The 141,873-nt window shown below is 44.0% G+C and overlaps 6 protein-coding genes across 10 annotated transcripts in view; 4 read left to right on the forward strand and 2 right to left on the reverse strand.

The window, feature by feature from the left end:
* Positions 1–2,606: 2,606 nt before the first annotated feature.
* On the forward strand, positions 2,607–10,082 carry SRP9 (signal recognition particle 9). The gene is made up of 3 exons (XM_075413083.1): positions 2,607–2,763; positions 5,359–5,427; positions 7,505–10,082. The coding sequence occupies exons 1-3, from the start codon at positions 2,692–2,694 to the stop codon at positions 7,622–7,624; spliced, it is 261 nt and encodes an 86-aa protein (XP_075269198.1). The 5' UTR covers positions 2,607–2,691; the 3' UTR covers positions 7,625–10,082.
* Positions 10,083–18,286: 8,204 nt separating this feature from the next.
* EPHX1 (epoxide hydrolase 1) lies at positions 18,287–41,845 on the forward strand. 3 transcript variants are annotated; one of them, XM_075413084.1, is made up of 9 exons: positions 18,287–18,376; positions 29,113–29,297; positions 31,121–31,301; positions 33,514–33,741; positions 34,761–34,890; positions 35,385–35,599; positions 37,996–38,104; positions 39,086–39,211; positions 40,742–41,845. In XM_075413084.1, the coding sequence occupies exons 2-9, from the start codon at positions 29,118–29,120 to the stop codon at positions 40,965–40,967; spliced, it is 1,395 nt and encodes a 464-aa protein (XP_075269199.1). In that variant the 5' UTR covers positions 18,287–18,376; positions 29,113–29,117; the 3' UTR covers positions 40,968–41,845. The 3 variants fall into 3 exon arrangements, with proteins under 3 accessions (XP_075269199.1, XP_075269201.1, XP_075269200.1); XM_075413086.1 differs by lacking the exon at positions 18,287–18,376 and adding an exon at positions 18,770–18,844; XM_075413085.1 differs by lacking the exon at positions 18,287–18,376 and adding an exon at positions 28,899–29,020.
* A 9,521-nt stretch (positions 41,846–51,366) lies between these two features.
* Positions 51,367–82,715, reverse strand: TMEM63A (transmembrane protein 63A). 3 transcript variants are annotated; one of them, XM_075413088.1, is made up of 24 exons: positions 82,641–82,715; positions 81,758–81,880; positions 80,674–80,873; positions 78,333–78,412; positions 76,740–76,803; positions 75,331–75,368; positions 74,066–74,208; positions 72,380–72,431; positions 71,111–71,219; positions 70,717–70,787; positions 70,171–70,251; positions 69,399–69,522; positions 68,909–69,042; positions 66,474–66,611; positions 64,734–64,887; positions 63,873–63,979; positions 62,111–62,197; positions 61,454–61,516; positions 60,376–60,538; positions 59,143–59,248; positions 57,048–57,215; positions 53,511–53,626; positions 53,075–53,137; positions 51,367–52,475 (listed from the first exon to the last, which is right to left on the reverse strand). In XM_075413088.1, exons 3-24 carry the CDS (start codon positions 80,860–80,862, stop codon positions 52,305–52,307), a joined length of 2,421 nt encoding a protein of 806 aa, XP_075269203.1. In that variant the 5' UTR covers positions 80,863–80,873; positions 81,758–81,880; positions 82,641–82,715; the 3' UTR covers positions 51,367–52,304. The 3 variants fall into 3 exon arrangements, with proteins under 3 accessions (XP_075269203.1, XP_075269204.1, XP_075269202.1); XM_075413089.1 differs by lacking the exon at positions 82,641–82,715 and adding an exon at positions 82,074–82,551; XM_075413087.1 differs by lacking the exon at positions 82,641–82,715 and having other exon boundaries at positions 81,758–82,551.
* A 16,500-nt stretch (positions 82,716–99,215) lies between these two features.
* LOC104331994 (left-right determination factor 2-like) lies at positions 99,216–102,907 on the forward strand. The gene is made up of 4 exons (XM_075445939.1): positions 99,216–99,486; positions 100,417–100,651; positions 101,480–101,719; positions 102,037–102,907. The coding sequence occupies exons 1-4, from the start codon at positions 99,222–99,224 to the stop codon at positions 102,374–102,376; spliced, it is 1,080 nt and encodes a 359-aa protein (XP_075302054.1). The 5' UTR covers positions 99,216–99,221; the 3' UTR covers positions 102,377–102,907.
* A 10,838-nt stretch (positions 102,908–113,745) lies between these two features.
* Positions 113,746–122,771, reverse strand: SDE2 (spliceosome associated SDE2). Its single transcript, XM_075413090.1, has 7 exons — positions 122,631–122,771; positions 121,684–121,801; positions 119,407–119,518; positions 118,722–118,891; positions 117,841–117,952; positions 116,807–117,215; positions 113,746–114,478 (listed from the first exon to the last, which is right to left on the reverse strand). The coding sequence occupies exons 1-7, from the start codon at positions 122,742–122,744 to the stop codon at positions 114,263–114,265; spliced, it is 1,251 nt and encodes a 416-aa protein (XP_075269205.1). The 5' UTR covers positions 122,745–122,771; the 3' UTR covers positions 113,746–114,262.
* A 16,518-nt stretch (positions 122,772–139,289) lies between these two features.
* H3-3A (H3.3 histone A) overlaps positions 139,290–141,873 on the forward strand; it is a 5,427-nt gene continuing 2,843 nt past the window's right edge. Inside the window, exons 1-3 of the mRNA XM_075413091.1 lie at positions 139,290–139,387; positions 140,822–140,976; positions 141,738–141,873. The exon at positions 141,738–141,873 is cut by the window's right edge and continues 18 nt beyond it. Coding sequence (XP_075269206.1) covers positions 140,849–140,976; positions 141,738–141,873 — 264 coding nt within the window. The 5' untranslated portion in view covers positions 139,290–139,387; positions 140,822–140,848. The remainder of the gene's footprint in view (positions 139,388–140,821; positions 140,977–141,737) is intronic.

The raw sequence follows: 141,873 nt of genomic DNA on the forward strand, positions 1-141,873 counted from the left end.
TCCACCACCTCTCTTTGTTGGCCTGTCTTTCCTAAAGAGTCTGTAGCCATCCATGACAGCATGCCAGTCATGCGAGTTGTCCCACCACGTTTCTGTGATGGCGACCAAGTCATAGCCGTCCTGCTGTACAATGGCTTCCAGCTCCTCCTGTTTATTGCCCATGCTACGTGCGTTGGTATAGACACACTTGAGCTGGGCTGTCAATCTCACCCCTGACCCTGGCACGCCAAGCCTGAGCTCGTCCCTAGTGAGCAGGGCGATGTCCCCTTCCCCCTTCGAACTTAGTTTAAAGCCCTTTCAATGAGCCCCGCCAGCTCGTGGCCAAGAATCCTTTTTCCCCTTTGAGATAGCTGTGATCCACCTGTTGCCAGCAGGCCCGGTGCTGTGTACACCTCCCCATGATCAAAGAAGCCAAAATTTGACCAATGGCACCAGTCCCTGAGCCACCTGTTAACCAGGTGAGTTTTCCTGCCCCTTTCAGTGCTGTTCCCTGTCACTGATGGGATGGAGGAAAACACCACCTGCGCCCCTGATCCCTCAACCAGTCGCCCCAGTGCCCTGAAGTCCCTTTTGATGGCCTTGGGACTTCTCTGCTATCTCGTCCCCACCAACCTGAATTACCAAGAGGGGGTAATAATCAGAAGGCCGCACTAGACCAGGGAGTTTCTTCGCAACCTCCCTAACCCAGGCCCCAGGGAGGCAGCAGACTTCCCTGTGGGATGGGTCCGGTCGGCAGATCGGGCCCTCTGTTCCCCTCAGAAGGGAATCACCTGTGACAATTACCCTCCTTTTTTTCTTAGCCGAGGCAGTCGTCATATGTGGGGCTGACAATGTATTTCATGTATTTACATTCCCTACATATCTGTAAAACACTACCAAGAGCAATTCCTACTCTACAGATATAAATAGCGACCCAAAACCTCAGATAATGGAGAAACACTCCCTCCAGGTTAGGTTCTGTGTTTGGGATAATTGCTTTAGGCTCTGTCAATATATCTATCACCTTTAATCAGAGGCTGTTGATTATCAGCCTGTCTGAAAGACAACCCTGACATTTCTGAAGCTAGGTTCTCAGGCACAGCAGCATCTAAACTCTCTTGAGCAGTTCTGGAAAGGAAAAAAAAGTCTTAAGTCTTTCCACTGTTCATAGGCTTCACTCATTGGTGCAAAGCCCTTTAACAGAATTGTTTAGACCACATAACACCCACAAGTCGCAATTTATTGAAGTTTGGCAGTCTAACCACTGCAGACTTTTTCAGAGTTGATCCCCACAGTAACAATTATTTTCTGCTTTATTGACTCAGGGAAATTCATTCTAGTTTTTCTCCCCTTACCTCCCATCCACCCTTTTATTTCTATGCCATGTTTCTTCATTCTCCCTTGTGCCTATTGTGCCTTTTGTGGTCAAAAAACCCTACAGCTAGTATTTCCTCATGTTGCTAGTGGAGACTGGAGCAGCCTGCATAATTTGTCCCCTTACATGCAGGTCTGCCCAAAACTTTCCAGTTTATCTGTTTGGCCACAGCGTTGAGGTTTGCTCCATTCAGTAAAACGAACTTGAAGTTGTGAGTCATTATCAGGAGCTTCTGGGTTTTCAGGGCGTCCCCATGAAACAGGGAATAGAGACGACTGCAGTTTTTACGTGTTCGTTGTAATAATCGCCGCAGTTACACAAGCCGTGCAGCACAGTCAGAGCTTCGCACTGTGGCTGGCTGCACCCTTTGCACAGTCACACAACAAAAATCACGGGTCACTAAAGGAAATGGGATTTTAAAATGTTAACAGGTGAAATCGTGGAATTTTTTTCCTCATTTCCCTTTTCAAACAGATTTCAGTCATTTATGTAAATACTTTACACACGCACGCGTGTGTATTTGAAAAGCAGGGCTCCCCACGATCTTTACAATTCCGTAACTTCGACTCTCCTGAGACCAGCAGCTCTGCTTGCAGGGCCAACACCAGCCTCACCAGCCCCCTGGAACGGCAGTGGTGGCCCGGCGGAGCCAGCCAGTCGCTCCCCACCACCCTTTCTGCCCAGCACAGAGCTACCCTCCCGCCAGCCCGGGAGAACCGGGACCAGGCTCGGCTGCCAAAGCCAGCCGAGCTAACCTCACGCTCTCGGCCTGCTCGCCCGCCTGACCAGGGGCTGGCCTCCGGCCCTGGCCTCACCTCCCGCCAGGCCGCACCGGGCCGCTCGCACACACGCTGGCCCACCCGCACCGCCAAGCCCCGCGGCGGGGCTCGGGACGGCAGCCCGACGTGGAGACGGCCCGCAGCGGGTCCGGCGGAGCGCCCGGCCCCAGGCGGGTGGGCTGCCCCTCCGCCGGCGGCGGGGCTCAAACCCGCGACCCCCACGGCCGGCGGGCTGCCGGTGCGCGCCGCTCCGCAGCCACCGGCGGGAACCTCCACCTCCGCTGGGGGCGCGGAGGCACCTGCCGGCATTCCGCCGCTCCTGAAGGGGTCGCTGTGGCACCCACGCCACACGCCGGGCTCCGTTCGCTACGCCCGTCGCCCGCCCTCCGCCGGCGGTGGGGGGGCAGAATCTCTGAGTCACGCTCTTCGCGATTGGGCGAGAGTTTCCCGCCGGCCAATGGGAGGTGCCGGCTCGCGGTGACGCGGCGCCCGCCTTTGGCGCCATCTTGCCGGCGGCGGGGTGAGCGGAGTAGCGCGCTGGGCCGGGCCGGCCCCGCCATGCCGCACTACCAGGCCTGGGAGGAGTTCACGCGTGCCGCCGAGAAGCTCTACCTCGCCGACCCCATGAAGGTGGGCTCAGCGCCCGTCCCAGAGGCCCCGCGGGAGGGAGGGAGGAGCGGACGGACGGGTGGGGTCAGTCGGGTCTGGTCTGCGCGGTAGGCCCCGGGGAGGAGCGGCTCTGTGGTGAGGCGGTGGGCGCGGGCGGCGCGGTGGCTCCGGCGCTGTCGCTGTGTGCTCTGTGACTGCCCCTGGGGGGAGTGGGGGGTGGCCCCTGAGCCCCGCGGGCCACCCTCGTCGGGCTGCGGAGCCCGCTGCGGCGGGTGGCAGGGACAGTAGCCGTACCGCGGCCCGGCCCGGTCTGGCAGTACGCGGCTGGCCGTGCTCGGCGGATGCGCGCTGCGGTGGCCGGCTGGAGGGGTTTGTCGAGGGGAGAAGAAAGCATTCGTTCGCTCTTCCGTTGCGTCGTTGCCTGCGGCGTCGCTTCGGACTGGAAGGTGTTGTATTCGGAAAGAACAGCTGCTCTCGGAGTTAGCTTTCTGGCACATGACAACTTTTTGTTTCTGGTACCGTTTTCAGGAGTGTAGTTTGTGCGAGCAGTAAGAGCAACCTTGGGCTTCAGAATCAGCATTGCGTTTTAGCCAAAAACCAGCACAGAAGGTAGCGTGGAACTGATGTTCCTGAGAAGATTTCTGTAAGAAAGGCTTAGTTTTCTTCACCAAAAATGGGGGACAGGGAAACCTGCAGAAGTAGTGCTTAACATCCATCCGCCTTTAATTGGTACAGGCAACCACTTCATATGCAATTGCCACTTACCTACTGATAATAAAATTGTCCTGTTTTACCTTCTTATGCTCTGTAATAGTTGTTTAAATCAAAAAGGAGGGATGTCACTGCAGCCAGGAGCAGCTCTTCCCCTTTTCTTAAGGGGTCTCCAAATGCAGTTTCTCCCCATCCATGCCAATAAACTCGTCTATTTATGAAAGAGTTTATGTAGGCTCCAGGGTCACAACACGAGTATCCTCCTTTTAATTTGCCAGAGAACTAGCTTGGGGAGCTTTTGTGTGTAATTGGGCTTGTCAGGAAACTGAAGGAGGAACAAGAATTGTGGGAGGTAGATATGGGCTGGTGAAGCTAGGTCGTGAGTGCTCTTGCCTCTTGCAGGATCCGGTTATCTATCGAGTCTGTGCCTGCTGCTTGTGGCAGCCTGTTTTGCTTTTGGGCCACCTTGGTTGAGAGAGGTACTGTGTTACGCAGCCGTTGTGGTCTGAAGAGGACAGTTTCTTAAACAGCAAGGATAAATCTGTGATGAGATCCATCTCAGAGCAGGAATTTCAGTATTTATTTTGTAGTTGGGGAAGTTTGCAAGACTTGTTTATGGTATGAATTCAGAATGTTCACAAAAGGGCGCTTTACTTAGTTACTGGTGCTGGCTGAGAGGAGAAGCAATAGATACGAAGTCTCTGCGGCCAGTTCTGCCTTCAGGAGGAAGCATTTAATGCTCAGTCAGTTGCTGAGGGTGTTGATTTTTATCACCATAGTTTTCAGAACTTTGGTGATTCAAGAGTCCAGAGGGACTGTGGACAGGTTCAAGCTCAGGGCAGGTGACTATAGTAGTAGCTGTTTTCAGTGAGAAGCTGAGTGCTTGCTTTCAGACTTCCAGATTAGCCTTACTGAGTCTTGAAAGCAATCTAATTTGAAAGAACTCTTTTCAGTCCTCTGATCAATTACTCTAAAATTGTTATTCTTGTACCTTCCCTTTCCACTTGCAAAAACATCAGAACACTTCAAATCTGTGTGTAGGCTTCAGTGTAGCTATTGAATTAAGTGTAGTGACTGGAAATACGACTTTTTTACATAATAGTTTAGCTACCATAGAACAAAAATAAGTAATGTTGCGCTTACCCCACTCAGTTAATCCTGCTCAAGTCCTTATGTCGAACTACTTCTTTTAAGTGCTCAAGTCTATAAACGCAAGTTTCCATTTACTTTTTCTGAAGTATGATGTATGGTGAGGGGGTGTCTTGTATTGACATGACTCTCGTAGTTTATCTTGCCTGTCACTGAGGTCTCTGCAACTGTCATTGCTGTATTTACAGTGGTTTTGAACATGCCCAATGTTAAGTTTCCTGATGCTGCTGTGATACAAGTTCAACGTGCTAGGTAGGGAAATCACAGAATGGCAGGGGTTGGAAGGGACCTCTATCGGTCATCTAGTCCAACCCAGCTCCCAAAGCAGGGTCACCTACAGCAGGCTGCACAGGACCTTGTCCAGGCGGGTCTTGAATATCTCCAGAGAAGGAGAATTCACAACCTCCCTGGGCAGCCTGTTCCAGGGCTCCGTCACCCTCAGAGGGAAGAAGTTCTTCCTCATGTTCAGCTGGCACTTCCTGTGCTTCAGTTTGTGCCCATTGCCCCTTGTCCTGTTGCTGGGCACCACTGAAAAGAATCTGGCCCCAAATGTGGTGGTTCAACTTCCAAACCATTGTGACTGTAGGATTACTGGCCAGTAGACAGTAGACCTGAGTACTGCCACAGAGGTGGTGAAAATTTGAAGCAGTACATATTTGTAGTAAAAGACAGTCTGAATTTGGGCGGACTTCCTTCAGATATGTTCTGACGATTGTTAGCTGTAGGTGCTAATTTATAAAATATTTGTCATTTCAGGTGCGGGTTGTTCTCAAATACCGACATTGTGATGGGAACCTCTGTATCAAAGTAACGGATGATGTAGCTGTAAGTACAGAATATATTCCCCCTTTGGGGTTTATTGTCCATCTCAGGGACTTGCATTTTGCTGTCAGTCACCTTGGGAGCTCTTAGCCATTGCTTGGGAGTGCTTGACAGTTCTAAAAACTTGTGCTCGGCCTTCCCTAGTTGCTGTGTCTCTGAGAGACATTGGCCTGTGGTTCAACTCTGCACAGTCCAAGAAAAGTTCTAACACTTCAGTGGTTTTTTTTTGAGGGTGTCGGCTAATCATTTTGGGATTCTATGAAAACAAGCACTACAAAAATCTTGGCTCTTCTCTCTGGGTGAAAATGCTCCATGGAATGACATTGGTAGCTTCTGCTGAAATATTTGAGGAGCATCTTCACACAGATGTGTTCACTAATGTGAGCATGGTCCTTTTTATTTGCTCAGAGTGGTAACAGCTTCTAGCTGTAGGTTCCGCTCCTCCTTTGTGATTATGAGATAGTGGAGTGCTATCAGACTGAATGACAAGATTCACTTGCAGCTCGGAGATGCCATCTTCTGCAATGCTGTTATGGTGTTAGTTATGCATTTAGTAGACACTGTGGTACTTACACACAACATGGAATTCTGCAGTGTTCTTCCAAGGGTTGTTGTACAGGGAGGTGGGGCACCTGCGCTTGCTAGTTGCCCTTGTTCTAAATAGTCTGGGCGCTTAGGAACGTGGGAGGGGTTAGGATGTGAGGTGGTGGGCAGCGGGTAGAAATGCGTCAGCGTGTGCGTGCTGATGTGCACACCAGCGACAGGTTCTTGGTGCTAGTGGTGTTATAGCCAAGTTGTTGCTTACTCTGCACTGCAGAAAAACAACAGTAGTCTGCTCTTCTCTTGTCTTCAGATTTGGAAAAATCAGATTTCTTCATTCTGGGAAAAGTAGCTTGGCATTGGTATTTCCAGTACCTGGGAGAGATGTGAAACTCCAGTAATGACACTTCTTGACAGGATAATAGGGCTTAGTGGGGTGAGATACTGAGTGTGGGGCACTGATAGCAGGGGGAAGTGAAGGGCAATTAACTTGAAATCTTCCATAGGGGAAGGCTGGAGTCAAGTCATTCCATGAACTTGGACTGTTTTCAGTTATAGGCCTTCTTACCTGCTTCCAGCCATGGAAAGCTGTGACACGAGTGGAGGGGAAGGAGGTTGATTTGGTTTTGTGGTTCTGGGTTTTTGTTTTGTTTTGGTGGTTTTTGGTTTGGTTTGTTTTTTTCTTTTTTTTTAATAAAAGCGGGGAGGGAAGTTTTCCTTGCTGCTGACTCTGTAGAACAAATATAGCTGAAGGAAAAAATGTTTTTCTGCTCTTTGTCTCTGAATTAAAATAGAAATTTAATGCTGGTAAAAGTTGCTGTGTTGACAGTGCTGAATAATGGAGTGTTCTGTGGTTTTTATCACTGTTAGATCAGCCTGGGCAGTCATACTGATGCTGTACAGGTGTAAGAAATTACTTAGTCTGCAAAAAAACACACTGGTATATTACTTTTGTTCCTCTTGCATTTACAGGCTTATCACATGAAGGAGTTCCTTTTGATTTTAATCAGATGTTATGTTCCTCATTTAGGACTGTCTTTGAAACAGATTTTTCTTGGGGGAGGGGATTCTCTTCAGTGGAAAATACACTGCCAGTGACATCAAATCAGTTCAGTAACATTAAGGACTGTGAAAGGCAAAATAAACTTGCTTTCAGGATATAGAAAATAGGAAAATAATTTCAGGTTTAAAACCTGCTTCTATTTTTAGACAGCACAAACAAGGGTGTCCTTTAAAGAGAGCTTTAAAACCCAAGTTTTAGCACCTTTTCTTGAGAGAGAAGAGACTAGGATAAATCATGAGCTTCCATGTTTTCAAAATGGAAGACATGAGCCTTTCAGAGAAGCTTAAATGTAGACACAGATGTGTATTTTAAAACAGGGTAGATGTGTGTTGGTGCTGCCTCATGGTAACAACTTGCCACAAATGAACAGTTAAGTGCTTACCTTGTTTTGTGTATTCCAAGAACAAATTTGTTGCAACTATAAACAGTGTAAAAACAGTTCAAGTGAAATCTGATATTAAGCACTTTCTCTTACAGTGTTTGCTGTATAGAACAGACCAGGCGCAAGACGTAAAGAAGATCGAGAAATTCCACAGTCAGCTAATGCGACTCATGGTGGCTAAGGAATCCCGCAGTGCTGCCATGGAAACAGACTGAATTGCTGAAAATAAAATGAATGCTCCGGTCATATTTCACTGGAAGAAAATATCTCTTGGATTTGAATGAATATTGGGACAGGAGATGCTTTTATGTACCGAAGTGGACTGATGACAAGTCTGAAGCATTTTTCTCCCCCAGACTCCGCTTTGGAAAACTAGAAAAATAAATGCTTTCAATTGAAAGCTTATATTTATTTTTGGGAATTGAACAAGAAACTAGTCTTATGCATTAGGTATGCTAAGAAGACAAGCAGATATATGTACAGTACTTTAGTGTGAATTCGATGGGCCACAACCATATTTCTGGAAAGTTACTATAAAATCTCATATATATTTCATTGTGTTCATACCTTATGCTGGTGTATTCTCACAGTGAGAAGGTTTATTAACCTGACTAATACTGTAGCATGATGACTGGATCTAATAAATATTTACATAAATGATATACATCAGTGGGTTTAGAAGAACGGTTGTTTTCTGAACTGAAATGTTAAAATTGGCAATTTGTATTAGCACTGTCACTAGCAAGATTTTAGCTGTTAGTATTGATCTTGGTCATAAGCTGTGCAACATTACCTGTGATGCAGTTTGTAGAACTGTTATATTGGCTAAATAATTAAACTTCTGTATTTTAAAACTTAAAAGTAAAACTTTGCTTGAATATTGCTAGAGATCAGTGAGAAACTGGGAGTTTCTTTTCTGCTTATGCAAATACTGTTATTAAACAGTAGTCAGTGGCTTTTTTTCAGTACTTGCACTATTTTGTACTAGCAGGAAGGACCTTTTCTCATCCTTGCTTCAGGCAGAGTTGAAGTATATCAGCAAGACAAATTCTAGAAGTTCTTGCGTATTATGTTCACAGAAAAATGCAACCAAACACTAGCCAGAATCCTTATTTGAGCAGCTTGCTAACTCTGCGTTTTCAGATGTTACGTGTGGCAGATGGATGTCAGCCAACTGAATAAATGGATGAAAATCAGTTTAATAAATACTTAAATACTACTGTCAAAAATAGACCAATGCTCCTGTGGCTTAGACTTGTTTCGCATTGTTACCTCTGGTAGGGTGATGGAAGCCTTAATTGTCTTTTGCAAAGGGTTGTTCTTAAAAACCCAGTAGCTGAAATTGATACTTGCTTTGACTAGATCTTGCATACTTAAAACCAGATGGATTTTTTAATGTAATTATGTTATTGGCGTAAGTAGGCTTTTCCAGGACTAATGTTTTGTGTTAAACCAAGCCACGAATGTAAAGCAGAGCTATACAGAGACTTGGCTGTAGTGGCATTTATATATAACAAAACAATCTACTTAAATAGCTACCTGCTGTCACCTACATAAAAATAACGGAGCTACTCGGTAGCAGTGGAGTTCCCACATTGCCAAAGGCTTGAAAAAAAACCCCAGGCTTGAATATTGCATTAGAGTGCTCGTTCAGCTGAACATATAATGTTGCTTATTGTTGGAAAATACTGCAGTACTAAATACCCAGTGGCTACTGAGATTCTAGTCTGCAGGAGTGACTGGTACATATGTTTCATTTTTCTTCTTGGATTGGCTTTTGAAATAAATCCAGAGAGATGGCTAAACTTTGTTCATCATTAAACTTTGAGCTAGTGCAGTGCTGAAGATTCTCCTGGATGCTCCAAATTATTTTCTTAATATTCCTAATAGCATATTAAGTATTTTAACAATTGTTGTCTGAAGTACTGTTGTACAGTAGGAGTGGTTGCTACACAGAAGTCATACCAGTGAAGATTGAAGCTGTTAAACTGGCAGGCGAAAAGGCTGCAGCTGTTTTAGTGTAATTTTGGACATCTCTTATGAATTGGTTTTGGCTTGTAGATGTCTTCTGCGAGCTGAGGTACAGAAAGGCTTGAGTGGTGTTTGCCCGTGCGTGGAGGATAAAAGTAGAGAGAGACAGAGACTATAGAGAGACTTGGTGTACCAAGTGGCTGAAAGGCTTAAGCTGTATACCTGAGCAGGTTTGAGGGGGGCAGTTACAGTACTATGTATTAGAGTGGCAGTTGTCAAGGAAAAGAGGCAGGGAAATGGATTTCTAGTTTTCTGAATTCAGAAATTATTTCTGTAAAACCATAAGGAAATAGTAATGCTACTTTTGTAAGAGTATATGTTGTTAAGCTTGTTCTCCATATACTCACAGAAAAACTGGAGCGATTCTGTGCAGTCATATACAAGAATAATGATAAAGCTACCGCTTTGAAAAAGAAAAAAGTGCTTTTGGAAACTTCTTTAGAAAAAGAGACAGGAGCTTCTTGACTTTGTCCTGGAATTTTCAGCAACTTTGATACTGCGTTCATGGGGCAGTAGAAAAGCTGTGAACTCAAAGCTCTGCTTTTCCTTGCTTATACTCTTGTTGAGAGTGTGCGTGTGTGCATATGTACACTGATCACTTTCCTAATAAACTTTTGATGAGTTAGTCCATTGTATTGCCAACTACTTGAATGTGTCCACTGGTATCTGATGAAAAATTCATCTTAATTTGGCAGCTGCACCAAAGGGGTGATTGAATGCATTGCATGCGAAGCACTGAATTTGGCAGCCCAACATGTCAGCAAATGCTTCTGAGCAGCAGCCCGGAGTTGTGCCTGTTACAGGCTGCAAACGGCCAGCGCAGGAGCAGATAGGCAACCTGTGCAGTTACAGACAGGTAACCTTCGCAGAAGTGGAATGATTTAAAAAAAAAAAAAAAAAAAAAAAGGACATTCTCCCTTACTATAACTCATCTTGTTGCTGCATGTTAGTTATCTTCAGTAATTGTTCTGTTTTGTGAGGATAGTTTAATAATATGAGTCTTTTTATTGCACAAAGAAATTGGATTAGTTTACCCATGGAATTTATTCTGTTTTTCTGGTGTTCTTACTTCCTGGATTCTCTGAATGTCTTGATTTCAGTTCTTCCTTTGTGCACAGCACTTAAGCTGGCTTTGTGTCTGAGCTCTCTTCTGTGCAGCTACATCACTTCTGTTGCCCTTTAGGGCTTTTAACCCTGGGCTTCTCTGTATGTGGTCCATTCTGTAAGCGTATTCTGGGTTACAGGAAGATTTGTAAATTAGAAGTGAGAATTTTGGTCACAGGTCATTATTTTAGAGATCCTTATGGAAGAGGCTTTAGTTTCCACTGAAGCCCTGACCTAACACTTTTAAGAGTGACGGATTTATTCTGGAAAATGGGATGCTGTGGTGCCTGAATCTGTCAAAATTGGAAATGGAACTGAAGCCAAGCAGATGCTTTTAGACATATTTTAACTAGTAAGTAATTACATTTCATCTCAGTAAGTTCCTTCCTGCAATATAAAACTGGGTAATATTCAACATTTTGCTATAATAAATGTTAAAACCCCCTAGTTTCTACCAGATGCGGTCAGTAAGACTTAGATGATCGGTTACCACCATAGGTTGGTCTTAAAAGATGATCGTCTTAAGGTGATCTGGAGGGTGTGTTAGCCCTCTTGCTGTAGGCAGAACAAGTCTGCTCACTGTATTTGTCTTCAGTAAGTAAGGATGGTAACACACTGTTGTCCCCCAATACACCTGTGCTTTTTTCACTGCTCGCTTATGGGAAGACAGAGCTGTAACACAGAAATGATACTATAACCACATTTTAAATGACATTTGAGATCTAGAATGGAAAAATGAATATACAGAAAAGAGGTCGGTTTTTTTCTGTGACTTACTCTCATCTGGACTGCAGATTCTGCACAAACCCAATTTCCTTCAAGACTGAGCACGAGTGGGTGACCTTAGGGAGTAGGAGCTTAGCTGAAAACAGTATCATTCTTTGTACAATGCTCTGTGCTGAGGTAACTTTTAAATCTGATTGAAACAAAGCTGTTTTGGTCAAGTATATGTAAGGAGTCATCTTGTTAGATAACTTTCTTAAAGGATCTTCACTTTTTTAAAGGAAACTATGAAGAGCTACATCTATTTTTTTTGCTGAAGTTAATAGTGATTTGCTTTTCAAGACATGAGGGTGTCTATTCTCAAAAGCTAATACCACTTTAAAGGTAGATGCTGCAGGACTCAAGATAACACAACTGTTTATAAAGATCTTATCTTTTACAAAGGCCTTGAGAGTTCAAGGACTGGTGTTCAAATACAAGCAAGAGTTGAATTGTCTTTGTTGCTGGGGATGACATAAAACCATGCCTGTCATCTCTTATTACTGTTACAATAAGTAGACTCTTGAGACTGGTTTCCAGATAACCCTCCTCGCCTTTATGCTGGGCTGAAGTATTTCATTTGAATTACTATGCACTGAAGGCAGATGTGGGTTTTTTAGTCTGTAGGAATGTTGGTTTTGGGATGAGAATGATGCTACGGTATTTTAGAAGCAGATTAGTTAGCAGGATGCAAAGCATGGTAGTTTGCTAACCCCTGCTTATTGTGCAAGTTTCTGTAGGTCCTGTAACTCCTACAACAGACTAAAGGCTCTCAGGAGAATGTGGGCTTAAACTGGACTGTGTAAAACTGAAGTCTGTGGGAACTGCGCCAGTAAAAACATGGTCACAGTGTGCTATCAGTGTTAACTGCCTTCGTGCAAGTACAGGCCCTATTGTTGAACGTAGTCTTTGTTTCTGCTGAAGGTTATGTGCAGATTGTCTTATACTTTGCCAAAGTTATACGTAGGTGTGTGTTCTCAGAGTCCTGTAATGGGAACACAATTACTTTCTGCCATTCTAAAAACATCTGACGTCATGAGTGCCATCTCTGGGCGCTCTCAGTCATGCTCCTCTGTGAAAATGTGCAATCTTCTAGTTAGAACCAGTATGCTCAAGCCATTAGTACTCCTCAGACAATTCCTAGGTGTTGTGAATGTTGATATTGCAGAACTAGGAGTATAGTTTTTCCTTCAAACTGTGATGTTGGTATTTATGAAAGTGTTTTCTATTTAAATCAAGACCAGCTCTAAGGATATTTTGCTTTGTTTTTATAGCAAGTTTTGATTTTGTGCTCACGTTCTTCTGTCCCCTTTTTTGTGGCAAATCTTAGTCATTTTGTTAGAACTTAAAAAATCAGTCATACTGAGAGGTCTGGGAGAGATTGGGGTTTTTTTTTGTCCTTTGAAGTTATGTTTGCATGTTGGGTTCATTTTTTTGTCTGGAAGTGATGTCTGTTCACAAAAGGACTAGTCTGCATTGTTCTGCTTCTACTGAGCAGAGTCTTCCTGAGTATAGCTATGTGTTTACAGGAAGATTTCAAAGACTGGTTTCTTGGAGAGGGGGTTGAGTTTTCTGGAGACCTGCTGAATGGCTTTGCTGGCTGGTAAGGAGCAAATGAGAATTTGCTGCTCGCATTGGCTAGCATAAATATATATTTTAACTGGTTTGCTCATGCATGTAAATACAGCCATCTATAATACAGTTCTGCTATCATTATGTGGCTAAAAGATGAAAGCCTTGCCTCAGGGCACTGACAAATGAGCTCTGGCAAACTGTGTGTGTGGCTTAAAGATGCTGCTTCCCGAAGGCATCTGCTCCTCTAAGGAGTCAGCAGGCAGGAGGATGAGCTAATGCCTCAGACACCTCCGTGTGAAAGTCCATGTCTCACTTTAAATTGCCATAAAAGATATCTTTTAAATTTGGGGGCAGGAGGGAAACTGACCTTTTCAGTGAGTGACACTTGTGGGGGGTTTTTTTTGTTGGTTTTTTTTTTGAAACACATTTGTGGTGGCAGTGCTACTGTATGGCTGAGGGCTGTAACCAAAGAAACGGGATTCTCCAGGGACTGTTCGTTTGTGCCCAAGGCAAACCTCTGTGTTGGTCACACAGCAGACCCGCATAACCCATGACTGTATTTAAACATGCAAATAACAACTATGTTTTTAACAGAGCAAACAGCTGCTTCGCAAATAGCTTCTTCACCACTGCAGAAATATTCCCTGCTGGTCATCTAACAAATGTGCAAAGACTGGGATTCCACATCAGCCTTGGTGAATGTGACAGCTGGCTGCTCGTCCCTGTTGCACCAATTCTAGTGTGCTCTCAGCTGAACCATTTCAATTTACCAGTGCATCAGAAAACTCCTTAATCTTCTGGAGAGCTGTTAGTTTGGTGTTCTGCCTGGTTAGTGTGCTGAGATGGCTTCACAAAAGGTCAAATGAGTGCTACAGGGGGTGAAATGGAGGGCTTGAGAGCTGCCAACAGGAGTGAGGGGAACGATGGGAGCGAAAGAGCCAGCAGTTAGATTGGCTTAGGCTGCTGTGGACCCACAGCTGAAACAACTTGCACTTTGTAATTTCGCTGACTTGCTTGTAAAAACCTCCTGTCTGTCCCATTAAATGCTTTGTAATATACATGCCATACAATATTTACCTAAAAACTAGGTATGTCTGAATTTTTCTGTGTCGTTCTAGTTCATATGGATGTTACTGAAAGTGGAACCAAAGATTGTAGCGTATTTTCTTCCTAAAGGCCTGTAACACTCTGGTAGCCTCTCAAATGGAGTAACCAGAACCAAACACACCATACAAAGTGAAGATTATATTGTGGATTTATAAAAGTGTGCTGTAATTCTTAAGATTCCTGAAGTGCTGATGTTGGGGCAGAGGTTTAAGAAGGGATCAGAATGTTGAAAGGTGTATGTGACTGCAATAGCAGTGGCTCAGTGTGCAGTAGCTCCAAACCAATAACTTCTGAAGGTGCCCCCAGAATACATCCAGGTGGCCAACCCTTGAAATGCCTACAAATACTGAAACACCTACTGGGTGTGATTTCATTGGTGGTTAGAACGGGCTATTTTGATTTCATGATCGGCAAAGTTTTCTTTCTTCATTCTTTTGACTTCTATGTTAAGCTTCCTTCTTTTCTGACTCTTCAGTCCTTTCTTCTTTTTCATGTGTCTTAAACTTTTTATTTCTTTTTAGGTCTTTAAGACACATTTTCTCTTACTGTCCTCTATATAGTTGATCATGATGACTTTTTAGTTTGCTTGGGGGAAGAGGATTGTTCACAGTTACATCTTTAGCTTCTTCTGCTGGTGGGTGTTCATAGAGGATTTCGTTCTCACATCTGAGCTTCGGCAGAGGGAGATGCTGCATTGTCACACTTGCGAAGAGTATGTGTGTAGGTGTCACAGAAGCATTAATAATAAACTGCATGACCAACTTCCTTATCCAATAATAGCGTAAGAAAATAGTTTTTCTGGATATCAAAAAGAGCACTTAGGCTTCAGCCAATGAGAAATTCCTTCAGCTCAGACTCTGTGTTAGAGCACTTATCTAGATTGCAGCAATTCATTTACTTTCCTGTAATGCAAACTGCATACACTACTTGACATTATTTTATTTGGCTGATGACTGTCTACCAGTCTACAACTCATAATGATTAGATATCAGCAATTCTCCATAATAATTTGTCATTAATATCTGCCTTTTTCAAAATCATTCCTTAGATTGTAAGATAAAAACTTTTCTCCAGCCACATCTGTTGTTCTCAGTTTCACTGTGCTTACATCTTTGTCAGAACTCTCTGCAGTTCCCCTCACACCAGTAGTCCCATCAGTTTCTATCATGGCCCTACCTTCCCCTTAATTTCTGCTTGCTGTTACAAACTCCAGCTGTTTCAAAGGTGATATAATGCTGCGTAATGTTCCTCTACCTCAGCTCAATATAACTTTAGGAGTTCAAAAATAACTTCAAGGAGTTCCAGAGCACAGAGTTGCTAATGTTTTCCATTTCTCTTATTTAGAATCATACAGTATCTCAAGCTGGAGGGACCCTATGGATCATGAAGTCCAACTCCCTGCTGCTTGCAGGACTACCCAAAACTAAACCATATGACCAAGACCATTGTCCAGATGCTCCTTGAACTCTGACACGCTTGATGCCACAATCACTTCCCTGGAGAGCCTGTTCCAGTGACCAACCATCCTCTCAGTGAAGAACCTTTTCCTAATGTCCAACCTGAACTTCCCCTGATGCAGCTTCATTCCATTTCCTCATGTCTTATCACTGGTCACCAGAAAGAGGAGATCAGCACCTCCACTGCCCCCTTTCAGGAAGGTGTAGATGGCGATGAGGTCCCCCCTCAGCCTTCTCTTCTCCAAGATGAACAAACCGAGTGACCTCAGCTGCTCCATGTAAGTCTTGCCCCTGAGACCATTCACCATCCTGGTCGCCCTCCTCTGGACACACTCTAATAGTTTGATGTCCTTCTTACATTGAGGAACCCAAAACTGTGCGTAGTACTCAAGGTGGGGCCGCACCAGTGCAGTGTAGAGTGGGGCAATCGCCTCCCTCGACCAGCTAGCGATGCCTTGCTGGTGCACCCCATCCGGGACATGGCTGGCCCATTTGGCTTTAGTGGTGTTTGCATCTCTGTGTTTTCCTTTGATAGGCTGTGGGAGTTGTACAATTTTCACAATAAACAGCCAAAACAGTTCCAATTAGGAGGAATGCACGTGAAGAACTAAACCTGATGTAGTCTTCCTCTGTACGTTTGAGGTAACTGCTTTGCTCATTGCTGTTCACTACTGCTACTGCCATAAGGCCCAAGAGTCCCGCTCATGAACCAGAAGCATCATATGTTTAGTACTGTTAAAGCACAGAGGAAACCTAGTATTTAATGAATTGGCAATTTAAGAGGGTTAACACCCATGGGAAGAGATATATGCAAGAGTGATATCTCCACAGTAGGAACTTTGAACTACCCTGCCTGCTTCGTGAAAGGAAGAACTGGAAGGCCCTAAGGAGGTGACAGGGAGCCTTCCTGGACGACAGAAGACACCTTTTTTAAGAACATGGGACAGCCTGGATGAAGTATGAAACTACTTCTTTAACAAGTTATAGAGGCTGGAGTTACTAGCTAACTAGAGACTGGAGTTAGCATTTTTATAACAAGTAGGAGAAAGAAGAAACACCATTTTTCATTAACTGAAATAGTCAAATACAGTGTCTATATATTAGCTGTAATAAAGCGTTATGACAGTTGGACATAATACAACATTATTATTTATCACCCTGTAAAAGTTGTTATGTTTTACTATGAAATTCAGCACAGTCTTACCTGTATCTTTGTGAAATCCCTGTAGTCCTACAGCAGAAAGATGGGTTACTACTAATGCTCTTTGATGTTTCAAGAAAAGTAGTGCGGAGCTGTTGGTGAGGATAGATGCCCCGGAAAGGGCTAAACTCTCAGCCAGCATGAAGAAAACAACTAAAAAAGACAAGCCTCACTTACAGAACAGTTTAGGCACATGTTGCTTTAAAACAGATTACTTTTTAAATTTAGCTACTATTGCTGCTTATAGCAAAAGAGCATGAGAACTGCACCAAATACTCTTTGGGGAAAGGACTGTGTGAGCAGACTGGGATGACTGGGTAGAAGTGTGTCCTGGGTTTGGCCAGGACAGGGTTAATTTTCACCGGACTCCAGGAAGGGGCACAGCCGGGGGGTGGGGGCTGACCCCACCTGGCCAAACAGAGCCCGGTATTCCGTACCATGTGATGTCACGCTGGGTTCCGGTGGGGGGGGGGGGGGGGGGGCGGCGCGGCGGGAACGCACTCGCAGCTTGGGGGGATGCGGTGCCAGTGCTGTTCGGGAGAGCGGCTGTCTGGGTCGTACGGTTCGTGGTTGTGTTTTCTCCTTATTTGTATCATTGTTGTTCCTGTTTCCCTCTGTTTGCTGTTCTGTTAAACTGCCCTTATCCCGACCCACCGGTTTCTGCCTCTTTCTTTCCATTCTCCTCCGCACGCCGGCGGGGGGAGGGGCAGCCGCGTGGCGCTTTTGTTGCCGGCGGCAGCCAAAACCAAAACAAAGTGGTTGAAAGATGTGAAAGGGGAATCGGTTATCTGTGATCACAAGTCTATTGGTTAAGACTTCTCTTCAGCATTCCAAACAGGAGAACTGAGATGTGCTGGAGGGGATGAAAAAAGCAAGGTTGGATCTTGGGAGCGAAGCGGTAGATGAAAACTGAGACTGAATGGAAAAACCTCCAAGAGCTGAGGAAGGATTTAAGTTTCTTGTTATGTTCTTACTGACGGGATTAGCTGCTACAGCTTGGCCTTCTGAGGCCTGCTCGGATCTCTCTGACCGAGTCTGGAAGACAGGCCTGGGAGCGCACCGGTTCAGGGCAGAAGCGCCTGTCCGTGCAGTGCACGTTCTCAGCGTGTTCGTCCCGCCAGGCACGTGGCTGCGCCGCACAGGACGGTACCCGGGGAGCTGCAGCCGTCTGAAGGTGCCTCTCCAGCCAGCTACAGCGCGTTGAGTGCTGCTGGGGTCGGCCGAGAAGCCATGCGGGATGCTCGGGCGTGGTGCTGTGTGGCCCGCTGCTGCCCGGCCATGCCCGAACTCCGGCATCCCAGCAGTGAACCGGTGTTCGCTGGGCCGACGCGGGCAACACTCGGTGACCACCTGCGCTTCGGAGCCGGGGGGAGCCCCGTCGCTCCCCACGACCCAGTTCTCGGTCGGTGCAGAGCCCCGGCGTGCCGGAGCGCTGCGGTCACGGGGAGACCGGCACCGCGGGCAGCAGCAGCTGCTGACCCCGTTGCCCGCGGCCGGCGTCAACCGCGGCGAAGCCTTCGCGGCCGCCTGCTTGTTCCCCGACGGCGGCGGCGGCAGCCGGCCGTGCCGCTCCCCGCCCCCGGGCGGGAACTACATCTCCCAGCGGGCTGCGGAAGGAGGGGCCCGCCTGGCACCGTGCCCCTCTCCCGGCCCGCTGGTGGGCGGCCCCGGCGCCGAGCCGAGCCGAGCTGAGGCGTGCGCGGCCGCGGTGCCCGCTCCGGCCGCGGCAGGTAATGGCGGCTGGCTGCCGGGCGGGATGCGCGGGCTGGCTCCCTCGCCTGAGGGGAGAGGCGCGAACCCCCTCGCGGTAGGGCTGCGCCTCACGGAGCCGTCCCGAGTCCCCCCGCCGCCGCCCGGCTTCGCCTCTCCAGGCTCGGTCCTGGCCGGAGCCGAGGGCAGGGAGCGGCTGCGAAGTTCCCTGCGTGGGGGGGACGGGACGGGGGACGCGGGACGCGGTGCCTCTGCCCCTGCCCCGAGGGAGGAAGGCACCGGCCTGGGCTTTCCATCCGGGGAACAGAGGGAGCTTTTCGGGTTATTCCGTGTGCGGCGGCTGCTGCCGGAGCCTGCGGGCGTGGAGCACCGAGGGAGAGGGAGCGGGGACGGCTGGAAGCGGGCTCCGCGCCTACGAGCCTTAAATACCATCATTCTGAAGAGCGTGTGCCCCTCTGCCAGGCGCTAGTGTCGAAATGTTGTGAACCGTGGGTATTATTAACGTCTGGGTAATGGCCGTGGGCCCGGCGGGGGTTTGGGGTTGGTCTCTGGAAGAGGAAGGCCCCGATCGGCTCCTGTGGAGGGAGAGGAGGTGTGACATTCCCCCACGGCTCGCTTGAGCCGGGGTGGTTTGTCCAGGGTAAGGTTCCTGATCCGCTGGCCTTACTGCTGGCAGTACTTACGGAAATAACAATTTCTTCTGGTCTTCGCTGGGAATCTGGCCGCACCTGCTGGTTTAGTTAGAGTAAGCGGCTTTGTCGGCATGTGAATGGTTTAGTCTGGCTTGGGTTTGGCTTTTTTTACTCATCTCCAAATAGGGATATGAAGTTGAGCTGCTTTTGCTTGTTTGTTTGTCTATTGGTCATTTGCTAAACCTGAACATTGTTTGACTGCGTACCATATACATTGTTTCCTTTGCTGAACAAGCATTTTAGGGATGAGAAGAAAATCTTATAAGTTTAACGACCGTATGTTGTTGCGTAACTGAGCTATCTGCAAAGACGAAGCAAATGATGCACTCGCTCCTCACATTTGGCTCAGTTTGTCAGAATTCAGCTGGGTTTTGACTTTGTTGTCTTGCAGTTAAAACATATCCTGATCAAGTACGTACGCTTAATTTTCCAATTCTATTGAAGTAATCTGTTTTCTTTTCATAGCAGAGCTTTACCTAAAATAAGAAACCTTGCCTAGTTATTGTAGGTGAACCTGGGAGATTGCATCAATCTTAGAAGCCACTGCCTGAAGTTTACTTCTGCGACCACAAATGTGGGGTTAATACTTTGATTTGCACTAATCTTTTGAAATACCGTGCTTCTCCTCTGAAACGGATATTTCTGCTGTCTGAAGTAAGCTAAATCTGACACCTGAGTGCACAAATTGCTAATGCTTGCTGCAAATCGATGGAAGATAGGCACCAAAAGCAATTAGGCAGCTTTGAAAATCAATCCACAGTTGAAGTTGTCCAAGGACAAGGATTAGATCTTTGTCAGAGCTGAAGCCTTTGTGGGAAAGGTCCTGGCACAATGTCAAGTTCACAACTCTTTGTTCTACATATTTTCCAGTCTGAATTGATATATAAAACCTTGTGTATGATTTGCTTAAACCCTGCTTGTTTGTTATTTCTTTTGAAGTTTGTTTTTTTTTCATAGGGGCAATCAAGGTGTTGAAGTAAATAGTTCTAAATACAGCACAGTTGGTAATAACCAGTGCAGCCAGAATACAGGTGCAATTTGTATGAATTGCCCAAAATAGGTTTTGGATTATTGGGTGTTTTAAAAGACCTTTTGCCCCCACTGTTTATCTACTGTACTACTTGTATTTGGCCGTAGGGTCATACCATGTTTTCAGCCTGTTTGTCTATCTAGCGTTTCAGCAAAGCTTTCAGATGTACCAAGTATTTTTAGACATAGAACTGCAATGTTTTAGTACGGTAAGCACTGTGAAACAAGTTCAGGCTTCTTAGTAGAATATACATGGCCCATTTGTTCTAAGTAATTACAACAGATAAATAAAAAGGTTTGGGGTAATAATTCTGGCATGGTAATACTCCCAGACATTCTTGTTTCTTCAGTAATAGTTTGTCAAGTAATTTGTCAGTGGAGAAGTAGCGAAGCAGGGATGAGAGTGGTAGGTGAAGTATAGCTTACAGCTCTAGGCAAAATGAATTGATTATCTTGCATATTCCTATGCACATTTCTTGTATTGCAATTGGAGTATTCAAATTTTGTGGCCAGATGAGCAGAGGTAAAGCCTTACACTTTGTGATAGAGTGTGCACTGCTTTGTTGAGCCTGCAAGACTATTTTCTTCGTGCAATGCACGATCCCAGAACCACGGCAGTCTTCTTTAATGTGCAAGTTCCAAACATGGCAAATAGATCACTAATTACTGTGTAGGTCCCTAAAGAGAAGTCACTTGGAAAGCAGGGCGTCTTGCTTCTCTCTGAAGAGCTTCAGTCTGCTTGTAATTAATGCTGAAAATACTTTTTTCCCTTCTGAATATTACTACTGAAAAAGTCTTCCTCTGAACACATTATTTTTAATTAAAAGCATCATTGTGTGTGTAAATGGGTATTTACGTAAATAATAAACCACAGACATCTATTTCTAAAATGGCACCTGCTGTAATATCTTGGACATGCTAGACCTAGCAGGATGGCTAACAAAAGGATTTCAGTATACTCTGGGTTTTATGGTTTTTGGGTGTGTTTTTTTTAAACAGTGTTATCAGCTTTGAGAGAGAGATATATAGTTATTGATTAAATGCTTTCTGATTGGCAGCGCTGGAGATAATTTTGTGGGAATCATGGTAGCTGTGCTTTGTTAGTTGCTTTTTTTCAACAGTGTATGCTGCTGTCTTGTAATGCGTTTGCCAGAATGAGGAAATTATCTATGGTCATGTTTATGGAAGGATTCTGTTGGGGTAAAGAACAGGAGCTGTTTCCTAGGTGCCTTATCTGAAAAGTGAGCTGTTCTTCAACGTTCCTCCAACTTTTTTTTGAAACGTCTCTGTTGGAGATGATTAGGTGTAATCCACAACACAACTGAAGGCTCAGCAAACTTTTCTTTTTGTTGTTCTTTCTCTACCTCAAGCGATTCTTCCTATATTTATTGCACCCAGCAGTCAATTTTTTTTTCTTCTTTCGAACTCTGCAGTGAAGACACATAAGTATTGCTCTACCAGTTTGTTCTCTATGCCGTGGCTGCCCACTGCATCTGTACCCCGGGTACACTTTGCTGTCTAATAGAAGACAAGTCTTTCTCCCAGGTTAAATGGCTATGTGTTATGAATCAAAAATAAAGTTCTGTTGAAAGACCTAGTCCTCTTGCTGCTTCATCATGAGTGTTAATTGCTCTAATCTGGTGGGTATGGGTAGTGCACTTTTCTAGATGAAGCCCTTAAATCCAAAGAGAACTTAAATATTTAGTTTTTATTAAGAGAGAGATGAAGTAGCAAGAATTGTTCTTGTTACATGTTTACTCTGGCACATCCTTTTGGTGTTGCAGTTATTTGACAGAAAATGATGGCTACCATCTGTTCCCCTCCTCTCAAATCATTCAAAGTTCCTTTTGAGAATGAAGTCTTCATAGAGAGCTAGCAAGTTTCTCTCTCCTCCTGTTTCCATAGTCACAATTTATTAAAAAAATATTTTTTTTTCTTTTTACACTCTCATACATGTTTTCATTCATGCTGCCTTTACTACTTGGAATCATGATCCTAATTTAAATTTACAGCATGCACCTCATCTTACTGTCTTGCAGGTTGCCAGGAGTTTCCTCTGGCAGTCATTTTATTCATCATTTCCATCTCCACACCTTCTTTTAACTGAAAGATTGTCATGTACTTTGTTTTTACATTTGGAGTGCAAGATTTCAAACCATTTGCGCTCTTTTCTTCCCCCCTCTAAGGCACCACGTACACATCACTTCTGCATATGTTAATAATTAAAGGTTTTAGTAACACAGTTTTCTAGCAGTGCTAATATAGAAAGCTTGTAAAGCTGCTAGTTAAAAGAAGAACTTTCCCTCTCCGATTTCATGGAAGAATCTTAAGAGAGACTAATGGAAAATCCCACAGTTAACAGAAGGACGCATGCTGTGCCGTACCACCAAGCAGTACGGGATGAATCTGAGTCTTATCTAGAGATCAGACTGGGCAAAACATTGGCAATGATACCATGGCAGGGGAGGAAGGCAAACTTTTTAGTACTGGAGGGTTTGGTGAAGCTAAAAATAGAGCCTGAATTTCCCTTAAGGCCTGAGGAACAATTACCTTGGTCTCATTTCCTTATCTGTAATATCTAACTCTTTGGGTTCATCTGCACTTGTTTCCACCTGCTTGGTAAAATGCAGATACTGACATAGGATGAGCAGGTTAACCTCATTATTGCTAGAAACTCCGGTGGAAGCTAAAACAGAACAATGTGCTATTCATAATTTATTTTCAGACCTTAGAAATCAAATGTTGAAGTAAAGCTCAAGATGTTCTTTGGAGTCTATTTTATTGGACTGTATCATTTAGTTGGCTGGACAGGGGCTAAGAACTGTTTAAAAACGTTTTTTATTGGCATGATATCCTCCCCTTTTTTTAACTGTAATGTGATTTGAGAGAGCTCTGTCTAGGAGACCCGCCTTTCAGCTGTGTTCACCCCCAAGTTGTATGCCAGGCTTCTGTCGCTTCTCTGCACGTGTGCAAAAAAACCTTTGTTGTTGGAATTTGAGGGTCGTTAAGTAGGGTAAAGGCTGGATCAGATAAATAGGATAAAATCTTTGCATGATCTAACCTTAATGTTGTAGCTATCATATGCATTATTATGAAAGTTTAAACGGTTCTTTTGTCCTTAATTATCATGACTGAACAGTGCTGATTTAAGAATCCTTTAACAGCTTTTCTGTCTGTAGAGCCCTAACCAGAAGTTACTGCAGATGGAGACTAGAGCTCCTTACCCCTGAGCGGTGCACACAGTCATCAGGTCACAATAACAGGCATTGCACAGATCTTAGGTTGGATTCTGCCAGTTTGTCTTTAGGTAGCCCAGAGGCTTTTTTTAGACTCCTTGAAGGAAGTGGTTTTGTTCAAGCATAATAGAAGCAAAATAAGGAAAATTGAGATAAACAAGGCATGCTTTTAAGCAGTACATAAGAATGTGTTGGGCGTGGATTTCAAAGAGCAAATAATGTTGCTTAAATATGTGTTCTTGTAAATTGATTATCATCTTAAAAATATGGCAGGCAGTATTTTAAATGATGATTGTGATGTGAGCTTTGACCAGCCAGTAGTTGCATAAATATGCCACCTCTGGGTGAGGCGAAGTAGATAACAGTAAGCTCAGTCCCATGCTACTTTTCTTTTATGCTTAGCTAGGCTTTGGTCTCGGTACCTGTCAGATTTCAGCGATGATAACACTTGACTGTCATAGTATTGTAGGAATAATTAGGTGGGAGTATGTTGTATCAGGTGCTCAGCTACTCCCCTGGAATGAAGTGCATCAGGGACTTGCTGCCGTAAGTACAGGCTCAGGGCGATGCATGCGGGTTCCCCCAGAGCATTAAACTGGCTCTCTGTTGACTGTTGCCGTTGTCCAAGGGGCAAAGCAGACAAAAAGAGGCAAGGGAGCAGCAGTGCCTCACTGGCCCAGGCACGGGGCGTGCTCAGTGGCGATGGAGGTGTGCCCCTGGGACAGAGAGCGAGGCCTCTCTTTCTCTGGGGACGTGACTTCTTTCCTTGGTTGTAGCCTTCTATTTAGATTCCTGCTGTACTGGCTAACTCCAGGTTATGAACAGTCTAGAAAAAGACTGTGGAACAGAATGATATCATCTCTTCCTGCTGTTTTGGAGATAGCATTGTGTACCACCTCCCTATGGCAATAAAAAATGTAAATGCTAAATTTCTTACTGAGACAAGCTAGAAACTCTGTTGGATTTGTACTTCCTGTCTTTGATTTGCTTCCCTGCGTAGGACGCTTTATTTCATCCGATGCCTACCCCTCCGCCTTTCCTACGATGTTAATGTATCATTTTATGCTCACCCGGGAGACGCTATCCGTTGTATGCAAAAGCAATTCCTGCATTGCTAAGCTATTTGGAAGGTTGTCGTAATGCTCCATAAACTACAGAAATAGGAAGCTTTTCTTGTACAAATGTCCTCAGTTCATGGTTTTCTGTCTGTTTCTGGTGTTACATAATGACAAAAATGTGATGCCCAGAGACGGTAGGACATGGACTGCGGGTCCAGTTTCTGGGACTGTGCCATGTCTTAGTCCCTTTTAGGCTGTCAGTGCTAAGGGACCCTGTTACAGGTGCCGTGACTTTCTGAAGTTTTGCAGTGGGTTGTTTTTCCTTCAGATCTGTTGGGAAGAGTAACCTGCAATTGCTGCTCTTCAGGCAAACCGATCTGTAAACAAAGACGCTGCGGCAGAGGGGTGCTTTTCAGTAAAACCTAATGGGGGAGTTTATGTAACAAAACAAAAATAAATGGAAACATCACTTCTAAATTGAGCTGTTATTTCTCCTGCAGAGTAATTATTAATCAATAAACCTTCTATCTGACAGTGTCAGCGTGTGCTAAGTGCTTTGAGCTACCTTGCAGTCTGTTAGTAAACCAGCCTTCCAGAGAAAATGCTATTAACCCTAAACCATGATCACCTCTGCACATGTCTGAAAGCAGCATGGTCTCTTAGAACTTTTAATTCACCCGTGCGCTCGATGTTTTGCACTGATACGGTTTAATAGCATCACTTGGTGTTGTGGGGACTGTGCATCACTCAAGCCCTAGTAGCTGGACTATGTAGCATTTGGGCCAAAACAGGTTTCCAAACATTAGGTTAAAAGTCTTGCCAGTTGCTTATTTCTCCAATAACATGTTTCAGATGGATTCTAACGCTGCAGGGCAAGGCGAATGATTGCTACTAGAACAAGATGGGAATTGTACCGTTAAGCTATTTCATAGGTTACTTCTCTAAAAAAATAAATAGCACTGCTCTCTGAGGCATCCATTACTGGATACTGATGAAGACAGGGCAGGAGACAGGACATAGCTTTGATGCAAATAATAATTGTGCTGTTCCTGTGGAGCTATTTGCTCTGCTGTTAATGCACAAACAGAGGACAGTGCAAATCAAAACACAAACAATGTTGAAAAAGAAGTGTTTTCAACAAGGAGCAGTGAGATAGTGTAAGAAAGTTTTGGGTTTTTCGTGCAAACAACGTATTTCTTGAGATGCGCTTGGTCGTCTTTAAGAGGAGCTAGTTTTGGGGCTATTTACTGGATCCGTCACACTTCAACATTTTTCTTTTAACGTTTTGTTTTTAAAGTAGCAAAACTAAAACCTTGTTCCTTGGACTTTCACAGAATCACAGAATCCCTTTCTGGGATAAAAGTACTGTCTGAGGTATTTAAGCGCTGTCTGCAAACAGTATCCACCCTGAGGTACAGCAGAGTCTTGGAGCCTAAGTACTTGACCATGGAATAAATGGAAATACCTCCTTCTAAGGTCTTGCCTTTGGTCACATAAAAAGAGGAAGAAGCCAAACCAAAACATGAACTCCCTTTGAAGTAGTCATTTTTAAAGGCAACATGCCAGCATGGTTGCATCAAGAGACTTCAGAGACTGAGAACACCAACACTTTGTTTTTTATATCTCTGAAAACTGCAAGTATAGAAAAATTTTGTTGTTTCTCCTTCTGCATTTGTGGTGCTGTATTGCTGTATCATGGGACAAGTGTAAGGGGCTAATAACTTCCATCTCGCAACAGCTCAGTAGTGATTAGCGGAGGAGATTCTGGTGCAGATGCATCACGACTGAGGCTGCTTTATGCTGTTCAAATAACACATAGGAGTTTTAGAGAACTAGCTTGAATAGCAAACTTGGGAAATCATGGCGTGCGTTTGCTCTAAGTGGTCTTCTCCTCTCAGCCCAGGCTGGAGAGGTGGGTAGGAGCGTGCTGCGTTCCAGTAACTCATCAATAGCAGAACAGTCCCTTTGGGTGTACTATGAACTGGTGCAAGTTCAAATACTGCTGATGCATTTTGCCCTTTCTCTTCCTCCTGTGCACTCAGGAAAAAAAAAAAATGTAGCATAGCTGGAGCTCTAGGCCCCTATGTTTGTTGTAATTAGGAATTTTACAGGCATTTTCAAGGGAACTGAGAGAGACTGAATAGAAAGCACCTTGGGATCTCTCTCTGTTAGCAAAAAATAATCCAACCAGTATCAGAGGCAGTGTCTTCCAATTCAAAATGACATCTCATGCAAATCAATTTGTCACTGGCCCCAATTCTCTGCAATAGAAGACAGAACTTTTGTGAAACCTGATATTGATTTTTGCACTTATTGCTGGATTGTAAAGAAGCTCATCCTAAAGCCTGTTTGGAATTAATTGCAAAAATGGATGTCTTTTCGTAGAGCGAGTTCTTTGTACACATACTCCAGGGTGAATACAAAATACACGTTTGCACACAATCCCTCCCATGTCTTCTGCTGCAAAAATTCTGATTTCTAAAGTCTCCTTGAGAGCAGATGTGGGGAGCAGAAATATTTTTGTAGCTCTGGGTGCTCTGGTGACTTAGAACATACAAGGTTCTCACTAGCGAATGGGCTGGGATTCTGTTCCTGGGTAGAGCAGTTCTGTGTTGGGTGCTGTGCCTCTGGCACCATGTTGGCAGAGGCCATGGTGCTGATGCAGCGTAAGCCAGGAGAAAAAGTCCTCTGTTCTTCAAGGTACCCCAGCCACCCAGCCTGAACAACGGGGCTGGCACTGACAGCAGCTGTCTTTTATCTTGGCATGGCTGTTTGTCGTGGGGCTTTGCAAACATACTGACATTGGCCAAGAGTTTGAATTTTCCGTGTGTGGTGTTTACATAGTTATGCTGGTGAACCTTTGTAGTCTAGACATGGCCTGAGCTGTGCTGTGATTTCAGGGAAGTTGCTGCTATTCTCTGGGAAGACTTAGTAGTAGCAATGCTATTAAATACTGTGGTAGGTATTATTTCTATGTAAAGTGCTCTGAGGTTTCTAAAAGCCCCTCCAGTTCTGCTTTGCAGTAAAATTTAATTGTGCTCTGAAGGCTCCTTGACTGCATTGGTTTATGTGTTGAGGCAAGCTGATATTGGCCAGACTTTTTAATTTTGGGGTAAGTGATGGCCTGAGTGCACTGTTGGTGGGAAAGGATTGTTGTCTTGTGCTCCAGAGAACATAGTGAAGAAAAACTAGCACCTCCTCAAACAACAGAAATTACAGAAGGACAGGTGAAATGAATAAACAGATGAAGTTATTTCAGTGCCTGTCATTTCCATTTCTCCAGCCTCTGAGGATTAAGGAATTTCAGATCACTTTTCAAGGCTGTAGCACTTGCATATGTAAGCACTATGTTTTTGTAGCTTGCTGTCCTATCTGCATAGTGCCTGACTTCTCTACAAATGTTTCAGTGGGTGCTTAATTTGACAGTTTTATTTATATATTGTCAGCCATTAGAAAATTAAACTCAAGAGGCTGACTAAAATGCATCCTGTCACGTAAAGGCACTTACAAGACAGGTCAGTTTTACTCCTGTCATATGAACTCCCATTAACCTGTGTTACAATTCCTGTTTTCATCCAGGAATAAATTTTGTCCATTCTGTTGACTCTGTGCGCAATTTCAGAGCATCAAATTACTCTGCAGCAGTAAAACCAAGAAAACCTTCCAGCTCTGAGAGAACGAAGACTGTTCTGTGTCATAACCAATGCTTGCCCTACAGAAGTTTTGAAATACTTCATGTCTTACCGAGTGTTTGAAACTCGACATTCTGTAAAATTATGCATTAAAATGATGACAGTGCTGTTCCCCAAACCACCTTACAAACATCTCTCATACTTAAAGGGATGCTTGGAAACATTAATTATTAAAGAGTCTGAGTAACTGTTTTTTCTACTCGCAGCATGAAACAGTTCAAATATATTAAAAATTGATTTTTTTGTGATGGTGGTGTTTGACTAAAACACAACAGCCCTGCAGTTGGGTTATGCAGATATGCTGTGAAATCAGGTTGGTCTTCACTTTGACAGAATTTTATCACTTGGGGAAGGTGTTTTAGAGCCAGGAGAGCATGCATGTGGTCTTTCATTTTCTTTTGAAAACAGTTCAGAGGGAGAAAGAAAGGGAAGGTCCTTCTACCCTTTGCACTGCTGTTCAAGGGTTATGTAAATATATCCCTGTCCCGTTCCCCCAGGCTGATTGGGAGGTACAAGGTGGCTGCCCTCATGCTTTTTTTCACTTTTTATTCTCTGTATAGGTCTTGGATTTTTTTCCTTCTAAATCTATAACAATAGATATGCAAGCCTTACTGAAGAGGTGCTCTGCCTTGGAGTTTGTGGAAAATCTAGAGCTTCAGAGGAAGAGAAAGCATTAAATTTGAATTATATCCACAGTCACCTCCTTTACTGTTGAAGTTTAGCAACAATCAGCAGCCACTGAGGAAGCCAACATGTTGTGTTTAATCAGAGGACTAAGCCATGTGATCTGTTGACTTGCTTTGAGTTCTGTTTTTACTAAACATCTTTTATGTAAAACACTTCATTCCTCCGTATCTGAGTTGCGTAGGTTAAAACATCCTATTTCTGAAATTTTATAGAACTGTTGATGTCCTGTGAGTGACACAACATCGTGTAGATCAAATTCTGTCTTAAGAAGTGAGTAAACCTCTAGATTCTTTATGAAGTAAAGAATAAGTGACTCTGAACTATCTGATTTGGCTTACCAGAGTTCTGTTCTTCTCTTGCAGGCATCATGCTGCTTGAAGTATTCCTGGTTCTGGGGGCAGTCATCATCTACTTCTTACTTTCTAAGAAGAAAGAAGAGACATTATCCTTCAAAGAGGGATGGTGGGGCAAGGGACAAAAGCCTGACACTGTAGAAGATACAACTATTTGGCCATTTAAGGTGGAAACTACGGAAGAAGAGCTGAGCGTAAGCAAATCTCTGTACTGGGGAGAGAGAAGTATGAAATGGCCAAATAAATGCAAAACTTGTTTGAAAGTAATTTTTAAATTGAACCAATAGTTACACTTATGAGAATGAGCAATGATGTCCAGGACTTGGGGGAAGGGATTTTTCAGTACTTCAGAAGATAGGTATGGATAGGCAGATTTCATATCCTGCTATACAGTTTTGTTCTCAGCTGGCTATTGCAAGATTGCTAGTAAATAAACCTACTCTGTAAAGCCTGCAAAACATATTACAGATTACTCAACTCTGTGTTCCTGTTTGTGCACCTTCCTCACTTGATTTGTGTAGGCCAGAATAAGAACAATGTCTTTTTTTATTTTTCCTTTCAAAAGCAATTACGAATATCTCATTTTCTTGACTGCTTTATGTTTGCAGCTGTGTTGGATGCGGATTCCTTGTAATTAATGATCTACTTTGGTCTACACTAATACCACAGTGATAATTACCACAAACACATATGTTGCCGAGTTTGTCAGGTAGCAAGGTTTTGATCGTGTGTGAGTCAGGGACTGCACAATTTCGTAGATCTGTGTAGAGTAGTAGTTCAAGCAGTACTCATGGGATTGCTCATATTATTCATTTATAATGGATTCCTATTTTCTCAGTAAGGCTTGGGTTTTTTAACACTGTGTTTGTCCTCCTTAGTAATATCAATGGACATTGATGTCCAATATGTTTTCCCTTTATACTGCAGACACAAAGCTAGATAATTTCTAACTTACAGATGTTTCTGAAACGTGCAATTCTGTATTATGACAGCTATTGCAACATAATCCATTGGTAGAAAACTGTTTCTAAATAATTTTTTACATAAACTAGGAGTTAAAGTTATGCTAGCATACATTACTAAAACATTTTTAAATGGTGTTGAGCATGGACAGAAAGCATGTATGTAAAGACATGTTAAAAACTTCATTTAAAAATCCATGCTTTCTGTACACATGCTAAATGCCAAAACCAGTGCTGACATACTAACATCTTGCCTAGACTGAGACTGCCGGTGCAGCGTGAGGCATGAGCCAGTGCATACACCTAACTCAGAATGAGAGCTACCTCTGTCACTATCTTTGAAAATCCTGTACAGATTTAAATCCCACAGAGGTTTGGGCAGGGTTAGATTTCTAGACCTGCCTTCCACCCTCAACTATTCTGTGCTTCTGTTTTCAGTAGGAAGGGGATCTTGGCTCTCCTTCCCTGCTGAGTGATTTTTGGACTGAATTTGCAGTATTGTTGGCATCCCCTGTAACCTTGAAAGTGCAGTAGGAAGGTCACTTTGTTATTCTACATTGGGAAACTTTCACTCTAGTCTACTTTCACGAACTTTGTTGCTGTGCGAAATGCCTTGGTGTTTACATCCAGCCCTGTGGTCTCGGAAGGACAGTAAAAGGTTTGGGCCAGATCCATGCACTGCTTGTGAGGTTGGGCTCGCAGGTAACCTGGGGAGCAAAGCACCGTGGAAAGGCCACAAGACTTAAACTGCGAAACTGCGAAGCCACAGTGCTGTCAGAAGAGTGTATTATTATCAGCCTGGCAAACAGGTTAGCCAGTCCTGCAAAACAAAGACAGAGAGTGTTAAGGACAGCTGTAAATAGGAAGGAGGCCACCTGGAGGAGAAGGAATTGGAACAGCTGACAGACCATCAGCAAAATGCTCAGGCATCATTAGAGATGTTATTTTCATTCCTGTTCTCCTTTCATTTGGGAATAACTAGAAACCATGTACAGCAGAGCACAAGATGGCAGACATAAGTGTTTTTAATGTCTGTTCTTTCTTTTTCCCTATAGGACTTATTTAGGAGACTTGACCAGGCTCGATTTACTGAGCCACTGGAGGACAGTTGCTTCAATTATGGGACTAACTCGGTGTATCTCAGGAAGGTTGTCTCCTACTGGAAAAACCAGTTCAACTGGAAGAAACAAGTTGAAGTCCTCAACAAGTACCCACAATTCAAAACTAAGATTCAAGGTTTGTGGCTTTTTCTCTTAAAAAAATAAACAGTAACACATGATCTTGTCTGCAAGAGATCTCACTGGTAAGAATGCTATGGCTGTGTTCCATGGGCCTTCCCTCGCTGCCTGCCATGGTGTGGATCATTGGCACCGCTGCTGATGCAGCCAGAAACTCCTTCATCGTAACTGAAGCCTTTAGGACAAGGAATGACAAATGGAATTCGCTTGCGCATGGATGGGTTGTCAGCTGATGTTAACGGGAGCCAAGCACAGGCATTTGGAAACAGAACTGGATCTTAAGATGTACACATGTTCCCTGACTTGCATGCAGTCATGCAAAAAACACCCACAGATGCCTCCTCTTGCTCCATGTAGTTCCCCAGCTGCTGCTGTCAGGGTGATGGCATCAGTCTGGCGGCCCTCCTCAGCTGGGCCTGCTGGCTGTTCAGGTTGTCCTGCTTGGCAGGGCAGATGCGCTCTCCTGCACCACTTCAAGCATTCCTAGGCCTGGAAACGCAGAATGCCTTTCCCTTGGGGTTGCTGCACTGACGGGCGTGAGTGAATGGTTTGTCTTTTCATTCAAAACACAGACACCTTTTGAAAGAGGCCATTCAGCCAAGGTCTGCTGGTGCTGGAGCTTGATCAGACTGGAGGTTTTCAGTGTTTGTATTAGGGTTGTGCGTGGGTCATTTGGGGGTACAGTTGTGGATTTAGAGCACAGCAGGCAATTGTCTCACATGATGGCAAAATTCAAGTTTGAGATTCTGCATTTTTACTTGCACCCGTAATTGTACATTATTTCAATTGGGGCGGTTCACCATAATATTTAAAATGGATTTGGGACAATAAATGGCTGTTACATAGTGCTTAGAACATAAAGATTTTATTCAAGTGTATAAAACCTGGTTCACGCTGAAAAAGCTATAAGCAAAAAAGTCTTCACTTAGAACAAACAAAAAAAAAAGATGTATCGTCTGAGATAAGAAAGGGAAAAGAAGCTAAAGACAATGCATTATGCATGGCAATAGAAATTTCAACACTAGGAATGATTACAGAGATGAGCCATGAAAAGACAAGGTCAGACATGCCGTATATCAGATTCCTAGCTTCTGTCATCACCTGAACGTTTTTCAGAGCATACAGAAATCCACGGAATTGTCAAGGATGGGGAAATCTCGGTCAACGAAACAGGGTGGGATTGCAGGTGAGCTGGAGTTGATGTGAGCAAAATGGGCTTAAATACATCAAGAATTGAGGCATTCAGGCTGTACTAAGAGCAAATTATTGTTTCCTGGAAAGCAAAGCCCTGAATGGGTTTGAGGAAAAGCAATTCACCTGCAGCAACTAGCGCAACGCTGTGTGAAGCCTACTGCTTACATATTGTAAGGATCACAAAGGAAACAGGACTGCAATTTTTACCTTTTTACTTAACAGTGAGGAGACTGGTCCTAGAACATAGTTTCCTGTTTTGGTTCACACTTAAGAGATACTGAAAGCATTGGACAAAAGGTAGAGAAGAACTACAAAATCGAACCCTTTAACTCTCTTTCAGCAAGGCGAGTTTTCAGATCCTTGATTCAGCGTGATTGGTTTGTCTGCAGTTAAGATGTGTGACTTGATTACAGGAGGTCTCCACAGAGAGAGAATACTTACTGAGGGCTTTTTGAATTCCTTCGCTGTATCCTTAGGGTCAGTGGCTGGAGACAGAAGCCAGCCATGGTCAAATGGAATGGAAGGCATGCACAAAACAAGGAAAGTGATTAACACCCCCAAACAAACAGCTGCTAGTTATGATGGATTCACTGTCTCTTGATGCCTTCAAGTTGCAATTGTATGTCTTTTGGGAAGAAAAGTCTGAAGCCTATCTAGTGCCATGTGGGGACATTTGGGGAAAATTTAAGGGCACTGGGACTAAATGATGTAATCGTCTCTTCTGCCTTTAAGCTGTGTGAGTCACTGTTACTGTTAGTAGATTGCTTCACTTCTATGTCTTAATTTGCCAATTTATTTTAAAACAGAAATACGCCGACCTCATTTGACTGCTGTGCTGCTTAATTGCCCATTATAAAGTACTTTAAGGTTCTTGGATAAATGGATCCAGAGAAGTGCAGTGTGTTTGCATGCTCACCAGAAAGACACTTCAGAAAAGATTTATTCATAATCTGTTCTGTGATTAGTTTGTGTCATGGTAAATTTGGGCATGTTAATTAATTATTTTATTTTTACAGGCATTGATATCCATTTTGTTCACGTAAAGCCTCCTCATTTGCCTGAAGGCCAGTCTGCAAAGCCATTATTAATGGTTCATGGTTGGCCTGGCTCATTTTACGAGTTTTACAAAATCATCCCTCTCCTGACGGATCCTGCCAGCCACGGCCTCAGCAGCGAACACATTTTTGAAGTCATTTGCCCATCTATCCCTGGTTATGGTTTCTCAGAAGCACCCCACAAAAAAGGTATGATGTGTGAGAAGAAACTGAACTAACACGAGCCTAGTCTCACAGCGAGATAGCCCCTGCTATCAGAACAGTAACTCCTGGCTCTTCTTGTTTTCCCAGTCTGGAAACAAAGATCCTCTGTGTCACGTGGGAGGAGGGAGATGATCATGTCACCTGAAGTCACGCTCTTGATTAGTTTCAGGAGCAATGTATAGATAACTTACAAAGGACTATAAAAAAGTTATGAAGTGACAACTCACGAATTGTAATTGAGTCAATGAATTGTGTGGGGGTGAGCAGGAGGAATAAACTTGTTACTGTTCCTCTTGGGTGTTTTGAATCCATATTCAACAGCCTTATACAGGCAGGTGAGAAGCAACAGTTGAAACAAATAATTTCATGTCTCTACATGGTAGATTGCAGCCAAATACCTGCTTGTTCAGCTTGTGCTCTGAATTATACAAACAGAAGCTGCAACAGATTGGAGCAAGGTAGTATTTAAAGTGATACTGAATTTAGTATTTAATTATGTTTGCAGGTGAATGATCTGGGGAAGACTGGTTTTGCTTTTCTTCCCTGGTTATGATTTATGTGATCAGCATGTGGAGAGGTGCATTGCCAGTGGAAACTTAAAGTTTCCAACTATCATTAAGATGAGATTATGCTTGCAGTAGACAAAATGGAAACACGCTCCCTGGGCAGTGCTCAGTGCCTCTGATGGGGCTCAGCTGGAGTATGACCACAGTTCAGAGGGAGTCTGGCAACCCCTCAGTGGGGCAAGTGCGTGGGCAGCTGGTGGGGTGAGGAGAACACTAGTCTGCAACGAAGGCTTGGCTTTCTCCTCACAGTTTCTGCTTGTTCTCTAGAGCTTGCGTGGATGATGTGACAAGGGCTTCCAGACAGTCTGTCAGACGGGCAAGGAAAATATACTTTTAGCTTTTTAGGAACTTGAACTTGCCTTTATGGGGAGAAGAAATGCTGCACAGTCAGAAGTGTAGCTGGGATTAATACAACAGTGTTCTTTTTTCTTAACGCAGACTTTAATTCTGTAAGTGCCGCTTCTATTTTTTATGAATTGATGCTCAGACTGGGATTCAACGAGTTCTACGCACAAGGTGGTGACTGGGGCTGGCTCATCTGCACCAATCTGGCCCAGATAGCACCCAAGTGAGTACCCCTTTGGTACAGTGCTGCGTGATTGGCGCACAAAGCTGTTTTATTCTTTGAATAGTTATTTCTCGTGCACTTGAGAGTTCCTGTCAAGTCCTCATGTGAGCACTGTGTAGTTTCTCCCCTCAGTTCTCAGTGCTAAGCAGTGATCCAAAATTACATGCCTCGGTTTATACTGTATACCTGTTCTTTCAGTTGTGTGGTGGTTTTGTAATGGCCCCACTGGTGTCTGGAGTGGGATAAGTACTTGTAACACAGGGAGGATTTGTGGCTTACTGCCCAGGAGCATGTGCTGATTACTGACATTTGCCCCTTTGACTTGTAATTTCCATGTGAAAAGCCACACTGCAAAATACAGCTAAGGTCGTGATGTATTTAGCAGGTCAGAATTTAAGCAGGTCCATTTTTTAAATAATGTTTTAAATATAACAATTTTGAATGATGTTTTAGTTTTGTTAATTTGTGGGGGCTTTTTCTGTTTTTATTTTTAGCCATGTGAAAGGCCTCCATTTAAATCTAGCCACAGTTACGAACATGGGATTCGTTCATCTGCTCTCCATTCTGCTGGGCCGCTATCTTCCAGGGCTCTTCGGCTTTCAGGATGAAGATGTTAGGCGGATGTTTCCCTTCTTGAAAAAAGGGCTCTACAAGATCTTGGTGGAGTCTGGCTACGCTCACATACAGGCTACAAAACCTGATACTGTTGGTAAAACAAACAAAAAACCTTTTTGAGCTCAGAATACTTTGCTCTTCATTTGAGGTATACTTTCACAGAAATAAACCGTACTGCTTAAAATATGCAGAAAATAATTTTTTTCAGGGAAGCTGAAGTAGCAAGGTTATAGGTTCTAAAAGGTGGGGTCCTTTTCTGTATTCAAGCCAGAAGAGGTTATATATGGGTATGCAGCATTATGCTCACTTTTGCATTGAGAAAGGGTAAATCTGCACATCAAAACTGAGCATGCACCAAGTGCCACTGACCTCATTTTCAGTGTTCATAAATAAAATAGCTTATTTAATACTTTTCCACTTCTTCTATCACTGGGGACTGTAATTCTATTTCAAACGCAGCTATGCTGAGAGCAAAAGAGAGTTTCTTCCCAGAGAATGGATCACATTCAAATGATGTAAACTACAAGAAGCTTTTAGCTGTCTCAGCACACAATGTAGCTTGCTTATAGGCATAGGTAATGCCTGAAAAGTAAAATCAAATTTCATTTTCACTCATTGTTCTGAATCACTTGCAGACTTTCAAGGAAAAGAAAGTGTACCTGTGAGTGTTCTTTCTAGATGAGCTAGTCACTCAGATTGCTTAACTACTTTAAGTATCTGAGTATTAAGTGTTTCTATTTTAAAAACATCTTTTGTAACTGAGTTGGACAACTGTGTTGAGAATACTGAATATATTTTAGTTTAGTGCAGCAGCAATTCACTTGCAGATTATATTAAAAACATAGCTAATGAAACTTAATGGTTTTCCATAAGCTTACCTACAGAAGCAGGTATATTCTTCAGATGTGTAGGCAAAATGGTAATTTTCTGGATTTTAAATAATTTTGCTTCCTTTGAGTTTTCGTTTCTATAAATTACTAGTTTCTTATTCCTTTTGTGCTGTAAGAAAAGATGGGGAAGTGGGTAGCTGAAAGATGCCTAGCCGTGCTCCTTCTGCTGTGGTTTTCTGGCTGATTCTTGCCCGTACCGGTAACGCGTGGTTGGTCGGAGCAGACTGCGCAGACCAGGAACCAGCAGCCAGTTCATGTTTTGGGAGCTGGAGCCGGAGCATTCCTGCAGTTCTGAGGATAAAGAAGAGAGGAACGTGGCTGGTTCCGGTAGGGAATAAAACGCTGAAGAAGGGAGTGTAAGGTAGTTGGAAGCAGCACGGCCATGGAGGCTACCACAGTCTTCCTGAGACCGTTGGTCGTACAGGGCTACCTTGCAAGCTATCCTAAGCAAGGAAGTTGTCTCTGGCTCTTGATACAGAGATAGATTTTATATATATATGTACACACTGTGCTTGCTAATGCTCTTGATTGCTTCAGAGCTGGCTTTGGATCAAACAGGCTTGCATGGATTTGATTTTACACTTAGTCTTTGGGAAACGCATGGAGCGTGGGTTCACTTTCAAATGACTAAAGCAGGCAGTGCTTGTATTCAGAGTACTGTTAGGATCGATGTCAGTTTTTCCTGTATGTAAACTGATGTACTCTTCTTTGTTCACAGTCAGTATATGACGACAGGCTGTTGCTTGTCTAGCTTTGCAGATCTGGAAAGCATGCTCAGTAAAACTTTTTCAAACATTTGGTATTTCAGTTATCAATGTTTAAATAGCAATTACTGATGAAACTGTGCTAGCTGTGGTGTTGAGCATCTTTCAGGAAGGTTGGGTTGCATGGGTAGAACTTCAAATATATTGCTGTTCCTCAGGAAAAGCTTTTTCTAAGTTTTTTTTCTGAGCAGCTGGGAGAGTTTATGGTCCCTGTATTTCATAGTACTAGGATGTAGCAGCAAAGTCCCAGGTGCAGGTGTGTTTTTTCTGTCCAAGCAAAACAAACTATTAAAAGTATATTAAGCCTTGTTCTGCATGAAGGCTGTTGGCTATTGCTAATTCAGAGGACAGACCTTTTAGTAAAGCCTTGCTCTTCCTTAATGACTTTCTAATAATCCTTAAAGCGTTTTTGCTGTTAGATAAAGGTGCAAATTCTCCTGGTCATGTGTAGGGATGTGGGTTTGGCCCTGTAATTCTGTTTAATACATGACAACTTCCAGGTTAACGGAAGCAAACCCTATTTGGCACACAGAGCTTAATCTTATTAGTTTACAAGAAAAAAAAAAAGCCCGCAGAAATCCAATATTGTTACATCAGTTCAAAAAACATACAGTGTGAGCTAACGTAGAGCCTGTTGCAGACACTAGCAGTCTATGATTCAACAATAAATGGCTTTAACTTGTTTTACTATTTTATTTATTTATTTAAGAACACAGCTGCTGGAACAGCTTTGTAAAGTTATCTATCTACCCTGTATTATAATGGGCAGCTTCTGTAACAGTCTTGAGTTCAGTAATCAGATATCACAATTGTTAAATTTTCCTCCTCCTTTTCAGGCTGTGGTTTGAATGACTCTCCTGTAGGACTGGCCGCATACATCTTGGAGAAGTTTTCTACATGGACTGATCTGGAATTCCGCAATTTAGAGGATGGAGGACTAGAGAGGTAAGCATTTCCTCTTCTGCCATTTTGGGTGAGGTGGCTAAGCCCAGAGCCATAGCTAAAGAAGTTTGTCTGAACTGATCACCTCGCATCTCCTAGGGAGCCTGTAGTGATGATAAATGGTGCAGTGCTGTGCTACAGCACGCAAAGAAGCAAGTGGGCCGTGAAGGCTGATGTACTCCTTCCCAGTCTGATCTCCTAGAAGACAGAGGCACCCTGCAACTTCTGGGGATTAAAAACTGACTTAGGTGGAAGAATCTCATTAGGACAGAAAACCACAAGTTTAAGCCACATTAAGATGCTGGGAAACAGAACTCATGATTCGTTTTAATACTAATACTTAACTCTCTATGAAACAGATCAGTATTGCTTCATCTACGTATGATTTGCTAATAAAGCATTGTTCTTAGTGTGTGGCAGAAATCTGAGATGATGTCGCCTTCAAAAACTACTGAGGTACCTGGCAGGAGTGGAGCAAAGGGACATGTTATAACAAGGTCCAGTGACAATGGATTTGAACAGAATGTTTGCACTGCGTACAGCTAATAATTGGATATGAAACATGCACTGTTTGCAGCACATGTTGATGTGACGACTCTGTTGAACGCTCATGGTAGTATTTCAAATTATGAATAATAAACAGCGCAAGCTGTTCCGTGTGCTCTTCTGCTCCTACCCTCCCAGTCCATGGACAGTACAGACAGCTGTGCTGCAGCATAAGGTGCTTGCTGGAGTCTGCCCTCCGCGCAGGAGTTAAAAACCTCACTTCGCAGTTTGTGTCTGAAAGCCTTTAACGTGCTTACTTGGCCACTGACAGAGGGAGGGGGAGTAACATGCTTTACCTCTCAACTCTTTTCTTAACCAAGTTAACTGCTTTTTCCTGTAACTTTTTTTCTTAAAACCAAACCAAAGTCAAGTCCCTGCTAAAGCAATGCAAAATGGCATTCAGTTCTAACTAAGCGATCTCTGGACTTACCTATTCAGGAAGTTTAGCCTGGATGATCTGCTCACCAATGTCATGATCTACTGGGTGTCAGGCTGTATAGTCTCCTCAATGCGTTTCTACAAAGAAAATATGAAGAAGGGGATAGGTACACAGAAACATGAAAGGTAAGCGGGTTTTTTTCTTCAAGTATTTTGCCCTGAACTTAATTTTATAGTTGCAGACAGGTTGCTTATGTCTTAATAGCTGCTGCAAGTTTCTGAATGCTGAGGAAAAGCAATGCCATATCACAGTGTTCCTCTGCAGGACAAGTCTGTTAGTTGACGTTCTGTGTTGTGCTTGGAAAACATGGTGATTGGGTAAGAGTCCTGAACCATCAGGCAGGAGATCGGACTGGAGGCACTGCCTGAGGACCTCCGTTCATGGTGTGCCCGACTAGGGAAAAGCATGCGCAAGCACTTCCAGATTTTACTTTAGTTACCAAATTTAGCCTGTGACCAAGCCAAATAATTTATTTGTTTTGTAGTTCTGGTACTTTTGTGGACACACTTTGCCTATTTCTGCAAAAGATTTAAGTCCTACCTTCGGAAGCAACTTCAGTATACTGACAAACTGCATCATTTGAAAGTCATTAAGACTGATGTTCCTGCTGCGCAGGCACTTAAGACAGCAGCTTGGTTGCATCTACTTGTGTCAGCTTGACTAATAGTGAAGGCTTAAACCTGCCCTGAGGTATTTGCAACCACAGTTCACTGCTATGGTATTTATTTAGCTGTGAAATGATGCTCCCAGGAAGCTGACTCAGTTCTCAAAGCTGCTGTGGCTACACTGTGGGCAGTATCCTGCTCCAGTTCAGCCCACAGGAGCTTCTAGGTACCTAGAGGAAAGAGTCTCAAAGTCCTACATAAAATTAGGCACCCTGTTTTCAGACTTCCAGTGGGGATGTGCCCAACAATATTTGTATCTAAATTTTAATGTCTGTCACTTCTGACAATGCAGCTTATGTGTGTGGGATATTTAAATCTAGAAAATGTTGCTTTAACAAGTGTGGGTCATTCTACTTTCTAAGATGCTTTTCCCTCAAATCCAGTCGCTTCCCTGCACTTCACTAATGTGCCAAATGTTCCATAGAGTATGTCTGTGCCAGTTAAAAGCAAGAGCTACTTTACAGGGTGAAGTCTCACGTTCAGAAATGCTTCCTCTGAACTAGTCTAGATTTACTCTCTGTTATTCCTCCCTTCTCCTCCCCCTTTGCAGCAGTTCAAGACAATTCTTCCCCTGCCTATCCTCCAGTTGTCCCGACAGCCTCAACATGTTGGAGTTGTGATTGTCACTGTAAATCTCTCTCCAGCCCTTGTCAAATTGTGTGCTTTGCCCTCAATACGCGACTCTTGAGCCCTGAAGGCCGCCTGAGGAAACTCGATACTCACCACCTCCTAGGGCTTTCTTCTCAGTTTCCATGCTTCTAACTCTAATGCCCTGGATCCCTTCCAAAATGCCTTAATATCAATGCATGCAAAAATTAGATTTTTAGATTTTTTTGTTTTGTTTTTCCCCCAGGAATGGGAGTGTTCTTGAATGTTCAAATTTAGGATCTGGAAGTCAAATTTTAATTGCCTAACACCAGTGTGCCCAACTGCTACATTTCTTGCCAAGTTAAGAGTTTGAAAGATAAAAATTATTCTCCCTCCTCTCAGGCTCACAGTACAAGTACCTACTGGCATTGCCTCCTTCCCTAATGAAGTCGCACACACACCCCAGGCTTGGGCCCAGAAGAAATACACCAACATCGTTTCCTTCCGTTTCATGCCTCGAGGTGGCCACTTCGCAGCATTGGAGGAACCTGAACTTCTTGCTGAAGATATTCTGCAATTTGTTGGGAAAGTAGAGAAAGAGCAACTTTGGAGAAAGAAAGGAGAGTAACTCCCTTAACGCCCAGCGGGGTAATTGCTTATAGCTTAGCACATGTACTTACTAAGTCTACTGTAATCCATGTAATTAGATTTTACTCTTGACCAGCTGTGAAAGGACAGCAAGCAAAACACAGTATATCTCACTGAGCTATTGCCGTGGGCACCTACTGATTTTGGGGTGGGTTTCTTTGTTCAGCTAGGCTAAGAAGGTAGCGTGAAGATTACTCGATTATTTTCTCCCTCAAGCACAAACTTCTAAAGTCTGTTCTGCATTATTAGTGACTCTTGCTTTGAGATTGAAAAATAGACCTTACACCTAATAACAATTAAACTGTTATTAGTTATGTTATGAAAGGCTTTTTTTCATGGCAGCAGTAAAACTGGAGTTGGTGTAGGTGTGAGGTTCCTCCCATGAAGAACGGGGAAGAGCCTAGCAAGACCTAACTTGCATGAGTGCATTGGTTAATCAGCATCGATGATCTACAGTGCCTTTGCAGGAGCCAGCTGGCTACTGCTGGCTGCCTTTCTCTTCCAGCCTGGGCTGTTCAGCAGCTTCCTGGCTGTGAGGAAGCTCCGCTCCCCTGTGCCAGGCTCCTGGGACAGCAGCCTGGGAGGAGCAGCTGCAACACGCGGGCGCCTGGAGCTCCGACCAGACGGAGGGGCTGGGTGGGAGGAATTACAGCCAAGCTACCTCTGCACTAAACTTGTACTCGCAACTGAAAAAAAAAAAAAAAAAAAAAAAAGAAAAAAAAAATCACACCCTGGGATAGGTTCAGGACACGGTGGCTTTGCACTGCTTCTGCAGGGTACTGTAAGTGCCTTTAGTAAAGAATAAAAACTTTACTAATTCAAAATTAAAAGAAACTTGCATTAAAATTTTGAATAATACCCATGTGTGTCCTTTAAATCTTTTAATATCTAAGATTTTGCTTGGTGACAGCAAAGAGGAGGATCAATTCTGAACCTGTCGGTTCTGTACTGCATCTCTTTCAAAGGTCAAATTGAAGGCAAACTGCTCAAAGAGAATTGTTTTTGCCAGTAACAGTCCCTAGTGCGTGCAGCTGAGCTTCAAACACTCTCAAACTGTATCCAGATGACCAATTTCAGTAGGGTTTTGTTCTCCAGTTGCTTCTGATGTACTCCCCTACCCCTGCAAGCACAGGGAAATACAATCCACCAGTAACACTTGCATGGATTAGTATTACTTGACAATATTCATTGAAATGGAAGCTGTTAAGTAACAGCCATTCCAGCAGAGCCCTGCTCCGTCCCGCAGGGCTCTCGGCTCCAGCGTACCAACAAGCTTGTTTCACACGTCAACACTTGAACCTTGGTGCTCGAAGCCACCTGACATTCCACGGCAGGAAAGCGTCAGGGCAGACGTGTTGTGACAGGGCTTGGATCAGTTTTCGGAGCAGAGCCGAGCTCTCTCAGCTGTTCTTCCCCTGCCTTCTGTGCTTCTGCACCTGGGCACCAGTGGGGGAAGGCACAGGAGCTCTCGCGTCTCCCTACAAGAGGTGACAGCAGTGCTGCCTGAGACCTTCAAGCTGTACTTGAATTCTTTAAGACAGCAAACTGCTTCCAGATTAGTAGTGAGCGCTGATTCCACATTTACTTGTAAGTGCTTTCATTAGTCAAAATTTGTGTTCTCATTCACAAAATACTGTGTGGTTCAGGCCAGTGCATTTTGAATAGACAGGAAGAAAATACAGAATCATTCACTTTGTCTAAAACAGACTCTTCTCAGAGAGGACCATCCCCAAACTTGTTTCAGGTTCAGTATATTTAGAAAAGGTTGCTTATTCTGGAGGAACTGGCTCACCTCTTCCACGACACAGGCCTGTTCACAGGCACCTCTCCGTGCTCCGTCTCGCACAAGCCTTGATCTTTGCCCCTTTGTTTTTGCCTTACTTCTATCCCCTGCGTGGCCTTGTATTTCACAGCTGGAGATCATCCTCCTTCCTTCTTAGTGCCCAGGCAGACATCTGCTGTGGTGCTAGGGAGCACGGCCACTGTTGTCACCGAATGCCTCCCCAGGGACAGCTCTGTCACCACATAGAGTGAGGGGGAAGGCAGCTTGCTACACGATACCTGCCAAACCGATTTTCAGCCGCGAGTAGAAGACTGGAAGCGTTTTCTGTCTCCCTTCTGGAGCAGATCTGCTGGAAGGGGCCCAGCCTCGACGCAAGGAGGCACATCAGGGCTGCGGGTTGTGATCTGACATTACAGCAGCTCACCCAGCTCAGTCACCAGTCAGAGCTGGACCAAAAAACAACCGCCTATAGAACCTTTCTATTTTTAAATACGCCTCGCAGTGCTCAGCAACCTGAGGCAGTGATAACGAACGCAGGCAGTAAGCGAGCGCGTCCTCGCTCTGCTCTGCACGCCAGGTAAGTGCGCTTCAGCTGACTACGAACACCAGCTGTCCACATTGTCAGTTTTACTTGGTATAGAAGGCAGGCACCGAGACACCAAATCCCACACAAAGATGGGTTTGATTAGCTACTGTCTGAAAGAAAAAAAATCTGGACATAAAAGGTGTAGACTTTAGAAGCTTAAAAATTGTAATTAAATGCCTGTTATATAGCAAAGGTTGTTTTGAATTCTGATGTCACTCTTCCCAAACCTCATGCCCACAGCTGTCAGCAGTTCATCCCCTACTCACCTACGCTTACCTGCAAAGATTCAGTGACATACTATGACAGTCTGAGAGAGTGTAAAATTCAGCTGTGTGCCCGCTGTAAAGCCTGCCATCAGCTCCCCTCGCCTGTTTCAAAATAATCACCTGGTTTTACTGATAGGCAGCCAGCCCTGCTGCCTGTGGCGCAAGCTTTAGTGCTAACGAAGTGTTGGTGGGCTCGCGGTCGTATCCTCGTCTCTTCCTGTGGGGAGCAGCTCTCCCATGAGCCCAAGATGCGGGTCAGACGGCCCCTGGGGCGAGCCCAGCCGCACTCCCGATGACAGACACGCTCTGGGACTGGCTGGGGGGCAGTTGCGTGGTATGGCACTGCAGCCAGCAGCGCCAAAGTCCGTCAGAGAACCAGAAATAGTTTGAACATTTCTGCTAGCAAGTAACTGCACATCAGATTATTGCAGCAGTGACAAGCGGTAAGAAAGGCCTCCCCGCTCTTATACTTGTCCTTACTTAAGTGAGCCAGCCGAGTGCCTGCAGCTGGGACAGTAAGGGTCCTCCGAGAAGGCGAAACGTGCTGCCCTTGGGTGGGCCGAGCTGTTTCTCGGGAATAAGGCTCTAGGAAAAAGCAGCTACAGCCTTCAGCAGAACCCAAAACCTGGTGACGCTTCCATGCTCAAAACATTTTGTTTTGCTCCAGAGCCATTTCTTGGTGAAGCTTCCGTTTCTGGACTAAAGTTGCCCCAAAGTCTCTGCCCAAAGCAACCGCTGTCCTAAAAGCCATTCCTCCGCAAGTTGCTCCAAAAACATGCGTCCATCCCACACTGAAACCAGAAGCAGCTGACCTAAACCCTGCTGTTTAATTAGCTAGTGACAGCCCACGAAGAGGCTGGGTAAGAGGTTCAGAACCACGGAGATGCCACTGAACATAAACAAAACTTACACTCTGCCCCTCCCCCTCCAAAGCGCTTTGGGAAGGACCTGCTGCTGGTGGGGAAAAACACTAGCAAGGTCGTCATTTTCTCATCCAGGCAAACTAAGTCCCGTTACAACTAAATCTGACTTCTGATTTTTAAACCACAAAGCGTAACAGTCCTGAAGAATCCAAGCCACTACATGCGGCCTTTGGTCATCTTCTACAACAAGACAAGACTTCACGTACTTTAAACAAAGAAGTCGGGCATTACTCAGATCATGAATGAAAAAAACCAGAATAGAAATCACACTTCCATACTACCAAAGGAAATTAAATCGTGATTTAGTGAAAAGCAGAATCTGTTAAGCTTAGCATCACCGTTAGATCCAGATCCATAAGGGGCACTACTCCTCACCACCGAGCCCGCAAGAACAGCCTGGGGGCAGGGACTGACTGGTTCCAGACAGTCAATCAAACATACGCTGTTTCACAGCAGGCACAATACATAATGTGCATGAAATGAAGACACATTTTTGTCTGAAAAGAGAATGGAAAGATCCTTCTGCATACTGTGGGCAGAGATAAGGAATAAATCCATACTGATTTCAGGGTAGCTTATTCTAAAACACTGAGAAATGATGCCGCTTGTTTTAGTGGCTGCAACAGCACTTTAAGGAACACAACTCACACTAAAACCGTCTTGCTTAGGATTAGTTTTCTTTCATGGAAGAAATACCCTGTGCAGCGCCAGACAGCCCTGATGGTGTTGTGCCAATGCTGCCAGAAGAATTAGCCCCATTACAATCGTCAGTTGTCTTCTGCAGAGCAGTATTTATAAACAGATCTGCGCTGAGTGACAGCTCCTTCCCCACACTAGACGTAGTCCAAACCTCAGTCTTCAAAATACCTTCCTGACTGGATTTTAAGGTGTTAAGGAGGGCGCTCATGCTCTCTCTGTGCTTAATAACTGAATGTCTGCAGTTTTGAGGATAGGACGAAGGACGAATGAGATTTAAATGATGAGTTTCATCTTCTTAAATGAAAGATAATCCCCCTCTGCAGCAATGGTTCAGACCACTGCCGACAGTCCCGCGCGCCTTTGGACTGTGGCCAGCGCTGCCGGGTAGGATCTGACCTCTGCTCAGAGCGCGCCTGCTCACCTTTCAACTCCCTCACGTGGAGCAAGGCTCCGAGCAGCTGTGTTTTCCAGCAGTTCTTCAGCTCTTTTGCAACCGAGCCTGCATTGTTGGGGTGGTCTTGTACACAAACACATCTGTATCTCTTGAGTTCTAGGAATTCTTGTACGGTCTCAAGGGAACTAAGGTCCACCCCTACATTTTTGGCTCAATGGCTTTTTTTTTTTTTTTTTTTTTGCATCCCCCAAGTCTTTTGTGGCTGATAAAGCTTTTTGCAGTGATCAGAAGGCATTCGTAATGTTTCATAGAAACCAGACAAGGAGGGATTAAGTAATATCTCACACAAGCTGAGCAGCAGAATCCATTGCAGAACACAGATATACTCAATTCTAACTTCACCACTATGTCTTTACCCTTTTGAAGTTAAGAAATAATCACTTAAATGATTCCTCTTAAAGGCACACAGCTGGTTTATTTCTCAATTTTTACTCATTTTTTCCCAGCAGATTTTGATTTCTGGTCTCAGAAGGGAATGAATTCTTCCTATTTTAGGAACAATTTTGAAGTTAAGTCAAATATAAAAGAATAAGAAAAGCCTACTCCATTCTCTAAAGCTAGAGCCCTGTCATAAAAAAAAAAAAAATTCAATGCCTGCATCCAAATTCCGGTACTTAGCAATTCTTTAAATCACCTGCTTTTTCCATTTTCCTCTGTGGAGATAGCTGCTGGTTTTATTTCTCTCTGTCTATAGATGGAGGCAAAAAAAATACTGATAATTTGCCTGAGGAAAAAAAAAAATTCAGAATTCAAAATAAGTTTTGACATGGAACATCTTCACTTGAAATAAGCAACTTGATGCTTTACATTTCAGGAGGGCAGGCTATAATAAAGCTAATCGATCTGAAAAGCCAAGTATAAAACACCACTAAATGCACAAAAGATTTTCATACAGAAAGAAGGTAAGCTGTGTACAAAAATATATCTATCTTACATTCTCTCTGCTCTCAGTTTTCCTCCTGTTCTGCAATTTTTCTTTTTTAAATAAACATCTGAGAAGCCCAACAGATAGATACCTTTCAAACAGTCACTAACTTCCATCACAAACTCTCACCCTCCTGCATCATGACACAAAAATCGGAGGTTCACAACCACACAGCAGGGACGATACGAGACAGCAACAAATTCTGGCTCCTGATTTATTTAGGAGTACCTTGTGACATGCCACAGAACTCCATTTTAAACATCGCTTTTGAGAATAGTGTCTTCATTAACTATTAACCAGCACTTAGTTAACCACCGAGTCTAGGAACAGATGTGAAAATTTCCCTCTTTTCTTCTTGGCTACTTACAGTCCCCCCCATTCCCACTTGAACGTCACGCACAGATCCAGTACAGAGCACTCAAGGATACCAGATCTTGCAACCACTGTGATTTCTCAGAAGCAGCTATTTTACTTCAAGACCTAAACATAATCATCAGTTTAAAGTCTGGAAAATAAAAAAAAGTGTTTTAAGGCCCTAAAATGACACTGTTGTATCTGTGTTACATGGTATGTATCACATATCTATCGCATCGTAGGGAAACAGTAAGATGGGATGAAGTTCTGGACTGCTGAAGACCACAAACTTTCTATCAGTATATGTTGCCGACGCAGTTTGAGAGAGAGAGAGAGAGATGACAACTAAGAATCAGAGAATTCGGGTCATTTTCCACAGGTGTACAAACACATACAATGTGCTGAACCTTCTGAACACCTATCCAGCAGCCGGTAGATCGAGGTCTGAGGAGGGTTACAGCAGAATGAATACGATTTCTGCCCAACAGGCAATACCATCTCCACCTACTCATTTCGGGACACACACACACAAACTCACCCTAACAAAATGAACAAAGAGAAGCTTTTGTGCAGGAAGCCAAATGCAGCAGTAAAAAGTAGTCTTTTTAAAATACACAAATTCATAATCTAACCAGACTCGAGGAAATCTAATGATGGCTGTTAGGGACATTTCCAAACCAGAACTTTAGTGGAAAGAGAACTCCACCCCAAACTGAAGCTGCAAATATATTTATCTGATTAAGTGAGTGAATTCCTTACTTAACACCACAGAGTATTACCCACCATAAAAGTTGGTCTTGAGGTGGGACTTCCAATCCGTTCAAAGGTGGGAAGATCAGATACATGTTACCTTATACCAGAACTTGCCTGTGAAGGCAGGAACTAAGCTGCTACAGAAGGCAACAAATCCTCCTCCAGGAAAGCAACGTTTGCTTCCAACCAGGAATCCAGAGTCACCCTTCAGCAGAGACTGCAGGATCCAGGCTGGAAGAGATTAATGATGGAGGCACATTGAGTAGGGAGAGGCAGCTTCGTGTGCTACACCATCATGCGGCCACATCCGTTGTTCCGTCAGAAGAATTAGAAGCTAATTATGGAACATGCAATAGGAAGACAGCTGATCCTGATACCCATTCTCTCCAAACAACAAATGCTTACAGACTCTGCTGACAATGAAGAAGGGAAGATAACCCAGGAGCTCTGTGTTTGAGCACAGAAAAATGGGGAAGCTGCACTTGCTGCAGCTGAGATGCTACGGCCCAGCCAACAGGGTGTCGGCCACAGAGCAAGAGCCAGGCGTCAACCCAAGAACCAAAAAATCAGAGGGAAGAATATTCCGTTATAATGACCTAATTTTCAGTGTCTCTGCTTTTGGTTATTTCCTTTCTTGTTTTCATCTGTCAGACAGCTGTCCTCAGAAAGCAAGAACAACTTCTGTACATCTGAACTATCCGAAACAGGCACTTGCAGCTGTTACAGACAGGTGACAAGCAGAATCATTCAAGAAGTCTTTCAAATAGACAGAGAAGAATTTTGCAAGGCCAGTTTAAGAAGGTAAGACACGTGTCTTCTTTGAAAGGTATGGCCCTGGCCATCATTTGGAATTAAAAGTGTGTATTTCCTTGTATTGTTGCAGTTTAGAGACATTAAAATGTGTCTCTTCTTTGCACTCAATGGACTTGGGTTTGTGTTAGTGACAGAAAAAGACCCCTCGTCCCCAAATCCTCCTGTGCCTCTTGCCTCACTTCTGCTGAGAGCCAGGAGAACAACGCTGTGGTCTGCTGCCCCTAGGACAAGCCCACCTTCTTGAAAAGCATAAAAGTAAAAGGCTTCCAAATGCAAATAAATGAACGACCCAGAGATCACACATGAGAAAGCTTTCAGTCAGCGGAAAGCAGAGCTGGGAACTGGATTTCTGCGAAGAGACAGAAAGAACACGGTCTGCTGCTACACGGAAGCACGTTGTAAACACTCAGCCAGCACAGTGATCTCCTTTCAGCTCAGGACATGGGAAAAACCAAAGGGAAAACACGGCATCAACGTGTGCACCTCCTGCAAACGAGAAACAGCAATCTTCATCTGGGTGTTGAGGATGTGCTGTCGTAGGGCAGGAGGGGAACCAGATTGGATGTACACATAGAATAAGCTCGAACTGGTGCAGAGCTAGGTGTAGCTACACATGCAACGTTTTTTTTGAGTCTCAGCACCCCACACAGCATTTTCTTCACTATGGAAGAAAATCATCTACAGTGAAGTCTTTGCAGAAGTGCACTGAGCTGTACAGATATGAATTAGGCTCTGTTCTTCAACACTTCAGAGGCTGTCCCTCAGTTGTGCCACAGAGAATCCCGTCACAGACCACGCTGTAGGGTTTACTCAGATCTGAGTGTCAGACTTGTTCAGGATTCACGTTCCACAGGAGCACTGCTGGTGGCCGCTGCCAGAACGCAAGTAAGGACTTAGGAAGGCGCGAGGTGGGGGGGAGGACTTGTTCCAACCGAGCAACGCAAGGCAAGCAGCCGGCGCTGGATCTCAGCAAATACGGCTTCTGGGAGCTACAATCAGCAACTCCAGCTGGGCCATTTGCTTAGGCTTCCTGCCAAAAGATTTATAAAAAGAACAGTGAAGAATGTGCAATGGCTTTAAATAAGAATTTCAAATACAGTGCAGCCAATATTCACATTTGTTGAGGCTTCCATTCCTCAGCTTTTCTCCAAGGCTCAGCAGGGAATGCAAGGAGTTTCTCCTGCTGGTCTAATTTTATCCTCCCAGAGATATCCACCCACATGAAGGAATGAATTACAGCCAGTGCAGTTTCCTAATTACTTCCAGCTCTCAGAGAGACCCAAAAGATACTGGCGAGCAAGCACAACATAGCAAAGCTGATAAACCAGCCTTTAATTTGTATGTTGCTATACACAGAGGCCTTGTGACAATTTACTAATGGGTGATCCCAGCCTTTACTCAAACTAGCGCATGTCCTAATACCACAGACATTTCTATGAGTTCAACTGCAACAGAGTACAGTGGCAAAGAAGAATGGCTGCTACATGATAAGTGAAATATGCAGGTGGTTTCCCCATCAGACACGTGAACTGGTTCCTCAAATGGCAGCAATCACTATTTAGCAAGATGCAACTCCCCATTACCTAGCAGGTTTTCTGTATTCTCTATCTGAAGCACGTCAGCATGACTGGAGGTGGGTTTACTCAAGTTCACAGAAGAGCTGGCCCTGCCTCTACTGACCCTGCACCAGCCACAGGGAGCTTCATTGCCAAGGTTCAGCAGCCTTCCAAGCACAAAAAGAAAATCCAATCACCAAAAGAGTTTTTGTCCTTGATGTGACATACAGAACCTCACAGTGGGGGAAAAAAAAAGTTATACCACAGAGCATAAAACTCCTGCAGTGCCAGCACTGTAAACAGGTCAAGTGTGGTAGCTCAATCATTTGATTCCTCAATTAGCATACTCATAAGTCCACTGCTTCCACACTTACTGGTATGAGATGGCTTACTGCAGCTAGAAATGGGTTTGAACGATCACAGACTTCTGATCAAATTAATACAAGAGGCTCTGTCTCCTCCTTCTGTCCTAACATCTGTATGAAAGACACAAGGACAAGTAAAAAATGTGGACTCTGTTGGTTTTCTTTTTTTCTTGAATACCAATGCTAATATGGCAGTTTGTGTCCAGGGTACACACCACCTCTAGTAATACTGTGATCACTACAACCCCCCACAATATTCAGTGTACTTACCACCTCTAGTAATGCCACGATCGCTAAAATCAAAACACACACCCCCCCAACCAAACTGCAACACTGAAGTGGCAGTATAACGCAGTCTGACACAAATCCAGGCTCCTCACCTGCCTTTTAAGAACTAGGAGTTACGCATACCTTCAACTAACAGGATGGGCTTGCCATCAGGGTTGTCAGAGCTCTGCAGCGTCCCCCTCGCAGCAGGGCAGGTCTCCTGCTCAGTGTTTGTCCAGAGTGCTGGGCTGGGGAAGCTGGAGGCAGTCCTGCAAGACACTGAACACCTGCACACACTTGTTTATGGCACAAATTCTACTCCAATCTCAAGATGTTGCTGCTTCACAGGCATGCTAGAAAAGGTCAAGTTCGGGAACTAACAATTTAACGAGAAGTAGACAAACAGAGGGCCTGAGAGGGCCAAAACCTTCTCCTACCTGAAGGTCACCAAGATTCATCCCCTAGAGAAATTTAAAAGCATTCCCATATCTCAGGGGAGGTACTGTCATTCTCAGCCTCACGACAGTGCTCTTACGAACAGTTTATGACACTGATGATGCCGTGAGCAGCTAGCAAGAGAACTGTTTCGATACACACACACACACAAAATATCAATCAAGACAGTCTGAAAGGTCTCTGAGCTCAGTGTTTTATTGCTCCGTGATTATTAGTTACACTTTGACACAATGTACTTTGGAATAAATTTGCACCCACTACACAATTTAAAAACTTAACCTCTTACAGATCATATAATTGGCACTATAGAGAAAACCCACAGATCTGTCATTTTGACCCAAGATTAAAAGAAAGATAAAATGTTTACAGCCTTCATTGTTGGCAGGTGAACTTTCATTGTGGAAGGCCCTTAAAAATAGTGAACAGAAACTAACAACCTAAATGCCCTCCAAAGAAATATATAAAAACAGTGCCAGATAAATCACTCCCTTTACACCAGTCTTTTTGCTTTGGCATTTTTGGTACCCAAGTGCACAGTAACTCCCTCATCTCTTTTAACAAAAGAAGCTAACATGGTCAAGTCTACATTGACTACTTTGGGTGACAAGAGGAGAGCCTCCCACACACCATCCTCAATGCCCACGCAAACAGCATTTTCATCAAAAGTGACATTGCCTCAGGATTTAACATATCCCAAGAAGTTTATAAATACTAAAGTTTTCTTTTTTACTTTTAAAAGAAAGCAAGAATTATTTTGAATAAATAAGCGACAGCTGTAATAGCTGCAATTACTTTGGTGACCAGTTATCTATATGCAGCATAAGTTATCTTCATAAGGCAAGTGATGAGATAGTGTAAGTGAAGTCCCTGAGGATCAGCATGTCTGTGCTCAACACGTTAGTTTCACAACACGTGTAGACAGCCTGGAAAACAACCAGTCCCAAGGCACCTGCTTTTTAATCTCCAAGCACAGCTGCAGACCATGCCACGAATTATTTCTGTACCTCTTCTGTAGGCAGGAACACATAAATAAAACAGAATACTTAGTAGGTGGTTGTGGGGAATTAGTTCTCCTAAACCTGGACCAAGTGCTCCACCTTGTGTTAGTCCTTGGCACTCAAGACGAACCTCTCGATGCCTGCTCAACAACTGCAGGTCCAGCAGAATAGCTTATTATTTCTTCTGCCTGTGAACTAGTGTTGTCCATGGTGCCATACGATTGCTGCTCCTTACGGGCAAGAATCGTCCTTTCTGTAGAATGAGGATGCAAAACTCGGGGGACGTACATCTGAAATCACAAGCGTTAAGGATTTTACTAGTCTCTCAAAGTACAACATTGGGATAATTCACCCAGGATAATTTTTTGCCTTGCTACTCTTCTTTTCATCCATTTCCCACTCTTCACCTTAACACCTAAGGCCTTTTGCACCCTAACAGAGGCTTCCTAGTGCAACGCCCACCTGTACTTGCAGGCTGCGGCACAAAGACCTCTATTTCTACCTCAGTCCTACATCCTCCGTAGTGATGTGGCAGGTAAGACCTGCGACACGTCACAACATCCAAAGTCACAAAGCAGCGGCAACCGACTGCATTTGGCAGCTGTGCAGATGTGAGGATCTGTCTGGTCTAAGGCCCAGATCACTGCTGGAAGTAACGTGTCTCAACTACTCCCAAAACATCAGCCGAAGGTACTTCTGGAACACCACCTGGGAACAGCCAAGAAACTCAGCCGCAGAACTTTCTGGTCCCACACCCATGTGGGAAGTCCCACAGTCCATTCAGACTAATGCGTCCGACAAAAGCTCTTTGGCAAGCAGGGTAAGAAATTAAGTTTTTCTAGGAAACGTAAGAGAATATTAGTAATATTAGTAACCCTTAACTTCTTACAGAAGATGTTGGGATGGTTGGTACATCTGTGTCACTTCCTCTTTCACACTGCGTGTCTTCTATCTGTAACCAGTAACAGGTGGGGAAAGAAAGAGAGACAAAATCAAATTGGTAAGTCAAAACAATGCAAAGAGACCATAAGCCCCGAAAACCTGCACAGACACATTTCTGTGCAGTGCTAGTACTCTCCAACCCTCTTGCATACCTCTTCCATACTGCTCTCTCCTCTTAAACTGAGTTCCTGCTAACACTGACAGACCTTCCACTCTGCCAAGCAGCCTACCGCCACTATCAGCTCTCTTTACCCATCTCACCGGAACGAACCTTTGCAGAGAGACGTTGCTAGCGAGAAGGCACAAACAACCCAGCAGGAATAGTTGGTGCTATATCAAGCACATAGGTAGGTGTTGCAAGGTGTTAGGTATCCATCACTTACCTTATAGTTCAGTGGGCTCAGGTACTTGAAACAGCCAAAACAAGTGTAAGCCAAGCAAATAACGATTGTGATGTTGACAACTAGGAAGGTAAACATGGTTGTAGGTGCTTTAAACCCTAGAAAAATATCCAAAGTATACAACATAAAAATACATAGCAGGAAAAAAAAAAATACCCAAACACCAAACAAACCTTTACTTTATCTTCCCCACCTTCAGAAGCCTTGTGGGTTGGCTTTTTCCGCCCCCCCCCCCCCCCCCCGTTACAAGACTGGGCACACCACTTCCAGCCAAACAGGAGAATCTCGTTATGCACAAAGCTTGTTGACTGCTAAAACCGCTGAGCAAGCTGTTTCCCCAGCTTCCTTAAAGGCCAAGGAAAGTGGCTGCAATACTTGAATGATAAACAAGACTCCGAGCAGTTCTTCTCCTTTCCCCTCAATCATCTACTCTGGACCCACTTCTAAAACACTTTCATTAATGATCTGTGAAATGTAATAGATAGAATCCATTTATTAAATACAATGATGGCACTGAACTAGATGGTTTGCAAACAACCCAAATAAAATAAAATAGTAGAAAAAACTGTAAAATAACCTTGATAGATTAAACAACTCCACCATCTTTCAAGAAAAAAAAGCAAACAAAAAAACATACAGGAAGATGAAACTGCATGTAGAAAACTGGAAATAACTACAGTTTGGAAAGAAAAATGAAATGTAGATACAAGGGATAACAAGTCTGTAGCACTGCAGAATACAACTGATGATGACAAGCTGGAAAGCAGTCAATAGTGTGATGCTATCACAAAACACGGGGGAAAAGAAAGTAAGTCTCTAGTACCTATACAAAATAATTTGGCACTACTGAACCTTCAACTTGAGCAGCCTTGTCTGTGTAGGACACCATGATAAAATATGGACAGAACTGAGAGGAATCCAAGGAAAAAGAACAACGGAAAAACCTGAAAGGTAAGTTTTTCTTCAGAGACAGAGAAAGATATGAAACTACAGGAAAGGACATGGTAGCAAGCAGCCTCTAGCATGGAAGAAGTTATAATGATTACAGTGACTTATTATTTTTCAGGTCCGCTGGAGAAATATTCTGAAGACACTAACCTCATTTTGCAGCAATGGTGAATTAAATAAGATATTAGTGAAAAGGAAAGAAAAAAAAAAAAAAAGCCAGACGCCAAAAAACTAGCTGTTTCCAAGCTTCTTCAGTCAAAAGAGGCACCACCAACCCTCAAATGTTTTTATGGCAACCCCAGCAGATGCAGTGGAACAGACAAGTTTTACTTTTCAGCAGGTCATATAAACCCTGTGCAGATCCGTTCATGTGGGAAACCACACACCCCCCCCCCAAGCCCCCAACCCAACAGAAAAACCCCATAAACATGTCACTGTTCAAACCCAAAAGGGAAGTGAAAAGAACTCCCTATGCATATTCTGCAATGTCCTTTAGAAGAGGTTGTTTTATAAGTGTAGGTTACATCTGTATTTACCAGCTGGTGAGGCATGTCTACGTCAAAGCCAGTGTACGGCACAAACCACATGGCAAACAGAGATCAGGGAAGAAGAAATCTTCAAAGATCAGTTTTCCCTGCCCTGTCTCCTCAGCACACCTCCCTGCCAACAGTGCTAGAGAACATGGGACTTCAGTGACTGCCCCAGGAGACAGGGGTTGAACAGCAGATAGCACCACCACCGCCCCTATCGCGAGAGGCCCAGTGGTGCTCTTGGTGGGTGATGGATGGATGGATGGCATGAGAGCTGAGGAAGGAAACAGCGACTGAGAAGGAGATCAGTGACACCAGTACAGCCTATCACCTTCTGTGTGCTGTCGAGTGATATTTCATCCTGACCGAGAACTGGGATGGAAGTCCTTCCAGCCTTAAGTTAATATAATGAGTGAGAAAACAGAGTGTTACCACTGTACTCTGCAACCAGACTGAAACATCCATACCAGGCAAACTATACAAATCAATGACTAGGCAATCCACCATCAACTGATTTATTTTGCAGATAAGAAGGCAGAGCACTCTTCCCCCTCCTTCCTCCTCTCTGGCACAAGAAGCAGCAATGAAATCAATGGCAATGAAATCAAAATCTGAAGTTCCTACCTCTCAGACTCACACCACTTGGCTAGACTGCCCTGTGCAATGACAAATTGCCGAACATCATCCTGTCAACAGGATCCTCTATACTGACCAAGCCAAACATGGCAATCCGGTCTGCGTTTTCCAGTACTAAGTTTCATTACAAATTACGGTTTTATCACAGATGCAGAACCAGAAAATATTATAAAGATTTAATTTTCATTATGCCAGGATTTCCTTCGTAACATTTAAAGAGGTGCACTGACTGCTGCATGTCTGGAGTTGATTTTTCTAAAAGCACGCTCTAGAAATTCTGCTGTTATTTTAGAGGATGTAGATTTGTTGGCCTTCCTGGTTGCAAAGCCAGCTCTCAAAACAAGGGAAAAAACAAGCTCTCAAACATACAAGCAATGCAGGGACATCTGCTCAAATCCAAGGACAGCCTGAAGCAATAGTTCCGAGTGCCTCTTACATCCACAGGGAGCCATCTCTAAAGTTAGATGACAGTCTGCCAACAATATCATTTTTACCACTGGTATGCTAGAAAAACACAATGCAAGCGTGGTCCTTTGCCATCAGTGCTGTGAAAGCAGAGAAGAGGGCAAAAAATGGTTAGATACCAAGGGCCACCTTCCCAAGAAGGAAAGCTCAACTGCTTCCAGCATCACCGGCATCCCTGTTCCATACCAAATGCTTCGCCTGTAGCACAGATAAAAAGCCACAAGCTATCGCCTACTTTTTCTGATGTCGAAGCTGTTAGTACATCACAGCCAACACTATCAATGCCAAGTATGTGCAAAATACAGAACGTCCCTATTTTAAAATCAAATTACACACAAAACATGAGTTTTTCAATTACAGTACGGGGAGTAGAGTCACCATCTGACTGCAGTCTTCTGCGTGAAGTTTGACAGATAATGTAGAACACAGGTCTTGCTACCATTAGCCAACATTTTAAAAGTTTTTTCTAAATGACAGCTGCACAACAGAGGCAGCAGCCAATTCATGCAGGCAAATTAAACTTATGCAAAGACTACACAAATGCAAGTAGTGAAGCCAGAGACCATCTTACTAGAAAGAACTAATTCTGAATAGATTTTTGTTTTATTTAATGGCTTTCACTGTCTGTCGTTCCACAGCCAACTGGCTGATTCAAATTTTACAGATTCAGGGAACACACGATCTCCTGTAAAATGAAGAAATACAGAGCTCCATGCTAGCCAGTATGTTAACTTAAAACTGTTATCTTCATCAAAGTACCTTATGCAAACTTGTGTAAATGCAAATATTGTATAATTCAGTGCCACAGGTAACCACCATGACTTCCCATTTATGGAATTAAAAAGAAAAACCCACAAAGCCTATGAAACTTCACATGTAATTTAGGTAAGCTGGCAAGAGAGACAGGAGCAGTAGCTAGGTAGAAAAAGACAACACTTACCTAGCCGCAAAAATGAGAAAAAATAGAGCCAGAAAAGGCAGAGAATTGGAGCTGCCAGAGCCTGATTCACAGCTGCAAAGTGCATCTTCTTCTCCAGCTTGGCAGGGAGATACGCATAGTAAAGGTTATAACGGTCAACCATGTGCTTCAGGAGTATGTATATTAAACCTGGAAGGAAAATGGGAGAGCCAAGAAGAGGTTGTTGAAGACTTGATAAAAAGCAGCAGCTCTGTGAGGAGATCTATATTAACCAAGCGACTGAAAATCCAGGTACCGATGGCGGATACAGCCCAAATACAAACAGGGTAAAGCTGCCTGACAGCAGCCTGCTCCTAAGGCTGTCGCATTCCCAGCCCCTGGGGTCTCTCCATCCCTGCCTCTCTCCACACACTTCGCTGCGGCACCACTCGTGCTCCCAGTGAGAACCCAGAGCACCTTCCCAGTGCTGCTGGCACACGAGGCCAAGCCAGCAGGGAAGACTTGGCAACTCCTCCACCACGTTACTGGTAAGGAAGAAAGGTCTAACCAGTGGCTTAACGTCTCCCTCTCATCCTTCAACAGATTCATGACTGGGTTTCAAGCCAGCTACTTCTTATCCCCAAAAAAAGCCAGTTACTGCTGTGACAGCTGTGAATTGCCACAGCTCTGGTATGCAGTAGCACATTCAGATATTTACAACTGCACACAAAACGAAACATAAATAAATATCAAGTACATTGTTACCAAAGAATTGGCCACATTCTCCCAATAATAAGGTTGTTGATTAAAACCAGTTCTGAACAATATTTAATTAGCTAATTATGTTGTATCTGGCTCTCTAAAATTTTGCATTAGAAAAGGAAAATACCAACTATATAAAATGATATAGTACTACTTATGTCTGATAAACAGGTTTCCAGAGTGGAAATATCTGTAGCTGCTGAAGATTCTTTATACATAATTCTTACGACAGTCCAGAATCTCTATGAACGTAAAATGCAATAAACTAAGATGCAGATCATGTCACAGCCACTAAAGATGAACAACTGTCCACAAGCTCTAGACAGATTACTGAGTCTCTTGCACACCCATACAGGATTTAATGGCTGGTACAGGAAAAAGAAACTAGTCAAAGCCAGATATATAGGCAACTTAAGGCAGAAGTGTTAAGTTTTGTTCATGGGACAGAGATAAACCAACTGAACAAGAGAAATAGCCTAAAAAAAGGAAGTCTGTGACTCAGAGATCCAGAGACCTTCTCAGAGTCCTATAGGACTGCAGCTCCACCTACACCACAGGGCAGCTGTCCTCCACCCACATGCCCTGAACTCCTAGTTAACTGGTTTTCTAAGCCACTTTCATTTTTCAGTCAAAGGGCAGCTATGGTAGTCACCAAGGCCATGTCCCACCAAAGCAGTCAGCACATCATCAGGTCACATCCCTGGGGTCAGGACCATGGAGCACACAGCTGTCCACAGCACAGTGGTGACCACAGCCCCTTTTCTCATTCTCCTTCAGGATGTGGAATATTAAACGGTTTGCAATACAGAAGAACTACAGTAGTGAAAAGGACAGGTAGTTTTCCAGTCTCTTGCTACTGGATCAACATGCTTATTTTTGTGCTTAATTTTACATACACCAGCCAATCTTCACGACAAAAATTATTTCAAATGTGCCTAAAGGATTTGTGGATTAAAATGTTTTAAGTCAAGTTTGGCTGCTTAAGGTGGCCCTCCAGGCTGGGTACCCTCTGCGGCTTGCTCCTCCCAGACCTCCAGAACGCCAAGATAAAAATAATTCCTTCATCCCCAGACAGACCTAAACTCCTATGCTTAATAATTAAAAACCAACACCAGAGCCTAATGCACTCAGACTTGAGAAATAAAATAAGCCCTTCATAGACATTAAATATACTTTCAACTCCTAAAGGCAGTACAAGAGACAAGTAATTCACCATCTTCTGCCCTGTTTCTCCACAAGAAGAGTAGGAAACTTGGATCCAAATCCTAAGGATTATTAGTATGTGAACTGGAATAAGACTGCAGAACTGGGCCTTCCAAACCTCCCACATCCACTATCGTGCTCACACAGTGCCCACAGCTCATTGGAAACTTACCAAACGGGACAATGATGGGACACGTGATGCTATAGGCCATGATGACAGTGAACACGCACAACATCCAGGCATACATTGCTCCAAATTCATATTCAAATGCTTGTTGCTAGAAACAAAAACAAAACACCCCAAACTCTCAAGTCATCTATCAATGAGTCGGAAGTTAAGAATAGACTCCCTAAAGCAACAATTCACCTTCTCTTATTCTCTCCCTATGAGAGATCAGTTATTTCCCTAAGAGGCAGAAATGACGTAATCAGAGAGGTGAAGTCTTATGCGATTTAAGTAGCTGTACTTACAGAAAATATGATGCTTCTTTCATAGCCTTAAAGTAATCCCTCACAGAATTCATTTTCATCCACAAGTAGCAACTACTTAAAACCATAAGCAGAAAATAATTGTGCCATACTCGGAGCCTTCATCTCACTGCAGCTTCCACTGAATCTGTACTGTTCCTTGTGCTGGCTTTCCCAGTAGGAAAAGCTCAAGTTATCAAAATTTTGGTGTGGTCTGTATTCCCACTTATTCCTCTTGGGATGAGGAATCAATATAAATCATTTCAACCAGAGCAAGGGGTAACATGCAATAGTTAACAGAAGTGAATGTTTAAAAGAATCTTTTCAAAATGGAACCCACCCACCCACCAAAAAGAAAAAAAGAAAAAAAAAAAAGAAAGAAAAAGAATGGGAGCAGCTGTATATAGGCTCAAGTTCCCATTGTAGCACCTGGAATTTCAAGCTGCAAGACAACATCATCTGGATATGAAAGTCCACCACTTAAAATGCAATACATACAGTAAGTATATGTTTTGCTAGATATATGTTCAGATTAAACTAAGTTGTACACACCTGTGGACTAACAGAAGAAACTAACTATACACAGATTTGAATTTAAAAAAACCCTGAAGTTTAGACTATAAGATAAAATCAGAATTATCCTATAAAATTAAAATTAAAATCATAAAACTCTGACTTGGAGCTATGAAGAGAATAATACCTGAAGTTCAGAGCCTGGGTTTTGATTTTTTGCTATCTCTGACTTGAATAAATACCTCCCCATTCTCTGTGCCTCAAATGAAGGTAATATGAGCCTGTCATGGATAAATGAAAAAAAAAAAAAGGCCAAAAAAAATGACAGGAGATGATAGTTAATGGTATGAGGGATGGGGGATCCCACTGTTTCTGATAAGGACTAGTCATTTATTTGTCCCTTCCTAAGGAGGGGCTCAAATACCTGCTTAATATTTTTCCTTTCTGCTGTGGACTTGGCCATTATCATGCGTATGGTGTAAAGGATGAGGCCAGGCAGGCGCAGCAGCTCCATCCCATTGCCAATGAAAGCAGAAGCAATCACATAGTTCACAAAGAAGGCTCCCTGGTCAGGCAAAAAGACGCATCTGCAAGGAAAAACATTGGACACTGACTCGAAAGCAGACAAGCAAATGCAGCACATATACAATGGATACCTATTGCCTCCAGAAATTTCTTACCATAAGGATAAGCACTGAAGTGGCTATAAGACTTACAATAATCTTATTGAAAAAGAATACATAGCTACAAAAGCAGTAAGTGTAGTATACAGTAAGAGCCTGGCTGAGTTGCAGTTCGGATGAGGAATAAACTGTTCACGAGAACATACAGCAGTCTGATGTGTGGCTGACAGCAGACAAAAGCAACATTTGATGTCTGCAACAGCAACCCAAGATGAGAGAAGACTGAAACAGAATAATTGTCTCTCCTAGCTTAGTAACTCCTAACTGTCTTCTTGTTACTGATTTGGAAAACTAACCACGTCCTGATAACTGCATTCTATTCTTTCCCTCCAGCCACTGTCACAAGAGCTCATAATAACCAATATCTGCAAGTTTGCAGTGGTGGTGCAAAAACGTTCATGTATTAAAATCAAGAGTCAATGGATTTCAGAAAGAGAACTGCTGCAGCTCTTTGGTCTCACTGTAATCCTTGCGAACGTCCCCTGTCCATGATATGCAACAATACTCAGTAGATTTTCTGGCCCCCTCTCACCTGCATCATATCATCCTGTCCTTTCTTGTTTTCTACAAAATTTGTAAGGTTTTGGGAAAATAATTCTCTCTTTATTGAAGGTTTGCAAACATTACCTAGCAGGAAAGAAGTATGGATTTCTTCATAGCAAAATCACTTGCATTCTCCTCCCCTTATTCAGCAGCTCAACATCACCCTCAGGTACCATCCCCGAGCAAACTTTAACAAACACTAACCAAGGTTAGTCAATAGCCAAAAAAAAGAAGAAATCCTAAGTATTCCTTTAGCAAAGGGTTGCTAATACTTACTCCAGCCTTACTGCAGAATCAGACGATTCTCTGTCAAACAGCCAACGGAAAAAAAAATCAAGGCTGAAAGAAAGATGATTAATATAATTCAGTCTCCAACAGCTCAGTACTGTGTAAAACTGCTTCTCTCTAAGTAGTTCAGATCAGGATAGCAGATAGAGAGAATTTAATCAAATAATCTGAACACTACTTCAGCTTTATCACAGTTACTGACAAAAATATACAGAATAAAACAAAACAAATGTCTACTTCATGCTAAAGTTTTAATGATTCATTTTTAGCTGTTATTATATAGATAGGACAAATACATGTTACCCAGCCAGGGAAACAGTCAAATACTGTAAAGGCGGAAAGGAAAGGGCAACTATAACTGAAGTGTAAGACACAGTCAGGAAACTGGGTTCTCGGCTATGATGGTCAATATGGGCAACTTTCAATTAGTCTCTTGATCTTACAAGGTCATACATCTCTTTGCTAAAAGAAAAGTCAGCCTTTGGAAACTTTTAAGGGCTATGAGGTCCTCAGATGAAAAGACAAACATTGAAATCTAGTGGGGGTACATCAACTATACCTCAACTAGCAACTAGAACACAGAAGAAAGTTGTCTCATATGATAAAAATACTCAAACATTACTCCGTTAAACTACGATACTTTACCTGGTCAGACCAAGGGAGGGCAGAATCAATACCATAAAGATCAAAAATATGTAGACTTTATGCATCATTATTCTGTTCTCTGCAGATCTGCCAACACAAAAAATTGCTGAATGAGAAACTCATATGAAAGACTCCCACATATGACGGATCTCGCCTAGAGAATGCCAGCACCCGTCAGACTTCCAGCTTCCCCTACCATATCACATCGCTATAAGATACTCGCATCTTGAGATAGTCACTAATTTGGACCAAGCAGGCTCTCAGCATCTTCTTGGGCAAAGAAAGTATTTCTGAACATTAACCCAGACTCTGGACTAGCACCACTACAGGTCTGCACCACAAGCAAGGGGATGTGCGACAACCACAGCTGGTCTCTCACCCAACGACACTCAATCTCGCAGTAGCTTGTAAACAAACAGCTCTTCGAGTGTGACGCCAAGAGGGATTAGGCCATTTGTAAAAGGGCACGACTGCCAAGAAACCAGACACTTAGACAAGCTACTTGACTGCCCCTGCCAAGTGTCAAGTCTTTGGAAACAACATGACACTGCTAACGCTATACCCCTACTACAGCAGCAGGAACATCTATCTAGTGACACACTGTTGCCAGAAAAGTGCAACAACTGCTATAAACAATTCAGACTGTTAAAGGTGGTATCTGATAGTGCATTAAAACCACAGAGGGTTTGTTATAGCATCATGTAGCCCTCGGGAACGGTGGGACGTATCAGTACAACTATACTGAGGCTTGAAATCAGATCTGTGCTCACTAGTGACTTTAGAAAACTATATCAACAGACTGAGCAGGGCTCAAGGTTCATGTGCCTAGCACAACTACCAAAAAACGAAGTTGATGAAAAGCGTAAAAATCTGATGAACACACAGTAGATTCTGGACATGATGTCTCATGAGGGAATGGTACAAAAAATTAAAAAGTCAAAAAAATTTTACCTTAGAATATAAAAACAGACCAAAAAAATGGCTGCAGGTGTTAAGGAAAAAGATTGAGTGAAATCAAGAGAAGCTGGGATTCAGCGTGCAGTATCAAGCTTTTATCTGACTGTAGGTAAGCTGGGGATGAAATGTGGTATGTCAAACTAAGCCGTGCCGCGTTCTTCAAGCCGTCAAGCACGGTGATGTGCTGCTATCTCTGGAGTGCACCAGTCACATCTGCAAATCTTGCATCAACTCATCAGCTGGGCCTTGATCCCATAGGTCTTCTCAGATCACCACTAACAATATCCGACAGCAACCAAGCTGTGCACCAAGAGTTACATCTAGACCATTTTTTCCACGTAAAACAACAAAAAGATGGATGTCCTTTTTATAAGTAGCATGCCACCAGTTGGAGCACTTTCTGTTGAAGTGGGATGCTGGGGTTCTGTGATGTTCTCAGCCTGGAAGGGATCCAAACCCACACCTCCTATCTTCCCAGGGAGCGAGCTAGTTACAGGATCAGAGGCACTTCCCATGTTCCTGTTGAAGCTACCCCCCCTGAGCCCGCTTATACATTTTTTCCTGATTAAACACAAAGCCGGGGAGAAAGTACAAGCAAATCACATAGTCAGATTACACTTGCTGTGTTGATTACAAGTTACTTAAACTCCAAAGTCTTGGTTATAACATTAGAAAGAGATAAGAACATTACATTCTCCGCTACAAGAGGTCTGCAGATTTAATAGCTACATGAAAGATAAACACTTTCTACATTTATTCTAGTAATTCAGCTGATAAGGCCAAAACAGAGGAAAATCTTGCTTACTTTGTCCAGTGGGACTCCAGCAAAGTTGAATAATAGACAATTGTTGGTAGCAAAGCTGAGAAGGACCAGAGCAAGAGCGTTGGGAAAAACTGACTGATGATAGGATTCTAGCGGAGGGAAAAAAAGTAAGAATAAGTATTAAAAATATTTTCATGCAGCTGTGGTAGAACAGAGGCTACAATGTTTTGCTTTTTGTAAATTATAGCAGGTTGGACTGTGGAAATTGTATTCAGATACAGCCTTAAAATGAGTGAGCGCTCAGCACTCGTGTGCAAGACAAAAACCATAAAGTAGCATTGGGAATTAAATTCCATGATAGTGAAGTCTCACAAGCAGTTTTTATGTAGTTTACACTAGCTTGGGGAAGTATTTAAAATGAACATTTTGCAAGTGATTTTAGCTGCAGTCAAGCTAGGGACTAGATATATATGCCATCCTGTTTTGAATCCAATAAGCAAACTAAATTCTTGGCATTCTACTTCATTTCAAAAACTGTATTGCCCTCTTTTCATCACACAAAAAAAAAATCAAAATGCAAGCTGAACTTGAAATTCCATTTTTGGCAAAGTTTTTTGATTACAGAATTTAGAGTTACATATTTTTACTATAAACAAATAGGACATTTATAATAATATAAAGTTTCAGACAAAATTACTTCAGCCTACTACCAAGGAACAAAAGAAGACTAATGACCTGATTCTGGAGGTATGCTTTTTAATCAGCAGTTACATAAAATAGTCCTGAGAATTTCAACTGAACTTAGCTTGTAGACATTGTTTCAGTATCTTACTATACACCTATCAGATTATCAACATTTTGGTCTGATACACAGCCGACATCTGAACATATGGTGATACTCACATTAAGGTAGTGAATAGGTTTAGTGACATTGAACTTGTCCATGGTTGAGATGATTATGGAAGGAGTAGTAAGAAAAAACAGCACAATGAAAAGAAGCAAATTAATGCAGGCCCATCTAAACCACCATTTCAGTCCACGCACTGAAAGATTTTTCCTGAAAAAAAAGTAAAAAGGACATAAAAACAAGCAGTAAGCATTTGCTGTACTATCTGTCAAGTAACAGCTAGCACTGCTTTTTCTAAATTGAGGTTTCACTGTCTGAAACTTGTCTAACAAAGCACTACACAAGTTCCAGTTGCTATCAAATAGAAGCAGTGCAACCTTTCTTGAATGATAACATAAATTGCGCTTGCAGAAGAACATATTTAGTCTTTCATAACACAAACACAATGTCTAACGTAGTTAAGGTTTGGGATGAAAACACTTCCACTGTTTAATAATAGCGAAGTACTAAACAACATTAGAACAAGAAGAGACAGAGATAGAAGAAGATACAGACAATTTCTGCAAGGAGCACAGCTATCAGAAGCAGAATCTACCAAGAAACTGTGATTTGGAAAAAAAAAAAAAAAAATCATTAAAAATCCCTGCATCCCCTCCTGCCATATTAAAAGAGCAACCATAGCTCTTCAACAGAGTTCTTAAATGTTATCTGAAATGGTTCCCAAAAGGACTGGAATAATTTGAACCCCAGCCAAAGCCAAGTATTTAGAACAGACAAAACAGGGATACAGAGGTTCAGTGACATCCCCAACTACGACAACTCTTTTTGTGAACCTAGGTAAGTAACTTGGCAAACCCCTGTGCCTCCTCTTATTCAATGGGGAGGGAAGAAAAGAAAAAGAACAGTTAAAAAAAAAACACAACTAATCACACACCATCAAAACCCCACCATTTTCCTCTCTCAGAGATGCTTAGAAAAGTTTTCTAAGTGTTTCGACCCACTGAATCACAAGGATCATTTCTTGTGTCCATAAGACAGTGCTTGAAGAAAGGAAGAGGAAATGAAGCACGTGCACATCAAGAACCCTTTCCTGAAAAAGGCAGATTAAACTGACCCTACTTGGAAAGCAGCTTGCAAGAGATTTTTAATTCATGTCTCAAAATAACACAACTAAGAATCATGGCTGTCTTCCTTTTGGTTAAAGATTCTGTACTTTATTCCCAATTGCAAAATTGTAGTTCTAGAGAACACCTATCAATTATTGGAAATAAACGGCATAGTCACCTTCATTTCCTACTAAAATCATTAGGAAAAAAAAAGTCTTCTTTTTTTGAAAAAAGTTACAGGTGAAATACAATAACTTGTACATGTTTGTGTTTGGATCAAGTTATACTTGTCCAGTGGCAACTCAAAAAAATATACATACTTAGAGAATACTCAGTAGTAACATCAAGTTGCTTTCCTCAGATCTCAACACTAGATATGCATTAACCTCAAAAACGGGAAACATTGAGGCACAGACATTAATAAGCTGATTTTTTTTTTTTTTCTTCACTGTACAGGAACTGCAGGTACGAGAACTTCAGGGTGGCAAAACTAGTCAGTCTCTGAAAGACCTCCCCAAGGTCAATGAAAAACACCAGTAATGGAAATAAAGACGCAGATCAGCCACATCCAAACACTACATAAAGTCTAAGTTTCGGCATCAAGAAAAAAAATGCACTCAGCCCCCTTCTCCAGTCCTCATTCTAAACCTACATTCTCATTAATAAATGGATATAAGACAGGAATCTTACCAACAAATATTCTCAGGATAAGGAGCATATGTAACCTCCCAGTTTGATATGCACAGCTCCTTGCTGTAGGACGATGGCTGGGGTTCTCCTTTACACTTAATACTCTGACATTTGCAGGCATTGAAGTCCTTCAGGATACTGTAAGGAAAGAGGAAGAGGATTTTTCCAAATTTTTACATCTGAAAATGCTGCACATGTAATGAGAAATATTTGGAATAGCGATAAAGGTTTTTTTGCTTTTAATAACTAGAGATCAAAATAGTACTTAGACAACAATGTAATATTATATTATGCACATAATAACCATCACATAAACAGTTACTACCACAGGTCTCTGAGATCTGACAAAGTTGCAAACAAAAAGCAGTCTTGGTTTGAACTGTTCAGTGCTTCTACCAACATGAACAGCAGTGACTCATACTAAAAAAAAAAAAGGATAAAAACATAAATCAAAGCCCAAGGGCACTGGAAAAAATAAAAAATAAAGATAATCAGTTTCCCACACACCTCTTTTCGTAATTACGCCTGTTTTCAAATCAAAGCACACTAAAAGATTAGTCTGCACTCTCATTTTGTTACACTAGTATCAAAACTAGCCAATTTTGTCTCAGAAATTTTTTTTTATCATGCTGGTGTTCTCACAATTCAAAATATTACCTTCTTCCACTCACTCCTAAAATAATCACAATGCTTAATTTTATCTTCTAATATTATGAGTTGATTTACAATCAACATATTTAAACATGCCCAGAACAAATGCTTTCAAAGATTTCTCAAAATACAGCAACAGAAGTGCTAGGCATATATTCAGAGACAGTACAACTGTGTGTGCCTTACTGTGTAAAAGAAGTTCCACTCCAGATAACCTCATTAGCATGGAAACAGTACATATTATATTTGAACAGGCAGACTTTAAAATTCCTGAACATGCTTCTTTCTCAGTTGTGCTCTTAACATAAACAGAGAACCACACACACGAACACCAAACAAACAAAAATAACCCCCAAAACCCAGATCTTTACCTTACCAGAATTCAAGCAGTGATGTCAAATTGCCAGCATCTTGCAGCAGCAAGTATTTAAGAAAGTTAATTATACTTTGACAGTTTATTTTTAAAAACACATACAGAGCAAGCTTTAGCACTACCAGCCACACTACCCAGCGCCATTGTTAACCAAGCTTCTACAACCACCTGACTCCATGAACCTCAGTTCTGGCTTCCTGTTTCTCTCCTATTTCTGCGCTCTGTGGACATCTAATAACTTTGTAAGTTCATGGTAGCCTCAGCTTCACATGTAATCTAATCTAATTTTCCAGAGAAGAGAGTCTACCACATCAGTTCCAAGCTAAACAAACAACTCTCTTCAGTTCTTGATAATTCAACTCAGAGATGCCTGCAGTGCAACTCAGAACACATGCCCAAGGAGAGACTATCCCATCAAAATTGTATATGACAACTCAGCAGCTAGAGAAGAAACTTAGGTGCTTATTTCTTCTTTCAGTTTCACATCTTAAAATGCTATTTAATGCTCTAGATTCTCTAAATATGGTGTGTAACATTACAAAATTAGGAGGGGGGCAGATTTCACCACACAATCACTACTTAGTTAAAAAGCAGCAAGCAAAACTTCCTCTGGCACCTCAAATTCTTGCAAGGAATTCTATGCCCTGGACTTCCTTGAAAAAAGCCTGAAAGACTGGCTCTCTAACATGACTTGAAGGTCAAAAGAATGCAGACAATTTAAATTACACAGGCTATGAAGAATAAAAAAAGGTATAATGTGCTATTATTGTAATACAAATATTACTCTGCTTCCCTTTACCCACTTTGTGTTAGCAAAAGATGCTCACAAAGTGCCAAGAGAAAATGAGAGGCTACATGCATTTTCTCTACAAATGACTGAGTAAAAAGCACTGAACAACTTCTGATATTAGGCCTACACATGTATCTGTAATAACAGGTAAGAGAAATACACGATGTGTATCTGTCACCTATGGCCAGGTCAGTCACTAACTCTACTTTGTTGAGATGACTAACTAGCAGTGTAATTTGCACCCACTTTGACAGTTTGGTAATTGGACCATCTGCACAGTAGAAAATTGAGAAATCAGTAATCCATATTCAAGAGCCAGTCAGTCTGGCCTACTATTAAATTACATAGATGGACTGGATCCCACGCAGAAGAGAAAGGCTCCTTATCCCAATAAACATCCAAAGCCATTTAGTCCCTTAGATATTTTCCTCAGTCAAAGCATAAAGGCTAAATGCACACTTACAGGAAAACTTACCGGAAAGCAAAGCAGACCAAATCCACAGGATGGTGAAAAAGAAGAAAGGAAGAAGAACCAACATAAGCATACAAGCAAGACGAACAGTAGATCAGTTGTACTACTATAGCTAAAATAGAACAAACAAGACAGCAGACAAAACTTACTAGGTTGCCATGGATTTCTCTTGAAATGTTACAAAAGCCATTCCCAGTGGGTTATCATGAACAGCTTGTTCCTCTTTTGAATATTCTTCCATCAGTTCATTTTTAACTTTGGTATAATAATCTACAGCATCCTCCTGTTGGGAAATTGAGGACTGTTACATCCAAGTACCAGATGGCTAATATCTTCATTAATATAGAGCTTACACAAACCACAGTCTCTCTTCCTCATACTACTTCCATAAATCACAAATCATATCACAACGTGAAGATAAACAAACAGGATTTTTTTTTGTACTTCAATTTTTGCACTAAGATTACATTTCAAAAGTTTTGGGGAATTCCTTTTCTTTACAGTGCAAGAACATGAAGGATGAGCTACAGTAAATGACTGAAGAATTTTCTAAAGCTCAACAAGATGTCACACAAAAACTATTCTCTGCTCTTCTAACTCTCTACCTAGCCATAACTAAAAATTAACACAATCTCTTACCCTTTCACATCCTCTCATTTCACAACAGCAGAATTGACCACATGGCTTAGGGTTGATTTGGACCCGCTTCCCGTACTTCTGATGCAGGTGTTCATAGTAAGTCAGGCTTTTTTCTGCCTGTTTTCTGGACAGAAAAACACATCCGTAACATTTTGCTAGAACACAGTATCAACATCAATCTTAAGAAGAACATAATCCCCAAGAGAAAAAGTTATGTCAAGGACTGATAGCAAATTGATCATTCACCAAAGATATTCATATACTTTATTTTGGCTACTTAGTATAATTTATTTTCAAGTCTGCAGTAGCATTATACAGCCTACACTTGTAGTGAGGTTCCAGGAAAAAAAAAAAAAAACAAAAAACAAACAAAAACAGAACACTGCTATTCTTGTACAGCCCAGAAGATAACACTTCTTTCTCCTGTGACCAGCACCTCTGGCCAAAGAAGCAGGGACCCAGAGTTGTTAATTCAATAGTTGGGTTTTCCACTTTGCACTGCCTGACAATAAATAAATACATAAATAAATAAATAATCATCACGTCAAAGCTTTTCTTACGCAACATGCAATACACAACATATCACAAGAAACAGGCTGAACACCACAACTCACCTTAAAACATAGCTGAAACTAACTGAAGTCCAGACCAGAACTTTAAGAACAGAATTCATTTCTAGCATGTGCAAGCTTACTACTAGTGGTATATGTTAAGGACTGGCAAAGCATTCATAAAATTATGCTAAATTCATGTAGATTACAAAAAGAAGTACCTTTTTTTGAATAGATGAATAAGCTTCGCTACGTCATAACACATCTGGACCTCCACCACCGTGCAAGTTGGGTAGGCAGCACTGAGCAGTAAACAGGACATGAGAACAGTAAGAACACAAAGTACAATGAAGAAACTGTTTCAAAGAGCATCACTGATGTCTAACTGACATCTCAATCAGTCATTTCATTTCTGAATGATGTATGACAGAGTAGAGACTTCCAGAGAGATGGCTGCTGTCAGTTACCTTAATGAGATGTGCAGCATTATTCCCAAGTAAAGGCCACGTGGGAGCATGAATGGAAAGTGTGGATACACAGCCACTTTCTTAGATGCTAAATTTAAGATCAGTTAACTACCTTCATTGAAATATAGTCTTTTCTCAATTCTGTCTAAGGAATAAGATATGCTTTTAGAAGCTGGATACTATAATACGAATTTTAAACAGTTGCAAAAGTCAAAAAACATTTCTTTTTGGGCAGGTAAAACTACTAGGATAATTTTAAATCTCCTGTTTCCAATGATACTGCTCATGCATGGAACTTACGTGAAATGGCCTTCTACCATCTCTTCTTTTGCATTTTTTGGAAGACCAGTTATAAACAATGTGCACTTAACCTGCAAGAGAAAATGTACATCATGAAAGAGAAAACAAGAATACGAGGAAGGCAGTGACACAGCACAAGTAGCCATGTTGTAGAGGGAAAAAAGGCAGGAAATTTTTGATTGGAGCTGCATCTATTCAAGACAGCACCACGTTCACCTTCTACATCGGTAATAGGTTACACCAAAATTTCACAAATCCCTCCCCAACCCCTTCTCTCCATCCATTTTCAAATTCATTCAGTGGACCTTTGCAGGCATCTTAGCAATTTGCTTTTTAGCATTATCCAGCTGCAAACATGCTGTACTTTTTTTTCCACCCCCATGGAGAAACTTACTATGTTTTCTTCCTTATATGTGACATACTTCATGTGATGCCTCATGAAGACAACAGTCAGAATCAGGTAAACAACAGCAAAGACCGTGTGCAGCCACAGAAGATTATTACTGTCAGACAAAACATTATGAATATGAGAAGCAGGAAGAACTAATTGTCCAACTGATACAAGCAGCCATCAAAACACTAAGCAGATTGGAATCTGTCATTAAACACAAAACAAGAAAAAAAGGTAGCTACTGGTAGTCAGTCATGCCTATGCAGATGTCTTGGACAGCCATCAGGGTTACTTGCTTATCATAAAATTCTGTGGGTAACAGACCTACAAACGAAACAGATATTCTATGACATGGACATTTCTAGGCAGCATTTGGCTTGCGCCTTCTCATTCAGATGACCAATAGCACACTCTATGCTATTTGCCAAAATGTTTTTATTTGCCTTCTTATTTACTTTGCTGAGTGCATAATTGAATTATCCTTAAATGTAATCCTTAATCAAAGTGAAAACAGCCTAATACAGTGAGTAAATTCTGCTTCTCTGACAGCTCCTTCTTCACAGCTTACAGAAGCTCTGTTCTGTGAACAGTTCCTCAGTTTTGTGAGGAGCACTAATAATTACAATTAATCTAAATACAGAAACCTATTTTACAGATAAAAACCCAACCAAGCAAAAAAACTCCACACTAGTTAACAGGATTCATAACATCGTTAAAAAAAACAAAGTGCATTGGCAGAAACTCTGTTGGACATAGTATCACGGACAGATGTGGACTGATCAAGTAATAAACCAGAAAGATTGTACAGCTTTATTTCAACTATTTTACAGACAGTTTTTAAAACACATAGAAGTAATTTTAATCGTGATCTTGGATGGGAGACATAAGCACACACATAGCTCTGATGTAAGGGAATTCAAATCATCCGAGTTACCCATTCTGGTAAAACTACGAGCTTTATTTTCCTTCTGAAGCATGGTTTCTTTTAATGTGTAAAATTCTGAAAATAGTATCACTAGATGTGCAGTCATTAGCCAAGAGAAACATGTGGGGTAAGAAGTAAGAGCTGAGAGAGTAGAAGCCAAGTCTCTAGATTTCTTATCAGCACTGTAACTGCATAGCCTGAAGCAGAACATATCCCAGTTTGAGCTGACGAAGCGTGAATAAGCACTTCCTACCCTATGAGCCATGCTGCAAGTATCAATTCTTGTGTTTAGAGACTATGGCAGGAAACAGACGTAACCATAAAGGTACTCTGCAAGATTTACTTACCCAGTTTGTAAGTTTACTATAGTTGTTCTTCCAAAACTATAGGGATCTTTATCTAAGAAGAATAAAAACAAGTAGCATAATTAACTGGTGCAACACCCACATGCGCACTATCAGAAAGTCAGCTTTCATCCTGTTTTTTTAAAAATGTTGATATACTTCTTTTTAATGTTGAGCATGTTCATTGTTAAAAAGATTTAGAACCATAATAAATGCTGGTTTACACTGTACTGCATTTTAAAGTTGGAAAAAAGCCCTAGGATTATACCACATTTCAACCCATCAAGAGAAACAATAGATTATTTTAAAAATCTGAATATTAGATCTTTGCAGCTGTTTCCCTTCCCCCTCCAATGTCCCTTCATGTTCGTGAACAATATCGTTTAGGGATTTGAACATCTTTCCTTCACATTTTTATTCCCTCTTCACTGATTTCTTATCTCAGTTTTTTAAGCTACACTAATTCAGCATTGACAAAACAGTACCGATAACCTTAGTAAGATCAAAAATGAGAGCATTTATATTACATTGTTTCTCTAGACTGTCAAGTATTTTAAAAAATGATAATGTAATTGAGTGAAAATTGAGTACATGTTCACAAAGGAAAAAGAGCTAAGCGTACCTGGAAAGCTAAACAATCTTCTAGCACAGACTGTTAAACCACATTGCAAGTTAAGTCATCACAACAGAAAGAACCGCAAATGCACAAAATCAATATACGGTGGAAGGGGAGAGACACTAAAACTTCACATTTGTTTTTCAGCTGTATTTTCTAGCATCACAACAGCTAATGCAGGAAAACAGAGGCTGTATTCTCCTGCGAGCATCTATTGGTATCCTAGATACTACAAAACTTTTATCAAATTGTAGTTAGAGAAGAACAGTGCACACAAATCAATGCATATTACAAAATCCATTTTGGTATAAATATATATGTAGTAACTAGACCAGAAGAGGGAACTACATTCTGTAAGTTCTTTGAAGGCACTGGCACCTCTCTCTTTACTTTATGAAGGAGGTGAAGACAGCAACTATGGCACCACTTGTGATGGATTTGATTCTGTAAAACTAGGGATGCTGGCTGAAAGCACAGAGATGCAAAGCAAGGAAAGAAGTGACTGCAGTGATAACAGGTCCTTTGAAAGAACAAAAAAAAGAAAAGAAATGCAAAAAAGAAAAAAAGAATAGCAATGGTCTTTAAGAAAGAAGATACTAATACAAACAGAGAATTGCTAAGAAGGAGCTCATAAAAGGCAAGTCAGACCCGGCAGTTCCACAAAGAGACAGCACTAAAGGCACAAGTACAACGTATCCCATTACAGAGGAGAACTAAGTCACAAGCTGTTTAAAACACTGGTAGAAGTAAACTGAAAACAAAAACTAGGCCACATTATCCAGGACAATAGAAGAGAATAAATTATGGGGACCAAGATCAGCAAGATCAGTACCCAAAATAAGATGCTATTGTTCAAACAAAAGAAAACACAAGCAAGTACTCCACTTGAGAGCTCCTGGAAAAAGCAAATGAATTATTGCTTTTCTTGCACCATTATACACCAAGATGATCAACTATGAACAGCTCTGTAAACCCACCTTACAAAGTTTACCAGAATTAAAAAAAAAATCCTAAAAGCTTTTACAATTGTATAAACCACAAAATTCTTCTCAGAATACAAAAAAAATTCTTACCAAGTAGATCACCCGATAGGTTGACAGGTAATATGACACACACAGACAAAATGCTGACAGCAATCAACAAACAGATGATGTGACGCTGGAAGGCAAGATAATGTATGGCATCTTCACCACATCTCTCATGAATCTCATCATCACTGCATCATGGACAAAAAAGCACCTGGTCAGTCTACTTAGTATCTAGGGTTTTGGGGGGTGGCTTTTGAACACACGCTAATTTCTCAGTCTACCCAGTGACATCTTCATCAGTGATGACCCGTTTTCAACATAGTTGTGTTCTTTCGTGCATAAATTTAAGTTCCAAAAGTGTCTTTTTCTTGAGCAGTATCACCATACAAAAATTAACATGAGGGAATTTAAGATAGAAACAAGTAATCTGAAAAAGCAAATATAAATCCAAGGTCTTATCAGCCTAAAAGAGGACAAAGTCATTTGCTGAGACCTCCTGCTTTAAGTCTAGCTCTCAAACTTTAAGATCACACTGTGATAGTGTTTACTCAGCTCCACAAAGGCTCCCCATGAGGAAAATTGCAACAGAATCACCTTACTCTTAAGACATCCAATTAACAGAAGGTATTAATAGGCTTTGGAATGAACTCTCATCATCTATCCATTGTCAGCAGGACAGATCATTAAAATAGCAGTTCTTGGAAAAGGAAGGAACTGAACTAGCAAAAATAGAGAAAAACAGACTCAATCCCCACTCCTTTTTTGCTTCCATGTACCCAAGCTAGAAATTGACTTTTAAAAACCAAGATTTACTAAGCTTCAAGAGACACAACAAATGAACATCACATACCTAATGCTTAGTTTCTGGGAGTTAGTCAGTTCCAGCCCCAACTAAACCAGCAGTTCTCCATAGAAATCCTTGCAGGGAAACACCATTTCCTGCCTGGGGCCCTACTGGCTTCAAACAGGGGAACACCCACACAGTACTCTTTGAAGAGTAAAAGCCAAGAGCCTAGTTACTAGCTCAGAATCCATATAAATGCCATAGATTCACTTAAGGTCAGACTGTCCCAAGCTCAGGAAGCCCCTGGGCTGCCAACAGAAGGATGACTGTATCCTGAAGAGTATTCCCATAAGCTGACCTTGTTTTCATCATCTTTTTCCACCCCACCATGGGCACCTGTATTGCTGTTGGTATTAAATTCTATCTGCTCAAGGGAAAAACAAAACATTTTGCCTGCAGCCCCCCTTTTCTGATTAAAAAAGAGCAAAGTAAACCACACCTCACTATTTCTGTTTCATATACTTACTGCATTCGAAAAGCAGCTGTCACCCAAGAACAAAACCCCTATAAATAAAAAAGGACATTTTTAGGAGCTAATATACAAAAAAAAAAGTCTCTAACCTGTACAATTAAGACAAGTGTTTCTATTAAACCAGTCTCTTAGCTAAAAAGCTGGCAGTCTGTTGCTCTGAAATCATCATTTAGAAACATACAGAAAAATACCTAATACTCTACATACTTTTCACAAGGTACTTCATATGTCTGTCTTCAGAGAATATTTAAGGGTTGGTGGAGTTCATTATATTACTTGCACTTTTATCACTTGGACTTCTTAAATTTATACAAGTGTGCCCAACTCCCAGTGAACAGAAGTCAAGATTGAGACTTCTTAGGAAATTTTTTTTAATGGACTGTTCTTGAGCTGAAAAGGTGATTATTTTTTCCAAAACCATTTCCGGAGACTCTCCAATTTCAAGCATAAGCTCCATCAGAGTCTAATACAAGTTAATCAGTTAAACAGTAGTTCGAAACAACGCTGTTATATAGGTTTACAAATCCTCCTCCGAAACTGTACAGCAGAGATCACATCTCACTGAATGTTCCAGTATGGTTCAAAAAAATCTTCTCTCTCTGAAGGCCTCTTCTTTCAAATGAATAGTATCCAACTAGAGAGACACATTTTTATTCAACAGCTTCAATGATAAAGTTGCTTTCAGGGTTTTAAAAAAGATGCAGAAAACTACACAAACAGCAGAGCAATCCTGATCAAACACCAGTATGCGCTTACACAGTTATTTAGTTGCAAGGCTAGATATTAAGTTGCTGCATAAATAAAATGTTAAAATGTAGGCTGCCACCATTGGAAAACTCTTGCATGGTTCATTCTGAAGCTGCAACACCAAATGACAGATATGTATGAATTCAAAGACTCCAGAGAGACGACGGCGGGAACCAATTAAAAGTCTGGCCAAAAAATTATCTTCCACTCCAAACCAGCTGTAATACTAAGAGTACACAGCACCACTACTAGCCTCACCCTTGCATCCACTTTTCTCAGTTTTGTGAGGAAAATAATGCACTACAAAGACCAACTAAGTATTATTTGCAATGTGAACATCATGTAACTTCTTGAACTGTTGTTTAAGTACAAATTATTTACTAGTCTTTTTTCTCCTCTCCTAATGAAAAAAAAAAAAAGTTACTTAAAAACAACACCACAAGGTACTGGTTTATGATACAAAATTGCTTGACAAGAGAGAGAGATTACATACAGTTCTATAAAAACACAATAAACAATGCATTACTAATGTATGCATATAGACGGTCTTCCAGTTTACTGGCTGGTTCATTGGGCTAGGTGGAATGGCAAATTACAACAAATCCCATTAAATAGTTTACATTAGAAAAGCCATATCGGAACTCTATAATACCTACCTTATCATATTCAAGATCTTCAGGTACTGATGAAGATGTTGACAGTCGGTTGTATCTTGATTCACTAAAATACATTGAATGATGCGTTTAAGTATTTTTAATAACAGATGTGGGAATTCCACCACATTATTTCAACTTTAACAGTTATGAAGGAACTAAGGGAAGTAGTATATAACCACTTTTTCACTTAGGAAAGTTGTGGTCTTCACCTTGTTAGAATATGCTCAATTTTAGAAACATGTGCTACGTCTGATGTTGAAAAGCGAGGACATGTGAACTTCTGACGTGAGAGCACATAACTGAACTAGAGAGAAAACAATGTTTTATTGGGATATTAAAACCGCAGTAACATAAGACAATGCACACAGGACTGGAAGCCTAGCAATGATGAGATTTGGAAGCTAGCTTCCTGTTCAGATATTCCTTGTTACAAGACACCACCTCTTTCCGCTCCACCTTCTTCCTCCGTCTTACAGCCACTGCTCAGAATTTCTCTGCACAACTAAATCCCTTACCTGCAGGGCCACCTCCTCACACAGACTGCGTCCTGTAGCAAGGCTAGAAACTTTAGAGACTCTTAGCCGTCAAAAATAGCAGAGTACCTGGTGTTAGTTTGTTGCTAAAAAGAAATGTTGCAATGGTGATGTGCCCATAATTACAGGACAATACACGTTAAAACGGAGTGTGTTCATAGGTGTATCTATAATAATTTTGACCTAGCTGGCAGTCTGGCAGGGACAATAACTTAGGCTCCTAGGTGTCTGACTGCTCAAGGACCTGTCTGTCCCATGCAGGCCTCTACAACCCACACGGAAGCCTATACCAGAGCATCTTCATTCTTCCTGCCTGACCTACCTGGATCAAAGTTGTCTCAGTTATTGCCCATCTTTTTTTTTTTCACCATCTACTTTTCACAATTGTACATAGATTACATCTAAACCCACATTTTTAGTCCTTTCCTGTTGCTTAGTTGTGAATTTACCACAACTTAAGTTACACCACTAATATCAGGAAGAGGCTCGCTGTTAAAAGTTTACCCACTTCACAGACAGATCGCTTTTAAACATCCCAAGATATCAACCTGTAGAAGTCCTATTAAAAAAAAAAAATCAAAAGCTCATTTGCACTATTACTAAAAATCAGTGAAGAACTTCAGAAGCCTGCAAAAATACACCTTTTTATACTTAAACTCTTCAGAAATATTATGACACAGGCTGCATAGGGATCTCTGGAAAGATACTGGGCTTGAGCTAAAATAAACAAAATAGTTAACATCCTTCTAGCACAGAAACACATGTTAGCAGACAAGCAGCCTATTTTCTTACCTCCACTTCCTTAACCCACAACTGTAGAATGAAATTCACTGACAATGGCCAACACACAACTTTATTACTGGCACTGCAAAGAGGAACTCTGTGAGTGGGACGTATTTCACAAAAAGCAGCACAAGGACATCCTTAACAAGTATGTGCACATGATTACAAACACATCTAACTGATACAAAGGCACTTAATTTAAGCCCTATTTACTGTACTTACTTCCACATTCCCCAAATGGTTTAAACATATGAGTCTGATCGCTTATCTTTTTTACCTTTCGGCTTCTGACACCAGAGCAACACGACCGTAGTCCCAGAATCTCTTTCTTATAATGGAAAACAGTAATATCAAAATCTAGAAAATAAAAAGCAAATATTTTTGATATATTAATTTTTCCACTTCATAATTATTCTTAGGTATATAGGAACTGTCAAAAAATGGTGTCCTAGCTCCTAAGCCTACTGTCATATGTTAACCAACTCAGTGGTGGCCGTGCTACAAACCAACCTACCTGGGACCAAAGGACCAGAGCACCTGCCTTCCTGTTCCAATTTACAAAGGAAGATGCATGAAAAAATACTTCTGAACTGCAAGTGTATCAAGGTTTGTGACAAGAAAAGTAGCGAGTAGTACTTGAGAGAAAGTAAAAACTTTCATAAATACTCCTTTACTATTATTCATTACTTAATGGCCAGAACTATGATGAAAGGCTTGGTATTTTATTTTATTTTTAAGCAGTGACTAAATAGGCTGTAGGGGACTCAGCTATTTTCTCAAGTATGAGAATTATTTTTGTCCTCAATAAAAGTAATACAGTATTATAACTGGAACTCCAGAAATTTATATTTTATCTCGACAATGTATTTTTTTATCTCCCCCAACCCGTATTTTTACTTTTTGAAAGTGGCCAAGAAAATAAACAACAAAAAACCCCAGCATGTGTTTCATACATGTATTTTTCTTTTTTTTTTTTTTTTTTAAGAAACAAGTTGCTCTGTACAAACCAATGAAGCAGAAGTAACAAGGCCTGTTTTCCATGCATATGTAATACACGCCCTCACCTCCTAGCCCCTCCTACATCCCATACCTGTTTGGCTAGAAAGTGGTGCTAGTGATTTAACTTACTTGGATGTATGCAAATACTGACTGGCCAGCCAGGATACATGTCAAGATTATCTATGCGTCAAGATTACACAGCTAATTTCCGCATTTCACAATGAATAAAACCTCCTTACAAGCGCCTTCCTCCCACAGGGAATATTAATTCAGATCTTCCTCCTTCAACTGGCCATTCAACTTCATGCAAGCAGGAAAGTTCTCTAGACTCTTTGCCCACTTTGGCTGAAATTGGCTAATTTATTCTACAGTTATTAAGAGGAACTGCCAGATAAAAATGGGAAGACAATGCAATATATAAACTTCACTCTCTTGGGAAACAAGTCTAGAAACAGTATTCAGAAACCCATCAACTGACAGTTACTAAAGGGATCTGCAGTAAACATGTCATGAAGATAGGAATACAGGAGTTGCTAAATAAATGCAGTATTTGGTACTTGGAGATGAGACTTCTACACTGCGTCTAACTCTCTACCTAATGCTGTCTGAGAGGAGGGTTCAACAGCAAGGAACCCAAAAGCAAAGACTCAGTATCTTAAACTTTAACCACAGCTTTGAAAAAAATGAGTATGCCCAAACACACCAACTAAATCTTACTAAATGCTGTGCCATCAGTTGCACAGAGCAGTAAATACTGTACATCCTCAGAAAATGGATTTATGGTAGCATGCTGCAGATACCAAGTCAGTAGCAAAGAATGCTGCTACACAGCTTTTAGGAACATCCTCTACGTTCCTATAAAGCACCAGCTCAGACCTTACACAGGTAGTTTTAAGTTTCTCCACAGTGGCTTTCTAGAACTCAGTAACTATCTCATCCCTTTAGTCTCATTTTACTACCACAAACTTCACTTATCAGGCCAATCTGCAGGTCTACAGCTCTTTTTCTGGTGGCTTAAGACCACCTAGACCAAGCTTACAGAAATAATCATAAGTTTTATTGGAGTCTCAGGCCTGTCCTGGAGCCTCCAGACCAGCAACTAATCCTATTCCTCCTATTGTCAGGACTGAGTTGATCAGCACGTTATTTCCTCGAAAGCTTCATGAAATCTATAGTATAAAAATGTTTGTGAAATGACAGATTTTCCACATTGTATTTCCTTTTGAAAAACAATCAAGTCAAGAACAGTGTTCCCTTCCTGAAAAGGTACCCAGTACTTAAACCCAGAGTAAGGAAAAAATATTCTTGCAGTTAAGACAAAACATAGCAATCTAAGGTACCACTACAAAGCCTGCCGCGATTCCACATGCAGACCCTATGATATTGCACTCTCTCTAAATCTACACATGCAATATACAGCGACACAGTCATCCCACATATATGTGAACATTCATCAATACTTGAAAAGTGCTTTGATGTTCCCAGGATGGCCTTAGCACATTAATTATTATGAATATTCTCAGAAATAAATCTCCACCTGATAAACAAGAGAATTCTGAACAATCTAACTTTCAAGAAGGCCAGTAGGATTTTCAATACAAAAAACAAACTGGGCTTACAAAAAAGCAGGTTACATCAAGCAGCAGGACAGTTGGGATTCCACCAAAAGTTACTCCTTGGAGCACGGTGCTGCCCTGGGCAGTGCTGTAGCAGTACGTCTCATTTGTTGTTGAGTTGAAAGGTACACTTCTGTTCCAGAAGTAGACTAGATGAGAATGTCCAAAACCCAGAAAAAAGAAAGGGTTCATTTTGTCTTTCCCTTAAAAAAAGAAAAAGTGAAACAACCATGTGAAAAGCTTGCCTGGTATTTGTGAAATGTACTAACATTACAAGTACAAAACGTGCAAGAAGATTCAACCAGGAAACTACTTCATAAGAGAAGTCATATTTGACAGTCTCTCCCTGTAAAATATTTTGCAATAACTGACAGGCTCAGTTAATAGCAGTGTCCAGGCAAGAATTTCAGACACCTAACCATCTATGTCCTCTACAGACATCTGAGGTAGACTACAGAACACCCACACAAAACAAACTTCTCTAACTTCTAATTTATAACATCAAGCTACCTATTTTGGCCTGGATTCTGATTCTAGGAGTAACACGGGGCATTGGATACTCCAATAAGAGCAGTTTAAAGATTTGCTCCTAGTTGACGAGCATGTGTGAACAGATCAGTTTGTGAACCTTGTATTCAAATGTCAAGACCTTAAGACTATTAACAAAATCGCCACTAATTCCACAGAAAAGAACTACCACACAAATACACATGTTCCTCTCTCTTCTTGGAATATTGTGTGATTTTCCTTTTTTACATAGAAGTATTCAACTGAAAGAACAGGACAGCAATTACAGTGTATCGTGAACAAGAAAAAACAAAGAGTATCTCTAATCTTCTAAGAGAATAGCCATCTACCTCATTTTAGTTAACCGACCTGCTCAGATAAGGTAGTAACACACAAGAATGCACAAGATTTGGTATTTTTATCAGTGCAGGCAACTGCTCACTTATTTTGGGGCTTTCCACTTCAAACATTTCTTTTCTTGGATCTTATTAACTTGATGCTTCCCACGCACTTGAGGCAAAAAAAGCCACACTTCAAGCAGAACACGCTTCTGACTGATAAATTCATAAAGCAAGCCTACCCCAGAAAACTCTGTCCTTTGCAAGCAAATATTGCAGGTCCTCATCACAGGTCCAGGCACACTACTTTTCTGATACCATGCCTCCGCGAGAGGAACGCACGTCTCCAATCACAGCACTGGATGCTGAAAACAAAACCAAACCAGCACAAGAACATGAGTAACCACCAGTTGTCCCTTCAAACAGCAGCAGAACAGCTTGGAGAACGCTCCTCCCGAAACAGCATTTACTAAATGTTGGACCATCCAACAAGAGGAGTGGGGGGAAGAAATGTTGTCCCAGCTGATGTGTTTCTTCACAGGAAAATAAAAAACGCACACACAATTTGCGCCGTGCAGCTGCCTTTGCTTTCCAAGGATTGAGACCTAGCGCTGACAGAAGAGAGCAGGTATTTCTGAACACGTTTTGGAAACCTGCGTCACGACAACCGCAGAGACCGCACGCTCAAGCTTAAGCAGCGTGCTGGATCGCACCAGACGCGGTTTCCAACTCTTGAAAACTATTATTTTTGAAGAAGCCGGCTGTCAGGAAGATAAAGCGAACGGCAAGGCCTCCCACGGGCGGAGCCGCGCCGCAGCGGCCGGCACCTCGCCGCCCGCCCGGGAAACGCGGGCCCCAGGAACCAGAAACCCCCTCCCTGACGGCGGCCGGGACCCCGCCGGCGGCCCCGTCCCGGCCGCTGACGGGGCAGCGGGGAAGACGCCCAGAGGAAACGGCTGTTCCTCAGCAGGGGAGCGGCAGGCGGCCCGGCCGCACCCGGCAGCACAGCCCGCGCCCCGGCGGCCGCCCCTCAGGGCTCCCCTCGCCCTCTGCCCTCCCCGCGGCCGCCTCACGCAGCCCCTGCCCGGCCCGGCCCCACGCAGCGCCGCTCCCGCCCTCCCTTACCTGCGCCGGGGCAGCCGCGGCCTCTCCTCCCCCCTCCCCTCCCTCTCGTCACCAGCCGGGGCGCGGCGGGCGAGCACCAGCCCGGCCCCGCAGTTACCAGCCCGAGCAACAAGTCCTGCCGGCCGCGCATGCGTGTGCGGGCCGGGGCCGGGGCCGGGGCCGGGCGGCCGCTGATGGGCCCGCGGCTCCTTCGCTCCCTCGTCGGGCGGCACAGCCCAAGGACGGCTGGGTTCGCCTCCTCCCAGGGGGTAGTGCTGCCCCGAGCCTGCTTTTCCAGACCCCGAAAGTGCTTCCCTCAGGGAAGTGACCCCTCCTAGTAAAAAGTTGTTGTCGTTAGTCGTGCGCCGCTGGCCCCTTTTCACCGGCCGCCAACGTGACATGGCGGCTGGGAGATGTGGTCGCCGGTTTTTATTCAGGTTTTTGAGGGGTTATTTTAGTGCAGGAGTCACTGGGAGTGGTGCTGGGAGCTGGTTTTATTCCCACATGGCGGAGTCAGCAAGAGGCACTGAGGTGGAGGCCTGCGCCTGCCCAAACTGTTCCCTTGGGGGCTGACATCTGGATGGACTTTAGTCAGGAGAACTAACAGTTAGGTTTATAATTTGAGGATAGTTACCAACTCATGAACAAGCATCTCAGTAGCAGCCAGTGTTCCAGGTAAGGAACACCTGACGGTTACAGACTTGTTGAAGCGAGGAGATTGCTGACGAGTGGAGGACGTTAAATCATCTCTAACCGGAAGAACGAATGCTCAGGAGCTTTAACCAAGGATGCGCTGGAGCAACTGGACCGTGAGAAGGACAGTTAATCAGAACCTTTTCTGTAGGCTACAAACTTGGCAGCAGAACCGAGAGTTCATGTATCCTTAGCTGAGCTACCCTCGTTAAAACACTAAAAATCACACCCCCTGAGCTGGGGACCCCGGCCCAGACAAACACCCTGACCCACTGGGCATGCCCCGTGAATTTTAGGAGTGCTACATCTCTAAACTGAGGTGAGAAGGGGGCTATCCAATCCGAGTTATAAGGGTACACCTAATAGGTGGCCCTAACATTTTTTTAACTTTTCCTATTGTGTAAATATGTGATGTGATTGTAAGTGTGTGTGTGTGTGTGTGTGATGTGTGGATATCTGCCACCTCGCACCCTGCGCAGAATAAAATAATGTCTCCTCCCTAAACGTGCTTTGTGTGTTTCGGGAGTTCTTTTCGATTTCAGGTAACAGAGCTGCCTTTAAAAGCGCCTTGAGCCAAGCTTTCCCTTTATGCAATATTGTTGACATTATAATGGTTTACAACAGTTGTTTCAGAAGTGCGTAGTTTATCTATGATAATTTTATGCTTGATCCTAAAGACAAAATCTCTGGTGAAGAATGAAGGATTTCCTAACTGCTCGGTGGTTTCTCAATTTTAATGTTAAGAGTAGTGTGGACTACAGTGCTTTGCTTTGGAGGAAACCCTTTTGTGCCTCTATGACTCATCCATATAAAAAACCCCCACCAGATCCAACCAGAGGTTTTCACAGCAAAAAAAGAAGAAGATACATGAGATTTCAAGCAAGATTTTGCAATTCCCAGTCTGGTAAAGGGTGCAGGCAGAAGTGGAGCAGGCCATATGCTAAGATAGGTAGCCCTGAAATAGATTAAGTAGTAGTAGTAATATGACTGTTCCATGAAATATTCAAAGCCCCTTGTCTCCACATATCTATAAAGAGAGAAATAGCATTCAAACGATGTGAACTGGAAACAAGGAGACCTTGGGAGTTAAACTTCATGTGTCTACATTCCCAGCCATCCCCGAGGACATCCTGTGCTTTATGGGGGTTAGTTGCTTCCACCCAGCAGGCCAGAAACACGGTACGGCAAGGCCCTGCCATCCACCTCTTCTCTACCCTTTATTTTAGTGGTCCCTCGAGAGCCATTTGATACCCAGCATTGCCAGCCATCCTCCTCCTGAGTCGTCATCCTTTGCCCCTGATTGGTGTGATTGACCTCAAGGAGCAGCAGGCATCTGAGGAAGAAGAGGATTATGGTAATGATGAAAGTGCAACTGTTCAGAGGGAGGCAGGGAGAGTACTTGCTGCCAAAGATTTGCACTGTACCTCCAGTCTCGCGGATGAAGCAGAGGTGATGTTTCAGACCACTATAAAACCATCAGGGCATTGTGAGGTTCAACCTGATGTCACACTGATCAAAACCTCAGTCATCTGTTGACTTTTATGTTTAAAAGAAATCAGCATCCCAGCTGCCGTGAAGCCAGCATCTCCTGTGGTTGACAGTCCTGCTCCTGCCCCTCCGTGTTTGACTCCCTGTGTCCCTGTGTGTTCAAACTGTGTGTATCACTGAGGGCCCTGCATGCATACCCGCTGTCCTGCTCCCTGCCATTTCATTAATCCACAATTGCTTTACTCTGTGAAATCCCTGTTTCACTTTTCAGGAATGCCTGCTCAGCAAAGAGCAGCATTTGGCTGTACATGTGCTCTGTGCCTTCCCACACTCCATCCCAGAAAGAGGGAAAAGTCCCTGTTATCTGCAGTAACTGAGAGATATTTCAAGATAGAAATTCATAATTTATCTAGCAGCTGCATTGTAGATAATCTGTGATTTCAAATTGGCTGTAACAATTATATTAGTTAGAAAATCGCATATAAGTTCTCAGCTCAAAGCTGAGTGGTTCAGATTCACTGCTGGAATAAAGAAATTCCACTGGTGTTGAATGAGGTTAATTATTTTAGCTTTAAAACACACTCTTTTCTGCTTAAGGCTGTATTGGTGGTAAGGTTGTTTGGCATGGGTGTAGCAGAGTAATTATTCCACCTTGGTTTTTCTGGAACAACTCGTCCTGTGGACAGTTTCTTTCAAAACAGGAATTCAAAGTGGAATAGTTATAAACACATTATTTTAAATTAAATTTTACTGATGTAGCTGCAGCAGAGTAGATCTGCCACGTAGGTAAAGCCTCAGTGTATGCTTGCAGCTCTTACACTTCTAGGACCAAAATCCATTTGGTTGATTTTCTAAGCTGTTTGTACTTTTGATTCTTGCCTTATTTATCAAAATTAAGAAGGCCTTGCTCTGGTTAGACTATCTTACTCTGTAGCATGAAATAGGTGATATTCAGTGATATTGGCATTGTAGTCTTGACATTCTTCATTCTGAAGACTTTTACCCAGCTACAAAATAATTTTTCCTTCTCTTTCTCACAAGAATAACACCAAGCTTTTGTCATTTGGGTTTTTTTTTTCCTTTCTCTGTCTAGACAGGCTCTTTAGCTAAGTGGTGTGATTTTGTTTATCTCTAATTTCAACAGCAGAGTCACATTTCCCTCCTCCCTACCTCTTGCAAATAGGGTTTTGTTTACCACTGTCTGTTCTTTTGGTGACAAAAGCCACATACTGTCATTATTTAGCAAGCATTTAATTATGTTGCTAGAGCAGATGGAAATCCAGCCTCAGGACACAGGGAGCAGGTCAACAGAATTTAAAATTCTTCCATCTTTCTCGTATGTTGCATGCTCCATATCCGCTTCAACAGCTCTTTAGCACCAAGTTGAACAAGTGTGCGGGGTGTTACACTTATATGTGTGACTCTTCCCTTACTTTATTAAGTGACCTTATGGCTGAAGAACTCTGCTGCCGCTTGAGTTTGATTTATCACAGCAGGACTTCCCTTGATGGGTGAACTCCCAACAGGACATCAATAGTCTCTGGACGTGGGTAGCAGGTGGCCTGATGCTTTACCATGCGTAGCAACTCTTACCATGGTTTCTTCTCTCTGAAGAAACTCGTCAGCCCAGCTTGCTGTTCCTTGCTTATCTGCCTATTCAAATATGTCTTAATGGATTTAATTCAGGTTTCTAGCTTGGCAGCCCTTTGCTATCTTTTAATCTTTGCCTTCATCTAGCAAGCTGTTTACAAGCCTCAATATATGGAAGAACTTAGCATGGGCATTATGGAGTCTTCCTCCGAAAGGCCTGAGCATTCATAGGTCTATAATAAAAACAAACAAATAGAAAAATCCAGACAGATGGAAAGACTTGACTGAACCCTAATCATAATACAAATAAGCAAGCAGCAACCTCTGCTTTGTGGATAATTGCAGCTGTGGAGAATCTTGTGCTGATATATAGGATTTTTAGGTTTATTATTAGCTTGTCAAAATGCAACCACTGTTATGTGACACCCTTTGGTACAAAACTAGGACGAGGTGACCTGAAACATGGATGACTTCATTGTTTTCTGAATATACATAGTATCTTAATGCCTATCTGTGCATTAACCCTGTGTATATAGTGGCTGAAGAGAGTTAATGCATAGGTGGCATAGCACTAACTATAATTACGGCAACTCCCTGAGAGAGAAGGAGATGTAGAAATCATCTGTCACAACCTGGTCTCTCCCAGCGAATTGGACAACACCTGGCCACATGACCCACTGGATTTAGGTGAATCAGGGAGCAGGTGTATTTGTCATCAGTGTAAAATATCAAACCACTTACAGTTTGTAGTGTTTTCCTTGTCGTGGATACAATACACATTAATTTTAGCAAAGAACTCTAGTGTCCTCAAGAGCCTCTGTGCTCTACAGCTGTCCTGACTGTACACAGTAACTCTTGTTGCACCGGTACTGGGATGAGACCTGGACAGACATTGGCATCCTTGCCTTAGGTTCTGCTTTCCCCGGAACAGAAAGCTGGGTGACTGCTTGTGCAGGAGCCACTGAACGCTCCAGGAGATCTTGCAGTCTAAACCATTGGAGGGTTGAGTTAGCAGGGTTTGCTGGGACCTGCATCCCCAAGACAGGTTGGAAATATTTTTTTGTTAAGCACCCTTTAAAATCCTGTTTTAGATCAGAAGAGGAAAACTAGTTTTTCCTTTTTTTTTTTAATGCTACTCAGTTTGAGAACTTTGAGCAAACTAGTCATTAAAGCAGTTATACGCTTTGCCCACTCCCTATCTGGTGAGATCCTCAGCTTTTAGACTTAAGAACTGGGTTCCAGGGCCCTGGTGATGACCCTTCCTGGTTCACTGGCTTGACTTCCCTCAACATGTCAGCATCAAAGACATTGCTTGAACATTTATAAATGTAGTTTATAATATTTTTAAAGTGTCAAAACCTTAATCCTTAATATAGGTGGTTGTAGTTTAAATAAGTATATTTAAATAAGAATATATTTGAATAGAAATCTGGATTAAATAATTTTTAAAGGACTTTTAAAATTAGTAATCTTTTTTTTTTCCCTTGGGCAAGAATTCCCCCTTCCCACTCGTGGATTTATAGATGAAAAAGAGTACAGCCTGTGAGGATTTCAAAGAGCTTTCGTTTTATTTTAATCCCAGGTTAACTCAAAGCAAACCAGAAGCAGCAGAATTAAGAGGTACACTTTATTAGCTTCTTTGTTCTGCCTAGGAGCTTGCACCAATGATTGTCTCTGTAGATTTGTGTGTCTCCGCCTTTAGAATTAGGCCTGGTCTGTTAAATTCCAGTTTTGGCTTTGCAAAGGGCCGAGAAGGTCCCTGTTACATTTTTGGCTGCAGGAGTGTCTTGGCTCCTCTGCAGACACACGCCGCAGCAGGCGAGCGCGGGGGGCCACTAATGAAGGCAGGATGATCCCGGTGAGCCCGAGCAGGGGGTCAGGTGCCAGCTGCGCCAGGCGCAAGCGTCCGGGGCGGATTGGTGGCAGGGTGCAAAGTGGCTGGAGCAGGAAGCTGTGAAGAGCCATCACAACGGCAAACAACCGTGACCGACGGTGGCGTGCCTTGATCCATCAACCAAGAAACTGCACCCACAGCCTGGCTTTACTAAAGCGTGACTGGAAATGGTGGGGCGCAGCAGCATCCAACCAGTTCCAAGGACGTGACTGATGCTCAAGACACCCTGCAAGCATCTGGGTCCTTGCTGGGCACTTTTGGGCACCTCCACTTTAGGGAAGCAGAAGAGTTGCCTAAATACTGGCCATTCCATAGCATGGGGTCACCTGTTGGACGCATTATCATCATACCTTCTGACTTTCCCATTCTCATCCCTCCCTATCCACTGTCATTCCTCTTTCTGCAGTAGTTTATTTCCTCCTCGCATTCATCCTTTGTCATATTTCTTTTTCTGTGATGATTTTATTTTCTCTGAATTACGGTCTTTCTGTTCCATCTTTCTTCTTTCAAATGTATGCAAAGGGTGTTTCCTTGCATCTCTTCCAGCTGTATTAGTCATGTTTGACATTGCCCCATGAGTGAGAGTGTGGCCTGATCTGTGTAAAAAGGGAAAGTAATGTAGTCACTGCAAGATGAGCTTAAACACGTGGGTGATCTATGGATCAGTGGAGAACTTTCCTCCCTGTAAGTATGCAGTAACAGATGGTGAGAGGGCTATCTCTTGTTTTACTAAGCTGCTTTATGTACAGTAATTGTTAGAGTCTATTGGTGATTAGGGTTTTGTTGATAGAAGCTGTGGGTGGCTGGTGCCTTTGAAAATCAGGTTATTTATTTTGGTGTCTAAATATAGACTTGAAAATTTTGGCCAAGGCAATTTGCTCAAGGTCATTATCCTGACTCAGGGACAGAACTGGGAGGAGAGCCCAATTCTTTTCAGCTCTCCCTTCCTATTGATATTCTGTACAGTTTCAGTAAAGCAGATGTTTATGTATTCAGATTCATTAAAGCAGATGTTTATGTATTCAGATTATATACCAGATTATAATGAAGTCAGTAATCAGAATTAATTTGGGAGGAGTTAAAAGCAGGTCCTGTAAAGTGGCACAGCTACTTTCTGGAGTTTCTGGAGTGAGATGGACTCCAGGGCGGAAGAAAAGATCCATGCTGCATGGGGACACCTAGGCAAACTATTCCTGCCTTTACAACACGGTGCACCTTTTCTTTTACACCCTGTCTGGATCAGTTCCTGAGTCCGTATGGGCACAGCTGAGCGAGTAGGTGTAAACCGGCAGTGCTGCACACGGAGCCCTGAGATGAGCAGACCTGAGGTTGAAGGCCCCAGATTGCCAGCTGCTCTGGGGAACAGTGAGCCAGGTTGATCGTAGTTCCTTTGCACCGTAGTTCCTGTGAAGATTAGAAGGGTTTCATACGTCAGTGTAAGACCTTGAACTTATTATTCAAATTATCACAGTGGCAGAGGATGTGAAATTGTGTTAAGAAACCATTTCCCATCCACTTTCCGTAGGAAACAAGGCAACTGTGTCCTGTAATTGCTGCGGTTTCTGGATCAGTTTCAAGGCAAGCCGAGGCAATAGTATATTTTCATGTTCCATTATAAATTGGAGCATTTTCTTATTTAGACCAGCATGTGTTGAAGAGTTTTCCAGCCTGGGAACATAGTGAAGTCCAGGGGTAAGCTTTCCTACCAAAAGTGACTGAGAACAAATCAAGCGGTGCAGTCTCTGAAGAATTTCAAGAGCCAGTCTTCCAAGTCTGCTGCACATCGTGGTTTTGAAATCCCTTCCAGTGGATTTGCAGAACGTGAACTTCATCAAAAACACCATTCCCCTGTAGTCTGCCTTTGAGGTGTTCCAACAGATCTGGTCGAACTGAGTAAGTATCTCAAATGAATTCCCAGGTCATCTATGTCTCTGCTCTGATTATGGTAGTTTATTTCTAGTTTTGCTGTCACAGAGGTAAAATATTCCTCACTCTATTTTAGAATCAGAGTAGAGAAGAGGGACTAGGCACCCAACTTTTGCTCAAATTAATGAAAAATGGACTTTGAATTCTTTTTTTGTGCCTTTGAAAATCTCCATGTGTATGATCTGTCAAAGATCCTGGATTCTCTACTAGCAACTGCTGAAGCTAACAGCCATGCCACATAAATAAAGCAAATTTTAGTCACCATGTCTTTATTTTAGTTATTCAACCTGGAAAGCTGACAGATACCAGCTTCAAATGCATGGCATTTCCTGCAGAATTTCGTGTTGAATCCAAAATTAAGGTTCAGAAATGCATTTGTTTGCTATGTGGAAATGTTGGCCATTCCTGGATTAATGCTTTTGAATAAGCAAATGGCTAGGTAAGAAAAGAAAAAAAAAAAACCAAGTGAAGTTTGTGTTTCACACTTCAAGTAATCTGGCCAAGTGTGGCTAGATTCCCTTTTAAAATCAAATGGCCATGATGCATCTCCCAGGGTCCTGTAGTATGAATGCTAAAAGGATTATAACTAGTCAGGTTGCAGAGTTTTATTTTACTCTTTTCAAGGCCCATGTTAAATCCAAGACTTTATACCCTTTGTTTACATAGATATGGGTACATGGCAGGAAATTACATAATTTAACCTGTGCCATGAAATAAAATACCCCTTTGTGTTCTGTTTTGGAGTCAAATACACAAGGAACTGTATTTCCTCCAGGTCTTTCCTACTGAAGTCTTTTTCATTAGAAAGTAATAACATACCAAAGAAGTTACAAAAGCAATTCAATGATAATATAAATATTTAAGTGAAAACAGCTTTGTAGTAACTGCTCAACTAGAAGCAGTCTGTCTGCACATCCTCCTTTCTGAACATTGCAGCGTTGTCCGAAGGCAAGAGAAAATTAGGGGGCTATTTTGGTATTTGTTATTACACAGTTCTCAAAGGTGTAACAAGGTACCCAGTCTAGACAGAAGGGGAACGGAATGAACAGGATAAATAATACATCAGCATAAATACTAAACAGCTCACTAGGCTTCCAAAAATCAGTGAATGTTAATGATTTGAAATTTTATTACAGATCTAAAATCCTTTAAAATGCATTTCAAATACCCTATAGCCCTTTAAGACCATGCTCAGAAGAGACGGCAGAACTCTGAAGAGAAAAAAAAGATGCCTGCAAAGTTCGAAGCGACATTTACAGCCAGTTAAGCCTGGCTCTTTCTGTTTAAAAAGAAGGAGCATTAAGCATACAGATGCGGGATTATAGTCTGATCCAGATCGTCATCTCCAAGAAGATTGTTTTGCACCTCTTGAATCTCCTGGCCCAACGGGAGCCTCACAGACATCTGCCCCCAGTATCAGCTCAGCTCACCCAGAGCTCGGGAAGGCAGGTCCGGTGGTGTTGCTGGACCGGTTCGGAGTTCCATTTCATTATCCTTTTGATCCTGGCGCTAGTATGCTGTTAGCATTGAGGGAAAAAGCCACGTGCAAGCAATTATTTTGAAAGTGAATACATCTAGGCTCCACGGTGTAAGACCTACTGACATGCAATAGCCACAAAGTCGCTTCAACAGCAGATGTTGCAGATGGAAAACAAATACATAAGTAGTTTAGCTCATTTTCCTGCTGTTGCAGGTATCTTTTTTCCAATCAATGTATTTGCTTAGGCACTGCCGAAGTTAATTTTAAATAGCTCAGTGAGGACTAATGGAAGCCCTTGGGCAGTCACTCCACACTCTATCAGATGTACCAAATTAGAGAAGTCTGATGTATCTGGTCATCTCTGTACATGTTATGAGTGTTGTTTTGCCTCCTACAATCTTGCACAGTTTTTTATAACTTTCCATAGAAGGATCAGCCCTTTCCCTTTTTTTGCACTAAACTAACAAATTACTATTTTGCATGACAGGTCACAATGCTTAGCAGAAAAGGTTGCTTTTAGATCTCACTCATCTTGGACTTTCATCTTTATTTTTGGCCTGCAGAAAAAAAAACATCTTCCAGAAAAGTGAATAATGCAAATTATTCAACTTTCATCAACATGTAGTTCATAATCTTTCTGCCTTTGCAGCTTCTCCTCGTAATAGAAATGTCTTACAGCTGCTAGAATGTAGTGTTATTCTTTCTCTGTCTATCTGAGTTGGGAAAAAGTGATTCATTTTCTCAGCAAAAGAGGAAAGTTTATTCAGTGAAGCAAAAGTTAATGGTGTAAAAATTAGCTGGAGGAAATACAATCCATAATTAAGCCAGGCTACTCATGGTGGCAGATGCAATATGAATAGTATTCCAAGTGTATTAGCATGACAGGAAAACAGGGGCCTTTCTAAATTATCGGAATGTCACTAGCTACACAAACTTGGCATAGAATCAGTAAGGGACATGAGACATGCACCAAACTTTCAGAAGTCCGTAGAGCCATCCGACCCGAAAGCTGTGTTGACATCAAGCCCATCTTACTTGATAGCAGCACGTGCATTAAAGCCTTCAGCTGCCACGTTTTGCTCCAGCGTGGCTGATGCCTCCCTTGCACGCGCGTTCCCTTCTGCTGGGTGGACGTGCTCTGGGCACGGCGGCTGAGGGGGTGGCACACGGAGCTGTCACGGTGACACTCGCCGGAGCACATTGGTTAAAGCCCAACTCGGCAGCAAGCACCGCCAAGGGCAGGGAGAGCCTGTGCAGCCTCGTAGAGCCTCGCCGGCCCTGCCTGGCCCAGAGGTGGGCTCTCACTTGCATCACTAAGGCAGGAAAAACACACTCAAAAAAAGCTGATAAACTTACACTGTAAGAACACAACTGCAAAGAGGAGGTGGGGGGTTGGGAAAAGCAGCATTTTAACTAGGAAGATACATGGGGTCTTACTAGAAAATTAAGTGGTGTTCCTACAAAATACAGCGATTTCTCAGCAATGGGGACATTCGTCAATGAAGTGGACTGCGGTGTAGAGCAAGCAATTTAGGGCTGTATGCTTATTTATCTGATTCAACAGCACGTGCTAAATGTCAGCGTTTTAGCTAGCAGCCTTTTCTGTAGCCATCAGAGTGGTAACAAACCCTGCTTCCTCAGCTACAAACAAGGCACAGATGAGGGTGGTGAGGAGGAGACTGCTGAGGGGACAGAAAAAGCTGTATTTAAACAGTTGTGTTTGCTTTTCTGTAAAAAAAAATAAAAAAAATCTTGGACATCTCTCTTCTGCCAGAACACTGGCACTTTGCAAATGCTGCCAACACAAACCCCGCGAGCAAGCCAGCTGACATCAGCTGACCAAGGACATGGTGGGACTTTGGACATTTTATCCATTCCTCTTCAAACAGGCGGCCTTTTGTCTGGGCCGTTTGGCCAAAAGAAGCCCACGAGTAAAAGCAGAAGCCTGGCTATGGAAAGTGTGCTGAAGTCGAAGCAATCTAAGATTCACAGCACCAGGAGTTACATGAACTGAGCTCAAGATCGAAGCAGGTTTGCAATATCTCTCTCAAATAAAATGGGGTTTTTACTATAGTGGATACATTGTTGGATAAGTGGATAAAGGAACATTATCCCTATTGCTGCCTGGGGCTTCACCAACGCATTTGCGAGAGGAACCCAACAGGACATGTGATCTGCAAGATATTTTCATTGGAGATGGCCGGTTCAGTCTGGCCTAGACTGGTGATGAGGAAAAGCAGGCTCATGCCCTTGCCTAGATTAAATGAATTGGGTAATTTCTGTATAGCTCAAGCAGATGATTGTTTGCACCACAAAACTTGCTACTGAAACTGGCTCCTTGGCAGGCAGAGGAAACGTCAGGGACTGAAGCTGTGGTTGCAGCGGCTTTGGGATGAGATCTGTGCGCTATCAGGTCAGAATAAACAGGGTTCACCTCAGCCAGAGTTCACAATACAGATGTAAAGTCCATTTTATGATTTTATGCTCACTGTGGGGAGATGCATGGAAGTGCACATGTAAAGACAGGTAAGTCAGGCGATACCTGATCAAGCGCAAAGCCTTTTGGTGCAAAAATTAACATGGCCCAATTTTTGGAGGAAATCAGAATCAGCAGAAGGGATTTAGTGCAGATCAGCACTCTGCACTGAGTGGCTGTGCTGTTTCCAGTCTGGCCCCAGGAGCCAGATAAAAGCTGGATATCTTGTGTTATCAGGCCGTATCTGATGAAACTTTTCCATGCCAGATTCTTGCAGAGCAGACTGAGGCCGTGGGGAACACACATGCAAACTCCGGTGAGCTGTATCGACCCCGCAGAAGTCCTGGGTGCTGTTATTCTGACTCTGTACACTGTGCAACCTATTCATGCCCTAGTCATAGAGTCATAGAATCATTAAAGTTGGAAAAGACCTCTCAGATCAAGTCCCACCATCAACCCAACACAGCCATGCCTGTTAAACCATGTCCTGAAGTGCCATATCTACAAGTTTTTTGAATACCTCCAGGGATGGTGACTTAACCACTTCCCTGGGCAGCCTGTTCCGATGCCTGACCACTATTTCAGTAAATAATTTTTTCCTAATATCCAGTCTAAACCTTCTCTGGCACAACCTGAGGCTATTTCCCCTTGTCCTATTGCTAGTTAGTTTGGAGAAGAGACCAACACCTGCCTCGCTATAACCGCCTTTCAGGTAGTTGTAGAGAGCAACAAGGTCTCTCCTCAGCCTCCTCTTCTCCAGACTAAACAGCCCCAGTTCTCTCAACCATTCCTCCTAAGACTTGTTCTCTAGACCCCTCACCAGCCTCGTTGCCCTTCTCTGGACACACTCCAGCACCTCAATGTCCTTCTTGTAGTGGGGGGCCCAAAACTGGACACAGTACTCGAGGTGCAGCCTCACCAGTGCCGAGTACAGGGGCACGATCACCTCCCTACCCCTGCTGGCCCCACTGTTCCTGACACAAGCCAGGATGCCGTTGGCCTTGTTGGCCACCTGGACACACTGCTGGCTCATGTTCAGCCGGCTGTTGACCAGCACCCCCAGGTCCTTTTCCATCAGGCAGCTTTCCAGCCACTCCTCCCCAAGCCTGTATTGCATGGGGTTGTTGTGACATAAGTGCAGGACCCGGCACTTGGTCTTGATGAATGTCATACAACTGACCTCGGCCCGTAGATCCAGCCTGTCCAGATGAATGAGAGAGTAGCTGTTCCTAGAGGCAGAGGACAGAAAGCCACCACCCTGGCAAGATAGTTTCCAAGGATCTTTCAGCAGACACGCCATTTTCAAGGAATAAATATAGTACAAATCAGAGCATTTCTAGACCAGGCTGGTGGCGTTTGGAGCTAAAGTGGCAAACAAATGCAATGATAAACCTGTGCACTGCTTACTTCCTCTTTGTACTGGAGGAATTTCTCACATTTTTCAAGGTTTTGCCTCTGAGGAATAAGAGAGTCTTACTAAGGAATTACCACTGTCCATTTTGCATCATCCCTGGAGCTGCTGCCTGTGGGCAGCAGGACGGCTTGCTGGGGGTGGGCTTGGTGGGCTCCACACTTGCTCGCTGGACTTGCTTGACACAGGGACAGTCCCTGCAGAGGAATGGGGCTCCCACCACCAGCATGGACCGTGCCAGTCAAGAAGGAAGCCAAAGATGCCTGTGAAACCCTGCTTAAAAGTGTGTAGCCTGGGTTTAAAATCCCGGTGGGAATATGAAGTTTGAAGCCCTGGCCTGGTGACTGTTGGGGTGTGTTGGTGAGGCAGCGCGAGGAGGGCATGCCTTCATGTGTGTCCTCACTTCCACCTTTGAAACCTCTAAGCGAGCACTTCATGTGACCAGCCTATTCTGTGGGTTTTTGTTAGCTGTGTAAAACTCAGTGTGCTTAACACTGAAAAAAGAATAAGAAACAGAACTTCTGCTTGAATTCTTCTTTCACTTGACAAGGTTTTACCTGCATTTTAACCAGTATTCTTTTTATTTCCACATTCCTAGATTCGAAAGACCCTGACTTTGGTATAAAACAGAGCAACATCACTATGGAGATGTGCTCCCATCTCTGTACGATAAGCCTGTTGCACAAATCAGAGCTTTCCTTGGAGCACACAAAAGTTGTTGCCTTTCATATCACTCACGCAAAGGCTGTTCTAATATGGGCCCAATTGTGATACAAAATAATGATGTCCATGGAGATTCAAATCTTGAAAAATTAAATATTTGGATCCTCACTGACCCACTGCAAATGCATTTGAAAGATTCTTGTTTCCCAGGACAATAGCTACATAATTAGGCTAAGCCTTTCACACTTTCTCTTTTAGCCCATTGGATTTATTTACCAAAAATCATTGCATAGATATGCCTAGAAAATGTCTTAGAGAACCTTTTGTAACTAAATTAAAAGCTTGAATATAGAGATTCTCTCTTCGCTAAGTACTAGCTTTTATTAAAACTGCAAGTTGCCTGTATTACATCCCCTGTAGCCTCTTCAAATCTGTTTGACGTTTGAATGTGCCATGCAGGTCCTAATACACATTACACAAAAAGAGCTATTATAAAATTCCTGACTTTTTCTTGTTTGCATGACAAAGGGGGAATGGCAAATCCTCCAATTGGACCAGATAGTCACTGTCCTGTGAAAAGCCTACAATCCACATCCTCTGTTTTCTTCTTAGCTGAGCTTCAACTGTGCTTGGTCAATAATTTTATTTTATGCGTGAAGCCCATAAATCACCTTCCAATACACATTGGACAGTGAGGAGTCCTGGTGGATTAGACATCAGCCACAGGAGAAGTCACATCTGGATCCAGGAAAGCCAGGTGCTGATGGAACAATTGGGTGTTTTCATTTCATGTAATCATGTTTTTTTTTAAGACCCCTCACTACGTAGTAGGACCACTCTCCAGAGCAAAGACAAATTGGATGAATAAAGTTTTACAGGATCAAGTCTTCTGACATGTTGAAAGAGGGATTGTTACAAATGCGTGACCTGCAGTTTTATCCAGATGACTCTCACTATATAAACATAGTAAATTCACTGCTGGAACTGAGCTAGCCAATATTTATAGAGCATATCTGAAGGAAACTTCGTCAGCCACCTGAACATTGCTTAGATGCTGTTTGGGACCGCAGCCTTCCACGGTTCATCACGTGACTTCTTTTGTCCCATCCCATGGGAATCGGTGATGTGCCGTGTACCTTGGGAGGCAGCCTGGAAGGGAAGAGCCGGGCATGCGGAGCCTTCCTGAGGGGTTGAGACGGTCACAAATATTTTAGTAAAAAACCCCTTCCCTCCTCTTATTCGCAAGGGCAGGGCTTTTTGACATGAGCTGAAGCTGAGATGGTCAAATGAGGTGGGTATTTGTCACTGCTGTTTGTGGCTTGGGAATGAATATAACAGAGAATATTGATTTGTTCAGAGAAAGACGCTACACAAAGGGTAAGATTAAAGAATGTACTGCCTTGGGCCATGCACAAACTGTTATTTTGCAGTCTATGTTTCCTTTTTAGCCTTAAAACTCAATTTAACTAAATAAGGTGCTCCTTTAACATCTAATGGAGGCTTTATCATGTTTAAGGAGACAAGTTTCTTAAAGGGTTATAAAGATAAAATGAGCAGTAACAGAAGTGTTTAATTAGGCTCTTTCAGATGGCTTTGTTGCCTTCCTCTGTGTACAAAACAGGCTGCCTCAGTTGACACTTGTTTTATTGAGGAGTGAACCACAGCGGTGTGCTTTCGTACAAGTTCATTACATCGTCTCCTCCAGTCAGACTTTTCTCAGGCCACACTGTTCAGCCTGGGCATTGGAAACCAGACCAGTTTTGACTCCTTCACAGAGACATATAAAATCCAAAGATTTTTTGATGCTGAAGACATTTGTATATATGCTCAGGCCCTTCTGTACTTGTTACTGCTGGAGAGGATGAGAATCTGCCCCAAGTGCCATATTCCTTCACGCTTTTATCAATCTCTCAATTATTTTTTTCGATTCACATCTCCTGGAATTGGTTTCAAAAATAGACTTCATCTTCTGCCAGGAAAGGCCAGGGAAGTAAAGGATGTGAGCATCAAGTGTAAAGGTTGACTTCAAGGCAAACATCCAGCCCCCCCCAGCCTCCATGTTGGCTTCGCTCTCCAGAGACAGCTCTCTGCCATGGTTGCTGATATCGTTCAAAGTACCAATATTCTTTATCCATGTCAGGCAAAAGCAGAGTGGTTTCTCATGTTCATGAAAGGTGATCTGCCTTTTATATAAAGCCTTCTTCTTTTAAACACAAGTATTATTAAACCCATAGGAATCCATAAAGAGTGATGGGACATTTTTCTAAAATGTCAGGCCTGCCTGTACATCTTCCACCTTCTGTGATACAGAAGCAGCGTAAAAGACCATAAACCGTTCAACTGCTGTGATTCACTGTTGTGATTCATACTCTTGATACAAATATTCAGACATCAAAGCGGTACCTACCCCCCCAAAAAAAGATTTTAAATGATTTTTTAATGCTTGCCATAAAGATGGACTTCCAGCTAAAGCATTATTTTCCTGATTGATACTGGCTATTTTAGGTAGCAAGTGCCCTGCGGTAAAGATTGACGCTTCCTTTAAGAATCATATGGTGTGGTACATAAAGCCGTGCGCTCTGCAGCTGTGTTTCCTCCCTGACCTAGGCTGAACATGAGATACTGATCACTCAGGCGTTTTCTGGGCAAAAGTTTGCAGGGAATTAAAAAAGGAGAGAATCTTCTTCCCCATGAAGGAATCTGGAAGCTCCCCTAAACCTTCTTGTATTAACTTTGCAGTATATGAAGGTGTTAAACTGGCATGTGTCTACCGACGGGGGAGTGATCCTTTTAAGTCCTCTGCTTCGTCCCCACTTGTGGAATTTGTTGTGCCAGTGGGATGAGGCTGGCTATAAAACCCCGTTGCAGGGGACCTCCGTCCCGCTCAGGCAGCCTGCCACCGCATCTCTGCCGAGAGCAGCCCCGGGGAGACCCCTCCTTCATCTCTGCCGGGCTGACGGCTGCGTCGCCAGCGGAGGAGGATGGACGCGAGGTTCACCTGGATGCTCTGCGTGCTCTGCCTGGTCATCACAGTCCGAGCGTTTACTCAGGAAGGGTTCAAGGAGGTGTTGCTGAAGCAGCTGGGGCTCTCTGAGGTCCCTAAACTCCATAAGAGAGACTTGGTGGATCTGGTTATCCCAGACCACGTAAAGAATAAATACATCTCCATGCTGAAGCGCCACAGGGTGAAGCGCCGAGCTTTGCCGAGCCTGGCTGGCATCCTCAGGGGGATCCCCGGCAACGCAGGTAACGTTTCTGCCGTCGCTGTCGGGAGCTCACAAAGCACTGTGCCGCTGCCAGGGGAAGCTGCCCAAGCTCGATTACCCGGCCGGCCACAGGTTGTGCAGAGGCAAACCCACGGGGGGAAGGAGGTTTGGGTCTGGCTCCAAACCTAAGCTGGGTAGAAGATGTGCACGTGACAGCATCTTAAAGATTAACGCGCACTAGTAACTCCTTGTGCCCGGAGACGGGGTCCCACAGCCCTGGCAAAGGGCGGGCTGCTGCTGGAGCTTGATAGCAGAGAAAAGCCTTGGCACCCAGGCAACATTTTGGGCAGGTGGAAAAACGATGTAGAAAATAAATGTCAGTAGAAAGTGTAGACATTGCAGTGTTTTGGTCAGAACTCTGGAAAGTCCTCTAATAGCAATCGAACCTCTCTGAGGATGTTTCACTCTCTCCTGTCTTTTTTGTTTTGTTTTGTTTTTCCTAGAATAAATGTCGAGGAGGAAAACAGCTGTAGAGACACAATGGTGTCTGTACAAGGACACTTAATGCTTGTTTCAGTTTCAAAAGATGGACATAGCACCCTGGGCAGCAAATGAAAACACCTTTTTATTGCAAGCGTGCCATTTCCTGCTTTCATGCCCAGTGCTGGCATAAAAAGATGGGCATCTTTCAGGGTTTGCTCTATTTGGGGTCAAATCAAGTAGATTTCTTTACTCCAGGTTGCAGAGACTCAGAGGTAGGAGAAGAATTAGGGCATTTGCAAGACATTGATTAAAGTATGCATTAGAAAGGGTGCATTTGGTGGCTGTCCCTGCTACAAGGGCTCATCTTGGCAGCGTGGAAAGAGTGTGTTGTGATGATAATAGTGGACAAAGTGTGGGGGCTTTGCTTGCCAGGATGGCAATGACAGACTCTCTTTCTTGTTCCCAACGTGCACAGGCATGGCAGGAGAAGTCCTCTACTCTGACACCACCACGCGCCAGAAGCTGATCTTTGACATGGAGGGCAGAATACCTAAAAACAGCGAAGTGACAATGGCTGAACTGAAACTCTTCAAAAAGCCTCTGGAAAGAGCAAACCTGCCTGCCAAGCAGTCTCACAGGCCCGTCTCCAATGCCAGAGTCAGCGTGTACTGGGTGCAACCACAGCAGGATGGTACCAACAGGACCTCCCTGGTAGACTCCCGGTAAGAAACGGACCTCTCCTGGAGGCAGGAATCTGGTTACGGGGTACGGGTCCTCTGGGCCGGGTTCGGGTGTTGTGCTTGTGCCTCCGGTCAGTCTGATGGGGTTACATCTGTAGAATCAGGCTCCATAGCCTCTAAACCCAGAACAAATGTGTAAGAGCAGATATTAGGTTAAGACTGCGAAATATGATGATTCATTGAAATTTCTGTGTCAAATGGTGCCATGTACTGCTAGGTATTCCCCTTTAAAACTCTCCACCTCGTTCACTTCTCTCACTCCCTAACTCACAGTGGGTACAGGCTGCTGGTATTCTTTCCATTGGCCATTTCATTAGCTGGTTTAAATAAATAAATTATGCAAAAAGCATCCGATTCTATAGCCTTGAGCTCTGTGGAAGTTTTACAACCCTTGAAGGCAGAATTAGACTTCAAACCAATTTTCTGGGTGGGTAGGAACTTAGGGCCCTAATGCAGCTAGGACAGGAGCAGGTGGGAGTAGTGGTGTTTGCCAGGCTGTCGTCAGGAATACTGAGGCTGCACATAATCCCGCACTGCCATATTTCTGTATGAGCATGAATGAATACCTTGACGTGAGCATGCACAAAGAGTTCTGTTTAGCCCTTCAGTGTCTGCTAGATCTGCACGCTTCTTTTTGCAGTGTGAGTTAATTGCCATGGGTGCTTGTCCAAAGCACTCAGCAAAAATTATCGTGTAATCAAGGCATGTGACAGTCTCCGGGAAGCAAACTGATTCCGCTGCAATAACAGCGCTGTGAGCCCGGGCTTTGTCTGATGGACTTTTCTCTAATGCCGAGCCCTTGTCGTGCAGGCTGGTCCCTATACGCGAGTCGGGCTGGAAGAACTTCGACGTGACGCAGGCCGTGCATTACTGGCTGCGAAACAAGAGGCGGGAGCCAATGTTCCTGGAGGTCTGGATTGAAGGCGAAAGGGTAGGCAGCCATGCCTCAGAAATGGCCAGAGCGGTGCGTTTCACCTCGCAGGACCCCAGGGATAAAGCTGCAGGCAAACCCGAACTGGTGCTTTACACCCTCGACTTGGAAGACTATGGGTACGTACGAAACCTGAATCTGTACGGTCTCAGTGTGACTTTGCCCCTGAGCTGTTGTGCTGCCTGTGCCAGCCCAGGGCATGCAGCTCTTGCCCTTGCAATAAACTGCTGTGAACAGAGGAGTGAGTTAGAAAGTTGCTGCTGAATCACTCCTCTCCTCTACCCCTATTTGGTGCCCGAATATTCAAAAGAAACCGGACTGTGGCCCAAGTTTCACATCTCAGGGCCCGCCTATGCCATGAAGAGGGGGGACTGTTTCTCCCACCTTCCTGGTTTCCAGTCACAGCATTGGTTCTTGTTCCTCCCTTGGTGTGCAGGGGCCCTGGGGACTGCAAGGAGGAGGCGGTGACGGGGAAGTCCACCTGCTGCCGGCAGAAACACTACATCAGCTTCCGCGAGCTCACCTGGACGCAGCACTGGATCATCGAGCCGGCAGGGTACCAGGCGTACCGGTGCTCGGGGGGGTGCCTGCAGCCCCCCAGCCCGCTGCGGCGCTTCGGCTACGGGCAGCGCACCTGCGCCGTGGCACAGAGCTCCCCGCTCCCCGTGATGTACCTCGTCAAGAGGGGCAACCGCACCGAGATCGAAGCGGCCGAGTTTCCCAACATGATCGTCGAGAAGTGCAGCTGCGTCACGGACAGCATGGCGCTGGTGTGAGGAGCGGGTGGCCAGCCGGCGATGTCTCCCAGTCCCCCGACTCCCCACAGCCCTGCCCAGAGCCACCCCGGTCCCCAGCCCTGGGGCCAGAAATAAAGGTCTGAGGGGACTCCCAGATATCCACCTGCAGGAGTCAGCAGCGGCTGGGGCTGTGGGTCTCCCACACACCCCGCTGCCCTACAGAGAGGGTGCACTTAAAGGCACTGTGCGTGTAGATGGGCTCAGAGAAGCATCTGTCTTCCCACCTGCCTATGTGAGGGGTACCTATGGAGCCTAACACTTCTCGGGGCCCCCCTGATGCTGGCCAGATTTCATTGAATTTGATGGAGCTGCATCCGATTCATTTCAGTCCCCACCCCGGCGTATTGCAAACCGCCACAGGCAAAGGAGGAGGGACCATCACCAGGTGAAGAAGTAGTGCACGAGTTCAGCTTTCCATTCTGAGACTCCTGGGTTTGGTCCTTGTCCATCCAAGTCGTGTTTATGGTGAATTGGAGAGCAGAAGCACTTACATGTATATATTGTATACACACACACACACACACATATGTAGATATCTATAGTATAAGAATATATGTATGTATTGTCTACGTACATACTGGATATACACATACTGTCTACATACATACATATATGTACATAAAATATTGTCTAGAGCTCAGAGGAACATGTATATATGCATATGTATCATATGCATATATACATGTACATAAAATACTGTCTGTAACTCAAAGGATTATATTTTTGGCCCCTTCACCATGGGCTTAGCACAGTTTTAGGCAGAATTTAGAGTCCTGAAGTCAGCGGGAATACTAGAACATCAGTTTGCTCACGAGTAACAGTTTGTAGAATCAGACCCTTATTTCTCTGGTTGTGTATTACAGTTATTTCAATTTAGGGATATTTTCCAAGCTTTGTGTGCTTTCAAACTCAAGGAGACAATAAAATACAATTATTAAAGTAGCCATGTGTTTGCTTATATTTATTCTTATGTCTGAAAGTGGAGAGAAAAAATCTGTCATATTTCTGAATGTACCCCAGTGCCCAACTCCTATAAACATACACACAGCAACAGCTCTTCTCAGTTACCTGGGTGACCCTGACTGCTTCTGGTAAAGCTCATCTGCTCAGGCAGGGACTGGGACTGGGTGGAATTGGCAGGTGGAGCAGAGCCCACACCGCCAGCGCTTCTCCCTGAGCTGCGGCAGAGTTTAAACCAATGCTTGCTTAAAGAGAAAACCTAGAAATGTATCTGACAGGAAAGAGGTGAAGCTCTCCCTGTGAGCTGCAGGAGTGCAGAGCCAGAGCCTGCAGGCAACCAGCTGGAGCTGTAGAGAGGAGCTGCCCCCTGCTCCTCCCTTCCCGGGTGAAGCTTTTTAACCCTGACCCTTCCTTACGGACATCTGACCAACACACCCCCTGGAGAAAAGCAGTGATAATGTGGCTTAATCCCATTTTGAACTGTACTGAACTGTTGGCCCGGGTGTCACTAATGATCATGATTTCCACCCTTAGTGTCAGACTCCTCTCCTCTCTTCATAACCTGCGGAGATACCGGTGAATCTGGGGATGAAGTGGTGGCTGCTGTCCATCTCTGGCTGAACCCGCTGCTGGTGGGAGGACTCTGAAAGGAGTTTGTCTGGCTACACAGGGTGGCCGTGGGCCACGGACCAGGTGAAAAGAGGGACCCGTTGGACTCTGCCACAGCTTTAGGTCATTCATCAGGAATGCTGAGATGTTGAGTGTCCCTGCTGCCCTGCAGGACCCCAGGTTTGAGGTCACCCGGGTATCCCTGCTGTCACCTTGGCCCGTGGGTAGGCTGGTACCTTTCACTTGTGTAAATCCTGTGGCAAAAGAAGAGCTTTAAAGGGAGAAAAAGAGGCAGAAGCACGGACCCACCAGTCACCAGCACTGGGCTACAGCCCCCTGCCTTACTGTTCCTGGAATCGGAATTGGATGAGCTGGGTCTATCTCTGGCCATTTCCTTCTCATGACTATGTAGCTTCTATCTTAACGGCATCGGCATTCAGCCCCAGTTCCTCTCCACCCAGCTCGGGGCAGGGCATAGCCTGAAGGCCATGAGCTCAGCTATCACCACGAAGAACAAAGCGGAGGATTCATCCACACACACAGCTCCTGGAGAAGAAAGCATTTGGACTGTTTCCTGCCTGAGAACTTTCCTGCCTGAGAACGAAGAGCATTAAGCCTGGCTTCCCTCCAGCCTCCAGCGCTTGGACTCCGGATATCATCCCCCAGCTCTGGGAGAAACTGGGGCCAGGCTGCTGTGGGAAGCAGGGAGTGGAGCATCGGGGAGCGGAGCATTGCAGCAAGGATGCGGGACTGGGACCAGCGGGGTGGACGAGGGCTCAGCCCTCTTCTGCTCCCCTCCGCCGGGATCCTGCACCGCGTCCGGCTCCCCTCACCTCACGTCCAGCTCCCTTTGCTCTGGTTTCCTGGGGACACGAGGTACACAACAGCGAGCGGTGGGTCTGTGGGGACAGGTCCCTTCCCAGCAGCCGCGCATGGGGCCTCCCGGGGCCTCCCGGCATTGCCCAGACCCTCCCTACCCTCACTCTGTGCATAGCGTCACCATCATCTGTTAAAGTGGCTGAAAAATTCAGCTGCTTAATTAAAAATTAACCAGTTGTGCTATTGTCTCAGTATGATGGATGCTGTGGCTAGTTTTTAACCCACATTTGAATTGAAACTCCCCGCTTTTGTGGGGACGGGACATTGCTCCTCAAACTCTGGCTGGCTTTGCAGTGAAAGTGCAGCAGGCTTGGAGGTCGGGCTGATGTGGGGAAGGCTCCAGAGATTCCTGCAGCACAGGCTCCTTGGCAGAAGGCTGTGGATGAAAGACGCTGCCACACCCGAGGCTTCTTCAGACATTGGCCCGTGCTGTGGGAAATTATCTCCTGGGCTGTCATCTTCAATCCAGGCTGCGTTTGCTGTGATACCTTCTGCGTGCTACCTCGCTGCTTTTATATCGGTACAACTTGTAACACAGACAAAGGCTGTCAAGCTGTCATGTTAACCTTTCCGTCTGAGCGGCACCACCGTCTCTGAGGAAAGGCAGAACATCTTACGTACCTGGCAGCAGCGTGCTTCAGCATGAACATTTATGCTGTGCTGTAAAAGAAAAAAAAAACCAACAGAAAGGAAGAGCAATGCAGCAGTGTAATGAACCACATATAAGCAGAAATTATTGAAAAAAAATGTGAAGGTGTTTTAAGGCAAAACCAGCATTAAAACATAGGGCATCCTTCTGCACTAGTGAAAGCACGGAGCACCCATGTGGTGCTCAGGGAGAAGGAGGTGTGTGGTGTTCGTATCAAGGGATTCGACAGCCCTGTCAGTCCCACGCTCGAAGTTCAGCGTTTGCAGCGGCAGCGTGTCCCGGCCAAAGCTTATTGCCAGTGTGGGCTCTGACCTGCCTTCACGGCACTGCTCGCAAGACGATCCGTGAGGTCCTGCGAGATTCAGTGGAGCTGGACATGGGGAAATCTGTTGGGCTCACGAAGGCTTTTCTTACGAGAGAAGCTTGGGCAGCACAGCAGCACTTTCTCCATTATCGTTACATTTTAGGAGAGACAACAAAAGTTTTAAGCCATATTAAATGCCACTGCTAGCTGAGTCACATTGCCCTGTCTGACCCTTCCACAGCTTCATTTGAGCCAAGGCTGCTCTCCTATTTTCTTTCAAAATCTATGAGAAGTTGTGGCTTTACCCTGCTGGTGAGACCTTATTTCCTCTCCCTCTTTTTTTTTCCCTTTGCATTTCACAAACTCCTACTAAGAGTGTCTGACACTTTGCCTTTCAGGGCAACCTCCTAATTGCCGGTCTAAGTGGAAAGTCGGATGCCCAATCCACATCCCGGCAAAGGTGATAATCAGGGGAGCTCCTCGGCTTCGGCTGGGAACAGCTGGAGTCTGGGAAAGGGGAACCTGGCGCAAACAGAAGGGGGGAGGTGGAGATCCCACAGGGCCTTGAAATTTTCAGAGGATGCTCTTAACGGGCTCAACATCTCCTAGTTTTTGCCATTAATTTAATGTGAAATTAGCTCCTGTGCCAAGTGCTGGATTTGCAGCCAGGAGCTGAACCCCCTGTCCGTTCCGGGAGCAGGTGCAGAGAGCAGCCTGCACGACCTCAGTGCATGTCGGAATAAAACTGAATAAAAAGCCGTTCACAATGGCTGCCTTCCGCCCTACGCTCCAGGGGTACAAGGGCACGCCAGAGCTGCGGGGATGCTAGGGTTTCCTACAGCTAAACCAGCGGGTACAGAGCAGCCAAGAAACAGTTTTTAACCATGGCAGGAAATAAGAAGTTATCAGGAGATCCTGGGCACTGGAAAGTCACGTCATCAGTCCACGGCTCTCAGTATCCTTTTTGACAATTGCTGAATTAAGGCTTTTTTTAAAAAAACAAACCTAGTAATTTTGTTTTAAAGGTAGTCCTAATGTTTATTTGTGGTTTTCTGTTTACATTTTTCCTTCTTCTAATTTTCTCAGCGATGATAAATCTGCCCCTTTGAAAGCCCAAGTACCTGTATCCCCTTTAAAAGTTTGGTTTCTGTCTGCTGCAAATGAATGCATTCAGGTCACAACTGCTTTTCTTCCCATACGTCCCAGCTGGGTCCTTCAAGAGCTTCTTGCTCCTTTCCGCGCTCGCAGTTCCGTGCAAATTCCCGATTCCTTGTGCCTGGTTAGAGGGTGAACAGAGCGGGGAGAAGCAGGGCACGCAGCGCGTGCACTCAGGCCACCGTGACGCTCCCCAGGCAGGCCCAGCTGCTGGGTCTAAACCCAGACTGACCACCCCGGGTCAGCCAGCCCCTCCCAGCCTCCAGAAAGCAGCGGTGCCTGCCCAGCCCCTCCTGGGCAGCTGGAGGAGGTCAGAGCCGTTGCCACCTCCCCACCTTCAGGTGCCATTAGGTATGTTGAGCTGCAAAGCCACCCTAATTGGTGGTGATGGGTTGACGGTTGGACTTGATGACCTTAGAGGTCTTTTCCAACCTTAATGATTCTGTGATTCTAATTGCTGAGCTGTAACTGAAAGCAAAGCCGGCTATGTAAACTAACCAGGCAGCAGTCTTTATTGTCTCCGGTTAAACGCTTTGGAGGGACATTTAAGATTTAAAAAGAGCACCTTCCTGAGAACAGACATCGCTACAAACAAATGTCAGCTTTCTCCAGGGAACAAAATCTCGGATAAGAATGAATTTCAGGTGGATCAAAATGATTAATTTTGGCCTATTCTGGAATAGCCAGAATGACGTAAGCGTGACCTAATGTCACCGCTCTGCAGCATCGCTGTCTGCCTGCGCACCACGGGGCAGCGTCAGGGCCGCCGGGCAGGGATTTCGTTCCAAGGGCTGAGTTTCATCAGCGCTGCTGGAACTGGACGCATCCTCCGCCGTTAGTTCAGTGCCACCTACAGTAACAGAGGAAGAAATTCCTGCAAGTGGTGTTTAGGTCAAAACGCTGGAGTGGCTTTTTAGTAACTCGTTTACTCGTCCACGTTGCAGAGGAAAATGGGAAAGGAGCTTTTTGGCTGAAGGCTGGCAGCTGTTGCCGTGTCTGCTGGTGATGATCTTTCTAAATTTCCGCAAGTTACTGTGCTGTAGCTCCAGTTAGAAAACAGATAAGCAGTCCTAACTTTACGGTGCATTTGGGAATATGAACTCTTCAGTACTTCTTAGGCTGCAGGAAGATCCCAAGACAGAAATCATTACTGGAAATCAAAAACACCGTTAAGCCAAGCCAGGTGGGTTTTTGTAATATCTGATTTCTCTGAAGTTTTTTTTTCTGGGCTGGGATGAAAATATCAATTTTCACTTAACAGCAGCAAGTTTCTGGTCCTTTGTGTCACAGAAAGAAGCCAGGGGAAAAAAAAAAAATTATTCAGGTTTAGCTATGAATGCTCCTGTTTCGCAATGTGGGATGGTCCAGAGGGTTGCTTTTGGGACTGCTGTACTGAGCAATCAGTAGACCAAAGGCTTGTTAGAAAGCAGCACGGAAGGAAACAGTGTGCTCTAATTCTGAACTTGCCATCCAGAAGCCATTTCTTATCAAATCTGAGTATTTGCTTGCTCCCTGCTATTTCTGTGTATTATTTGTACTTCTAGTTCTCTCCAGGGTATAGAACAGAGCTGGCAGATCTTTAAGCACACTTTCCATAGAGCGCAGGAGCTCTCAGTCCCCGGGTGTAAGAAGTCAGGCAAGGAAGGGAAGAGACCAGCATGGCTGAGTTGAGACCAGCTGGTCAAACACAAGGGCAAGAAGGAACTGCACAGGCAGTGGAAGCAGGGACAGGCATCCTGGGAAGAGTATAGGGACATTGCCCGGTTGTGTAGCGAGAGGGTCAGGAGGGCCAAGGTGCAGCTGGAGCTGAACTTGGCAAGGGATGCAAAGAATAATACGAAGGGCTTCTACAGGTACATCAGCCAGAAGAGGAAGGTCAAATATAGTCCACCCCCCTGATGAGCAAGACTGTCAAAATTGGTAACAATGGACAAACAGAAAGCTGAGGTATAACAACTGTTTTTCCTCAGTCCTCACTGGCAACCTCTCTTCCCACACCTCTCGAGTGGATGGACTGCAAGGTGGGGACTGGGGGAGCAAAGCCCCTCCCACTGTAAGGGAAGATCAGGTTCGTGACCGCCTGAGGAACCTGAGCATACATAAGTCTATGGGACCTCACGAGATGCATCCCTGAGTAAAGTCATGGCAGTCAGGTGAAGTCCCTGGTGACTAGAAAAAGGGAAACATTGCACCCATTTTTAAAAAGAGTAGAAAGGAGGACCCTGGGAACTGCTGACCTGTCAACCTCACTTCTGTGCCTGGGAAGATCATGGAACAGATCCTCCTAGCAGCTATGCTAGGGCACATGGAGGACAGGGAGGTGATTCGAGACAGCCAGCATGGCTTCACCAAGGGCAAGTCCTGCCTGACCAACCTTGTGGCCTTCTGTGATGCAGTGACTATATGAGTAGACAAGGGAAGAGCTACAGATGTCATCTATCTGGACTTCTTCAAAGTCTTTGACATGGTCCCCCATAACATCCTTCTCTCAAAATTGGAGAGACATGGATTTGATGGGTGGACTGTTTGACGGATGAGGAATTGTTTGGATGGTTGCATCCAGAGGGTAGTGGTCAACGGTTCAATGTCCAGATGGAGATCAGTGACAAGTGGTGTCCCTCAGGGGTCCATATTGGGACGAGTGCTCTCAATTAGTATCTTCATCAATCACATAGACAGCAGGATTGAGTGTACCTTCAGCAAGTTCACAGATGACACCAAGCTGAGTGGTGCAGTTGACACACCAGAAGGACAGGATGCAATCCAGAGGGACCTGGACAAGCTCAAGAAGTGGGCCCGTGTGAACCTCATGAGGATCAACAAGGCCAAGTGCAAGGTCCTGCACCTGGGCTGGGGCAACCCCCGCTATCAATACAGGCTGGGGGATGAAGGGACTGAGAGCAGCCCTGCTGAGAAGGACTTGGGGGTACTGGGGGATGAAAAGCTGGACATGAGCTGGCAACGTGCCGTCGCAGCCAAGAAAGCCAATTGTATCCTGAGCTGCATCAAAAGCAGCGTGGCCAGCAGGGCGAGAGAGGTGATGCTGCCACCCTACTCTGCTCTGGTGAGACCCCACCTCAAGTCCTGCGTCCAGCTCTGGAGCCCTCAGCACAGGAAAGACATGGAGCTGTTGGAGTGGGTCCAGAGGAGGCCACAAAAATGATCAGAGGGCTGGAGCACCTCTCCTATGAGGAAAGGCTGAGAGAGTCGGGGTTGTTCAGCCTGGAGAAGGCTCCAGGAGGACCTTTTTGCAGCCTTCCAGTACTTAAAGGGGCCTTATGAGAAAGATGGGGACAAACATTTTAGCAGGGCCTGTTGCAATAGGACAAGGGGCAACGGTTTTAAACTAAAAGAGGGTAGATTTAGACTGGTCATAAGGAAGAAATTTTTTACAATGAGGGTGGTGAAGCACTGGCACAGGTTGCCCAGAGAAGTGGGAGAGGCCCCATGCCTGGAAACATTCCAGGTCAGGTTGGATGGGGCTCTGAGCAACCTGATGTGGTTGAAGATGTCCCTGCTCACTGCAGGGAGGCTGGACTAGATGACCTTTAGAGGTGCCTTCCAACCCCAACTGTTCTGTGATTCCATGATAGATGGATTTGTATGAGGTGAGGAAAAGCCCTCCCTCAGGTTTGTGCCAGTGATTTTGCTAATTAATGTTTTCAACCAATAACTCTGAAATGCAAGAGAAACACGTGGCAGTGCTCTAGATCTTCTAGATGTTTGAAATAAATGCATTTTAAATGACACTTCAGAAGAATTCTGTAAGACACACCACTCGCTTGTTGGGGAAGTGTTTGCGTGGGAACATGAACCTTATCTCTGGAAAGGTATTCACAGTTTTGGTGTATTTACAGCCAGAAACACTTCTGAAATCCAAAACTGCATTAATCCTTGGACAACGAAAGATACAGGCAGGCGTACTGCAAACTCTGCATTATCCTCTGGCCCTAGTATATGAAGATCACCTCTATTCTGAGGCCATTCTGTCCTATGGAAATAGCCCATACAACGTTAGAATAGGTTCAGTTCATATAGTTCATATTCCTTTTTTTTACTGGTATTTGTTGACTTTTCTTGCCCAAATTCTTAAGAAAGCTTCAAGCACTTCACCGGCTTGTTTCCGTTCTGTTGAAGGGTCAGTCCGAGTCCTGTTTGTTATCCAGCTATTTTCTGAAGGACGCCCTCTGGACACATGGAAGTCTAGCCTTACCATGAGACACCACACCGCTCTAGGCTAACCCTTTAGGTGGACATATCCCAGAGGAAGCACTTGTTCCTCCTTAGCTCAGCAGGAGCTAAGCAGTTCCCAAATAAATGTGCCTAAGAGTGGAGCTGGTTCAAGGTACACACAAGCTGCTGTCCTCTAACACAGATGCAGGGTATTTCTTTTAATTCTGGCTCTACTGAAGACCCAGTTTATCAATAAAGTGTTTGGCACTACTGCCGGCTTAGAATATTCCAGTTCCCCTTCACCAGCCAGTGTTTATTTCCTACCCTATGTAATGCTGCTTCCGTTGTGCCGGCACAAATTTGTTAAGAGTCACATCACATGGCCCAACCAGGGAACCGATCTGGTTTAACAAGGAATCCATAACAACAAAAAAAAGGGAAATAGGTGACGCATGTGGTAGCCTTAGAAATGACTGCGTCAGTGCAACTGAAGCAAGAGTGCAATTACAGCGAGGGGAAATGACTTAGGCAAGAGTTGTTGCCAAAACACATCATTAAACTGGCCTGTCCTCTCTTGGCCACACTCTCCTTGCCGTACTACAGCGGAGCTGGAGTGTGCTCATGCAGCCGAAGGCTCTCCTGACCCAAACGACGGACATGCCTTTACAAGAGCAGCAGTAAGCACAGCGAAGGCTTGCCACCCAAGTGGGACTGCTGCTGCTGCGCAACATTCCCAGCAGAGACACTTACACCACCAAAACTTCATTATGTTGAGGTGACCTCACAGGTACCCTCCATTCCAGTTTCCTAATGAAACATATTCAGTAAACAAAACCATTTGTTTTCTACCCAGGGTCATTTGTCCTGTCACAACCCACGAGACGTGATTTGCAGAGTCTTAATGTCTCTCTACTCCCCCCCGCCTTTTTTTTTTAAAAAAAACCCACAACTTTCTAAGACTCACTTATAGATTAAAATGTCAGACATGTCAAGTGCTGTACTGCCATCAAACATCTTACCTACTATATCCTGCATTTAAGTCACTGCTCATCATATAAACCAGATTATACTAATGATGAGCTGCAAAATGCTAAGTTCATTACTTTTGGATCCCACACATATCTAAACAGAGAACAGTTTAAAAGTGCTTTAACAATTTAGCTCTCAAGTGCCACGATTTATGTTTTCGGAATACTGTGTCAAACAGATCCACAAATGCTGGGCTTGTGTGTAACGGTATAGTCACCACCACTGCGAACACCTGCCCATCCTCTTCGTAGCTCCTTGGGATGCTAATGAAATTTATCGTGTGGATGTGAATTTAGAAGTTGAGGATACCAAGGACTTTTACTTAACTACATCAAATATACTTGCAAATAGGCAAGTAGTCTCAAATCCGTCTTGTGGGTAGACAAACTATAGCATGTGGAGGGGTTTTGACTTGCCTGGACATCAGCTGCTGCATTAGAAATCAATTCCACACTTCCCAATTGCCGCCCCTGTCCTCAGCAGGGCCAAGCCCCATCTCGTACAAACCAGGACCTACGCAAAAGAGCCAGAAAACTGCCTCCCGGCTGGCTGCCAAGCAACACCTGCCAGCATGGGGTTCCCACAGCCCCCGCACCGGGGGACACGCACACAACGCGCAGGGCAGTGAGCCTTCCACGTCATTTCCTAACAAAGGCTGCCCAGGAAGGTCGCATCGGTGAGGGAAGGATAAACTGTCAGGTTACCCAGCATTCTGGAGCAGCTGCACCAACAGGACTGATTTAACAGCTTGTCTCTAAGAGTTTGTCAAGAATAAATCCTTCCGCTTTAACACCCTCTTTCAACCCAAAACCCCCAAGCATAAACGAAATGGCTTCTGAGGAGAGAGGTCGTAAGATTGCAAAACTGACTGAAGTATCAGATACAAACTGCTCGTGTCAGAAACACTAAATACTACACAAGTGAACTGACTTCCTAGCATTTGAAGCCTACTTCCTACCAGTAAACTTTATGAGCCAAGCTTTAAAACAGATAAACACACCCGTTTGTATGTCAGAACAGGAGAGAGATCATTTTTTATGTTTCAAGCGTCTACAAGAAAATCTGATAAGCAGATCGTAAGTATAAGATACTCCAGCATATGGTGGTAAAATCTGAAATGTCAGACACTGAACTAAACACTGAAGTCTCTCAAACGAGAGAAGTGGCAACTGCACCCGCAGCCACGCGAGCATGCTGCCCTGCCAGCAAGGGGCCCTTACCACCTCACAGGGTAACTCCCAGCACCAAGATGGCAGATACTGCTCTAGGGTAAAGCACCACCATGGCAGATAATTTAAGTCCTTGGGAGACGATTCCATTCTTTTTACCGTAGGAAAAGATTTAAAAGACACATCATAATTTCCCACTCAGCTTCAGATGATCACTCTGTATCTTACTAAGCTTCAGCAGCCAGCAAGCGTCCTTTATTCTTTTTAATTTCTTAAGGATCTCTTTTTCCTCACTCGGATACTTTTCCAGAGCAAAATAAATAAATACCCCTATTTAAGTTCTAAAAGAAATACTTACACGCATTAGTAATTTGTATCATACTGATACCTAACATCCCACAGAAACTCACAGAACAGCGTATTTATTTATACTGACCTCATCCATATAAAAATGTTCTCTTTATTTAAAGAAACTTCAGCTTTTAAGCCTGGATCATAAGTTCAATGCTTCTCATTTGACAGTTGTAACTGTCCTAACTGGAATACACATTAAAAGAGATTCAATATAAAGCTAAGAAAGGATTGCCGTTTTTCTTAAAAACAGGTGATGACAGTGTCATACAACCATTTTCCAGAAAACATTCAGGTTATTTCTTTCCACATACAGAAAGTTTGTTCTACCTGTTGCATTAAGACTTGTTACAACCATTTGTCAAGCTTGTCAAAAGATAGTAGTTTCGCTCCTTTAATATTGAACATATTGGACACATAACTAACTCGCTATCCAGCAACTTACTCCATCACGTCAATTGAACTTCATTAAGAACAGAAACAAAAGCTATCCAGGGATACCAAAGAACTGTATGTGGCAGTACAGAATGACAACAGAATAAGAAAAATTTAAAAGCACGTGGATACAAAATGATTTTTTTTTTAAATTACTTTTTTTTCCCTTTAGAGGGCTTTGCAAACAAGGCAGGATCGATCTGGTCTCTAGACAGACCTCTCACTGAAAAAAGCCTTGCTGCTCTTTCCTTCAAAGTGCCTCCACATTTCAATCCTAAAGACATCAGTTGCATCTTCAGTTTATCCAATCCCAAGGCTTCCATTTCAGCAGCAGAGTTGAATGCCAGTAGGTCTATTGGTTCCACCTCCTGTAAAGAAAAAAACATCCCATCAGACTATTTCTATTTTCTTCCTTATTGGGGTGGAGGAACACATCTAGACAGAACGTTTCGTTTTAAAGAAGAAATTTCAATTAGGATTATCTCAAACTCCTAATTACTTAATAAAGTTGAGCAGTGCCTCCATATGTATTATGCTGGATATTCTCACTGTTAGCGGTACTTATGCTACGCAGGCAAAGTATTACTTCATCATGTGCAAACTGAAGCTAGCGAGCAGCCTCGTCGTAAAACACGCAAATCTTAGCAGAGATAACACACCCAAGAGTGGGGCAAATGCTCAGGTGAGCTTTGTACTTGGCATCCAACTGTGCTGCTACAATTCTACTCCTCGCAGTGCCTCTGCTAGCTAGTTAAAGGCTCGCTCTAACATGTCCAGACAAGCTGCAGATGTGCTTAGGCTTGCAATGTACACAGCCTCCAAGACAGAAGCTCTGGTCATTTTAAATGACAAACACTACTGAGCTTTTAAAATTATTCCACTAGAATTAACACATTCTACTTGCAATACAGGAACGCCAAAAAAGCAAAAAAGTAAGTGGCAGTACTTCATCCTATTCTTCTGGAGACAAAACAGTTGACACTGTTTTTATCCCCAGGGAAGTTAAGTACTCCCAAGAAAACGGAATTAAAAACAACAGCCCGCCATCTCACCTAGCAGTTCAGTAGCTTAACCTTGGCTTCTAGAGGCATGGCAAAGCTAACAGCCCCTTTTTAGCCAGATGTAGAATATAACCAGTATGCCCCCAGCAGTAGCAGGAAGGAAGATGAAGAGTTATTCCTAATGCAGTTACACTGTAATTATAGAAATAAATACAAAAGCATCCCTCTTTTTAGTAAGATTAACAAAAGAGCAAGTTCTGAAGTTCACATCTCATCCTACCACAAGAAAATGGATTAAAATGTCATCTTAAAAGGAAATTTGTTTATTTGCAGAATAATCGAGGGTGAAGGGGACCTCTGTAGATTGTCTAGTCCAAGCCCCGGGTCTTGTCCACAAAAGAACATGGCAGAGATTGGATAATTCAAATGTTGGAGTTTACTAACACACTAACAACTAACACTAAGCAGGACACAAAAATCTAAGCCCATTTCATTCAATGCTTAATGCACATAATAGTCTTACGGAGTTATCACAGAGACTTCAGAGCAAGTAACACCAGCAGTGGGAATGAGACCGCTCCATTATGAACTCAGCAAAAAACAATTAACGCTAGCAGAATTAGAACCTTTGCCCTGCTAAACATACAAAAAAAGACTGGTTGCCTCATTATTCTCATCCTACTTTAAAAAAAAAAAAAAATCCATCAAGGACCACTATAAAAATATTTCCACCTGCAATAACAATATTCCACAGCATTGGTGGAGTTTCCTGTTCTAGGAATAGAGTCTCGCAAATAATAAGCAAAAGGTAAACAGTGAAGAATGGTAAACATCCTGTTTAAAATTTGCCAGCTCTAACAGTACAGTAGATGACAAAGTTCCAATTTATCAGATTACATCCTTGGTCTTCTTTCCATTTAAGTCTATTAAACTTTTACTTATCAGAATTCAGTCATCGGCAGTGGCAGCTGATGGTATACTTTCTGCTCAAGTTGAAAAAGGGTAGAAAATCCAAGCAACTCCCTAGCCCAAAGAAAAGTGCCACATTTTGGTTTATTGCTAGAATAAGCCTAGATTCATTACTCCTAAAAATTTTTAATAGCAATATTATGCAAGGAGCAATCAAGCACAAGTATTGGCACCTTTTATTTCCAAATATTAGTTAGGTGAAAAAAAGAAAAAAAAACACAACAAAAAAAAAACAAAGAGAAACAAGGATCTCGGGAAAGACAATACTAGACAGCCAAGGGCAAGTGCATCTTAGTAGAAACTGCAGACTATTAAAATCTTAATCTTCTACAGTTCTTCCTTGACCCACTCTACTTAGCATCGCTCAAGATGATGCTACCATACTACAGTTCAACTCTCTCCATGGAGACACTGTCAACCACAAGCCGCCTTTGGCTGCAGTTTGTTAACTTGCTAACATTCCATTTTCACAAGCCGTATCATGCATCTTAAGTTAAGCTGTTTCTCCTTTTAACCTTGGGATTTTTTGTGCTCTGAATCAAACCCTGAAGATTCTATTAGCTTCTTAGGGAGACTGCGATTCTAATTCAAGCACGCACATCTAATGCATTGAAGTCATACGATACAAATCCCTCCCTTCTTCTGTGAGCCGCAAAGGGAAAAGTGATTTGAGTAAAAGCAGCTGAAGAAGACGGTGTACCACATTTTGTACTGCTTCTTACTTACTGTGCTCTGTAACTGGTTCGTTTCCTGTGCCTTAGAAGAAACATTTTCTTGCTCCTCTTCCTTCAGAGGTTGGGTTACCTCATTCTTTTCTTGAGCCTCTTCCTTCAAGGGCTTTGTCATTTTGCTGTTTTCTTCAGCTGGAATTTCAGCTTGCCCACCTGCGTGTGCCTCTGCTTGCAGATCTCTTCCAGTACCTTCTGGCTGCTCCACTGGTTTCTCAGTTGCACTGGTAGCTGGACTATCCCCTACCGAATCCAGAGAGCTGCTTGAACATTCATTCGAGTTCCCAGCGCTTTCATTACATCTGCTGCTTGGGGGACAACTTCCGCCAGATGCATGAGGGGAGTTATCTTCACTGTCATCCTCACAATCCGAACTGTCGCGATCATCCAATCCTTCCAATCCCAGCCTGGCATAAGCAGTACATTACAAATAAATATTCATCTATTTTCACTTCTTTTCATTATCACACTTCTCTTTCCAAAACTCACTTCAGAGAGCTACAGTGAACTGCTCTAGCAGCTATTTAGTATAGTTTAGTAAATGGAGGAGCTGCCAATATTGAACAGGACTCAAAATCCCTCCAAAACAAGTATCTCTTTACAGCATTCCCAATACAGAAATGTGTGCTACCTATTGCTACTCCAAACACCTCTGGAATCATTAAGGCTTCTCATTTATATTATATTAGGTGAAAAATGCCAGGATGTCTTTTTTTTTTTTTAAACTTATTAAGTTTATTTCATTAATGAAGAAAAGGACAATAGGAGGTAGCAGAATATAACCATATCAGAAGGAAGGGGTGGAAAGAGTGCCTATTTTTGCAAATAAAGTTTGTCTGCTCCAGCTGGGACAAAATGATATGAACACAGCAACATTTACTTTCAGTTCTCTGATTTAATCAATTCAATTTAATTTTACTATTTAAGTCTACATTTCAGATAAGATATTGCTTACTTGTATGTACCTAACCTGTCATCCTGTTCAAGGCTTAATACTTGAGTATTAAGTACAAAGACAGTCATAATGCTTACCAAAAACATTTTCTTTTTCGAGATTTTGTTCCATTCTTTCCAGATTCACCTGGACGCTTCCGACTATTGCCACTCTCTGGTGACACCATTTTGCTTGAAGTGGCCTGCAATCCTTCAAAACAAAGTTAACAGTCTACATCATCAGTACACAACTCATGTACGTTGTAAATTCTACTTATCTTTATATTTCAGATGCAACTTAAAACACCAACTGAAAACAATCACTATTCGTGCACTTTTACATGGACTCCAAGCTTCAAAATAAACTTAGCAGCAGCAAAAGCTTTCCATACTGCTTTACTAATGCACAGAGTCAATTAAAAATGGATTCCTGAACTGAATTCTCAGGTTCTACATCCCATTCACCCTCGAGTTTTACTGTCAAGCTGCCAGGAAGAAAACAATCCATGAATAAATAAAATAACTACAAAGAACAGTAAGTGAAACAAGGTATTTTGTAGCTGGATTAAATTTCTGCTTTTTACTTAAGACCTGTTTATACATTATCTTTTCACTGAAAATGATTATGTAATTCTTACAGCTGAACTAGCAACAGTACCTTCAAGGAATTTTGCTTTTATTACGAAATGACACTGTAGCGCAGCAAGATAAAGCATCTATGTGAAGCATCCATGTTAATTGTTCAACGCAACTGAAGAGAAGCAGTAGCCAAACAAGGAAAAATGAATTCCAACAAATTTTACTGGAATTTAAAATTTCATTCAGTTGAAAGAGTTATTGACAGCAAGTTGGTTTTGAGGTGGGGTGGGGTTTTTTTTCAAATTTTATTCTATTTTTACATTTTCATACTGGATCAAGGCTCTAGGGCTTTTAGTTTGCTTTATTTTTTGAGGAGAGAAAGCGCGGTTAAACTGCAATACCTTTAAGGACTGAATCTTCTAGTCGCTCAGCCATTTCATGACACTGCTGCTGGTACTCTGGATTTACGAAAAAGTGCTTTGGCTCCGCAAGTTTCCGCTGCAGCCTTTCCAAGCGCCTTTGCTGCTTTTCTGCTTCCCGTTCTGCTTGCTGCTTCACCCATTCAGCCATCCTGCAGGTGACAGAACCATAAAAAATGAGACTGTTTCCAGCATTTAATGTAATATCAGTTTGTTGCTTTGCAATTACTGAATGCTTCTACCACCTGCTAGGATGGAAGACAATGGCAAAAGACGACTAACAACACTTAAGGGAATTACTCAAGGAATGTATAGAGATTCTGCTACAGAGAAGAAAGCTTATTTTGGAAGCAGCAGTAAGGTCACATATCCCCAATATCATGGTCTTGCAGCTTCAGAGAGAACTGTGAGAATTCCATACGAGAAATCTAAGAGGTGCAGAACAGGCTCTCAGAAGCAGGCTGTAGTACAATCTATGTTGCAGTAATATAATTATAGTCAGAATCCTGTTGGCTTCCAATCTGTGCTTAGGATTTCACTTTCGCTCTTTTTAGTATTCAAAATTAAGTTTCATTGCTACAAAAGCCTGCCATTTGACCTCTCTCGTTAGCAGGGAATTATGTAGTCAGTTTATTTTACAATTCCAGCTTCTAAGAAAATGCCTTACGCTCTCTCATGATTGACATCTCGAAGTCTCCTTCCACTGAGATCTCGGCAAGCCTCTCTGTTTGTTGTCTTTTCAATCTGAGCACCAAGTGCTCGCAGCATAGATCCAAACCCTGAGAAAAAAGTCATTATGAATTAGCTAAACAGAAACAAATGGAGATGAGCTAGTACACAACAAAAGAATTAATTATGGAAAAAGAATACAGTGAATTCAACACCTTTCTCTCCCTCAATGCATGTGAAATAAATGGCAAGCTGAAAGTTGCAACATGTTAGAGAGTTGTCATTGGTGAAATTCTGCAACGCTAAATGAAAAAAAGGTATCCAGCATTTACCACTCATCTCATTTTTGTGCTCCTGATATCATACCATATGGACTCCACATTTGCTAGAACCTGCATACCACTTCTAACATGAAAGCCTGTTTTTGGACTCCCCGAGCAAAATGGTTTGAAACCTTTTTTGTCTCAAAATAACATTTTGGGTCCTTTCTAATTTAGCCAGGACATACCTCCTCTTAAGCCCCTCTAGCCCCCATGAATCTTAAATCCCCTTTTAAAAATCTAACGAAAAATAAAACATCTTTTTTAGGAGACAGCCTTAGCCACTTCATCAAGATGATCGTAACGTACAATGTTACGCTGGAGAGCTCCCCCAAAACAGATCTCTACACACTCCTCAGCCACTCATCACTCATACGCAAGACTGCTACTTTCTCTCACTTGGTCCCACTTTGTGTTTTCTCCAGCTGGAGAAAGACACTTGTTAAACTACCTCAAAGAAACACAATGTGTATTAATATTAATATAACTCTTCAAGCAATTTGAAAGTGGCAAGCACTATTTTTTAACTAAAAGCTAAACAAATGGTTACTTTTCAGTGCCCCAAAAGCACCTTTGAGGATCAAACAGTAGCCAATCAAGACAGCCTACTGTATCATGAGGCAGAAAAAGTGTTGCGTTCAGCTAATAAAACCAATTGCTGCCATTGGTGAGAATTTCTGTAGCTTATGAAATACGCTACTGAATTCTGAAGAATGCAGACCTAGATGCTACACCTCGCCAGGCATGCTCCCAAAAATCAACAGTAATGCATTCACTAAGGTCGCAGGTGCTGAATTAGGTCTGATAATAAAATCCTCAGCTCTTTACTAAGCCTGGATGATCTGCATTCCCTTGAGATCACGCAGTTAAATTTCAAAGGTTCTGACCTCTGTTTGTTTGCCTGTTTTTACCACGCTTTTAAGTTATAAAGTCAAAACAAAAGCAACACTTCAGAAAGCAGACAAAATCATTACAGAACAATATTAAACTGACCTCAAGGGCGCATCAGTAACAGAGTGAATCACAGAATGCTTATCTTGTGTCATTCCAGGATAACTGAAGCTGACGGACAAAAGGTGAGGAAGAAGCAGCCTATACTATGAACTTACACCACATGCACCACGTTTAGGGCACTTCAAGAAACCACAAAACCTCATAACCTATAGCAACCATATTTATTTCCAGTTCTGTCTAAAACAGAAGGTGGCAAAGTAAGCTGAGCTGCAGTCTGATGCAAGGCTGCACAATTTTTCACCATTTTAGCTCAGCAGCTAGAAAATCCTGAGAAGTGGATTCAAAAAGCAAACATAGCGACTCCAATTACACTCAAATACTCCGCTAAACTCGCTTCACCCATTATGTTCCATTTTAGGGAATGCCCACATTGTCAGTGGCTGTATCAGTTTATATGATTAATATAAATCTTCCGTAATACAGTGAAAATATATTGTCAACACAAGGTGTCTAGCTTAGATTGAATTCTTTAGTTCTTAGGCCACTACAGATCTTGGCATTTATGTCTTATCAAACTAGAGAAGACAAAATCAATTAAGTCATATAACATACTCAAATCACTGACTATTTGAACCTGGAATATTTGTCCTAAGTGATCATGAATGACACTTAGGAGCCTAAGAAGCCAGGTGCTTTTAAACACAATTTCAACTCTGAAGTCACTTTGATGCATATTACAGATATCTACTAGCAGAGCTAAGCTGATTAGGGAAGCAAAGAAGAGCTATGCCACCAAAGCTGTCAGCTGAACTGCAGCTTCCCTGGTCAATTCTCAGCTTTGCAGGTAGACTTTGGTTTCAGCTCAGAGATATGATATCAGTCATCCACATTACAAGAGATGTGCTAATAGATTAGGGCTGCGGCTGTCAGTATAGACTAAGGTATAACAAAAATTTTTTAACCTAAGAATCTAATCGATAAAAAGCAGTTAAGAAACAAACCTCCTTTTCCACCACAAAGTCTTGGCTCCAGACTATAAACGGCTCCATTCTGCAAAATGTCTTCATCATTAACCAGCCGTCCATTACATTTCACATACAAGCTTTCTTCAGGAATATTCTAAAAAAAACATCAAAATTGAGTCATATGACTAACTGAAAATGAAACTTTGACAAAGTAAATCGTTAAGGAATAATGCTTCCTTCCTTCCTTCCTTCAGGAACAGAGGAGAATAAAAATCAGACCACCTTGAAAGCATAAACATTCTCTATGATGCTTGTTTTAATTCCCGTTTACTCAACGACTAAGCACGGTCCAAATCAGCTTGCAAACACGAATGGGGAAAAGCTGTGCTATAGAAAATTTACAATGAGTGTTCAAATGCTATTAAAGAAACGCAAACAAACCCCACTTTTTTGGACTGTAAAGAGTTTAAGATTGGTCTCTTCCTTACATATATAAAATATTATAGAATGGGTGGGGTTGGCAGGAACCTTACAGATCACTAGTTCCAATCCCCCTGCCATGGGCAGGGACACCTTCCTCTAGACCAGGGTGCTCAAAGCCCCATCCAACCTGGTCTTGAACACTTCCAGGGAGGGGACAGCCACAGCTTCTCTGGGCAACCTGTGCCAGCGTCTCACCACCCTCACAGTGAGGAGTTTCTTCCTTATATCCAATCTAAACCCACCCTCTTTTAGTTTAAAGTCATATATATAGCAGATTGTCGGGCTCTTCTAAAAACTCCACCGGCTCAGCGACAACAGCGAGGAGAAGCGCGCCCGCAGCCGCGACAGCCCCGCCGAAGGGGTGAGGGCAGACACGCGGCCCGCGAGCCGGCACCAGGAACCCGGCACCGGGAACCAGGCGCCCTCACCCACCCCGCTCCCGAGGCCTGAGGGGACGCCGCGCCCGGTTCCCCCCTTTCCCCCGGCCTCCCCTCACTCACCAGCTCCCGAGCGCGATGGCGGAGGAGGCCGCGCACCGAGCCATCGCCGCCGGGGGGGGGCAGCGGCCAGGGCCGGGCCCGCGAAGCCAGCGGGTCCCTCACCAGCAGCGCCATCGCTCCTCGCCGCCGCCAACGGCCGCCGCGCGTGCGCCTGTGACGGCGGCGGGGCGGGGTCAGGTGACGTAAGGAGGAGGGGGAGAGGGCTCACGAGAGGCGACAAAATGGCGGGCCGGCAGCGGGGCTGAGGGGGGAGGGGCCGCTGAGGGAGCGGCCCCTCCCCCCTCAGCCCCGCTGCCGGCCCGACGGGGTTCCCTCAGGCTTAGCGATGGCGTGCGAAGTCTCTACCCCTCTCCTCAGGTGTTTTGACCGGGCTGCTAATTGCTGTTAACTGGTTTTCCCTTAATTGAAGTTAAAAAAGACTTCCTAGTTGCCGCATTTCTTGTTTTTTTTTTGTTTTGTTGTGTTTTTCAGGTGCCGGAGGCTCCAACTGGGCTTAAGGCGAGCTGTATTTTTTGATATTTCGGGGGTCGATCTGATGTTTCAGTCCTTTCAGGGAGCCAGTTTATTATTTTTAGGTGTAGAACCATGGAAAGGTTTGGGTTGGAAGGGACCTGAAAAGGTCATCTCGTTCCCACCCGCCTGCCACGGGCAGGGACACTCGAGGTTAAATGAGAATCCCAGGTATTTTTAGCGGTGAGTCTTTGGGAATGAAGACACTTGAATGTGGCACACTTGCCTAGCAGGGAACAGATCCCATCATACCACACTGGGTCTTATGTGCGCTGTCCTGATACCCTTATTTCTAGGAAATGGCCCTGAGCGCTGTTCGTCTGGAGCCTCCTACTCAAAGAAACGTCCCCATAACTGGTGTAAGTGCTATCAGAAGCCATCCTGGGAAGCAGTTTCTGCTCTTTTTTCTACGCAAGAGAGCTCTACCATTCTAATTCAGAGCGCTGTGTGCAGGCTACCAGGTTGTAAAGGCTTTTTATGACCTGTCACATCGACTCTGTGAGGATGTAACAGCAGGCAGAATGGACTGTGGCTCCCAACGTGCTCGTCTGCTCCGCTGTTTTAGTAGCGGTGGCTGCAGCAGCGTGAGAATGGAAATGCTCGTACCGCCTCAGGCAGCTGGGAAGGGGCAGTGCTGCCATTGCAAAGCACTGCAGGTGTAAGGGATGTAATGGAAATGTGCAGCCGTTAAATGTCCAATCAAATATGGTGCAAATTTCATGTAAGGACTTGCAGAACGATGGACTCTATGCCTATGGCGTCTTTGTCCTGCTTACTCCTCATTTTAGCGTGTGGATGGGGAGAGGCCCCCAACTCTGACATTTGAGGCAGATTTGGTTACATAGTCAGATCAAATGTTTTCAAATCAAGGTGAAAGTTGAGCTGGAGCAGGAGGCCACACTCAGCGCTTCATGACATGTGGTAGCTACCCGTAAGCAGGAGACTGAAGGAGTGGTTAGAAGAAAATGGCGTGCCTCTACCTCTCCAGGAAAGGACGCATACCAAGGTATGAAGGTGATCCAGCCGGTATAACTATTGCATTCTCTGGTGGCTTCAAATCTTCTCCATATCTTCAACATAACCATCCAGCTACAGGAGTTGTGAAGGCAGGTCGCTGCCAGCTGTCTCTGGTGAGAACTGTTGCAAACATGCTTGGGCTGCCCCCAGATCTGCAGCACAACGCACCTGTCACCCTGTTTCCAAATAACGACGTTACCTGCAGTGCTGTTTTGTTTAGTAACTGCGTGGGCAAGGGCTGTTGCTCACGGTGTAATCTGCCCACTTCAGCTCTGCCCCCGCCCAAGGGGAGCTCCTCTGCCAGAGGGGCACCTGGCACCCTGAAAATCCCCTGTCAGCAAGTGAGATTGGTGCCTGTGTCAGAGCCTGTGGCTGAATTCAGGTCTTAAGCATCAACGCTGCTTTAAAAAGATGGGGGTTGTGTCTGAGCTGCTTGGCTGTTCCAGAAGATTTGGTGCTGTGGCTGTCCCACCCTTTTTGCTTGCGGAAGAGCCGTGCTGCTTGGTCGGGCCTGTGTGAACATGGATCGGTAGCTCCCATGCCTGGCCGCCTTAAGACGGTGTGGTAAAAAAGGAGGAAGCTGGGAAACAAAGAGGCAGAGAGGTGTCATGACCCAGAATCTGGGACTTCCCACACAAATGTAAACACATTAGTAGTAATTGAATTAAGGCGGTCTTCCTATGGGCTTGTCCTGGCCAACTCACAAATCAGATTTCGCCTGTTCTTTCTTACGCTGTATTAATTTTAGCAAAAATATTTTTGCAAAGTTTTTTTCCCCAGTCTAGATAATCCCTGACTGCCTTTCTATAACAAGTTAATATTTCCGAAGTAAGTGCTATGTTGCTGCAGTGCAACCATTCAAACCTGATGTCTGTGTAGCCTGGAAAAGCTGTGGTTATTTTGTGCTGGATCGGGCCCAAGTTCAGTCGACTTTCTATTTGAAGTCATGTGGTACTGCTTGTTTCAGTTATAATCACCGGCCGTATCTTTGGAATGCCACCTAATGTTAAATCCCATTAGATTTGGGATATTTTTATTCATATAAGGTATCGGATTGAAATGTAATTGGCAATATACAAGGTATGCACATATACATATGCAGATGAACAACTATTTTCTTAGATCTGTGGGATTTCAGTTGCATTCTGAAGGCATGATTCATTTCCTCCTCTGAAACTCCGGCTACTGGTGCTGAGGGTGTGGAGCTTGCCAGTACAGGCCAAAGAATAGGCGGAGTTGTCCAGGAAGGAGTTGGGCCACAGGACTGTCCAGTGCATGTGCTGAATCAGTGTAATTCACATGTTGCTTGATCCGCATCCTTTCTGAACGTTTCGAACTACTCTTGCATCTGTGCTGATGGATTCCTGGCCCTAGTGAGCACTGACTGAATTATAATTTCCCAGTGAGGAGTACCTTAGCTAACACAGCTGCTATTGTAGGGCAAAAAGAACGGAAAAAGAGGGCCCACTGTACCCCAAGAGGAGGTGTGCATCAATGACTGCTGTCATTCATAACTCTGACACCTGGATTCTGCCCGCAGATACGTGCTGGAGCTGTGATACACCTGTAAGCATGAGAGCTGACAGCAGTGGAGTCATACTGACATAAACCAGGCCCTATGTTGATCATACATTGCCACATTACAGGTAGTTTTGGGCTGTTACTGCCATACTCTCTGGTTCTGGTTGGATATGTCTAGGTGACTTGCACAGATCCTTGCACGTAGTCCGGCTGCAAGCAAGTGTTGCATTTTTAGGCAGAGGAGCAGTTTTCTTGCAGCTTGGTCCTACAGCAGTGCTAGGTATACAGTCCCCATTCTCGTGATTTATGCAATGCCGTTCAGATGGGTCCTCATTAATGTCAGTGGGCAAGTGTTCCTGTATCTTTTGTTCTTGATTACACTTCTATTCCTAGAACTCATCAAAAGTCTATTGCTTTGCTCCTCACAAAAAAATTCTAAATAAGTGAAAAAGGCTGTTACTATAATTTCCCATTTGAAATGTATTTTATTAGAAATGTTATTCTCTTGATAAAACAATGATCAGTCTCTGATTCTGCAGTGGCTTTTTAGACTTAATTAATAAATCACGCTTGCCACTTTTCATTTAGAAAGGATTTTACAGATGTAATTAATTAAACCTGACAGTGTCCTGGTGGGATAAGCAAGTACTGTGACTTTTTAAATAGTGACGCTCAGGCAAACTGGTTGTACTACTTTCTGAAGTCGGTGGAACCAAGACCAGAATTTAAAACTTTCTGCAATCTTGACATAATTGAAGAGATGAGACTACCCATCCTTTTCTTATTCTGATATCCTTGCATGTGATGCCTGAGTTATTGAGTGTGGTTCTGTGGCCTATAACACGCAGTGTGTTAGACTAGACTATTTTCTGCTTAAAATCTATTACTTGATTTAACGTGGAACAGAGTTTTTTCAATATCTCTATCCAGAACTATCAGACGTGTAACCGTCATAATGCAATTCATTCATTCATCCTTATTGTTCCCTTCAGTATATTCTATGTTAATAGTAGTAGCAATGCTTTATAGTGCTTAATAACGGCTGTCAAGACCAAGATCATGTTATGCAGGACTGTACTGAGAGAAAAGCAAGGTACTCATTGGCCCTTGACTTCTAATCTGCCTGTGAAAGATGCCTGTGGGAGTGAAGAACACAAAACCAGTTGTTCACAAGGTACCCAGATTAACAAAGGATGGGTCAAACGTTGCTCTGATAAGAATTCAATGTTTCTCACTTCTAAAAATGTTCCCAGACATAGTCGAGGGGAAGGATGAAAGATATCACGTAAGATATGAAACAAATGTGTACGTTCCTTTTAGAATATTCTAAGTGTGTGGAGATATTAACAAAGGTAAATTTTGTCCACCGAAATCACTTCAAGAATTTGAAAACGCGTTTTTTAAGAGTGGGTTTTCCTTCTGCTAGACAGTCAGTCACGTGCTATTGTACATATGGAGACTGGCTCATCTGAATGTGTTTTCTTTTACATTTTAGTGGTATCCCAAAGTGTAAGTTGCAGATAATGTATTTGCAAGATTTAAGTATGTTACACACTTTCGTATTACTTTTGCATGGAGGATCAAGACAAGATTAAAAGAAACCTTTGTGTGCATGTTCTTAGGACAGTAATTCAGATGCTCTATGACATGAGGGAACGTTTTTTACTTCAGATACTATGATGTCATACTGTTTGACAAAAATGTGATTAACCGTAATGAATCTAAGTCGATATTTGCAAGTGCAGCTTCCTGCCAAATGTCAGTAGTCACCTGCTTCAGTTTCTGTGTCATCAGCACAATGGGTAGAGACAGTTACCTGATACTGGGTTGGGAGCAGGTTAGCGAGAAATACAAATGTTACATTACTTATATTACTCTTGTATTAGTACCATAGCTGCTGTTGAGTATACTTACTGTCTCACGGCAAATGCCTAGATAGCATTCTCCTAACAAGTCTGTGGTGAATAACTGTATTTTATTCTTCTTATAGCTCACAGTCGGCAATAATGCAGATACTTAGACATAATCAAGATTTAAAAATAGCTGCAAAACTGGTTTTGCCCTCACATTAGTCCCTTTGTTGTGCGTGGTGTCTTTGTCTCCATCCTATGCAAGGATGTTTAAACTGTGAGTCCTTTCAGGGAAGGAACGTACTTCTCTGAGCTTATGTAGGTGTTGAACCCGAGAAACGAAGGCCCCATTGTGTTTGGCCGTATGTATCATCAGCACAGTTGACCTTGTTAGTGTTAATAATAATTTTAAATTTGGCAGGAATCATAGAATCATAGAATGTTAAGGGTTGGAAGGGACCTTAAAGATCACCTAGTTCCAACCCCCCTGCCATGAGCATCTTCCACTAGACCAGGTTGCTCAGAGCTCCATCCAACCTGGCCTTGAACACTTCCAGGGAGGGGGCATCCACAGCTTCTGTGGGCAACCTGTGCCAGTGCCTCACCACCCTCATGATGAAGAATTTCTACCTTATATCTAATCTAAATCTGCCCTCTTTTAGTTTACAGCCATTCCCCCTTGTCCTATCACTACACACCCTTGTGAAAAGTCCCTCTCCATCCTTCCTGTAGGCCCTAATAATAATTAGGCCCTATATAATAATTTGATGTTAATTGGCCTACTAGACAACCAGGCAATACTGTAGATGTTAATACGTCAGATTCTAAGATCTCCTTAACCTTGTGTCTCCTCTGAATTTGCTAGCCTTAGCGCTTAGATTTGGTCTGTTCTGATTAATTTTAGCTGAATACAGCTGGAGAGCGGTGAATGGGTTAGTTGTAATGTACAGTATGTTTTATAGGAAAACAATACCGAAAATAGGTCTCTGCTTCTTTACTTTTGCTCTCCCTGTAACAAAGCTAACTGCTTTTAATTATAGCTTGCAGAGACACTGTGCTGAATTGCTTCATCTCTGTGTAAGGACTGGATTCTAGTTTCTTGATTGGTATCTGAATGTTTGGCAACTTCGCAAAAATCCAAAGCTAAGTGTGAGCATACGGTATGAGATGTGTATTATATACATGGTAGATCTCTGTTATCTGCCAGACCGCTATGCCTTCAAGTTTTAAAAAAACAGGAGAGAGTCAATGTTGCATGCCCTTGCAGTGTGAGCTTTTCTTCCAATTGTGACACCGTCTGCAATAATTTGAAGCTCCTAGACTGAAGTAAGTTGTACTCTTCTTGAAATGTTCAGCTGTAGGGGGAAGAAAAAAAAAAAAAACAAAACACAAAAGATCAGGTATCTTCATTTGTTTTTCAACTGAGTTGAAAGTTGATTTGGAAGTGTTCCTGGCTAAAACTGAAGTTGCGTTTCCAGTAGTTGGGAGGAGCTCCCAAATTACATGACCCCACCCACTTCTGCTTGCTTTCGGTTTACCTGGGGAGGTTCTGCAAAGAAACTGAAGAAGAAAAGGAGGACAGCAACAAAAGGGAGAGCACACGGGACAGGTCTAAAAAGACAGAAATTTAAAGCGGAGCATCTCAAGCGGGTAAACCCTCATTTTGGGTTATGTTCAAGAGAGATAACACGTGGTTAGCAGTCTGTGGCATGTTGTGGGTGTTCAGAAATCCTGTTTAAAGCAGATCATGTCACTGATTTGTTCGTCCCTTGATAAAATGTTATGAGTCAGATCCTCAGCTAGTGTAAATTTTCAAAGCTCCATTGGCTTGAGTGAGAAATGTCTAAAGTTAAAAGATCCAGTCTGCAGTGTAGAGAGGCCTTATTCTCTGGGTGCTGAGTTTGACGTGGTTTCCTTTTGACTGGATCATTGTAAGCCCCGCTTATGTTCAGCCAACATTCTTGTAATATTAATATTTATCTTCGTGTGTAGGGAAATGTTTTGCTAGCTTAAAGAGGACCTACAAATGAAAAATAATGGATGCATGTTTTTATTTGTTTCTCTTTAAAAGAATTCATACAAATAATTTTTAGGGAAAATGCTTGGGGGTTTTCTGTTTTATACAGTAAGTTCAAATTGCAGAATACTGACATTACAATATTACAGATGTGTGTAGCTTTTTGTTGGCTTGATATTGGAATAGTTTGCCATTCTGTTTATACGACATCTTTTTGCACCTATGCAATTGAAATTAAATTGTTAGTATGGTGTTTAAGGAATGTCACTGGTGTGTTTTGGACTCCCCTCCAGTGTTTCTTCTAATCCTTTCCAAAATAGAGGTAATTATGTGTCATCTGTGAGGAATTTGTAATGCAGCACACTATGCCCCTTGAGGATTTTTCTTAAGTCATACGTATGTGAAGCCTGGAAAAATCATGTCCTCACATGGTTATATTTGAGTATTAGCAACATGACAATGATACAGCTGTGCATTTGTTCCTGCGTGTTCCTGTCTGACTTGGGCTTCGGCCTAGAAGTGATGTCGGTGTCAGAATATGTCAGATTGCTTGTTTCTCAAAGCAGGGCTATGAAGTAGTCTTGCCAGTGTGTGAAAGTCACAGTTGGAAAATCTTGTTGATGATAGTTGTTTTTTTTCTCTCTGTTGTTGTAGCAGGAAGTTACAGGAACAGTTTATGAGGAGAAGCCTTCATGCCACTCAAAACATGCCTTACATCTGCAGAACTGGGCATGGCACCGAAGTGCACTCACTGTATGGTTTGTGTGGGCAGCCCTTTACCTGTAAAGGCTCTACAAGTGATCTTGTGGTTCTCATAACCAAGAACCTTAAATATTGCAGATGTGGCGTGGCCAGTCTTCCTGGCCCTCTGAGTCACATACCAAAGTTTAGGGCTGCCAGCCAGCCAGCTCGTCTTTCAGTGTACCAAGGGAGAAGGGTGCTGTGTGCTTTTTGCAGGTGGGAAATGACAGTGGCTCGCAGGAATGCTAGCTGTCCATTGTGGGTCAGGGATAGGCTGAAGGGTGTAACTTCAACGTGTAATGAAGCGTGTAATGTCAACTTCAGTAGCATCGTATTGCTCCCTCTCACAGTGAGGATTTATCCTTCCTAAGCACAGTTCCTCCGTTGGATGTGGGACAGAGTGCCAGCATGGGAGCTGTGCTTGAAAACCTTGTAGCCTGGGGGAAACAGGCTGGCAGCCTCTCCTGTAGTTCTTTGTTGATGAGGTTTCAAGGCGTGCTTCTTCTCTGCCTCCGTCTTCAGATCTGTGCTCTGTGCTGTGCAGTCCGTTGTTAAACCCAACTGATGTTCTCTGCTTTAGTTGCCTAGATTGCAGCTTGTATTTTAACTTATCACTTGTATGCTTTAAGCTGTAGTGCCAGGACTTAGCATGCAAAAATTGTAGCGAGTCCCCACAGAACATGAGATTTGCCAGAATCATGCAATGTTAGCACATGCTAAATTAGTGCATTCTCATTTACCTTCTGCTGCTTGCTTGTTTGTTTTTGTGGGTTTTGAGCTGCTAGGGAATCAAGCTCGTCTCTGCAAGCACAACTGTCTGACTCTTTAGAATTCAAAAACAAAAGATGAGATTTTGATGTTATCACCTGTCTGCAGGGATTTGGGGCTTTTACTAAAACTCTCCAAACCCACTGTAAAATTTGTGGGAATTCTGTCAGCAACTGGCAAAGGCGTACAAGTCATACATGAAGAACTAGTGCTGCCTGACAAATTCTTCTCGTACACCAAGGATCACTGGGCTGCTGTTAAAGCAGCTGGGCCCTAGGAAAGTGGCTTTGCAATACCTGCAAATAGAGGGAGGCTTGGCAGGCACCGTTTGGTCAAAAGTAACTACCCATCGCCGTACCGTTCCTTTGCGCCCTTGCTTCCAGCTCCCATCTCTGTCACAAGAGATGTGTGGTCAGAGCGTGTTTGGGAGCCAGGAACTTCTAATTCTGGCTCTAACACCATTTTCTTCATGATGTGAAAGCAGGTATATGGGTATTTTTAAAGGATTTTAAAAAAATAGCCTCTAATTGGGGTGCCCATGTTTGGGTGTGTGGTCAAAGGCATACCAGGCCTGACTTTCAGAAGTGGCAAGTACCTGTGAATCCTTTTGTTCTCAGCTGGGACTGTAGATACTCAACAATGAGTAGTGAGGGTAAATTAGTTCTTTAGAAGGCTTGAGCGTGAATTGTGTTGCATAATTTCTAAGCATTAGGAAACGAATGAGCAGTACTAATATTAAGCACTATTCTTAACAGCAACTGCAGTTTTCACATTGAGATGCCTTATGAGATGTGAATTTGAGAAGAGGAAGAGGAGAAACCAAGAAAAATGGTCAAAAATGTGGTACGTTAGAGTATAGTCTACAGAGTGTGTGACTTACAAAGAATGTTGGGAAAATAGGAAGCTTTCATTTGTTTAAAAAAACCCAAAGCTCTGTAGGCTTGTAAGACTGAAAACAACTTAATTAATGTTCTTTGCTGTCACTTTAAAACACACTGTCTGCTACTCCATCTTCTCTTTCCCTTTTCTGCTGTCTCTCAGGAGACTAGTTCTCCAGAAAGTGGGTTTTGAGATTTAGGAGTACTTGTAAAGAAAGATGGGATATGGCAGAACACTTCACAACTGTGTTAGGATCAGACCTCAGAATAATGGTTTTGTTGCTGAGACCCTTCCTCAGCTGACTTTCACAAATGTGGCTTGTGAAGCATCAATGCCATTTCAAGACAGTCTTACTCATGTGCTTTTACAAGGAAGAAGCAGATCTATTTTGAAAATAACCAGTCTACAGAATATTGCTCCAAATAAATTACAATATTGGGCATCATACCTGATATTTTGGTCTGCTGTTTGCTGTTGGAGCCTGAGTACTGTGCTCTGTGCTGTTTCTGTTGTGCTAAAGTATGGCTGAGTTTCACTCTGACTGCTGTCCCCAGGGCCCTCATGAAGAAGAGATTCATATCTCACGAGATTACCCCACTGAGCAAAGTAATGAAATAAATAATACTACTCTCTTAGTTCTGTCGAGTATAGTAGCTCATAGGGCCTTTCAAGGCAGTGTCAGCATGGGCTAGATAGTGCATCAGTTCATAAAAAGACATCCTTTACAAGAACAGCGCTGCAAAACGAGGCCAATGTGAGCCTAATGGGTGGTGGAAAACAGTGAGCCTCTTTCTTCCCTCACTAATGCAAGCCTGCAGGGGTTTATTTTCCAGCATGTGTGAGTCTTGGGGCAAATCAGCTTGCAGAAATTCTTCTACAACAGGACCTTCGAGTAAATCACTATAGTAGTAGGGATCTTATTTGGGAACCAATTAGAGCTTGTGCTGGTTGTTTCTCCTTGGCAGCTTTAATGAATCTATCAACACAGAAGTACTGCAAATAAAAGATTTTACAGCAGTCTCCATTAGGATGAAGCCCATGGGCTAGCCAGTTCCTTCCATGGTACAATACAATTCTTCGAAAAGATGGAAAAGGTTGTGATGGTAACTTAGTCATGTGTGAAGAACCAGGAGAGGTAAAATGAGTTTGATAATTTTATCGTACTGTAACTTTAGGAAGAAATATTCCCCAGAACAATTGCTCTTCCCTATACTGCAGAAAATCATGCAAAAGCCCACTTGAAATGTGTCTGTCAACGCAAACTAACTCAAGCAGGTACAGTAAATTTCAAAATCTTGCATTCTTGTTGCAAAGAATAAACTCCCTTTTCTTTTTACTTGGCCACCAGTCCTTTCACCCACTGCCTTAGACATTCTTATAATTAAATTTCACAGCATATCTCTGAAACACATTATGACATCTGATCATGCTTTATCTAAAAATCACAGATACTCCTTGTCGTATCATATAATTTCTAGTCTGTGGCAAGGCTGTACAATAACCTCACAATTATCTGTTGTACTGTATTCCCTATCTGGTGCTAGCACTCAGTTTCTGTTTCCGTTAACCCTTCGGTGCACTCCAAACGGAGAATAGCATCTGCTTAAGAAAACCAGCACAATGCTGTCCTGAGAAACGGGAGGAGAAAACGCGTAAGCTTAGACAAGTCATGAAGAAGCTGAAGTTCTCTTGACAAGGGGAGGTCCGTGACTGGGTAAACATGTAGTGCTATTTTTATTGTTATTGCTTTTTATCGTCCCATACATTGAAACAAATGAGAATATAATTGTCCAATATTAACCATGTGAGTCATATGAAATGAAGATGTAATATAAAATAGAGTACGTCTGTTTCTGCCTGTGTTTCTGTTTAGGATTTTTATAGTGTCAGTATAACAGGAACGTTGCTTTTCTTGGTGTAATATTTCAAGTCCCATTTCCACCTTAAGGTAATGAACTGTTGTATACAGGCCCTTCAAAGCTGATAAGAAAAAATGGAGACTGTGGTTACAGTTACATGTCTTATGTACCTGGAACTGTTCTTAGCTGTCTATCAGGCAATTAAAGATATTTTTAAATTCCAGTCTTTAAAAGGCAATGGACTTTATATATATATATTTTTTTTTAGTAAAAAGGATATTAAAATATTAAGCATATTTAAAAGTCTAATATAAATAAACAAATAAGCAAACAAGATAGGAATAGGAGCGGAGCTTTGGGATGTCATTATAGGGTGCTCTCAGAGGTTTTTTGTGTAGCACTCTTTCCACCAGAAGCAGCTCACTAGACCATGGAAAAGAAAGAATTAGCGCTGTTTTATGTAATGCTATTTACTCTTCCATGTTCTGTGGGACCTCATTAGAAGGATGAGATACGAGTTCCAGCAGTGCATGTATGTTAATAATAGGCAGTACAAATGAGATTATAATAAGAGAATCCTGGATTATGCATAGGGAATTAGTGCCAGGAGTCCATATATAAAAGCAGGCACGTACTCAGTGAAACATGCTAAGTCTTTGCAGGAGAGGAACCACAAATGTGGAGGCTGAGTCAAACTCATCAAGCCTCCTAAAAATTAGTGATAATCCAAACAGAGAAGCAAAATCAAGGAGTCGTGAATCTTATTCTCTGTGCTGTTGTAGGCTTATTTTCACCCTCTTAGAATTTTGTCCTTGAAATTCCTTTTGTGGAAATTTTTCATTGGAACAGTGTAATTTTTTTTTTTTTTAAGTAAATGTTGGAGGGGAAAAAAAAAAAAAACAAAATGGAGTTAGTGCTCTTGGGTTATGAGATGTTAGAAAAATGCAGTTTGTCTCCAGAATAGATTGTTCTGAATCCCCTGTGATTGATATGTGATGCTCAAAGCGTGAAAAGGAGTGCCTTTGATGGGACTGATAATTTTGCATTTCAGAGTAGCTGTCTCTTAAGCTTTCCTAAACAACCCAGGAATTCCAAGAATTTTTTCATGTGGCGCATATACTCTTTCCTTATCATTTAAACCGAGGGACTTTCCTCAGGAATCAGTTTTCACGGAGACACTTTAGCACGTGTGTAAACGTAAGAGTATGTACGTTCCATTGAAGTCAATGGAGCTTGAGTAGGTGCTTAAAAGTAGACGTGTTTAAGAGGGGGGAGCTTTAAACAGTGGGGCCATAGTGTCTAACATATGTGAAGCATTTTAGAGAACAGCAAAAGGCAAAATACGTAATTAAATGAACCAATGAAAATAGATGAAAAGGGGGAAAAAGTGGTGTCTACTACTGTTACACAACTTATCTGTATTTCTGGTAGGTGCCAACCTCTGAAGATAAGTGTACTACATGGCTGCTAGTCTTGGCCAGTGTATTTCTTGCCTATATATTGACAGAGAGTATAAATAATAAAAATGTTAGATGGATGCACTATGTGGTGTAACAGGCAATCCAGCACACTAGAGAACTATGCATTACAATGGCTGCTATTACAATGCTGTAACTTCTGTGCTGTACAAATTCATGACATAGAAAACTGCAAAATGAATAAAAAAATTATTTACACAGGGACAAAATTACTGTAAATAATTTTGAGGTTTTAAATGACTTGTACTTTCCTTCCTAAGTGGCAGTAATTCCTACCCTTAGTAACATTCTAGTAAAAATAGTGGAAATTGTTTATTTTCATCTTTTATGTAGATGATTATTTAGGAATATGTTTAAATCCACACCAAAGCATACCATTAATACAAAGTTAGGGTTGCAGATGTTTTCACTCTGCCAAAATACATCTTAAGACGAAGATGGTTTAAAAACTTGCCAGCATTTCATGCTTAGATTTTCCTTTCATTTCCAGGAGAAGTTACAACTGTATAGCAGCCACAGCCAGAAACTGGGTGGCAGGCTAGTCAGGACTGGAGTGAGGAAGAAATAACACTGGGCTGGACTGTGAAGGATGGAGACTGGAGTTGGCTAGGAAAGGCTGTCCAGCCTGGGAGCTGCAGAAGGAAACACAGCAGGTATGAGACTGGGACTGGCTGAAAAAGCAGGGGAGGGTGGGGAACGGCTTGGCCTGAAAATCAGAGGGCAAAAGATGGATATAGGGTCAAGGAGAAAGGTGACAAAAAATGAAACTGCCTGAGCAAATACGGTGAATCAAGGAGGGTGCGTAGGGAATCTGAAATTATAAAATGGCCAGCAGGCTGGGAGCTGGGACGGGGAACAGGAGTGAGGACACAGAAGGTGAGTGCGGCGGGTGTTGGGAGGTTCGATGGGTGAGAGGAGAGACATGGATCTGAAGGAGAACAGGAAGGGAGAACTGGGCCCAGAAGGGGATGTGTGGAAGTAGGCACTGAGTGAGTGTTGCAGATAAATAAAGCTAGTATTTTATGCTCCTTCCCTCACTGAGATCTCTGAGTAGCGTTTTGCATGAGTAACAACCCCAGCTTCCCCTGGGTAGTATGAGGGGACCTGTATTTCTTGAGATGGAACTAGATGAAGTCATTTGGATTTTTAGTTTGTGCTTTGGGGGGGGGGGGTGATAGGAAAGAAGTATTTCTTCTTTGATCAGAGACCATTTGGAGTTCGGTGATAAACCGTGAATGTCTCTTGTAGTGCAAAATCTTTTTCAAATGTTTCTGAACGATACCTGCAGTGTTGCTTAAAAACAATCACCCTCTGGACTCACTCACTCTCCTTTGTCCGGGTAACCTCAGAAAAGGCACACCTCATCTGCTCTGCTGCCTTTCATCCCGGGGCTTGTAATCTGTGCTGCCGCGAAGGGAGGCAGCTGCTGGAGCGGTCTGCAGGCCGCTGTGGTGTTACAGGGGTTGATCTGTTAGCCCTTTGGTGGATGGGGCCAGTGCCTTACCCCGGTGTTCGAGGCTGACTAGGAGCTGTCTGAGGGACTCGAGCTTGAAGCCTTTGCTCCAAAGCAACAACTTTTTTTTTCTTCAGTTACAATTTTGAAACGGTATCTTCAGCCCGACAGAGTGACTTGAAACTAATCACAGAATCACAGAATGGTAGGGGTTGGAAGGGACCTCTGCAGGTCATCTAGTCCAACCCTCCTGCCGAAGCAGGGTCACCTAGAGCAGGCTGCACAGGACCTTGTCCAGGTGCGTCTTAGGAGACTCCACAACCTCCCTGAGCAGCCTATTTCCAGTGCTCCGTCACCTTCAGAGGGAAGAAGTTCTTCCTCATGTTCAGACGGAACTTCCTGTGCTTCAATTTGTGCCCATTGCCCCTTGTCCTGTCGCTGGGCACCACTGAAAAGAGTCTGGCCCCATCCTCCTGACACCCACCCTTGAGATATTTATAGGCATTATTAGGTCCCCTCTCAGCCTTCTCTTCTTCAGGCTGAACAAGCCCAGCTCCCTCAGCCTCTCCTCATAGGAGAGATGCTCCAGTCCCCTCATCATCCCCGTAGCCCTCCGCTGGACACTCTCCAGCAGCTCCTCATCTTTCTTGGAGTGGGGAGCCCAGAACTGGACAGAGTACTCCAAATGGGCCTCACTAGGGCAGTGTAGAGGGGAAGGAGAACCTCCCTCGACCTGCTGGCCACAATCCTCCTAATGCACCCCAGGATCCTATTGGCTTTCTTGGCAGCCAGGGCACACTGCTGGCTCATGGTCAGCCTGTCGTCCACCAGCACACCCAGGTCCCTCTCCACAGAGCTGCTCTCCAGCAGGTCTGCCCCAAGCCTGTACTGGTTCATGGGGTTGTTCCTCCCCAGGTGTAGGACCCTGCACTTGCCCTTGTTGAACCTCATCAGGTTCCTCTCTGCCCAGCTCTCCAGCCTGTCCAGGTCTCGCTGAATGGCAGCACAGCCTTCTGGTGTATCTACCACTCCTCCCAGTTTGGTGTCATCAGCAAACTTGCTGAGGGTACATTCTAACTCTTCATCCAGGTCACTGATGAAGAAGTTAATTCCGATTCGAGTGTCCCTCTTCGCTGTCCGCCGTCGCTCCAGCCTTCTCCGGCTCCGCTCCGCACCGGCTGTTGTCTGGCCTGCAGAGATAAAGGCCTTGCGGGCAGGAGGAGCGGGCGCTTATCAGCGCCGCCGGGGAAAGCAGAAGCGGCCCTCTCCGCGCTGGGCCTCTTCTCCGCCGGGCCGCGCTCCCCGCTGAGGGGGCAGAACGGGCCGGGGCAGCCCCCCGCGCCCCGCCCCCAGCGCTGACGTCACGGAATTCCAGGGCGCTCCCGCCAATGGCGGCGCCGCGTCTGCCAGCTGGTAGCTCCGCCCCCCTCCGCCGCCGCCTCCTCCCGCAGCCGGGAGCGGGGCCCGGGCGCGGCGGTAGCCGGGCCTCGCTCCCGGCTGCGGGAGGAGGCGGCGGCGGGTAACGGAGGCCCACCCTTTTCTGCCCGCGGTAACGCTCTTCTCGTCGGGTTTGATCAGCCCCCAGCGAATTGGCGCTGCTGGCGTGGCGGAGCTGCGGCCGGCAGTAAGCGCGGATGCCCCTGCGCGGAACCGCATCGCATCATCGTCCGTGATAAAAGTTTTTTGCGAACCAAGCACAGCTCCTTCTCGCACCTAAATGGCAGGCAAGATGGTGGCACCAGTTTGTGCGAGTACAGAATCTGACTCTGTATCTGCAACGCGGTTAAGAAAACTGCGAGTGACTGTTCCGTCGCGGTGGCACGGAGGTGGCTTTCCCACAGGGCATTCCGCTGCTGACGTTAAGAGAAAATAAAGAGAATTTTCTGGTAAGACAGCACGGCAGCTGGTACAACTGGACGGGATCCGCTGGCTACGGCAGGGCGAAACTTCCAGCCGCTTTTCAAACTTTGAAGTGGTCTGATGGCACCGACGCAGGGCCTGACGCTCCTCTTCTTTCCCAAACCTCAGATTTTCCGCAGTTTGTGCCCCGGCCGGACGCGACCCCGGCGGCCCCCTCCCACCCCTCAGCTCGCATTTTGCGGGAGGAGAAAGGCGGCCCTTCCGCCGCGGATCCTGGCCGGGCTGGCTCCGCCGGGCCTGCTGACGGCGAGAATTTTGGCGTTGCTTCTGTGTAAAAAAAACCCCAAACCGACCCCCACCCCCCCCAAACCGGTGAGACGGGCTCTGGGGGGTGACGAGGGGCCTTGTGCCCCGGGAGGGGGGGGGGGGGGTGTTTAAGGGCTAGGCCCGGCTCTCCCTACAGCCTGGCCCCGCCGTGGCCTCGCGCGCCCCCGGCCCGCCGGGATTGGGGGGGGCGAGGCCCCGGGGAGGGAATCCCCCTCGCGCGCGCAGCGTGTCTTTTGTGTTTGTACACACGGCGCCGCGGGAGGGGGCGGGGCCGCGGGCGGGGCCGCGCCTTCCCTCCATTGTGCGCTATTGGCGGGTGGGCGGGGCCGAGCGGGGGGCCGGCCCTCCCGAGTCAGCCATCTTTCAATTGTGCTCCGAGCCGCCGCCAGCAGCAGCCGCAGCTCCGGCTCCTCCTCGCGCCCGCCCTCCCTCCCGCCCTCCCTCCCGCACGGCAGCCGCGCTCGCCCAGCGGACGGGGTAAGTCTGGCGACGCGCCCGCCGCCCCCCCCCCCCCCGCTCCCCCCCCCCACCCAGACCCTCCCCACAAACTTTTGGGGGGCTCGGGAGGCTTCGGCGGCGCCGGGTCCGCTTCCCCCGTCCCCGCGCCGCCTGCCTTTCCCGGCGCAGCCGGAGCGGCTCCCTCCGCCGGCACCCCCCGGCCCCGCTTCGCGCCGTCGTTGCCCCCTTCTGCTCCCCTCGCCCCCGCTTCAGACCCCCCTCAGCAGCCTCCCCGACCCCCGAGCTGCCTCCTCAGCCCCGCATCCCCCGGATCGGGGCCGGGAAGCGGCCGCCAAGGGGAGCCGCGCGCCCGCCCAGGGTAACTCTCCCGCCCGCCTTCCCCCGCTCCCCACAGTTGTTGCTCAGCTTCACCATCTTGTCTCTTTTCTCTGGTCACCAACCATATTTTTTTTCCTCCTATTGCATAAAAAACAATAAAAAGGGGAAGAAATTCGCCCGGGGAACGGCCCAAACCCAACGCAATTTTTTGGTTTTCGAGTGCAAACTTTTCCGCTGCCTCCCCCTTCATCGGCACCCACATGGTTTGGAGTTCCCTGCGATTTTTTTGGCGTTATTTTTTGCGATTTATTTTTTCCTCCTTTGCGAAAGGACTAGGGCTGCATTTCGTGATTGTTTCCATTTTGTTCTGGCTCTGGGAGATGAGTTTGCCTGTGAGAGGCGCTTGGGAGCGCGGCGGCTTCGGGGAAGCAGTTCCACAGAAAGACGGCACCCGAAACACAGCCCCCCTTCCCCCCGAAAAGAAAAAAAATAGTTTGTTGCTTTCTCGCACTTTTACCGGACCCTTCCCTTTCCGCACGCTAACCGCCGGTGTGCCCGCGCTCGCCGGTGGGTCGGGCAGCGCCGGCGGGAGGCGGGCGGCGGCGAGGGCCGGGCTGCCCGGCGGAGGGGACGGCGGGGGCCGCCTCCCCGCTTTCGGCCGTACCGGGGGGGGTTCAACCGGGTGGCGGCGGCGGCCCGGCTGCTGGCCCCCCCCCCGGGGGTTGCCGGGCAGTATTTGCAAACACTTCGCAGGTGGCGGGGGGGGGGGGGGAGCGGTAACCGCCTGCCCGCGCCTGCTGGCGGGTGGCTCGCTGGGCTCCGGCCGCCTCGAGATTGAACTCGCGGGCCACAAAGAACCCCCAGACCCCGGATTTCGATCTTCGGCGGTTGGGAGGCGTTGGGTATTTCGGCGCGCGCTGCACGCAGGCGCGCAGGCAGCCCCGGTCGCTCGGCGGAGGGCGGCGTTCGGTCGCGGGGCTAACGGCTCGTCTCGCCGCTCGGCGGCTGAGGGGCCGCGGGGCCGCCCGCCCGCCCGCGGGGGGGGGGTGGCGGGGCAGGTGCCGGCGGGGGCGTGCGCTGAGCGGGGCGGCCGGCCGCTCTCTCCGTCCCTCCCTCCTTCCTCCCCCCCGCCAGGTGTAAGGCAGCGACGTCGGCAGGAGCATGGCCCGCACCAAGCAGACGGCCCGCAAGTCCACCGGCGGCAAGGCGCCCCGCAAGCAGCTCGCCACCAAAGCCGCCCGCAAGAGCGCGCCCTCTACTGGCGGGGTGAAGAAGCCGCACCGCTACAGGTAACGCAGCGCCGCGCGGAGGCGGCCGCGGGCCCGCACCGGTCGTACCCCCCCCCCCAACCCCCCCCAAACCCCCTCCCTCCCCCGAGTAGGGGGGCTCTTGCCCGCCCGCTCCGCGGGGCCGCCCACCGGCACCGCTCCCCCGCGGCCAGGCGCGGGTCCTTGCCTGCCGCAAAAAAAACACCCCAAAACAACCCCAAAAACACCCAGCGCGGGCACCGACCCGGTGCGCACCGTTAAACCCGTTACGGGCCTTTCGGTACCGGCGCCGGAGAAAAAAACAACACCCGTTCCTGCGCTGAACGCGGCTCTGGGAGATATATATGTATATGTAAAAATGTTATTATTTTTTTATTATTATTTTTTAACTTGTCGTTGTTTAAACGCCGCAGCAGGGTTCCGCCGCCGCGAAGTTCACCGTTACCGGCGTGCCTGCGCTCGCTGTCCGGGTTCGGTCCCGTCCCCGGCGCCGTTCGGGCGGCGGTGGCCGCGCGGGGGGCGGCGGTCGGCCACCAGGGGGCGCGGCCGCGCCCACGGACGCGCGGGGTGCCCCGCGCGCGGGCGGGGGGGGCGCGGGGGGGCGGACGGCCCTCTCGTAACGGGGTTTCCCGGTCCGTGCTCGGCGCGGGACGGTCGCGGGGCGTGCTGCGGCGTGTGGGGGGGGTGGTCGTGGGCTGTCCCTCGGGGAAGGGGAGAAGCGGCGGTGGGACGCGTCCCGGGCGCTAACTCCCCCCTCTTCCCTGCGGTTCCGTTGCGGACAGGCCGGGTACCGTGGCTCTGCGTGAGATCAGGCGCTACCAGAAGTCCACCGAACTTTTGATCCGCAAACTCCCCTTCCAGCGCCTGGTGCGGGAAATTGCTCAGGACTTCAAAACAGACCTGCGCTTCCAGAGCGCT

This window comes from Opisthocomus hoazin, chromosome 2, assembly GCF_030867145.1.
Source record: "Opisthocomus hoazin isolate bOpiHoa1 chromosome 2, bOpiHoa1.hap1, whole genome shotgun sequence".
NCBI classification, from domain to species: domain Eukaryota; kingdom Metazoa; phylum Chordata; class Aves; order Opisthocomiformes; family Opisthocomidae; genus Opisthocomus; species Opisthocomus hoazin.

What these genes read in the sequence shown, in the direction of transcription:
- SRP9 (XM_075413083.1), top strand. Translation starts at nt 2,692, where the DNA reads ATGCCGCACTACCAGGCCTGGGAGGAGTTCACGCGTGCCGCCGAGAAG. An exon ending in ACCTCGCCGACCCCATGAAG is followed by an intron (nt 2,764 to 5,358) that starts GTGGGCTCAGCG and finishes TTGTCATTTCAG; the next exon opens with GTGCGGGTTGTTCTCAAATA. An exon ending in AAGTAACGGATGATGTAGCT is followed by an intron (nt 5,428 to 7,504) that starts GTAAGTACAGAA and finishes TTTCTCTTACAG; the next exon opens with TGTTTGCTGTATAGAACAGA.
- SDE2 (XM_075413090.1), bottom strand. Translation starts at nt 122,744, where the DNA reads ATGGCGCTGCTGGTGAGGGACCCGCTGGCTTCGCGGGCCCGGCCCTGG. An exon ending in GCCATCGCGCTCGGGAGCTG is followed by an intron (nt 121,802 to 122,630) that starts GTGAGTGAGGGG and finishes TGTTTTTTTTAG; the next exon opens with AATATTCCTGAAGAAAGCTT. An exon ending in CGAAAAAGAAAATGTTTTTG is followed by an intron (nt 117,216 to 117,840) that starts GTAAGCATTATG and finishes TGCTTATGCCAG; the next exon opens with GCTGGGATTGGAAGGATTGG.
- LOC104331994 (XM_075445939.1), top strand. Translation starts at nt 99,222, where the DNA reads ATGGACGCGAGGTTCACCTGGATGCTCTGCGTGCTCTGCCTGGTCATC. An exon ending in ACCTCCCTGGTAGACTCCCG is followed by an intron (nt 100,652 to 101,479) that starts GTAAGAAACGGA and finishes CTTGTCGTGCAG; the next exon opens with GCTGGTCCCTATACGCGAGT. An exon ending in CTCGACTTGGAAGACTATGG is followed by an intron (nt 101,720 to 102,036) that starts GTACGTACGAAA and finishes CTTGGTGTGCAG; the next exon opens with GGGCCCTGGGGACTGCAAGG.
- EPHX1 (XM_075413084.1), top strand. Translation starts at nt 29,118, where the DNA reads ATGCTGCTTGAAGTATTCCTGGTTCTGGGGGCAGTCATCATCTACTTC. An exon ending in CTACGGAAGAAGAGCTGAGC is followed by an intron (nt 29,298 to 31,120) that starts GTAAGCAAATCT and finishes TTTTCCCTATAG; the next exon opens with GACTTATTTAGGAGACTTGA. An exon ending in ATTCAAAACTAAGATTCAAG is followed by an intron (nt 31,302 to 33,513) that starts GTTTGTGGCTTT and finishes TTATTTTTACAG; the next exon opens with GCATTGATATCCATTTTGTT.
- TMEM63A (XM_075413088.1), bottom strand. Translation starts at nt 80,862, where the DNA reads ATGAACCCTTTCTTTTTTCTGGGTTTTGGACATTCTCATCTAGTCTAC. An exon ending in CTGGAGTCCCACTGGACAAA is followed by an intron (nt 62,198 to 63,872) that starts GTAAGCAAGATT and finishes TTGTGTTGGCAG; the next exon opens with ATCTGCAGAGAACAGAATAA. An exon ending in TCCCATCATTGTCCCGTTTG is followed by an intron (nt 57,216 to 59,142) that starts GTAAGTTTCCAA and finishes TTTTCCTTCCAG; the next exon opens with GTTTAATATACATACTCCTG.